The sequence below is a fragment of the Scomber japonicus genome, chromosome 1 (genome assembly GCF_027409825.1).
Source record: "Scomber japonicus isolate fScoJap1 chromosome 1, fScoJap1.pri, whole genome shotgun sequence".
Classification (NCBI taxonomy): Eukaryota; Metazoa; Chordata; class Actinopteri; order Scombriformes; family Scombridae; genus Scomber; species Scomber japonicus.
This window is the reverse complement of record NC_070578.1, coordinates 8,431,833-8,576,011: the sequence shown is the minus strand read 5'-3', so window position 1 is coordinate 8,576,011 and position 144,179 is coordinate 8,431,833. Positions and strand designations below refer to the sequence as shown.

Sequence of the window (144,179 nt, the reverse complement as noted above, 5' to 3'; positions counted from 1 at the left end):
AGGAATAAGACTCCTTACAACATGCAACATGTGCACGTCGGCTAGGCGATCCTTGCATTTTTCATACGGCCAATGAGCAACCGGAACATCAGCATCAGCGCTTGTTAAAAGTGGTGATCACTTTGTCACAAATCAAACTGCTGTTGCTCCCGTTGTCTCCGAGCCCCGCTGAGGTTTAGGCGTTCGGCGGAGCTGCGTTCCACTCTGTGTTGACGATGAATTCTACATCACAAAAAGTTAAGTTTATTATAGTAACTCTTGTAGCATATTGCATTATGCTGTAGAAGGGTTCTTAGTTCTTCTACTTGCTCAGTAGGGAACACATATAAGAATTTATTTGGTTTAACTTGTTATAAAGCTTTACAACAGGTTGTGAAAAACCCCTCATGGTTTTACTTTGGTTTATTTTTTTCTTTTCTTTCTCTTCAGTTCAGTTTCCAAAAATATGATATTCTTAGCAGTAACAAGCATGAATACTGAATGTGGATAACTAGATATTGAAGAAAACACATTAGAACTGTTATATTATATTCCCAGTTTTAGATATTTTAGCAAACTGTTGCTAAAATAAGATATAGAATTGACCTGTGAAAAACCTGATGTGCATAAATTATCAGAGAATGTGAAATGGAGCCAAGGACAGCTCAACCGATCATAGTCATATTAAATATTAAATCAGAGCCATAATGACCAGAAGAGACCTCAAAGAGTGAAATAACACTAATAGAGCTATGGTGATTGGTTAATTGATTGGTTGACCAACAGAGATATATCAACTATTACATATATACACTTGATGAATTACTTAAGTCATTTTTAAGCAGTAATCTAAAACATCCTCTGGTTCCATCTTCTCCAATATGAAGATCTGTAAGTTTTTTATTAATGGTTTTGGAACTGTTGGTCACACAAAAAAGAAATATGTCACCAAGGTCTCTAATTTGAGGACTAAATAATTCATCGAGAAATATTCGGCAGATTAATTGATAATAAAAATAATTGTTAGTTGCAGCCACAACTATCAACACTGACTCCAGCATAATGTGCCACAAATTAATGAGCTGCTGTGTTCTAAAAGAGGAGCAAATGGACACTTTCCACCCCGAATACCACATTTCCATTTCCTGAAAACCACCTGATCAGAGCTGAAAGCAAGTCAATCAGGCTCCACTTGAAAGGACACATTTAGACATGCAGACCCAAATTTAAATTCAAGTTATATTTGTCACTTACTTAATCGTACAAGTAGAATGTACAGTGAAATGCTTTGTTACCAGCTCCAGTACACTGTCCAATTAAATATTTAAAAGGGAACAAATGTAAAAACAGGAGCAAATATAAAATGAATAATTAGCAACAGTTGATGTAAGGGTACATTTAAATCTAACAATTAGTATAAACAAACAAATCAGTGTTACATAAATACATGCTGAAGTGGTATCTGATTATACAGTATTTGATAGATCTAAAATCATGTTTGCTCTAACATCATGTGCTTAATACTTAATGGAGGATAATGAAAAAAAAACATCCATAACACAAACAGAACATAGATGCAGAAACTCACCACTGTAGACATAGAGTGGTGTTCACACCTCTAATTACAGGCTGACATAAATCTACATAACATAAATCCATAACTCAAGTTGTATTTGACTGATGCTGTTACATTAGGAACAAGTATTTATAAGTCTATAAAATGAGACATTAACTAAATAAAAACTAATTCATGTTGACAAAACCTAGTAACATTTTGTCCATTAGTAAACATGAGACAAAAATGTTAGAGTGAGACAAGTTGGGAAGAGAACAGATATATGGATGAATTTCACATTTGATTTTAAAGAACACAATACCCTGTGTAAAGCGTGTGGACCATGAATCACATGTAAAAACCATAATGAACATAAAGTGAAATATGCAGAAGATTCATCATGAAAATAATTTAATTCAAGTGTGAGTTGCTAATCTTGCTAATCTTAGATCATTAAATTAAAAGACTGACACAAAAGTTTGTCTACAAATTGTAATTAATATGTACCAAACAGATGAATGCACATCTAAAGAAATTCACACTAATAGGCTTGAAATTGCCACCAACAACAATAATGTTAAATTCAACGTTCATGTTCAGTTAATGTTACTTAATGACAGGAGAAATTAGCTGAAATGTACTGTTGTATAGAGACAGCTCGGGGCTCTCTCTCTGTGTGTGTGTGTGTGTGTGTGTGTGTGTGTGTGTGTGAGTGAGCGGGGGTGGTTGGTAGGAGGGGGGGTTATTAGGGAATGAGAGATAGAAAAATCAGAACTTGAGAGAAAAAGCACAACTTGATTTTTCTTCCCCCTTATACAACCTCAAAGATACAGAAGACCTCTGATGACAAGGATGGGCCACTGAGTGCAAATAAAGCTGGTGCATCCCAGCACGATATTTCAGAGCTTTTCTAAGTGCTTCAAAGTACAAAAGTGAATCTAAAGAACAACAGACCAAGGAGGAGGGCACAACAAAACAGACTGGGTGTGCAGGATTTACTGGTCACGACGACTGAAGATGAGGACTTTGTTCTGAGGATGGAGACAGTAGAGTATATCTAATTATTCAGGGAGAGTAGGTCTAATGCTCACTGGTTGTTTGTTATTGTCTGACTCTGACATGGCCTTTTGTGGAAAAAGCAAGGCCATAACTCTCGTTTCTTATAGCCTATATGAGACTTGATTTTATTTGTATTAGCTTTTAACCCTTACATACTGTTTGGGTCCAATTTGACCTTGTCTTACATTTGTAAAAACACCCAATTGTCATTCCTTTACCCTGAAAAATGACCTTTTCTAAAGAGGCCCAAAATGTAGAAACATGAAAATACTGTGTTATGTTATGCTTTTGTATAGGTTCTACAAATGTTTGTCTATTGATGCTGTTCTGGGTCCAATTTGACCCGTATCTATTGACATGGCTTTGTGTTACATCAAAAGTTAATAGATTTAATAAGATAGTAGTTATGAAGATTTCTTTTTATGATGTAGCAGTGAAGACTGATGGCTCTAATGGTTATACAATAAACCCCACACTTCCTTCTTGTCATTTTCAGTTTCAAAAAATAACATTTAAGTAATTATTGCTGTTGGTAAAATAGGACATGATATGGTGAGATAGTAGCTGTTTTTTCTCCAAGAATGAGTGGTGTGAAACCTACAAAATACACTCTCTCTGCTCTCTGAAACATTATTGAAGGTTTAATCACACATTTATTGATCAGTCAGATCGACTATTGATGCTTTCTAAACAGATCTAAATTTGGTATAGATATTTTTTGAGGGGATTCTTTGACAGGGCCAGAGGGTGTAGAATATGAACAGTATGTAAAGGTTAAGATATATAAAGACATGTTTTATATCACAACAGTTAAAACTGAGTCTGTATTGTAAGGTTTGTTTCCTCCAGGAGTCTATAATGGGTTTATAGAGCTATCTGTGTAAAACATTAATTGGACATTCTAGAGCAACATTTAAATAATGCATTACATGTTAACAAAACCTGCTTTTAGTTAACTAAATCTACAGTAGATTTAGTTGACTAAAATCTTATTTAGTCAAATGAAATTAGACAAAAACTAAAACAATTCAGAAGACTAAAGTTTGACTAAAGCTAAATGGCATTGACTATGACTAGAATACATCAAAATTTGCTGTCATAATTAACATTGCTATAGGATGACATTTACTTTGAATTCTGTGAAAGTAACCAATACAACGGGTGAACAGATGAGTGAGTCAGAGCATGTCCAAACCTCAGTGCTATCAATTGCAACATTGCACCACTATTTCCTCTCAAGGTAAATTTTGCGGCTCGAGCATCTGACAAAAACTCTGGAGAGAGACGGCTTCACCACAGGCTGTCAGTCAGTCTGCACTCTAACTACTATTGGCTGGGGGGTTGGGGAGGTGGATGTGGAGAGGGATATAGATTACACCACTACTGTCCTTCAAATTCACTCTCTGAGGCTTTAGGCGGAAAAGCAACGCACGTAAAGCTTTCATGTAATTTAATTTTATCCACGATGATGATCAACACAATTTTACTGTTCTTAGCACCACAGCAATTATTAATCATCATTAATGCAATTTGGTTGGTATGCATATGTTCTGCTGTCGGCCTGCATCTGTTGTTAGAATCAGTTCCTGCGGTACATATGGTGGATGATACTCACCGTGTTCGCCTTGTGTTTACAATGGACTGCTATGACAAAGGTGTTGACTGTGCTCCGCATTGTGTTCTCACCTGTAAATGCCTTGTCATCTAGCAGCAATTTCATATCTCAGCCCCTGAATAACTGGTCTGGTGTTATTAGGGTCAGGTCTCACAAAGGTCCCAGTGGATAACAAAATAGGAAATTGGACTCCAACCAGTTATCATGCTCTTACAGTAGGAACAAAAGAAAGTGAAGAAAATCTGTCACTTTTGAGAACAACACAAAAGAATACCTTCTTCAAACTTTAACACACAAAAACACCAACCATGTAATACAGTTTTTCATATGCAGCTTTTAAGTATGCCCAGCGGCCTCGTTCAGTTTTATTGCAGAAAAGACTGTTTGTGGAGGTAAGGGTGGTTAGGAACATACGTTAATATATTTGATAATTACTTGGATTTTACATTTAGGTATATTTTAGGCTTACACAAACACTTGATTGAATAAAGTAAATAGGGTCAGTGCTCCCATCCTTGTTTTGTTCCAAGCCTGCGTTGACATTTTCAAAATCTAACCAAGATCCCCACTTTTATCTTGCATTAACTTTGCTTTCCCCCCCTTTTTTTCTTACAAAGACTTCTCGGGGTTGTGTGAATGATGTCTGTCAGAAGCTGCGGTGGAAGTCGCATTGCTTCTTAGCGAGGTGTCAAGTGAAGTCAAGTCAATTTTATTTACACAGCGTCCAATCACAACAGAAGTTATCTCAAGGCGCTTTTCACACAGAGCAGGTCTAGACGGTACTCTTTAATTTACAGAGACCCAACATTTCCCCCCATGAGCAAGCACTTGGCGACAGCAGAGAGGAAAAACTCTCCTTTAAAGGGAAGAAACCTCGAGCAGAACGGAGCTCTAGGTGTGCGGCCATCTGCTATGACTGTTTGGGTTGTGAGTGGGAAAGAGAGAGGTGGCGAGGGGAGAGAGAGGTACAAGAGACCACCCTTAACATCCTATCTACAGTCAGTACTGGCTTCTTTTAACAACGTAGTTTAAGTTGCCTTTACTTAATCAAATCTTAAACCTGCACTGTACTCTCTGGGGCAGCCGAAATCATCTGTGAACACAACACTGACAGGAAGCAACATTAGCATTTAGCATCTAGTGTTATGGTATGTTTCAGACGGATGTAACCCTATTATAACCCAAACCCTAACCCAAGTCCAATATTCATTCTATGTGTAGCTCTGTATTTGGTCTCCTAATGGAAACACATGTCTCTTTAGCTACTAAATGCCCAACTAGCTAGTCACTAACCTTTTTTGTTAGCTGTTTAGTGCTCAGGAGGTAACATCAGGAAATATTATATTGGACTATTTTGGAGGGCAATGACAAGTGACCTGCTGTATTCTGGTGTTTAGGTTGGAGGACATGCTCAAGAGATATTGAAGAGTATCCTATTGAACAGTGGTACAATATATTCAGTATTGTCACTCTGTGTGTTATGTTGAAGAACATGTATTCAAGGCAATGTAACAATTCCTCCAAAAAAAGTATTTGGCCAATGCAATAGGTCACATTTGAATGTAATATGGAGGCTTGTTTCTTTCTTCATCTTAAATACTGTTTATGTGTCTGTGAGCAGTGGACCTGTGAAAAGGATAGGAGGCAGAAAATGTCCTGGGTCATGTTCATGTTTCAATATCCAAGGCAAAATCCAGGAATATAGTATTTACCTATGGTCCTCGACTATATAAGATAAGTAAAATGTAATTTCCCTGTGCAAATATGTGTGAAATTAAATACACAAAAAAACATATTTACGAGACTATAAGACCATATTTACTTACGTATTTTATTGCATGTTCAATGTAAGAGAGCAATATCACAAATGAATTTATGGCATTTCATGTCTGGGTGGTTCCACATTTCTGTGTGGAGGCAGCAAGGAAGGAGATATGGTGTAAGTAGTTCTCTATTGGCAGTGATATACCACTCTATCAACAGGCTGAGGGAGGGTTGTGATCGAAACAAGCCACAAATCGCCTTAAAGTACATTTTTATATCAATGATAAGTTGTAGATGATAAACAGGTTGGTTGCACTCTATTTAAATCTCATCAGAGCTCGGGCACAGAGTTTTCAGGGGAGCTTGCGCCACCCCCCCCCCCCCCCCCCCAGCCCCAAATGCATCACAAGTCGAGCCACTTACATGCCAACTCCTCCTGGTTTACAATCCATTTTGTGAGTTAGTCACGAGTCTGGATCGCCTCGTTCTGCCCTGAGACGTTGCCAACTACAATCAAACTCCTTTGAACTTTAACCAGTCTACCTATTTTCATAAACTCATTTCCTATGCGAGGTGATGAGCACACTCATCACTTGAACCTTCCAGGGTTTTTTTTTTCATATTTTTAACAATGCGTTTGAGCTTTTACAGACATACCAACATCTAGAGTATAACTGGCATCCGATTTTCAACCCTCGTGCTGAAGTCATCCTGTGGGTGGTCAACATGAAGATATGTAAATCACTAGCTTCAATGAATATAAGTCGTTCAATGCTGCAGAAATGGCACATGGTGCTTAGGCAAACCTTCAGAAGCAACTCAAACAATTGCCTGGAGTGGTGGATAAAATCAATACACTCTGAAGAATCTCTCACATTAGTCCTTCAGACTTCTTCTTCTAGCAGTGAAATTGTGTCCAAAGGTTGAGAGAATGCTTTTATCATGTGTCCGTTTCCATCTACCAAAGCCATTCTTTGGTGGGACAAAACCTTAAAGGACAAATAAGCAAATAAGCCTCACAAAAAATCGAATAAGTGACACTGAAAGAAAGACAAACAGGGAGACGGCTGAATAAGTACTTCATTGGCAGCTATGAATCTCTTTTCCAACAAATCTGAATTTCAAACATTGAAATCATACATCTGCACTTCTTAGATTAATGCAGAGCAATAAACAGTGATTATAAACCCAATTTCCTCTGGGAGCCCCATGTAGTACTGTGAATATACAATTCACTTGATTGATCAGTCTGAATAAAAGGAAAAAACTAATCAAACTGTGACTAATGTCGAATAACTCCCTAATGGAGCCATCCATTGAATCATTTTGTGTACTTCCCAACATGCTCGACTTTATGGCATAATGTACTTCTTCATAGGGTGGTGAGCAGAGGATCTGATGCAATAAATTTATTCAGCTACAAACTTCCTATTACGGCACACAATAGCTGTCTGAACATCAATTTCAAACAACTTGCCACAAATAATACCACAGCGTCTGAGCAAACCTGACTACTGGGTATGAGTTACCTCTATATAAATGTATGTTAATATGCTGTGTATGGACTGTTACTACTACATACAGATGTGTGACGTGTATACAGATGCTTCCATACAAGGCATGTATGGTTCAAGAATGAACCTGAATCAGATGTTAAGGCTTTTACAGTCACCACACCCAACTACAGCTGAACCAGGAGGTCAAGCTGTAAACTGCCATGAGTGTTTGGCATGAGTGTCAGTTTTGACTTCAGGAATGGACAGACACAAAGTCTGGGTTTGACTACTGATACCAACATCAATAAGATCAGTCTTACAGTCTTACTTCAGATCACTCTCTGGGCATGTGAGCACTCTTCTTACTGTAGTGCTTCTTGATTTTCTGTTGCTGTTATTATGGATGCAGACAGTAATCGCCTTGTTAGCTGTGTAGTGTTGTTATTTACCAGTGCGATGAAGTAATTAACACATAATGGTTAACATAACTGTTTTAATGTTTGGTAAATCACTCTGTGATCATGAAACAACAGTAATTAATCAAGATACATGGATCTCCCCTACATAGTCATTCATTAGATGCTGGCATCAAGAAAAAATGTGGGTGTTTGCCGATACCGATGGTATATCTGATTGGCCTCGGGGTCTGACTGCTTGCATGTTGCCCGGTTAAACTTATTTTTAATGATGTCATCATGTTTACATATCTCAACAGTTTCTTTGGTGAATACAAGGTTATCATACACTATAAAACCGAAACTGTGAAAATGATTATATATATATATATATATATATATATATATATATATATATATATATAAGCTGCTTTTTCCTTTAAGTCCATTTGTATCCTGAGCAAATATCTTCTGTTATAACTACAGTACATGTGTTTTGGTGTGTTGGTTTCCAAATCATCACTCTAGCTCATTTATGCCTGTTGTGCTAGAGCTTTTGAGCACAGTAGGTTAAATAATCATTTGTGATAATATTAAGAGCATGAAGAAACATCAGAGGTAGTAATCCAAAACTGATACTGTGGAGTAGATCTACTTTTATCTGCAAAGAAAACTGAAGCAGGCATGTTCCATAATATAATAATAATTCCATAAAGGGTTCATGAGGCTGTAGGTTTTCATTCCAACCAAGCAGTAGTACACCAGGCTTGACTCATTTTATCAACTGATCTCAGTGTCGAGACAGTTGATTGACCAAATCATGTGTTCATGTGTGCTCATGACTGGTTGGAACAAAAACCTGCAGGTACAAGGCCCTTTATGAAATTGTTTGGACAGGCTTGTTCTAAAGTGACAAAAGAAAGAGCGATCTTCTGCCATTTATATGAAATAAAATTAGGGTAAGGGTTAAAAAAAGTTGAGTGCGGAACTATGGGCACTTCTCGCCCTCAATCGTCGCCATCTTAGCTACGTGGCAGAAGGGGAGGGATCACTTTTCAAACTGGAAATGATAGCCAAGGACATTGTAACTACAGGGAATATTGCCACATTATTCAAATGTATTATAAATATATTTCTTGCACTAAGCACCACTATACTGTTGTCACATATAAGCCATCAGTAGGTTTCTTGGGTTAATTTAGCAGTCTGTAATTATTTGGTCCTGGGAACAATAACGCTAGCTTGCTAACAATAATTAGCTAATCATCATTTCTGGGAAGCGCGCAACAGCCGTGTTTGATTAGAGACAACACTAACCTGTCGAAATTTGCATACTTCACAAGTGCATAGTGTACACAGTGTACTACACAGAAGTATGTAATTTGAGACACTAGAATAATCACATCCCCATGTTGTACAGTCACTGTGTAATGTGCACCAGGTAGTATTTACTGGAGACACAGTGAAGATGTTGGGGCCAATCTTTTGCCACATTTCAGTATGAAGATCAATGAGCCAAACTCTTTCTAAATTGAAAGGTGCCCTTTGAGGTAGACCTGTACTCATAAAGCTGTTAAGTCAAATCCCCCAAATCCTCCCCCAACAATAACAATAAAAACAGACTCACTTGCCGGACATCATGAGCACACTAATACATTAGTACGCTCTGAGAAGAAATGACTCTCAAAGAGAATGTGAAGTAATCCTTACGTGTGCGTGTGTGTATGTATTAGTGAGTGAGAGAGAGCGAATGGATGAGAGACAGAGTGAGAGAATGGGAGGGGAAAAGGAGAAGGAAAGAGCAATTTGTACATCTCCGCCCACAGCGCTGCCAGCTCTGTGATGTGAGGGTCAGAGTGTGACTAACCTACTAGCTCTGGCTGGGCTGCCCTTTCTGTCTCGCTGCACCTGTTTCACCACATTAAACACTTCACATGTTCCTCGGGGTCCCAGCTCCTCACTGTTCTTTGCACTCAAACACAGTCTAGGAATAAAAAATAAAAAAAAGTCAATGCACACATTGGCCAATGCACAAGCACACATGCGTAAACACACACAAACACACACACACACACACACACACACACACACACACCCACACACACCCACACACCAATATAGGGCTACTATAGAATTGAGTGTGAATGAAGGTCGAGAATAATAAAGATGATGTATTGTAGTAAAGGTTATCCTGTCTCTAAGATGCTAATTGTTCTGTCAACAGTATTCATTTGGCAGGACTCCCAAAGGGCATGCATCCATTTTGTTGGTCCTGAGCAGATGGGTTCTCTCTCTTTTCTTTATGTGTAGGTGCGTGTGTGTAACAGTGATAGTTCCAAGTTGATATGTGCTTTTATTTATGCAGTTATGATTAACGGTCTCTGCATCTGCATATGTTCTATGGATCCATTTGCTGCACTAAAGAGTGAGGGGCAACTGAAAAATAGGGTTATGATGGATGAGATGTTATCAGCAGGTCCATTTCTAGGATTTAAAGGCACTGGAGGATTGTCACAGTCTGACAGGGTTCAAGCTGGTACAACACAATACAACCTTAAAAATTTAACACAGAGCTGAGACAGCCTAACTATTATTAGCTTCACAAAGACAAGATTCATTGAAGGTGTATACAATATCTAAGTCCAATTGGCATCATGCTTTTTGGACAAGGTCACAGTAATGAAGATCAAAGAATAAATTACACTCTTCCATTCAATTCAATTTGATACAGAATATATTTGGATGAAGCTCGAAAGATATTGTTTCTCATATTCTTTACCACTGGTTGTCAATTTTAGTGATACGTGGCAATTATTTTAAATGGCAATAACTAAGTGGTTAATCAGTTTGACTTAAATGGTCTTAATCAGAATCTTTAAGTATATCTTACTGGATGGTCCACAATTAATGAAACCTTTCTAACATGTTTTAAAATGTCAATAAAATACTCTACTTTGTGCCTTGTCTATTTTTTCCACATAAAAAGTTCAATTACCTCATTAAAATCATGAGAATTGTAACTTTCCTCATTTAAAAAAAAAAACAAGCCCAGAATATATGAATATGTAAGAACTTTCACATTTCAAAAGTTGAACTGCTGAACAAGATGCCGACGACTTCACTGAAAAAGTTAGTTCTCGGTGTATGTGCACTGGAGACTGGAAACGTGTCGTGATGGCACAAATCCGCTTTAAACTCAGACTTTCAGTGACCACAGAGAAACTTTCCACTGTCAGCAGATGAGGTTGAAAACAGCCTTCTAGTGTCAAAAGCTGCACATGCATCATTCTGCACAGTGAGGTTCAAACATCAAAGTAGAGCAAATTTAGAGGATTGTGGGAGTGTGTTTTTTTATTTTTTTTATTGGCATGTCTGTATCTTAATAAGCCTTACTGTGGTCTGTAGCCTCACTGCTCAGGCCAGTCACCATCTTATCTTCATTTTTTGCAGGAGCTTTGCATGGAATGTCACCTGTTTATTTGAGGAGCGTCAATGCTGCGTCAGCTACAGATTATTTCGATTATTGGAATAATGCTGAGAGCCTTAACTAAACTGGTGACTTGGAGGTAACTGTGAAGACTGTGTTAAAGCACTGAATTGATCTACTTTATGGGCTTCATTATGCACATGTTTTACCACATTAAAAGCAGGATCTATTTAGCCTTGGTTGATGACTGCAGATGAATTAGACTAACAACTAGTGTTTGTATGGTGTTATAGATCTGATGATGATAGTGTTAATGGATATTTTTGGTGTGAGTTTACACAGAGTTTTATATGCTATATCTGGCCACACAGCTTCCTTGCTCAAATGAATACTGTGCAATTTAAATAACTTAAACTTTACTTAAACTTACTTAAGAGATCTGTCCTGGGTGTTTAACCCATACAGCTGTACATCTAACACATTATCGACTTCACTTTATTATTGCTTTGTACTCACTGTCAGCGCAGCCTAAACGTGAACAGAAAGGAACCACAGCGTAATTATTTATCTTCATCAGTATAGCTTTTCTGTCCATTTCTCCCTTGTTAATTCTAAGCCCGCCGTCACTGCTGTGGCTTTTCTTCTTACGCCGCGCTTCCCAAAGATCACCCGTCAATCAAACGCTTGAGCGTGATGTCTTATTCCCTGGATTCTCTGTTGAGATTCTGTGAGTGGTAACCGCCTTGTCTACCGCTGCTAATTTTACCCAACTACTTATTCAAAAATAAATACACCCCCCCCACACACACACACACACAAAAAAAGAGCCATTTTATTTTGCATTACAATGAGTTCAAATGTGGATAAGGACAAAATAAATATAGCTGTAAGTTGAGTGAAGCTGCGATGGCTGAAAACAGAAGTGCTGGATGTGCTCTGTGGTGCTCATGCATACTTAAAAGACACAGTTCAGATGAATGACAATAAGAAATAAGGTTGAGTCCTCAATTTGGCCACTGAATGTTCAGAGGCAGGGATGGAATAAATGTCTCTCAGTGGGAACAGTAGGTTAGTCCCTTTGCCACAGGCTTGCTTTCAGTTAAAGAGACCACTCTGTCAGAGTGTGGCCGGTAATGAGGGGCACACAGCGACACAACTCACACACTGTACAGTCTTAAGGTTAAATGATATGACAGTCTCTAACTAAGTCTTTTTTGCCTTAAAGGTCAGCTGAATATTTTATTGCCAGCCAGGCCTGACAGTGTATTGAAATGGTAATGTAAATACCACTACAGGACAGCTTCAGTGAGCGAGGTCCCTTGAAAGGTCAGCCAGTCTCCCCCACTGCTGCCTCCCTCATATTCATACACAGAAACACACTCGCGGAGACACGCTCGCAAACACTCGCTACATGAAGATGGGGCACAAAGGCAGAAAGTCACTCAGATGCACCCGGTCTGAAGATGACACACAAACACATAGGAAAGCATGTTTGACTATCTGTGTACACTTTTTTAAAATTAATTCCTCCCTTTTCATTTTCATTAGCACGTGTGTTACTTCATTGCACAGTCTCATTTCGGAGCATCATTAGAGCACAAGACAATTTCCTGCTCCGAGTCCAGTCGTTGGACATGAAATGAAAATGAAAATGACTCTGATTGGCTGCCGTAAAAGATGTGAGCTTAAGGGCAATATCTGAGGGTTGTGACTGGTGAGACACATTTCTCCTATAATGCAGGAGGTGTGTGTGTGTGGGGGGGGGGGGGGGCAGAGAGTAATCTTAAAAGCTGCATTTCATCACAGTGGGAAGGTTTCAGAGGTGGGAACAGAGAGCAGAAGGTAATGCAAATATAGGCTCAAATGACTTAGATGTAGGCGTTTCTGTAACATTGTGTTAGCTCTAATTGGTGGAGCTTCTTGATGTTAATGTTGAATTGATTTTCAGTATATGGAAACTATTACAGATTCTTAATGCTGGAGGAACAAAGCTACAGTGGCATGGTAGCTAAAGGTCTTCGGTGCATTTATTTCTATTTTGAAAAGAATAGAAACATGTGGGTGCTAACTTTGACTGTGAGTTTGAGTGAGTCAACTCTTAAACAATAATAGTGTCAGCAGAAGTCACTGGAAAACTTCCGTATTGTGCAAAAGACTGTCAACACCTAACAAGCAACCATGTGTTGTCAGCCAGTTCCCAAGTGAATAAATCACACTGTGTACTCAAGTAGTCCAAATATAAAGGAGTGTAATCACTGAAAATGTGTTTCTAGTGTAAATATCAAAACTAAAACACACTAATAACACACAATGCTTAACAAGTGATTTTTAAAGTCATCTCTATTAACTCTCTATTGCTCAGTAAGTAACTTGTACAGCACAACATTTTTACGTCTCAACATACTACATCAGGATTTTTTGGCCTCTTAGGCACAGCAGAAACAAATAGTGAACGCAACATTGACATATTTAGCTATGCTTCATTGGCTCCCATTATACAGATATATTTAGTATAGATTTTAAGGTTCTTTAACTTGTTTTTAAAGCTCTACATCACATACTAACTGTCATTTTACAATCCTCCACAAGCTCTCAGATCTACTGCTGGGTTTTTAAATACACACATGGAATACTCTATGTAAAGGGATAAGAGATGTGAGCTCTGTGAACATGTTTAAACTACAGCTGAAAACACGTTTATTTAAGCTTTTAATTAGTGCCATTTGAACTTATTTTTACTAAATTATCTGATTTTATTTTTTATTTTGTGTAATTGCTTTTGTTTTATTGTATTGTATTTCTATTTTTCTCTTTAAAGCGCTTTGAGCTACAGGAATGTATGAAAGGTGCTCTATAAATAGTTTATTATTATTATATATTTTTCTTTATGGTACAACATACTCATTAGCAAATAAGTTGCTTATTTACACAGTGATGAAGTGACATTGTCATTCATTTGGAGTTAAATGGCCACCTGGTGAAGTCTAATAATCACTGTGTTTAGTCTCTACCAGCTCCTGAGGGAAATATCTGGCTTTTTAGCTGTTAAATGCGTGACTACGTTTACCAGCTAGTCGTTAATTGTGTTTTTTTGTCATTTGGTGCTGAACAGATCATGTACATTGGGTGTTTTGAGCTTTTTCAATGAAAACAATGCTATGAAATCACTGAGAAAGAAGCAGGATAGTAAGGATGCAGACAGGAAAGCTAAACCATGAGCTGCAACTTGCTATAAAGCTCTGTAAACATGAAGGCACAATGACATCATAAACAAATTGATTACAGATGTTTTAATGTCATTAGTTACCCCTGTGCTAGTAACATTGCTATCAAGTATTTGTACAGCGATCAGTGTGGCAAAATCCTATAGTAAATTTGATACACTCGACATTAATTGGACCCTTACAATGGTTGAATTGTGTTTAGAGAGAGCGAGTATAAATAAAGGCTGAGGTATGTAAGTAAATCAAATAAGGCTGAAAATGTACCACTTATTACATTTGCATGAGGTTTACTGTTATTAATATTCAGTTTCTGAGAATGTGTGTAAACTATTATAACTTTGTCACATATTAATTAGAACTATTGTATGTGTATTTGCAACATTACATTTTTCATTATCATACTCATTATTCACAAAATAGCTAAAATGAAGTTCTCATTTTAAAATGCAGAAAGTGTGTGCCTACACTGATTGTGATATAAGGCTAAATGATACCAAAAATATTCTTTTTTAATCAGTGTTGAGTACAAGCCAAGTAACAAATGAGGCAGCTGTACTTTAAGCACGTTGATTACAGACTTTCCCCCTCAAATTATAAAGGTCTACAAAAATGTAAGAAGCTGAATATATTTATCTGATTTGATTAGTCTCAATATATTATCTATTAAAGCTGTCATCTTTTGTGACACACAGTTGTATAAAACATTGCACAGTCAGTGGTTGACGTTTTATTATTAACTTTCCTCCAGAACTCCTGACATGTTGGGAAAATATTCTTTTTTTAATTAAACTTGTTCTTGTGTAAACTTACTTGTATCTTTTCAACAGCTGTTAAACGTCCACAGAGAAGCTAAATTAACACTTGGCAGAATGTTATTTTACATGTCGTTGTTTTTAACATCAACCTGCCCCCAAGGGACTAAAGATGGAACATAGCCACTGGCTATAATCTTGTGTATTTACATGTTAATGTTTTTTTATTAATATGCATTGTCCCTGTCTTTTAAATAAATAAATCTACAAATCTACAGACCTCCAGTCATGTCAATAAAAGCTAACCTGTAGATTTGTATGCATGAATTACTACTATACATGCTTATCCTGTGGCATGGACAGATTGGTATGTTTGTTTGGATGGTGTTTGTATTAGTGCAGTAATGTGTGATAATAGAAAGAGTGGAGACGTATGCATTAGTGATGAGACAGTAAAGACTATTAGTAACAATATATCTATCCATTTGCAGATCAGTTGGAGTCTCTTTTCAAGGTAACCCTCACAGATCATATTCCATTCTCTAATAAAACATCAAGAAGTTTCCTTTGAAGAATTAGTGGTTTATATTATTTTCTCTTTAACTGACCTGCTGCACATTATACAGCTCAGAGTGTGTGTGATATGTGAAAAGTGGATAAGTAGTAGACAGTAACGTGGTGGTTTTGTCAATAGACAGGGAATCATTAATGTTTTACAGCCACATTTTAATCCTCTCAAAATGGACGGCCTCATCGCCCTCTGTTCAGACACACAAACACTCAGAAAGACACACACGCACAGATGCACACACACACACAGTGCTCTCCATTCTCCATCCCTCTCTTCATCCCTCACCTCCCTCCATTTGATTTTGTCTGGGGTCAGCAAAGCTTCCTTTGCTCTCTTCCTCATGGATGCGTTCCAGGCTGAGTTTCCACATATGCTAGGTGGTAGTGAAAGTTGCTGACGCTGGTATAACAATGTGGAGCCCTGTAGAGCACATCTGTGATTTCAGCTCTCACTGAGACCATGCTGCGCAGCAGAAATGAACCTACTCTTGTACACACTAGTGAGGCTAGAATAAGAAGTCAGTTTTACACAAATGCCACCAAGTTTTTCTTTCTTTTTTATTGATCCTTAAAGCTGCACTAAAACACTGCTGCAAGAAATATGAGCCACCGCCTCCCTACTACCACTGCCGATTTGGCTTTATCCTCATAATGAATCTTTGATGGCATTTATGAATGTATTTTACTTTAAGGAATCAATGAATTAAATGTTATAGAAGTTAAACTTTCGAAACTTTAGCTTATAAATGGGTAGCTGGAATTTCGTCATGTTTTCAACCTTCAGCCCCTGCAGTATGGAAGAACCAGGTTGAAAGTAACATGGTGATTTTCTGACATGACTGATTGCATCAACACATACAAACCAGAACTGCAACTATCACATAGATACATCGTACCTTTGTTGAGTTTTACCTGAAAAAAGGTAGACACACCTTAAAGTGTGTCATCTTGGCTGCTGAACTGCTAACTCAAATTCACTGTGACTTTGACAAGTTGTAGCTGCTGTGGCAGTGGACCAATCACATGTAGCATTCAATTAAAGAAGGCTTGCATTGATTGGCTGTGAGCCAATCCATACAAATAGTCATATTTTCTATCTCTGGGTGCAAAAAGGATGGATTGCATCGTTTGACGGGAAATGTTTCAATACTACTTGGTATCAATTTATTTCAGTCGATACCTAAAAGCTATTGAGTACCGATACCCAGCCCTATACTCAAGGGTTTTTTTTTTTTTTTTTGAATGACAAGTTAAGGTCATTGTTTTATGTTTCATTGTCAAGATCATTTGATCAATCTAAATCATTTGGTATGATCCAAAGCTGGAATTAAAGGAAATGCAATGTGTTCATAGGCTGATCTACACACAAATCCAAATATGCATCATTGATCTATGTTTTAAAAGTCAAATTTAACAAGTTTTATTTTTTTTTATATTAAGGACATTGTGTTTGCAATTATATATAAACAAGAACATTGTCAGAAATCTTTAAAATAAATTGTTCAAATTTATACCTTTAACCAAACACTGTGTTATGTGTGTCTGGACTGACAGGGTCGAAAGTAACAGTGTGCAACTTCCTTCCTCCAAAGTCAAATTATACTGAAGTCATCCCACATTTGTACAACATATCAGCTGCTATTGATAAACCACACATGAGTTATTAATCACAATACAAATCTTACCTTTTAAAATGATGTTTATCTAAAAACTTGTGTCCTGGTTCTCCCCTATCCTTTGATGTACAGCATTACATAAAAACCTGGGAGGTAAATATGAGCATGCTTGTGAATTTTACTGACTTCACAATAAACATCTCTTGTTATTACATGAAAATTCTGGTTTTGGAAACCAGAAGTGAGCGTAGAAAATGCTGGTCTCATCCTTTCAGCATAAAACATAAAACATGTGCTCACTGCTACAGTACAGTAGGTCAGAAGTGAACCAATCAGCTGTGCAAGATCAAGCAGAATAGTTCAGTGGTTTGGTTAATATAAACTGTGTACTCACTGGTTGGTATGAAACTATGTCTGTCGGCATTGCAGCACAGTAAAATGTTATCGTATGTATGTGATAGGAATGAAAAGCAAGAGTCGGAAAACCTAACTTTCATTAAAAATTCAATTTCCTCACAAAAAGGAAAGACTTTACATACGTTTTGACCACTAGTAGCAGTATGGAGCAAGGTCTTTATGAGTGGGTGCCTGTTTTGTTTTGTACTATGCATTAGCAAGGACATGACGCCATTTTCATGCTATTCCACTAATTTATGTTGGTAGCTAAGTGCAAAGAAGCTAAGCCATGTTTCCGTAAAAGGCAGTAAAGAAAAAAACTGCTAGCTAAGAAACATTACATGAAACAATTCATGATTTAAAATATTTAGAAGTGATTGCCTCGAGGATAAACACTGAATGTTAACTCTTGTTTAGAAGAAAACTCCACAGGTCACCTTTAAATGTAAAAATGATTTTTAAAATGTTATAAAAAGTTTGGACACTTTGGACAAACTGGATCACTTACATTTGATCCCTTTATGAAGTGTTTGTGGTTAACATGTTAGCATAGTATTTTATTGTCTATTTACACATGTTGCAGACATCCATATTGAGTCTGTTTCACCAGCATATTCACCAGCTAACAACTAACTTTATTCATCTGCTGGTTGGTGCTGTGCAGGTAGTATTTATCATGGTGAATTTATTAGAGAGTATTTGTCAGAGCTGCCTGTTGTGACTGGAAATCAGGTTAATGGTGTGAGATAATTCACAGTTCAAAAAACTCCTTATTGATCTTATACTGTCTTATTGATCTTATATGCAGCCCCTCTGTTCTGATTGGCCAAGTTTGTTTGTGGATAGTTGACATCATAACATACTGTATGTAAGAAACTAACTGAAAATCACCTACATCTTGATATGTCCCTTTTAAATGAAGATACATACAGAAAATAAGTGTTTCCAAATTAGGCTGGACCTAGAAACACCAGCAAACCATCTTTTCCCTGTTCCTCCCAACAGCAGCTCAGTGGCCACACATATTCAGATCAATAAGACAAATAGGGATGGTCAGAAAACAAAGAGTGTGCCGCCCAAGAACTCCATGAACCTATTTATAACTGAGGCTTTGTCCATCGGAATAATGATCCCACAGCAAGGCTGAGACATCTCCCCAGGCTGGGATCCATATCCCTGTTAAAGCTGCCACCACTGCAGCCAAAAACATGCCAGGAGCAAGAAAATAACCCCTTGCAGTGGCCTCTGTCATGTCTTACACATTATTCAAACATGCACTGTGGGCTTCATCAATCTTCTGAGTGACGGAGAAGTAGTTTGTCTGTTTGAAACTCTAGAAACTTGACTTCATCAAACCCATTCTAAGTACTTTTTAACTTCGGGGAGAGAGAGCATGCAGTTCTGTGGAGATTTGGTTATTGTGGAAATAATTCCAAATATCTAATTTAAACAGGCTAAGTAAAGTAAAAACAAAATACATTTTAGAGGAATGGCTCAATGTAAATGTTTCATTTATGCACAGAGTAATGTGGTTTTCAGGGAAGATGAGGCACTTAAATATTAGTAAATTCGATAGATGGTCTCATCCAGTGTGGTCCCTATGAGAAACCAAACGCAGAAAATTGAATTACATACTGTAGGTTTTTGTCTTTATTTCCATAATGTGGACCTTTAATGGAATTACTTCACTAAGAGCAGGATTTTCATTTATCATTTGAAATTCAGATGGGTGCATTGTGGGAAACTTGCTGACAAAATTGAAACACATAAAAGTGAAACACAAGGCTGTTTCAACCCATTTAATTAGAGACAGCAGAGGAGGACAGAAAGGGAGCGAAGGCATAAAGACATTCAGAGTGTGCTTACAGAGGAATATTAATAATCACTCTTTTTTCTAACAATGCAGTGGAAAATTAAGACTAAATACTCTGCTTGATCTCTATTATGTCGCTATCATTTATGTTGGGGCAAACACACACTGCAGGACAAAGCTATTGGATTTATAATGCATCAAGCTAATATACTCGCACAGTCTAATCATTAAAGCCAAGGCCAAAGCTTTGACATATTGATCATCCAAGGATAATTCAGGGTTAATGTGACTCTTTTTTTCTTTCCTCCAGCATTCTCTATATGTTTGCATTTTATCACATTTAAGTAGCTTTGAATTAGATTTTTTTGTTTGTTTTTTTTTTCTTTCAATGCAGAATGTTTAGGTAACTATATACAAATTATTAGGGTGGGGGTGGAGGTGAGGTCAGCAACAATCATCTCTATTTAATATATCTTGTAGAACATCAATTTCAATTTTGACAAGGAAATATCTCTTTAAAGAGCGTGTTGGGTTTTTTTGTTGTTTTTTTTGCAAAATCTAGCCTTCAGTTTATTCTGAATTGTAACCGAACTATGATAAAGTTTAATGTATCATATAAAATCAATCCACAAAAGAAGAGAACAACCTGCCTTGTTGGGTGAAGAGAAAATAGACAAATCTGGGGTGCCAACTTATAAGTATTGTATAGTGTGTATCCAAAGTTGGCTATATCGTATTCCTCTGTGCTGTAGACCAAAAAACTATTAAAATTATGCAGCATGTTCTTTGTAGCTGTCTCCAAACAAGATATGATAACCACTGTTTTCAGGGACGACGAAACACGTCACCCACGGCAACAGTGTGGCTCATTGATGTGTTTTTAATAGTTTCTGGATAACAATGGAGGTCTACGCCAGTGGAATATGATATATCACACTTAAACACTGTGTTGCACTGAGATGTTGGGTAGTTGCAGTTTTTCTTAATCAAGAGTAGGGTCCAAAGCGCACATTAATAGCCCTGGAGAGGGTCTTTCTTTTAAAGTCAAACATAATGTGTAGACCCCATCCACATCCCAGTAATTTTCATACAGTCCCTAAGTCAAATAATATCTTGGAAAGAGTGGAAAGTGAGAATGATAAATTTCCGTCACTTGGGGTAAGGACCACTGCAAATGCAAGCTCATCAGAAACATTGCTGCAAATGATCACTCTGATAATTTTAATAATAGCTCTTGGCATGCAAATCATACTAGACCTTTTAAATACACATAAAGACAGACACTGATGGATGCTACGCAACACGAAAAGTGATTCTGCTCTGAAAACTGGCGTGTACAGGGTGCAGCACAGTGCAGAGATAGAAGCACTTAGCATACTTACCCAATCAGTGGACGCTCACTTCAGTTCTGCTCTGCCGCTTGGTGCACCAATTCATGGCACATCTTGGAGTCATCTAAGTAATCAGTTAGCCCCTTCCACCCTCCTCACGCTCCCAGAGCTGCATTTAAAGAGCGTCAGCCATTTAGACCTAGAAGAACACAATTAAAATTTTAAATGTGAAGCTAAACACTGTGCTTTACCCTTCTGCAGTGATCACAGTGATGAAAGTTATAATTCAGTCTGAAATCAGCTTTTTTTTAGGTTATTTTCTTTTTTCCCCCACCACCTCAGATTTCCTCTGGAAAAGCAATCAAAGTCCAATTATCACAGCTTCATATCATGTTATTGGTATTGGAGGAATGTTTTACATTTCCCTTCCACTTCCTATTGAGCCAATAAAGACAAAGAAGAATTTCTTTCAAAATCTGCAAAACAAAAATGTTTTTTCCACTCAATCACAGAGTCACTTCATTTTAAGCTGAATACACGCAAAATCATGAAAGGGGGTAAATATAAACTTCTGATGAATCAGGAAATCCACATAGAAACAAACAAATGTACCCATGATTTTCTTTCACACAAACATTAAATATCCAAAATGCCAACTAAAGAGTGAGCATTTTCATCAACTGCAGTTACACTAAAGACCAAACATGCAAACTCAATCAACATTCATTTTTACTGTGTTGATTTTAATTTAGTTATTTCTACAACATCCTTACTGTACCTAACTAAACAGTTTAATGGTTAAAATTTGACGTCTGTAGCTGTCTGTACTGGTTGATTTAATTTTCAAGCTCATGTTATTTTTGAAAGCCCCAGATTTCATTCGACATGACACATGTACCAATTGGGGGGCGGCAAACACGCCTAGAGCAGCCACTCTCAAACTGTAGACTAAGAGGATTCATCATGTTGCATTGTTTTAGCACATTGTTTTAGTATGTTTTAATGCTTCACATTACAGGAATAAGGATACTGGATTTTTTTTCCTGAATCACGCTCATTATGCATATGCATAAATCTCCTCTACACTCTTTGAATCCTGTGTATGAAAAGGCGGACTCTGCCAGGAACAACAAAAGACACTGTATAGAACATCACTCCAGCAGTACCAATACACTTAATGGCTACTACATGCCAAAAATGCTAGTCTTGAATAGTATTAAAAATTAGGTTTTATGTAATGTAAATTAAAGATGCTTTCATAATATAATAGCAATGTGTCAGATGATAATGTGTAAGTGTTGCTTGTATAGTGATGAGAATTATCACCTGATTCTGCAGCTCCCCTCTGCTTTACAGAGCTTCACAACCAATTTTAGTGCATTGTTTAGCTGTCCAGCTACAACTTTACTATTTTGTTTCACTCTCAGTGCTCTCAAAGGTTTGTTTTCAGCCGCAGCAGGTAGGTATTTTCAGAGGAATGCTCTACAACTCATTGTACACTATCTGCTCAGCACTAGCTGGTGAACATAGTGCAATGTTTAGCAGCTAAAAAGACACATATTTAAACAATGGCCCTTTGTGGTACTCAACATGGCAGAAGTGTTTTTCCTTTTTTCTTATACAATGGACTAAAAATGGACTATAACTAATCTGATCCCCAACCAAGAATTGGAATAATTTGGATGGTGGGGTGGGGGTGGGGTTGACATGTTTGTTCAATACATGTACTGTAATTGTATTTCTTTGTATGTATTTGTAATATTGGTCTTACAATCATCAAGTGGACAGAAACACGACTAAATGAATGATAATGTTGCTTCGTAACTGCTGCATGTGTAAATAATCAACTATTTGCTAACACGTTAAACATATCAACTTAAAAAGGCAGAGTTGTGTTCACAACTTGTTTCTGCTGCCACCAAGTGGCCAAAAAACAGTTACTGTAAGCCTAAGTATAGTTTAAGTAAGGAAACAACAACTTTGTTAAGATTAGTGTATGACATAGTCAAACTGTTCTGGCTGACAGTCCATTCAAAACATAATTATGGATGCACAATAGATATGATGTGATATTTAGAAAACAAAGGTGTGAATAGCTGTATGTTCATGTTAGCAGTATGTTACATTTATTTCCAAGATGCTCGTGTAAAGTGGCTGGAAGTGAATGCTATACTAAATGCTATACTAAAAATGAACAAATATTTAGTTTACAACTTGAGATTTCCAATTTTAGAAAAAGCAGCTTCTTTGAAACTGTTTATACCTGACTTCAACAAAACTGAATGCTTTCAACGTCCAGAAAAGGAAAACTGCTACAGAGGAACACTTCAAGTACAACAGTTTATCACCCCAAAGGTGTCATGTTCATACAGGATGATCATCATCACACTGCCATTACACATAACAGCATGTCAAATTGGCATCTGTTGAGTAGGAGCTCCACTCCTAGAAGTTTAGAGGGGCTTGTATGCCTTATTGCGGCCTTGAACTGTAAAGAAGAGGCCATGTTTTATTCAGATTTCAGAGTGAGATGGAATCGGGTTCCCTTCACTTCCATCTGCAGCTAAGAGATAGCCAGGGATTGATGCACAATCAAGGGAGGAGGGTTTCAGTGTAGTGGAAATAATTTCTCTCTCACTCTTTCTCTGCTTTTTTTCTTTTCTTCATCTCAGTTGCTCCCAAAAATCAGCAATGTTCATGTACTTTCCTCCTGCCTGTCTGCCTATCTTTACCTTTATGTCTCTCTCTCTCTCTCTCTCTCTCTCTCTCTCTCTCTCTCTCTATCTCTCTTTCTCTCTCTCTCTCTCTCTCTCTCTCTCTGTCTCTTACACACACACACACACACACACACACACACACACACACACGCACACACACACACACTTGACTGTAGATGGTTCAGGCTGACTTGGGTTACTTGGGGAAAAGGGTCTGTGAGTGCATGCTGCTCATGTTGAAAGAAAGGGGAATCTAGAGTGTCTATTACCTGAAAAAGAGAAAGAAAGGGGAGGTAGTGTGGTGGAGTAAAAGAGGAGGACGAACAGAGTGGAGAAAATGTGAGAGGAAATAGGAGAAAAGGGAAAAAAAGGTTTTTGAGCGTGGAGAAGTAAAGGAGTGCCATTGTCCCCAGGGACATAATTAGGTCTGAGAAGGCTAATCATTGGACATAAAATACAACCTCTCTTCCTGTATTAACACATAACCTCTTCCCTTCACTGCCAGGGGGGATGGAGGACCCCATAATCATTTATCTGGTGTCACATCACTTCCAAAGAGCTTATGCAGAGGGCTGGGACAAGGTGCTTTGAGGCAAAATCATCTGCGTCAAAAGCTTCTGAGGATCAAACGCATTTCCATGGGAATGCATAACCGGTGCCTTTTCTCTCTATCGCTTGGAAGATCTAGCCATTAGAGAGGAGGTAAAGTGAGGGGTGGAGGGAAACATAGAAAAAGCAAACGTATACGTCTGGCAAATTAGTAAGCCTCATATGTTCTGTCTTCCTGTTTTACGGCATGAATGAGATTCATATCTGGCTCCTGGTTCGGTTCCTGTGATCCCCTGCTGTTCTGTTGCACGGTAGGTATCAGCCATTTGCCAGCTCACCGGGGCGTCTTTAGATCTGTCTCCCAAAGGCCATATTGTAAAATAAATGATCTCAGGGTGAGAACATATTTGTAATGACTAAAACATGCAGTGGTTATAAAAAATTCAAATGGAAATTTTGGTTTCATCAATTCACACTGTTTGAGGACATTAATTGATTTTAATGATGCATGGATCTGAAATGAGTCAATAAAGTGTTTGGAGCTCAGTGGAGTTGACCTGAATACTGGATGCTGTCAGGGTCAACATAACAGCAAAGTGTAAACTTGACAGAAATTCAGCTCAACCAGCATTCTGTGTCTCCGGACGGCAACATTTGGCCTGTAATAACCTTAACCATCTTCAGTGTTTTCTCCATTCTGTCTCTCCATCTCCGTGTCTGCCAAATTCTCTCGATCTTCAAATACTTCTTTCTGTCTATCTTTCGCCGCAATCTCACCTCCTGCTGACTCCCATCGGCCCTGTCGCGTCTTCTCTCTCCTTCTCGTAAAATACAATATTTATCTCAGTCTGTTTGAGTTCACTCACCCTTATCATTGGGTGTGCTCCCCCTGGCTCTGAGGTGGATTAGTCTAGGACTCATTGACATTACATTGTTCATGAAATATGCATATCACGATCAAAGGTGATGGCAAGAGAGACGGCATCTTTACAAGAGCTCACAACCTGGAGTTGATGTGCTCCTTGAAATCGTGAGCGATGGTGGATCACATTGTGCTAAGCGGCGATGTTACAAATAAATGACTTGAATAAGACATCTGAGTGGATGACTGTGTTAGTCTACGAGCAGAAAGATTGAAAGAGGGAGATGGAGAGAATGGATGTATCTATTTCCCGTAAACATTTATTTGAATACTTGAATTTTGATTTGAATTTAATGGTATTGATAGTTTATAAGAGAGCCCAGCTGGAAGTTAGTTGCAGTCATCTTTTTTTTTACCCGAGGCTTTGGACAGAAAAAACCTGCCAACTCTTTCATTTCCCACATCAAAACATCTCACAGGATGAATAATACATTTGGGGGGGAAAGAATATTTGGTTTACACCAACAGGATTACAAGCCAAGGAATATCAATATGCTGTACATAGAAAGTCTGTGAAGGTACTTTCTACAATTTAGTATACAATATTAAAGGTCTGAAATGTAGAGAAAGATTTATCATGATAGTTCATGGCCATTCTTATTTAATGCCTGTGCAGAATGTTAAGGTAAGAGTCAAGCTATGAATTTGAGAACACCAAGAGACTACAGCCATACCAGCAGTTCTTTGAGACTTTCACTTTAGGACATTGGTGCTTTGAACTAAATGCTGTTCGTATGCTAACATGCTCACAATTACAACGCTAACATGTTTATCAGGTATAATGTTTATGTGACCATTTGACACAAAGCTGAGGCTGATGGGAATATCATTTGTAAAACGTTGCCCTGTTGATGTTGCTAAATGAAAAGTCCAGAGACCACCAAGGTTTTAAAAATTAATTGTAGACATAAGATAAATGTCTGTACCCAATATCATTGCAACTCATCCAGCAGTTGTCGAGAAATTTCATTCAAATACAACTAACCCTAACCCTCACCCAACCCAAGATATTTCACTCCATATGTGAAAAATGTACAAACCATCCAAAATGTGTTGAGATATTTCAGTCTGTTGGATCAATTGACCAACATACCAACATTACCATCCCTAGAGCCAATCCAGCATGGTCACAAACTATACTATAGCTTCCAACAACAGAACCATTCTGATCATTTATTGTATGCTTCAATATTGAGTAGGGTTATTTGTCTTACTGTTCTGTTACTGTTGTTTAAATTTAGTGCCAAGTAAGTTGCCATGCAGAAAAGGCTTTTTTGATTTGCTTTCCTTTGATTTGTCTAAACTTTCTTGCTCTGGGAGTGTTGCTTCACATAGCAAACTGCACCCATCTGTCACATAAGTTAAACTACAAGCAAATGACGGCTCTAAATAGTTTTCTGGCAAAGATCTGTGCACAAACAGATACTACAGACACAGCACATTGCAGTTGGATATATATCAATTTGAGTCTTTGTCAACTTGGCCTAGACTGAACCGGCTTCGAGGATATATGTTTTGTCATTTTTAGGATAAAACAACAGTAACATATTGCCAAAACCTTATGATTCTAAATGGACATATTTTATGGCATAAAAGATGTTCCTGAATAATTCTGAACACTAAAATACAATGTCAGTGAACTAGTGATTAATATCTGTGTATCTGCATGCTGACCACTACCATCATTCCTGATTACCACCGAATCAGCTGTTAAATGACACATAACCAATAACTTATCATTACCTCTTTTATTGCACACACAAATCGGCTATCCTTTTTGTTTTCCCCTCAAAGAAAGTGGTGCATCATTACTTCATGATTACCTTATCATTACTTACCAACACTGTTTTCCCTCAAGTAGAACGTCAGTCATACTCATTACCTTATTGTGTGTGTGTGTGTGTGTGTGTGTTTGTGTGTGTGTGTTACCAATGAAACAGAAAAACATGATCACTTAAAGCCTCCGTGCTCTTACTGTATTGCTACAGTTATCACTCAAAAATAGCAAGCATTTGTTTCCGTGAAAACACTCTGGATTATCATTTTAAAATCCAATTATGGCTCACAGTGATATAATGAGAGGTCCTCGTTGCTGTCTAAGATGAATGACAAGTAAAACCATCAGAAAGCAAAGTATCGGATAAGGCTTAGGCAGTCTGAAAATGAAGGGTAATTTATATGATTGGAGCTGTTAAACATTTGTGTGTGGTAACTAATTTAGACCATTAAATTGTAGAAGCAAACAGACAATGTAGAAAGCATTGAATGTGTACACCTTTCACTCCATTGATTTCTACAGTTTACTGTCATTACAGCTATGCTACAAGGAACATTGATGTTCACATTTTATGAAATCAAAACTAAGATGTGACAGAAAATGATTAAAAGTACTGGGGATCCAACAGTAGAGACAGGGAAATGAAAATGTAAAGGTTAAATTTAAATTATTGTAATGACTGATGATGATGACTGAGTGAGATATATGCAGGGTGACAAATATTAAAATTCAGAGTTTCTGAACAGATTAGATTTTCACATTCAACACACTGCCTTCAGTGATACATATCTGCTCTTTCAGGGTTGTATACTGGGGTTACAGAGGCAAGATCAGAAACTCCTGGAACCCAAAATGCCCCAAACCAGCCTGGGAAGGATCTAGTCCACATGAGGTCATACCATTATGTGTGCACCAACAAAGAGCAAGGTACATGACATTGATCACATGTATTTGGTAGATGGTAGATGTTTTTTATCAGACATACCTTGCCTCTAAGTAAGGCCTTTTGTCTGTCTGTCTTACCACCACTTTGGTCCTGACAGAAATATCTCAACAACCATCTGATGGATGGCCATTCCATTTGTCCAGACATTCATTGTACCCAAAGAGTACTTCTAGTGCTATCACAAGGTTGACATGTATGATTTTGAGCGAAATGTCTACACAACTATTACCATGGTATTCTGTGGGGAAAATGTAAGGTTTAGTTTTTTTTTGGTCAAGGACAATGCTACTTGAGTAGCTACTGAGGATTGAACCACCAATCTCCAATAAATGGACCAGCCACCACAGTTAGAGAGGAGATATCAAGAAATAGCATTTTAATTTTGACATTTGAGAGAAAAAGTACAGCAGGTGGAATAAAAAAGTAATATCAGGGCTTATGATCGACAGTTCTTTTCTCTGACAAGAAAATTAAACAAAACATTTACAAGGTATAATAACTTCAAACAGGGTGTCAAAGCAACAACAACATAATAAACAAAGATAACCCATGCATCTGCTCTCAAGGTTGGCTCTGGAGTCCAGCAGGAACAAGCTTCCTTCATCCTACGAGCAGCTGTGAGGGGAACCTGTCCAGCTCAGGAATTTATTTTGGTTCCAGCAGTTATTTGGCTGAAGCAGAGGCAGCGGTGCACCGCAGAAACGGTAGGACAGTTATGGTGCAATGCTGTTGGCTGAGCTATCCACCAACAGAGGTGCTAATTAATGCTAATTGCAAAAGGGGGTCAATTATACACTCCATGGTGCATGATTAGGACCACCGTGTAAGCGACCAATGAATCAAAACAACAGCTATCCTCTCCTCCGCTGAAACCAGAACACAAAAACATATCAGTGTTGAATTAAAGGTGTAATAAGTAGCTTTTTTTAATTCTTTTTTTTTCTTCTCAGCAGAAAATATTTCTCCAGGGTAATGGAGTAACTCAAAACCAATAATTTAACAGTTACTTGATCCTGTGCACAGGTTTCTGGCTTTTAAAACTCACTTTCCAGACTGTACTCTTGTGGTTTGAAACAATAACTTTACACCCACTACAACACCAAGACAATTAAAGTCGCCCCTGGCCCCCACCCACCTGCATTTCCACCTGCCTGGTAACAGAAGATGTTGCGACAAACAGAAATTCACCATGGAGATGCAATACCTTATTTAAAATACTTCCTTTTTGTGTATGTATAGAGTATAGAGCCAGCTGGCTTGCTTTCTCCCCTACCTTACAAAACTTGTGACTTCACTGTCATTTTAATTTAACATGTAGCCACAGATGATGCCAACAGTCCGGATGGGGAAAGTTTCGCCTAACAGAATGTCATAGTTTGCTGAATTAGTTTTGGCCACATAGTTATTCATGTCAACTAAACTTTGAAAACTGCTAGCTGAATGAATTAGACCAGCAGCTGAGACCATATGGTGTTTACGTGGTTTGGCAGTTCAGTGACCAATGGTGAAAACACAAGATTGGTTAGACCATTAGTGTGATTCTTTTCCAGTATAGGACACTTAATGGGGCCCCAAGAAACTTTGAGACAGTCTGCCTTTAATCTTTCAGGATTTTCATTATCCTTTGTTTCAGAGAAGTCCACTTATTCCAATACATATAGCTGCACCTGATCTCACTGTTTACTTTGATTTTCTTTTGTAGTGATGTTGTGAATTTTTTTTCTCAGCAACCTCAGAAGATCAAAGTGGACTAAATTAGACATGTAAACACTGTTTGATGGAACTTAATTAAAAAGTTACAGTTAAGGTTATCCTGCCTGAATAAGTTCAATCGTAATGAGGGAATAATTTCATATGAAAAAGAAATGGGTTTATTTGTGAATTCTGCTGGGACTTTGTTGTCGAGAGGAAAGGTAAGAGAACTATTTGTCTAAGAGAAATTACACCAGGCCTTTTTTTTTTAAATACAGTGATATGTATGTTTGTTGAGGCTAATAAACTAGTTTTATCTGACACAAAGCCTTTTTTAGAACACAGATGGGAAATGGATTGTAGACATCTTTCAATATACTGTGGTTCACATCTGACTCATACGGCAGCAGAGTGGTGTATGTCTGTATGGGTAAGCATTTGTAATGCTGGATTTTCAGCTGTGCAAAAAGGGTTCTGGACCCCCTGCAGGGGCCTCAAAGATGCCAGATTCCCAATGTGTCTGTAACAATGTACTATGAATCTATCTATCAATTGAAGAATTGACCTGTCAGCCAGTAAGTGGTGAGCATTTTCACATATTTTCCTGTAAATCCTCACTGGTCTTGTCTCCATTCTGTTCACTGAAAATACTTCTTTAGTGGCTCAAAGTGGAGAATTATTCAGACCTAAATATAAAAGATTTGGGGCAACAGCCCTGAACGCCCTTGGTCAGGTGACACCCATGTTGCCACCCATGTTGCCATCTATGTTTCAGTGTCTGTGTCTGATCAGCTGTGGAAGTATCCACTTGGTAACAATCCCTTCCAGGGTTTTCCTCGAGAAACGCTTCAACAGTACAATACTTATCAGAGAACAAAAGATCAAACTTCACATAGAAAACTCTTATCTTACTTAAAACAAACCATGCCCTCATAATATTCATAATCAATCACACTATTACCAACTGTGGGTTATAAAAACAGTTAACAGGGAAGTTGGTGAATTATCCTGAGTAACTGTCGGATTGAGTTTGTACCAGACATGCAATTTCAAACGCCACGTTTCAAAGCACTGCGAATTAAATTCACTGTGGCCAAAAATAAAGATAAATTCAAAAAGTGGAAGTTCTGAATAGTACAACAGATAAGTGGGGAAGAAGATGATTATTAACACAACTTAAGGCTCTTACTTGTAAAGGCCCCTTGTGCAAAAATCTAGTTTGCTTATTGTGATATTGTGCTTACGCGGTTCATATTGCTAAATTAATTAGTGTTAAATCAAATTAACACAAAACTAATTGAAGCTCAGCAAACCTGGGGCCAGGTAAAATTCCAGCACAGTAGGTCTATTTGGTTTCTGGAGCTTTAGGTAAAGTATAATTAATGTTCCATGTCTCATCTGCTGTGTACTTTATGCACATGTTAACGTATCTAGGCACATATGCAACACAGTATGGGAGGAGGAGGTCGGCTGTGGCCCACTGCTCATTTTTTGCCTTAGGGCTCCCTAAAGGGGTTAAACCAGTCATGAAAACAGCATAATGATAACTGTGAAAAAACATGGGGTAGGACTTAGCAATCCATGATATCCATATCTCAAAATCCAGAACAGAGAGCGACTTTTCTTAATTTATATGCACCAAAGTTTGTTTGTAATTGAGGGCATCTTTGCCGGGCAACAGTAATTACAGTTTCTGCACCACGCGAACCGCAGCCACAGGCCTGCCTTATAAAATCTGGCACATATCAGCGGGGGAACAACAATTGCAAGGTTGTCACCCGAGGGACACTTCCATTACGTGACAAAAGTGAGAAGATAATTTGATTTACTGTTTAGTTAGGCAACCTCTGTCAGACCTGCAGCCATACACAGCAGTAGGGTTGCATGAAGATTGACTACAAATGAGTCTGCTGACCTGCCGGGGTCGCACATTCTGGAAAACAATTTGTGCTATCATTTAGCAGGAGATAGCAGTCGGTAAAATGTGTTCCATGGCTGATTTTTGACTAATGGATCAGGTGCATAAAGATAGCAGCCTCCAGGTTTAACATCACTTCCAGTCCCGGAGGGCAAAGGCATCTGAAACACCAACATCACTTTGGCAAGTTTGGAAAAGGTACTGAATGTTGCAATGTGGAATCAGATGATAAGACTTCTCTGATGTTTCGGATTTCTGACATCAAATGTATCTAATCGTTGTGACTATTGTTTTCATTACAAGGGCATTACAGTGTCAAGTAGAACATTTCCTTGTGTTTAGTGTGTGGGGGTGTGTGCACTACAAGATCTCCATATAGGCACACATGCAAGTGGACTCCTTTTTTCCTTTGAGTTCAGTGAGGCACAGTCAGTAATTGATACGATCAAAAGCTTTTGTTATTTATGAGAAACCTCAATATCAGATAAAGCTGAACAAAAGTCTAATCTCTCAACAAGATTAACAAAGAGGAGACAATGTTCAAAAAGGAGATGAATGGAGAAACAAATGAAATAAAATTAAAACAAAAAAATGGCAAATTGCATTATGTCTAATCTCCTTTGCTCATAAAAAAATAAATAAATGCATAAATCACAGGGGCAGATGAGTATTGCTGTAACACAACACCACAATTTACATCAGACTAATTATTATATTGAAGGCCTTTCTCATGCAAACCTTTTTTTTTTTTTTTTTTAAATCTCCCTAGATAAATGAGAATAACAAATCAAAATTAACACACAATGTTCTTCAAGCATGTTCTTTTTCTCTACCTTTGATGAAACATAGATATTGATAGACAGCAGATTAGATTGTATTAATCTAATAAGGCTACATTGTTTTGTAGAAAAGCATTTTGAATGATATACTGTCTTGCATGGTGAGTTATGCTCTAATAATAATACAAACCACATCTATAATGCTTGTTTATTGTATTCCTAATTCTGTCTGATTCATTAGGACCATAGTTATGTTCCAATCAGCATGAAAGAGCCATGCAGTGTTCAATTGTGCAAGCTATTTGCACTGTTGGCTATGTCCCTCTCAAAGTTGAACTGTCCCAACTTCTTAATGTTAAACTGATAAAGCACCTCCTTAAGACAGTATATTTTCTGAACAAGCAAAAAACCCGGCAACTTTAACGGATGAAAGGTTGCCTTCAACATCAGAGACATTTTCAAGTCAAGAAAAAGCTGCTGGAAGGGGAAATGATAAGCATTTGACATTTTTTCCCCCCCGTTGAAGTGTTTTTTCCCATCTTGTTGCCATTTTTCTGGTGCGGGTTGAGTCTAAAGCTGTAATAATAGAATGTTGAGTCAAGTGGGTTAAAAGACCATTTCTGCTTTCTGCAACATCAGGAAAGACAGTGAAGCTGACTTTTGTAGCATTCAAAGGGTGCAGGGCAACAATATACTAGGTGACTAAGTGAAGAAAAGCCTGGGAAATGCAAAGCTACAGGGCTGCTTTTGTCCTTATCGCACTGCTGGATGACGCATAAACACCTGCCAGGAGCTTTTTTTTCCTTGTAGAGATTCAGAGTATGGGTCCAGTTGAATTTCCTCTTCTCCTGTTGATGGATATCATTCTGTGGTGGTTGATGCTTTCCAGGAGCTATTTTCTGATGAAATGTTGCAAATTGCTTTTTTTTTTTGGTACATACACTTTCAGTCAAACTGCTTTCATTTCGACAGTACTTCAGGTTGTCATTTTTTTCAAGAAGAAACAGACCATCAACCAGCAATGAGACCACTTAATTCGTTGCAGGGTGCGCTGCTAACAGCTTTTTTTTTTTTTAAAGGTACTATTTTACTTCCATAAAAACTACCCACAGGAGACAGATTTCAAAACATAAATGGTCAAAATCAAAGCAGCAGAGGCAGAGATATTTTGACAGTTAGGCCCTAAAAGTGCAAAATCACTGCATCCTACATTTCCCATAATGCAACTCAATGGCATATTTTGTTAGACACTCCACAACAGGTAAACTTATGTGTCTTTGAAGCTCCACAACTCAATTTTGTAATTCAGGCTTCCTGCTATAAAATTGTTTCCTTCAAGCCTAAACCTATATAACCATATAACATCACAATGACATCATTACGCTCATTTTCCATATTTCAGACAGCTCCCTCCAGAGCCACAGACATCATGGTACAACTGTTACACCGGCTGAATAGTACTCAATGTGACAAGTAAACTGACATTCATGAGGAAAATTGGCAAGTGCCCCTTTAATGATGTTCAATCAGCTACTTTTGTCCATAAGCCTTCATCTGCATAAGAAAACCACACCCATTCAGTAATATTTATAAAAATATATTTCACAAAGTAGGAAACAATACAGGGTATCTTAGATTACAGTACAGGGAGTAAATAATTGAACATACACATTTATAAGCATTAAAGCACAGTAGAAAATATGATCTGCATGTAGGACTATTCCATATATATTGTTTAGTCTACCAAGAACTGCCATAATACTGTATCAGTACAAACTGAGTATGCACGCAGCTGTAGTGCCATTGAAATTCTCATTATGTGCAAGAGCTAACGTGCAGAGACAAAACCTACCACCTCATTGAAAGCTAATGACGTTAGCAGTAACTCTATGTACAGTACAAGTCTTTTTTATTGATATCATACAGTGTAAGCACAATATGCACATGGTCTGGATTTGTGTCTTCATTTTCTTGGGTTAATAATGCAATCTGTGTTCACTAAATGAAATTTGATGTTTGGAAAGAGTCACATACTCAGGTACCAATTGGTCTATTGTGCTCAGACGGTCACTGGCTGTACCTCAGAATATATTATGAGACATATTTTACACAGAATTAGCATTTGTCAAAAAGGTCCCATTCCTGCAGTCCCAATTATTTAGATCATCTGTATTGTTACAGTAACTTAGAGCTCTAGTTTGCTTGCCTGCTTATATCTAATCTATATTGTCAATTGCAATAAATTCATGTTATGGTTTGGCTGCTATGAAATAGTGTTCAAGTGGTTGAATAAAACAGCTGAATGTGAAATAATCTAAACACACTCACTTCAAATTGTCAGCACAGAAGAAAAAAAAAAGATTTAAGAGCAGATAAAAACTCATAGAACAATAATGAATCAACACATCTCTTGTCAAAAAACATTAGATTACAATTGTATTTAATGTTGCTTCTGTAAAAAGAAGGCCTCAGAGTTTCTACATTTCTCTTTTTTGTCTTCACTTCAGTCTTTTATAGGCTAGTAACACTTGCGACCCACACCTGTAGCGTGTAAATACAAAGAGTTGTATAAAGCAAGCCTTCTGGGCTTTAGATAGTTTATAAATGTGGCCACCAGAGAACATATCAAATGATAACAAATTCACCTTAAAGCCAATACTGGTTTGTCTTTTTGCTTTTTTTTTTCAAATCATACATACATTCATCATTGTAATGTAGACCATATATTGCTTTTTCATTGTCATTTTGTTTCAGATCACCGATCAGCGTGGTGGCTTAGGGAGATGTGAAACAAGACTCCCTCTGCAGCTTCTGTAGTCCAGCTTGCTGTCCATGGAGCATGGAGTATGATGTCCGCTTAGGCTTCAGAGCACCCAACAATATCCATATTTCCTCTCATTGGGCAACCAGCAACCTCAGGGTTTTTCTGCTACTGGCAGTCACAGCAAATGACTAACACCCAAAATACTGCTAGACACTCCACAACGGAATCTAAGTTACACTCCACAAGAATCATAGATCTCCTAATAAAGACATGGTTTGGCTCAACAATTACAACGCGCTTGACGTAGTGGATGACGACTGCTATACCTCACTCTAAGAAGAATACAAAAAGGTGGCCTCCCTTAACTTTTTTTCTTTTTAAACACCTGTTTCTAAAAGCCAGCAAACCCCCTAGCATTTAATACACAAGTATGTGGACAGAAAAAGAAAAAAAAATTGGAAAGGTCTTTTTTCTAACAAACCAAAGGTCAGGTCTCGCGGTCGCTCTCACCCACAGAGTAGAGCTCCCCAAGTCTTCTGAAGCGTGGGCCCCACTCTCTGAGATAGTCATAGTTCTGGTCCGAGTCTGATGACGCCGTCTCCAGTGAGCTGAGAGAGCCGGCAATGGATCCCCGGCCTTCGTATCCATAGATCTGGATGGAGTCGTAAGGCGGTGCTGTGGGATCATTGTCTGCCTCGTGGAGCCGCACGTTGATGAACTCATCTACGTCCACACCATTGGGGCCCGAGTGCTGGCCCGCTCTGGGCATAAACTGCAGGTCGGGCTTGATGTCCTTGCGCGGCAGATAGCCGTTGATGCCATCTGGGTTCTGCAGCGTAGCTATGTCGAAAGCTTCCGTGTCCTCCTCGCCGCCTCCTTCGTCATCATACCGGATAATATTCTCCCTCACATCTTCGTCATCCTTGATAATCAGGGGCTCATTTTTGTGTCTCCTCAGGGTCACAAATAGTACTACTATTACTGTCAGAAAGAAAGACATACAGGAAGGATTGCACAAAGAAAGAGAGAAAGAAGAAGTCTAGGTCAAGCTTTGACAAGTGGATGTTTTTATCAGTGTAAGTAGATAAATCAACAAGGTCAGATCATGCAAGCTTTCATCTGTTAGACCACTTCATGTTAACAATGTCACAATACAAAAAAAGAAACACCTCACCTAACAGCAATATAATACAGGCCAGGATGGCGATGAGAGCCCCCATACTGAGGCCAATAGGTAGGACGTAGGCCTCCACGTTGCAGGACTGGACGATGCCGTCCTTGCTGCACCCACAGACTCGGATGGTCAGTGTGTTGGTGCTGCTCATCGGTGGATTGCCGTTGTCTGTCACGATGATTGGCAGGAAATACATCTCCTGTTTCTGTCGACGGAAGGTATCATGCTTGGCTAGAACGCTGATTGAATTGTCTGTCAGAGAGAGGTAAAGTCAGAGATGAATTTTTTTGCAAGGATGTGTGAAAAACCCATTATTATTCACGGTGGCGACAGACTGAAGTTCTATTATTAAATTGTGTGAAGATCAGTGCAGCATGAGGGTAAACTAATTTCATATCAATCGGCACTAGGCTTTTTAGCATTCTCACATTCCAGAACTGCGGATGGATTTCAGTCCCCTTGCCTTTTTTATATCTCGACAGTCCAATTTGGGAATTCTGAGGGAAGGCGAGCCCAAGTTTGCTGTCCCCCTTTGAAAACCGAGGAAATGAAGAGACCACGGCAGGCGATACTGACTTAGAGGATGGCACATGTCGACCCAGAAAGGTGCCAGCTGCTCTTTGATGACACTTCTGTGAAGATGTCTGCTCATTAGCTGGCTCTCCTTACCCTGCTCGCATTATCAAACACTTGCATTCCCATAAGAATCTACTCCTGCTGATCTTATGGAAAACGTACAAGATTTCTGATACTCTAACCTTTCCCTCTTTCCATAAGGGTGCATTGACGTGAGAAGGGAAATAGAACTGGTGATACACATTATAGAGAGGACGGGCCATGCTGAAACACCCTCATTGACAGAGCAAACTTAATCAAAAGACGGAATGCTTCATGATAGAATTATTTGCTTTGCACAATATGTAATTGATGTGAACATAAGCTCAGATCTATTTTCTTATGAGTGCTGCCACAAAGAAGCACGCTCTGCTTTGTGAGCACCAACATGTCCTATTTCATTTGGATCACTGAAGATGGCATAGTGAGAATGCAAATATCTACTATACTGTAATAAAGCGTCAGAGCTTGTCCTCGCACACAGGGCATTTTTATTTTCTTAGCAGCTACTGACGGTAAAAATAGAATTGAACATTTCATGCCCATCAGCCCGTCAACATAAGGAGGGTGCTACTCAAAGAGAGAGATAGCTGTGCAGATAACCTTCAAACAGAATGCACTCACAGCAGTTACAAGAACGCCTTTATTATTATCTTATTATATTAGGCCACATGAACAGTGACTCATCTAGCGACTGATGGATTGTGATAAAACAATGTGTACGTTGAAATATTAATTGTCACCATAACAAAAGCAACAACTCATTTGAATAAAAAAAATGTCACTATAAATAACTTAACATGTGGGAGGCTCCAAGTGACAGTGGTGGCAGCAGAAGTGACACTACTAGTCTGAAAACTTTCTGAACTTTTGAAGTCTACTAAGATGAGCACATGACACATTTATGAGTGCCAAGCCAGCAGGACTTAAATACATTGCTTTTAATACATTGACATAATATTAAAAGCAATAGAAGTAACAAAAAGATGTAAAGTTGGTGGGTCAGGTTTCATTTAGTTAGAACCACTCACTGTTATTTATACTTTATTGCATTATATTACTAAAGGGGAAGAAAGTCTTTGGAGATACATCAGAAATGCTTCATTAGCGCGCATGTCTTTGAGTGGGTGGGCCGGTGTACGTGTTTGATTGACAGCTGGGCAACAGGGGCTAAACACAATAAATACAAACATCTGCTGGTAAATGTGGCTTACAAGCTGAAAACCCTGTTATGTTAGCAGTGGTATTGAAGAACAGGGACTGTGCCAATTAACATCTAAACTGACCCACATTGACATTTACAGCTAAGTTTTTAAGCTGTTAAAAGTGCCACAGTTGACTGGCTAATTAGCCAACAAAATGACGTTAGCAAGCACTTTTCCCTTGGTGGATGTTTGCCTGCTAGATCTTTCAGCAAGCTAACGTGAAACACAAGATACGACTGCTTGCTTGTAGGATGAGCAGGTAAAGATATTGTAGATTGTTGTAGTTCAAAGACTGGGGATGCCATGATTTGCTATTTGCTATTTTAGCCAATTCACTGGTGGTGGTGGTGGTTCACTAGTAGTTTATAGGCAGGGGGTGCTATCATGAAACCCAGAAATACAAAGTACATTTCTCCCATTTGGTTGCTTATCAAATATAAAGCTATACAAGTTTTGCTAAACAGTGGACACAAGTGACAATTTTAGTAATTTTAAATGTTAAAATATTAGTAGCACACAAATTACATAGTTTTTAAGTTAAAAAAAGTGTTACTTGACACTTTTCTGTCACGTCATGCACCTGGAGAATTTTGTCATGTTGCTGACACTAATATTTTGTCACACAATGTGGTTGGGTAGTGATAATAACATTGCCATGGAGAATATCGTTTTCACTGACCTTCTTATTTATATTTTGTTATGTTATATTATTTGTTTGGTCTGATAACTTGTAACACTCTTTTTAAAATTTGTCTCGGTCAGGATGATATAATGTACTTTAACAAGCCAGCAGGAGGATGGTGTCAGGTTACCATGGAGATGACTGAAACCTTTCACCAAAGCATAAATTGGAAACGTTATGCAGCTCTTTAATTCCTGTTGAGCGACACTTATCAAAAGCGTCAAGAGACCAACCATGAATCAGCTTTAAGGCTATAGCCACAAAACAGAGTGTACTGAATTGAGCAAGGGTGCAATTTATTGCTTATAAATTCAACTTGACTTTTGAAGGAAGAAATAACACAGTCTTCCTCCTACAAATGTGAAATATGAATCTGAAAGTGCAGCAGGATTTCATTGTTGCCAGAATGGTGACTGTATGTTGTCTCAATTACTGATGATGGGATGCTCTGCTTTGTTGCATCTTCACCCCCCGAGTTGTCAGAGTTCTCGATATCTTGTATACAGCTGGTCAAAACCTTAGCCATTTTTCCCCAGTGTGGGCAACCCCTAACCTCTTCACTGTGCAATCCCTACAATTAGACTCATCATCACAAACAAAAGCAGCACACAGAGGCTCACAGGAGCCTGCCGCTCTTCACTGAAGTGTCTCCCACAGCTGCCGATTCAGATAGAAATATTCACTGAAGAGCTGGGGGATATGTTAAGTTGGACCTCTTTTCTCTGTTTAGAATTAGCAATACCATAGACGAGTGGTTGGTGTGGTATGTAATATATAGAGCTGAGCCACAACACATATTTACTATGGTTTCAGGCAAGGAACATTGTGTGTGCAGTGAGAAAAAAAATGCAGGCTCTTGACTAACAGAGAGCTGTGCTCACACTGGTGAAACATCTCTACTGAGGGTTTTTATCTGTTACATCATCATAAGAAACAAGTAAATCTCGTCTTAACAAAAAGGGCAGGGTTCAGGAACGTGCATGGCTTGACAGCAAGTCTACACCAAGTGAATAGATCTTAATTTTTCACTTTTTTTTGAACATAGGTGACAGGGGAAAATGTGTTTTTTGTTTTGTCTTTAGTTACTACTTAATATATCAGAAAATGAATTAATATGTGAATTGCTTGTGATTATTGCACTGGTGTCTTATATTCCTGCCTGCTAATGTACCTGTGTTTAAATGAAAAGGTTTTTCAATTTTTAAAGATGGCAAGTCCATTTGATGACCTGATTTTTATGGACTTTCCCCCGTCAGAGAGAGGCTACAGTACGTTAGCCTGCAGCCTCTGCGTAGAAACAGAAGGCTAGTACCATATGAAGATTTTTTGCCCCAAGCTGAAAACATTACACAACGTTATCATGAACACAGCCTGTTCAGAGCCGGCTATGAAGGGAGGCAAGAGAAGAAGAGTGAAATAAAGACAGACAGAGAGAGAGAATTAAAAAAAACAGCAAATAACCAATCAGAGTATTTAGCAAATAAATTTAGTACCATCTGCCACACTACAACAGCTCCTAGGAAGTCACCCTACATTGAGCTGCAAGACTACCAAGAAAAGCCATTTGGATCCCATTCATTTAGTTTCCCTCAAAACGCACTGGGGAGTAAAAAAGAAGCTGGTGTCCAGACAATTTCACATCTGCTAATTGTGAGCTACACTGATCCAGCAGATTTCATCTCCAGTACGGCTAACACGCCGCGGGTCAGAGATTAGACTGGAAAGCCATTGGAGAAATTTACAAAAACTTCAGTCATTCTGTCACAATTGAGTTACTTCTCTTTCTCTTTCTCTTTTCGTTTCTCACCTTGGTTGTTTTTGATGGTAAAATTGGGATTGTTGAGCATCTCTGGGACTAGTCGATAATCAAAATAGTGGCCCTGAATTGGGTCGTCTTTGTCCACCGCGCTGACAGTCTGGATCACCTGTGTTGAAAACAGATAGACAAGAAGATGTACAGAGGAGGGACTCAGAGCCATTAGAGAAGGCAGCCTATTCATTCCTCTTGTTTTTGCCACCGCAGATTGCCTCAGTGTAATACTGGCTGGATCACACCTGATGAAATATATGCCCTATTCATTCCTAGAGTTGGAGATTATTATCAATGAGGTCCTGTCTCGTCTGGCACACTTTCAGGCTCCTGGCTCTATCTGTTAATCTGTCATCACAGGTCTTATCGTGCTGTATGTCTTTATGATTGATTGGAAATTAGAATTCAGCCCCTGCAGGACAGTTTCCCCTTTTTTCAGTCCTCTTTTTTTCCACCCCTCTCCTTTCAATAAAGCTTCCTATTGTATGTACGTAGGTCCTCTGAATGAGGTCGATTGATGAGAAGGAGAATGCTAAGTACTTGTCCAGGATTTTTGGCTGGGGGAAGCATTGTGCCATCTGGAGGAGGACATGAAAGACAGTCTTGAATTATGATCCACTCTGATCAATCCTGACTGCTCTCATTTCCCCTTTGCTCCGTGCACACTGTGTCAAGGGAGGACTGTTGCAGGGAAAAAGGACCGTACTCCCACCTCTGTAGTTTCACAGTGAAATAAATAGGCTATAATTCACTGCGGCCAATCATTACAGGGGAGGAAAGAGAGACAGAGAAAGAAAAGGAGAAAGGGAGAGAAAGTGATAGATCACCAGTTTGATGAATGAGCCACTTCTTTTCTTACCTGTCCAGGTTTTCCATTTTCACACAGAAAGGCCTCGTATTCTGTGGCAAATTCAGGAGCATTGTCGTTGATGTCCATTACTCTGATGGCCACGATTGCCCTAGATATCTGACTGTGGTTTCCTAATACACAAAAGAGATAGATAGATAGATAAATAGACATATAGATAGGTAGATAGATAGAGCAAGGAGAGAAAAAAGGGGGGAGACAACGAACAAAAAAACAAGGTTACACATGAAATCCCAGGTAAATACAGTGACCTAGTTTTAATTTCCTTTATTTTCCATCTTTATTTCTCCCTTCATTTCCTGAGCTGATGGGAGGACAGACAATAAGCCACATCAATCTACATTTCAGCTGGTATCAATGATGCAAAACAGGATTCTAGGCAGCAGAGGAAAAGGAAAAAAATAAACCCCATTCAAAGTGCTTTTGAAAATCCCCTGTATACTGTCATGTTTAAAACATGAGGGTTAAAACATGCATATTAATGAGTCATTGGTAACTGAAGTCTAAAAAGACAATAAAAGGCAGTTTAATTAGATTAGATTTTGATTGGAATTATTCATCACTGGTAATTGACAGTCCCTTTCGAGAGTCCCTGTCCCTGTAACGGTTGTATTTATTAATCAGCGGTGCAAATGCCAACTTTTAAAGCAATTATCTATTAATGTGGCCCTAAGAGGGCTGTGTCACTCTGGCCAATGACACCCATGTTTTTTTAATTTCTTAACTTTCATTGTGTCATTTTGTTTATGTGGGGCAATGCTGCTTGTCATTACACTCATCATACAAACTGATGAGATTAACTATTATAATGAGAATAACCAGTGTAGTAGTGTCTTGATGTTTTTTGGACATTAACCTAAGATTTCTTGAGCAGTGAGCTTGTCTTGAATGTTAACAGTAGGCAGTAGATTAATTTTTTAATGTAAGAGGGTTTAAATAAATCTGGACAGTGTTAAATGTAATAAAAAAAGAAGAAAAACACAATTATAAAGCCTGTGAACATACTCGTTAATGTCAGTTATATAGCCAGTAGTCTAATATTTGCTTACAAAAGCTAAGATTAGCCACTATAAAGGTCATACCAGACTAAGAGAAACTGAGTGTAATAAAATAAGCAAGGATATGTTTTATTGCTAATGAATTCAATGTTTTATTTGAGGAAGCAGAATTTCATTTTTTATTTTCTATCAAATGTTAGTCATGATTTAACTGCTCTTATGACGTTTAATAATTTCCACAAAGGAGTAACTAAAAATATTTTTATTTCCATGGAAATGTCAGAAATTATTACTTTTACAGACAAATATTTCTTTCCTTTATTTAATTCTTTAAAAAAAAAACCTACAAATAGAGCAGTGGGCAGGATGTCCCAAGAGCAGAAGGTCCAGACGAGTTGAAAAAGAGGTAAGCGGGGAGGAGAGTGGAAATTGACAGTCTGATAGACAGTGATAGATGGATTAGGGCACAGGCAAAGAGACGGGAGAGCCCCCACCCTCTACAGAAGTGACTTTCCCCCGGCAGCAGACAGGGAATAGAATCTGATTAGTCAGATGTCAACTGGTGCGAGGCGGCAGAACGCGCCTCCGTTTGGGTGGCAAATGGCATCGGGATAGAACTGGGAACACATCTATTCCTCTTCACGCCAGAGAAGACACCGGCTTCCCCTCCCCATCCGTGAAGAATAGCAAAACTGCCATATTTATTTTGGCAAATTCCTATTAGGTGTTCTCAGAGATGCCACTATCTCGAGCCACAGTTACTTTGCCAAGAGGCATGAAAATGCGCTTTAAATGTATGGGTGCAAGACATGACAAGGAAACTGGCTTATCAAATGAGACACATTCAATTCCTCCATCGGGCTGCTACGATGGTGGGATTTGTCTGTACTGCACGGCCAAAACATTATGACAGTGTTTTGGGCTTTCATTTATTCTGACAATTAATGTGTGTTTCCTTTGATTAAGGAAAGAAAGAGACAGATAGAGAAGGAGACAGAGAGAGAGAGAGAGAAGGAGAGAGGGAGCAGAAGAGGAAAAGGGGAGAAAAAAAGTTACAAGCTGTGTAAATTTCTATTCCAATAGCTTTAAGGGGTACATTAAGCTTTATCACAACATACAGCCCCCCTGAAACAATCTGTATGCAAATAAAGCCTTACATATGGTTTGAGCTGTTTGTAGCTCTGCCGGCAAGATTTTCTACGTAGTCAGTGAGTTTTGCGGTTCGCAGATGTTCTTTAATCTGTAATGGATGCTGGCGTTGGAGCAATCCACTCTGGAGCATGTCTTTAAAACTGTTTATTTGATACGTCTTAATGTTCTTGCACTTCCACAAATTGACTACTGAGCTGTTCAATTCAATCAAAACTCAGCAAATTAACGTATTTAATGCCTCCGTGGACTCAAATGCTAATTGTTTGTGCCATACTCTCGGAGTGATTAAAAAACGCTGGTTTACAAAGAGCCACAGTGTCGAGCGGAGGATTGTGTGGAGCAGGTCAGTGATTCCTTTGAATGAGACGACTCATGACGTCGCTCAGAGGGAAGGAGGTGTTGAAAGTGTCCTCCTGCGCTTCCCCATTCTTTTTAAAAGCTTGCGTGGCAATGAATGTCTAAGAGTATGTTGATTTTTTGAAAATGAGGCATTACAATTCATGAGGAACAATATGCACAGCAGGGTGAGTAAGGGCTGGAGAGGAGGACAGAAGTCAAGGGGGACGGTACTTACTGACTTCTGTGGCAGTTACTGTGATGTTGTGCCACATGTCCGTCTCACGGTCCAGCGTTTTGGCAAGTGTGATCTTCCCATCGTCCACGTTGATGTTGAACTGTCTCTCCAGGTCTGTGTGCCTATCGATGAAGTACCTGCAAAAAGAATCACTGGTCAGAAATTTGTGTTAAAACTCAAAAAGCGGAAAGACTGCACCAGCGAAGCATGTTTGGCAGTCCTTTGGGCGCTCTGGCTAACGGGACTTTATCCATCAAGAGAAACCTGTAGATTAATTCGTATTAAAAACAGCAGGAAATCAATAATTATCATCTGTGGAATAATTGCAGCCTTCACATGAGCAGCAGGGGGCATTAAAGCCTAATAAGGTCAGAAAAGCCCCCCCTGTCCCCGAACACTGAGACGCCTCCTTCCTGCAAAAAAAAAGACCATTAGTCCATGTTGTGTCAGGGTAAGAGATGGGGTGTTGTTAACCCTGTTTGGGATGTGTCAACACTCAATGACTCCCAAAGGCTTTGCATTAATGAGTTTGGACAGCATTGTGTCACACACAAGCTCTAACAACAGAAAGGGGGGGGGGGGGGGGGGGGGTGAGAAGCGATATAATGGATGTAATGGAGATGAACCAATGACCGGCCTGTTATGTATGACCTTGTCTAATCTCCTGCAAAATGAATATGTTTCCTGCAGAGCCAGTTTCATGTCTTTCTCAAGCAGCACACCTTTAACATTCTTCAGTTTCATTTACAAAACTTTTCCTTTTCCCTGATTCTGTTTCTCTGTGACCCGCCACTGTGACACACTGAATCTTTTGGGGACTTGTGCTGTCTTAAAAATACAGCGGCAAGACGTAGAAGTCTCCAGAAAAACTCCAGCAGCGGGTATGAAATTGGAATGCACATAAAAGAGAATTTTCGGATGCCACTTGAAGCTGTGAAATCGCTCTTTCATGTTGCAACGCGCGCAGCGCCAATTCTTGGGACAAGCCCACACAAAACAGACTAAAAAAGAATCTGTCATTATGGGTCATCTTTGGTTTCACACTTTTCATTTGCCATTATGCATGACTGTCATAAACATCCTACTCACCCAAAACACAAGGCCGCAGTGATTCACGTGAGCTAATTACACCGTGTACCGTGCTAGTGTTTCCATACCTCCAGGACAAACTGTCCCTGTTTCTCTCTCTCTCTCTCTCTCTGTCTCACACTCACATCCTCCCTCACAATCTCCCCCCTCTTACTCACTACAAAAAAAACTTTTTTTTCTCCCTCTTTTCCATCCAGCCGGGTCTCAAACTATTCCTAATCCAATCCCCCTTTTCAAATCTTTGCAGCCCCCCTTCCCCACACAGACATCCCTCAGCCACCAGGCGCCCTGCTCACCCTGTCTCCCTTCCCTCCTAACCCTGGGTGTCGCACCATCCTGCAGTGGAACCGCTCATCCCTATCAGCGCGGACCTGTTGGCAGGAACCCTGCAGTATTTATATGAGAGAGAGAGGAGAGTGTGAGGAAATAAAAAAATAAAAAAGGGGGATATACAGAGATAGAAATGGAGGAATAGAGAAAGAGCACCAGAAAAAAACCAAAGACAAAGTCACAATAACAACAATTTATATGAAGGAGGGTGCCGCTTATACAAGAATGGTGAGAAAATTAAATAAATAAACCACTGGCCCAGATTCCAATTGTTGGGGAGATGTACCGAGCCGTGACATTTCCATTTTTGAGATGAAATGGTGTAAAATCCTCTAGACGCCGGGCTGGGAGAGGTCCACGAGGACTCCCCCACCCCCCACCCCCCTTCCTCCTCTCTTTCTCTCTTACCCCGCAGACGCAGAGCACTTTCAAGACAGGCAGACAGCAGCAAACCACCTGGGAGCAGCCTCTCTCCTGCAGACTGAGTGGATCCCAGTCAAACTCTGACAGCCTCACGTGGAAGCGAGGAGACAGACCCTGAAATGTTCTGCCACCTGTCACTCAAACTGACAACGTGATGTGAAAAGAATTAAAAGCAAATAAAAAATGATATCCAGTGTTGTACGTGCGCCGTTTCTCTGAGTGTGATGTGAACATGCGTGCAAATGCATACGCGTGTCTTTGTGTGTGTGGTTGGTTGGTGTGTGTGTGTGTGTATCATTTCAGTTTTGCTTCACTTTTCACGAGCCCTTAAACAGCATTAGGCTCAGTTTAACAGTTACACATCATGTTAGATGCTGTTTATGCCACATATTTAACAGCAGTGACACACTCGACGTCTACATATACTCAGCCTTAATATAAAACAATCATTTGATAATCAGAATGCATCAGTGTGATAGTAGCTGTGCATAAAATAGGTAAGTGTAAGCGTTCATCAGTGAGATGGTTCCTGTCTTTCTTCATTTACTGTGCTTTGGTGCAGCACATCTCTTCAATCAATCAATCAATCTTTATTTATATAGCACCTTTCAAACAAATCAAATGTAATTCAAAGTGCTTTACAAGCCACTGACAAAATGTAGGATGTTAAAAATGGATTTAGAGACTAAAACAACTAAAAAAAAACCCCCCAAAAGCTGATTGAATAAGACAATAAAAGATGCAATGAATAATAAAAGATAAAGCATGCAATAAAAATAACAATAAAAAACAGTTAAATGTTAACAAAATGAGAACTAAATAAATAATAATGATAATATATAATATGAATAATTAAAGCATAAAATTAGCTAGATTAAAAAGATGGGATTTTAGTTAACGGTTAAAAATATCTGTGTTTTCAGCTCCTCTCAGATCCTCTGTTCCAGTGGCTCGGAGCATAACAGCTGAAAGCAGCATCACCAAATGTTTTTGTTCTGCTTTGTGGAACAGCTAAAAGAGAAGAACCGCAGGATCTGAGGAACCTTCCTGGTTCATACACCACAAGCATTTCTGAGAGGTAGTCTGGTATACAAGACCATGTAATGCCTTATGAACTAATAAAAGATTTCTGAAAATCAGCAAAGACAATGTTACAATAGTGTATCCTGCTTTGTGTTGCTCAGAGATAGAAATAGCCTCACTTTGGAGACGTTCTTAAAATGATAAAATGCTGACAGTGAGCCTTCATATTAATAATCTGAATCAAAAATCACTCCTAGATGTCTTGCCCTCCGGCTTGGGTTGAGTCCTAGTGTGTTTAGTTTGTAAGCTAGTTTTTGTCTTTTTTAACCAATGATCTGTAGATCTATTTTATCTTGATTGAGCTGTAAAAAATCTGTGACATCTGGGACTTTATATCTAACAAACAGTTTAAAAGTAAGTCAATCGGCCCCGTGTCCTCAGGAGACACAGCCACATAAAGCCAAGTGTCATCAGCATAGAGATGCCATGCCTCCTGATGCCACTGCCCAGGGTTGGCATGAACAAATGAAGAAGCAGGGGTTCTAACAGTCCTGTTCACTACACTTCTCTGAAATCAACTGTCAATCAAACCGTGTGGCCAAGGCGTCTTCTCTGTTTGAGCTTCTGTGGGTGGTAATCTTTTTTCTCTTTAGTCATGGTGGCTATCGCTACCCAGTGATTTTTCTTTTTCATCACACAATGTGTCAGGCTATACTCTCCAGAAAATATGGTGTAGGAGACACCGAGCATCAAGTGTAAACACTAGTTTAACTGCTATAGAGCTGCCTCACTTTTATTTTTATGAAATTGCCTTTAATCTTAACTTTGATATTGAAATGAAGACATGAAATCATGTGAAATGAAACTTGCTGTCGAGTGATGTTGAAAGTCACCAACTAACCTTGAGCACCAGGCATGTGGCTGTATGAGGTCTGTATTACAATGAGGTGATGAAAACTCTCTGTCAATGAGTCAATCCAATAGCAAAGCACTGAATTGACCTCGGACTAAATATGGTATTTGATCTCTGAATACATGTATGAATGGCAGTTTAAGAGACTGATATGGATACCTTATGTTTGGTTATCAAATAACTGTTTTATTCTAAATTTGAACTACAATTCAAATGTGAGAAAAAAACTATTTTTGATTTGTGATCATCAAAAACAAAGTGCCTGTTCTTTTGTCCTATTGGTAATCAAGGCTATTGTTTATCTTATAGTAATGCAAAATGCTGAAAACATACATTGGCATACATATATTTTAATACCTTTTTCATACTGTATACAGTGTGAACCATGTATCAGTCAGGCTCTATAGCTCTACTGCAAGCTATGTGTCGACACAAAGTAAGAGTCATAAAAGGTCAGGAGCCGTGGAAAGGTTTCAAGTATGCACGTGTCTGTGCTTTTTCACACCTGCGTGTGCTGAATTTTTTCTCCACGAGAGTGTGAATGTGTATGAATGTGTGCATCTGAGTAACTGAGTGCCTGTACAAGTTAGAGGGAGGAGAGGTGAAAAGATCGAGAACAAATGCTGTTTTTTGTTTTTTTTTGCTGCAGAGAACAAAATGCATCCGTGACATTCCTGCTTGTTATTAGGTCAGTAATTCCACTGGGAGGATCTCAGATATAGAAGTAATTTTGCCATCCCCTGAATGCTGACCAGTTGTGTTTTAAGACTACTGTTTTATTCAGGTAGGACTCCAGGTCCTTTTATATGGAAGGTGATTTTCCTTACAGTTCCAACTAATATATAAATAAGAAAATATCAAAAAGAAAAAAACCTCCTGCAGAAATAAAGGTCTAGGCCTTCTTGACGTTAAATTTCCATTAATTTCATAACTGTCTCGTTTGCATGACTGCTTGTATTACCATACGAAGCATGTCAGCTGTCAGCTGTGTTAAAACAACATAGCAAAGCCTGGAGAAAGAAACAAGCTTTACAGAATTCAATTATGTTTCTACAATTCCCCACAAAAAAAAAAGAAAAGAAATGCATCATGAAAGACTAAAGAAAAAAGATGTAAACCAAATATGTTTAAAATCCACAGAGGATTCTTTTTGGTTTCCATATTTTTTAGGGGGAAGGAAAAAAAATCACAGCTATTGTATGAAATCCAGCAGTTCATGTCAGGCAGCCTCAGTGACTGCCAGATGTCACATTGCTTTTTATTTGTGATCAGTCAGGTAGAAAACAATAGAGCACACGCTCCAGAGAGAAGCAATACTGAGGGAGTATTTCATGGAGTGCACCTGAAATGCTGTTGGTTGGATGCGTTAAGTACAGCTAAGGGGTTGTTTGTCTCCTGAGTGTGGAGGACATGGCAGCCCACCAGAGCACTCGCCCCGAGTGGTTTACACTCAGACTGGTTTGGTCTGGTCCAGCCAGGGTGGAGGGGGATTGAGACGGAGAGCGATTTTTATCAGAGGGGTCGACTCAAGAGCTCTTTCAGATGGTGGTCAGGAGAACGTCTACACTAATACTGCCATTATTGCTGTTCTCCTTCACTATTCCACCTTCACTAGCTGCAGCTTTCTGTCTGAGCTCTTTCTCTTACCAAAGACAGAAAAGAGAAAGTTGGAGGAAAATAGGGAGAGACGAAGAGACAGAAGGGAGAGAGGAGGAAAGCTGTAGGCTGGTCAACCAGTAAGTGTTATTTACAAGTAATTCAAGTGTAAAGACTAACGCTGGATGTGTTACAACTCATAAATTCACTATTGTTTTCACAAGAACACTTAGTTTCTCAGCTTGTTGCAGTTATCTGGATACATCTTGAAACATATATAAAGGGTTATGGTTAAAGCAAAAATTTAATTATATATGTATATTAAAGTTTAGTGGAAAATATAGTTTTTGGACAATAAAACCCAGGTTTCAACCTGCGCTGAATGTTTTGTTTGTGACAGTTTTTTTCTACTTTGCTGACAAGCTGATGTCATCTCGCATGCTCATAAATGGTCGTCCATCCCATAGGTTCTTCCTTGTGTTGTTTGCATTGTCCACTCTCATATTTTGGTTCAGATTTTGACTTGAACATGTACTAATGTGTTTGAGAAGCTGATATTTTGAATAAAGAACAAGAAAAACTAGTGAATCCTACTACTATAGTCTATTAACAGAGACTCCAGAGTTGCCAAAAGTCTCCTATGATGCAGCTTCCAAGAGCTGGCCTATCAGAACACAGTGGGCCCATGGAGAGCGGGGCCTTAATGAGACAAGAACTAAAACAGCCTGTTTCAGACAGAAGCTGAACTGAAGGGCTGCTAAAAGGGTTAGTATGACATACATTTGGAGATTTTCAAAATAAATCAGTATAGCCCCAGATTAATAAATAGACGTGTAAATGTACATATTATATATTTTTTAAGTCATTTTCATTTTCTTAGGTTGCAGCTTTTCCAATGAGAGGATTTGCTGTTTTTTTAACTCAGCATCTAGGGAGGTTTAGACTTTTGAGTAGACTAAAAAAAGACATTTGAAGATGCCATCATGCATTCAGACACATATTACACCATAATGAAAAGCACTGCTGTATACACTACAAAAGGTGTAAATATTTGGCTTATTGTCTCTGAGGCTTTTGTTCGTTCAGATTTTCCATTATTTACAACATACTTCTGATCTTGTACGAGTCATTACTGAGGCTACAGCCTTCTGTCAGCTAGTATATCTGGAAGGATTAAAATCTTCCAAACTGTAATCATTTTATCAGCCCAAAGGCTCAGAGTTACAGACTAATACAAACCCTGGCTGGAAGTAAAATCAAATGGTCTTTGGTGAGGGTAATACATCATATTAAGCTCTCCATGACAATAGTTTGTTTCATCTCATCCCCACCCCTCCAACAAAGAAATCACTCAACATCTGTGATAGATCTCACTCATCTTGCAAGATTTGTAGGGGAGGGTTCAAATGTATGTATGGACTTGAAAAAAAAAAATCTTGAGGTAAATCAATTTAGTCGTGACAAAATGCAAACTGGCAAGAAAGTGTTTGTCTGTGTGTGTGATCTGCGAGCGGGTATTTTACCAGATGATCAGTGGCTTTACAGTTGAGAGTTGATTAATGCAGGAGATGATTAATGCAGCATTCCATTAGTCACTTGCAACTTCTGCTTCTTCTTCTTTCTCTCGCTGTATAAAACTGAAAGGTTGAGAGTGAGCTTTATCAGAAAAAAAGGTCTAACAGCTCTCGAGAACATGTACAAAGGCTGTATTCTGTGGTGGATTTTTTTTGGCCCCGACAGTCACCCAGAGCCCTTGAGTAGCAATCCATTCTGAAAATAACAACCTCTTCAAAAAAAACTTCAAAAAAAAAAGGTGATTAAAAGCATAATGAACACTATGAGTGTGAGTGAATGACCTCAGGACAAAGAAAGAGAAAAATGAACTGCATGACGGAAAATGACCTGGTGTGTAAAAATGGCAGAATGTGATTCAGCTCGCATCGCACTGCATCATGCTCTGAACATTTAACAAGTGCCAGGACGAGATGTCGATCTCTGGACAGTTTATAGCAGCGAATGTGTGAAAGGATCATATCAGCGGGGTGCTGCCATCTCCATGCACACTCATTCATTATTTAGCCACTTTTTCTTTCAATAATGATGCACTGAAGGAGGCGCATAACAAGAAACTAGGCAAACATAACAAGCTATTAATACTTCACATAATTCTGAAGAAAATATTTTTTGGAGCAACTGACTATGTTAAATTTAATGATACACTGTTTTTTTTATACACTTAGGGTGTTAAAAAAGAAAGAAAGCTAATTTACTAAATTGGTCTAACTTTTCCCTTTAACAGAACAAGCCAGCATGGACGAAATAAGGACAGAGAGAAGCAAAAGGATGCCACTAACACATGAAATATACTTCTCTTTTTACCAGCGGAGGGACATTGTGCAACCTCAGGGCTCCATTCCTCCTGGCAATCTCATCACTAAACATGAGGATGCCACCAGAAAAGAAGAAAAAAAAAAGCAGAAGAAAAAAGGTAGAATGAACCAGCCCTGCTCTATAGCCTCAGCCAATCTATGAAACCCAGACTGCTCTCTGCTCGCCATGCAATTACACGCAACCTGTTGAGTGTTGTCCCGGGAATGCGGTCAGCAAGTCGCTGGAGAATTAATGAAATGCCAAGATGGAGGGAGAGAAATTGCCTGTATAACCTATCCTCAAGGTGCCCTTGTGGTATTTCCGAGAATAAGTCACACAAGAGGAGAATACAGCAAGGCTGGTCAGACATTGAAGAGAAGAGAAAGTTGTGCTGCCTTCAACTTTTTTTTTTTTTTTTTTTTACATTTGTGGAAATGAGAGCAATCATTGAGTCGCTTCCTCACAGCCAAAGACAGTAACACAGTCTCAAAAGGTCACAGGCGAGACTTAATTGCATGCCTCAATGTCAACCCTTTTATTAAAACAACTCATTATAGCTTGAAAAGACTCATTTGTTAACCTATTCTCTCATCATTTCGTACACTGAAGAGATTTTTTTTTACGCCACAGCCTCCAGAGACACTTTTGTATTGCTTTGGTCAGTCGGCGGCAAAGTCAGGGGAACAGTTTGAGGTATTCAGCAAGTGACTGTTAACTGCATCCACTGTCTCACCTGACAACACTCCCGCTAGAGTCCGGATCTCTGGCGGTGACCGTTCCTATGACCGTGTTGATGGGGGCGTTCTCGTTCACTTCCAGTGAGTACATGGGTTTGGAGAAGACCGGAGGTTCGTCTGAGTCTTCCACCACAACCTTCACCGTGGCTGTGTCTTTGTAGGGAAGGCCGCCGCTGGGCTCAGAGCGGATGTTGGTGGCTTCCACTTTAAGCGTGTAGGCTCTCTTGGTCTCAAAGTCCAAAGGCTGTAGAGGGACAAAGTGGATATGTGGTCAGAAGCATTGTCTTCATTGTCAAGTAGAGGTGTTAATCCTGCTTCTTTACCTGTCCAAATCAAATATGTGCAATACATTGTTGTTGAGAAGGAACTAATTAGATTTACTTAAGTACTGCTTATGTAAAATACTGAGGTAGCATACTTTAAATGATTATTGGGGACTATCAATTTTTAACAAGCCCATGTTATAATCTGGGGCTTATAGTTTACAAGGTGTGGTCATTTACCAGGTTTTAATGGGGCGAGGTACTAAATGTCTGGATATTTAAGCCCTTGTTGCTTCCATTTTGACCAAAAAAACAATAATCATACTGTGTCAATCAGCTCAATGGTAGGAGTGCCCCTTCAACCAACTATTAAAATGCTGCTTATATTAATGCATCAGTAAACTAGTGGCATCTACATTTTCACAACACCCCTTGTTTGAATCCAACAGAGACCCTTATTGCATGTCATCCCTCATGTCCATTGTACTGCTCCATTCTCTAATCTAACTAAACCAAAAACAGAAATAATATGGAAAATGGACTGCACTTATATAGCACTTTTCTAGTCTCATCGAAGACTCAAAGCGCTTTGCAATACATGCCAACATTCATCCATTCACACACACATTCATACACTGATGGCAAACGGCTCCATGCAAGGTGCCAACCTGCTCATCAGGAGCTATACGCTGCTTCCTTCCTGTCCAAAGCGCCCCACAATGTTTCTATGCTGACCCGTTCACACACACACACACCCACACACACACACACATAACCACACACTCACATACCAAGGGCGCGGCCATCAGGACCATGTGGACTGGAGGAACTATGGTTCAAACCACTGACCTTCTGATTGGTGGATGACCCGCTCTACCTCCTGAGCCACAGACACATATGTGATAACTGAACCATTCTGTCGGGTACTTACTTATAATGTAGGTATATTTTGTTAATACTGCTGTTCTTCCATAAAGTAGAATGCTGACTGAATGAGAGTATTTTCATGTATGTGAGTTCTTTCACTTAAAATAAAAACTTCTCTTATAATCCATAAATCATATTGGGAACATGCATTTTACAATTGCTACATTGAGAAAATTAGCATTTTGAGCAATGTGAATTATGAGTATGGATGGATCCAACTTAAAGCCCCCATGTGTCATTTTTAAAATTTGCAACTTTGGCGGCCCCCAGTGGTGGTGTCGATTAAGACACTGAGGCAGACAGCAATGCAGGAGTTACCACTAACAACTACCAAGGAAATATACCACCAGAATCATTTAAAATTTGCCATAATCATAAAAAACAACCTCACTAGTGACTGTGATAAAATCTTAGGTGCCTATTGCAGCACACAGAATTTATTTGATCACTGTTAGCACATTTAATTTCAGTCGCAAAACCTGAAAATATTTCCAAACCTTTATTGGCATGAAGGAACACAAATCTCCCTGCTAATGCGCTCACTGACAGCAGATTATTACAGCTTTCATACTGCTATCATAACAGGCTCACGTGAAATACAGTAAATGAGAGCCGTTGCTTATTCAATTCAAATTACACTTCAAAAGGTGTAATTTTCCCAAAGAGAAACACAAACATTTTGTACAGGACATGACATGATGTGAGTGAAATCACTGTTTCCAATTGCTTTACAGTGTTTCCTTTACAGATGGCTCATCATTAATATTTAAAAGAAAGAGGAGAGTCACAATTTTTACTCTCTCTGCATCTCTGAGGACATCCCGGGCTGTCACAATTTCATTTTGAATCACCTCTGGACGCTCTCATACTACTAGAATAATGGGATCAAGTCACTTCCACGCTCCATAACCAGGATTTATAGGGAAATCAAAAACTGGGCCTTGCTGCTTGGGGGGATAGGAGCTGGCTTGGGGAGAGAGAGAAGGGCTAAGAGGAAGGTGATGAACAAAACGAGAAATGTATTCAGTCCGAGGATGGAGGAAGAGAGTGAGAGGATTTGTCCCTCAGGGTCGGACAGGGCCAGCGCTGAGAGCTCCAGGGGCAGGTGGGTGGAGGGGTGTCTAGGGGAGAGAGGGGGGGTGGGTTCAGCTGTGAGACAGTAGGAGCAGCCGGAGAGACTTGGGAGGCGACCCTGGGCTTTGACTTCCGCACTCCTCCACTCCTGGCATCAGGGCACTGGTAGACAGACCGAAGCCCCTGAAGCCCCACTCCTCCACGGTCGCTGAAGCTATTTGGAACACTTTCATTATTAACCTCCTCTACTCCCCCCCCACCCCACCCCACTCATCTTCTATCCTCACTCCTGACACCCACCCACCCCCTCTCAATCCGTTCCTTCCCTTTCTTTCTCTCTCTCTCTCTCTCTCTCTCTCTCTGATCCTGCTGTCTGTGCTGAGAAAGTACAGAGTGTGGCTGGACCTCGAGCCAACGGATTGCACTTTAATTCGGAGGGTAGTGGAGAGTAAGAGCCTGTATGAGGCTGTGTGGCTGGATAGTCAGAATGATTATATGGAAATGGAGAGAAGAGCACGAACTAAGTTTGAATATAAATTATGATTTGAAAGTCATTTACTGGTACAAACACTGGTTCAACTGGATGGCGCCTGGCAGAGCTCAGGGTAACTTTCAGAGTGACGTGATTTAAGCCACTTTTACTGACTCTAAGCTGTTTTTGTGAAATTATTAACTTTTATGAACAAAACAAAATATAATTATTTTTAAAAATAATAGCTTCAAACTAATCTCCACAGTTACATGTGAATATTGCAATTTTATCCCTTTCGTTTCCTTATTGATATGAACTAACAATGAGCCTGAGGTAGCGGATTATGTACAAAATTTTATAATAACTGAACTGCAAAGCCAAGTGATAATTCTTTATGGTGCTGTCTGTATGGGTGACCACTTTCATGTTCACACATAGTCATTTGATATCAAAATATTGACTTGTGCAGCTTTAATTGTACAAGAGCATATTTGTGTGTTTGAGTTCTTTTCAGCACTGCTGCAAACACTGCAAATGACTCCACAGTAAACCCAACCACCAAATTGCTTCACATATAGTAGTTCTGCCTCTCACTTATCAAAATATTTCAGTATTACTCCCACTTGAGAGCGTGCACAAACAACTCATTATATTTGTTTCCGGTGCCCTATCAGACAGGGGAGAAGGCAAGAGAGGGGGGGGGGGGGGTTCGGTGGGATGGGGGGTCCACTTTTGCTGGCATATTTAATTACACTAAATCCACTTGAATGGTTTAAGGAAAACATGGTGTAAACAGATTCTTTGATTAGCCTGGTTAAGTTTGATTACAATCGCATTCAGTATCAATTACAAAATCAAAAAAAATAAAAGCATCAGTGAAAGCTGCTCTTTTAAATACTGCATTTAATATCATAACCATGGAATCAGAATACAAGTCATATTTTGACCCTTTCAAATCATTAATTCAATAAAGGCACACAGTGCTTAGACTGAGTAATCCTGAGAGAAACACTTTGATTTTTATTAGTATGCATGGTGCTACTCCTGTGAAGCTACTGTTGATTATTAAGTATTTCATGAGTTCAAGGTATAAAAAAGAAAAAAAAAGGTAGAGCTGTGTCAAGGTTTTAAAGCTAGTTTACATTCTCATATATAATAATGCTGGTAAACAACATAAATGAGGCCAAATGTCTTCACATAGGGAAAGCAGACTATACGCTCAGTAACAAAGACATCGTCTCGTTTCTCTTATGTTAGCACCCTGACGCCGTCCTGTCCCGCCCTACAGCCCCACAGCCCCGCCGTTGTCATTCTCCGTTCTCTCTCAAGCGTTCGCGTCAAATCAGTATGTACACACGGGCCATTTAAAGACTTCAAAGTTCAGCGTTGGCTGCAGGGGTGAAAGCTCAGCATCCCACTAACATCCCTCGACAGGCCTGGGGGCTGGCAGATAAAAAGCTTAAAACCCAAACAGCAAAGAATCTCTCCCCTGGTTTGTGCCTCTCCAGCCTCAGTTAGATCAATATGTTTTAACCTTGCCGCAAAGGATCTTTCATAATTTGAATTCCGCGTTAGGTGGCAGTTTATAGACCCTGCGCAGCTGTTGATGGGGACAGGGTGTGTTGGGGTGGGAAGCAGGGAGGGGGGGTTGCACTGACTCCTTTTCTTCTGTCACCCTGGTTGGAGGATGGCACTGGTGAAGAGGCAGAACAAAAGAGCAAAAAGCATAACAAATGCTTCTTTTAACTCAGCTCAACATGAGACACTGGTGTCTAGAGGGATGCAAAAACAGTAAGTGTGGAAATGCCTTGCTACTTTCCCGACGCATTATCATCCGTCTTGCTTTAGTGATGTAGGCAACCAACTTAGGGCCACAGAGAGAAATCGGAGCAGACATGGGAAGTGTGAGGCTCTCTGCGGGATACGGAAGTGGAGGTTGCCTAAAAGACTAACACGTCTGACATTTGCTTTGTCAACAGTGAGAGATTTTATGACTTTGTGTTGAGTTTGCTCTCCTGCACTGATGTTTTCTTTAGTGACGGTGAATTGTGGTCCCTGCAGATTGCAATAGCGCTTATACATTCCACCTCCACGCAGTTCATTGTTCACAGTTTGACAAAGTCATAGCGCACGTCCTTGGGGTAATGTCATTTTACATCACGACACAATAGCATTCCACATTTTGAGTGATGTATAGCTTTTCTCTCCAGACACTGAACCGAGCATGACTCAAGACTTAAGAGCCCCCATCCATCAATCATGTGAATGATTCAATATATGCAAATATCTTCCCAAGCAGTACATGTATAAACTTTGGATATAGAATAAATACATATATGTAAATATTGTGTTCTTTGGTATCTTGGATGATGCCATGTGCTTAAATCTCAGTCTGATTTCCTACAGATGTCCTTGAGATACAGCTGTGTCTAAACTTGCTTGCAGGTCACAGCGTTATTAAAATGCATTGCGGTTTTCAAATTTAAATTTCACACACTTCTCTGCTGAGCAAAACAAGGGATTTGAAGAGAAGATTTCTACAGGCAAGCAACGATATCCAGGCCCAAACCTCTGCAGCTTTAATCCTGGAGGAAATATTCATACAGCATTGGTACTTCATATCTAGAAACTTACATTACTTTGTCTGAAATTGTATGAAAATCACAGAAATTCTGGGATACTATCAGCAGCAAAGAATGCATCTTATCCACTCCCATACGTTTGAAATCATCTAAAGAATACAATGCCATTGATTTGTACACTTGCCTCACTGACATCACATTGTACCCTGCTATTATGCACTAAGTGTTTGCCTCAAGGTTACAGATCCTGGTTTTGTGACAAGGTTGTCGCTAGCTTGTTTCCTAAGGACTGTACACCTGGGAACAAATTTAATGAGCATTTTCTTCTTGTTTCTGAGCGTCTACTGCCAATGTACCCCTGAGCAAGGCAATTAACCAGCAGCTGCGCCAGCGATGTAGCATCAGAGCCAGCGGTTACAATACTGCAACTTTCAGATGTGGATGTGTTAGCAGTGCAAAGAACAACAGGCAACTTCAGGCAAAGTCCATCTGCTTTTGTGGTGATGGTAATGTGGTTGTCAGCAAAACTGAATTTAACCAAAATTGTAATGAGAGCTGAGCCGCTTTGCCTGGAGCTAAGACAGCTCATGGTAATATGAAAACAAGATCGTGTTGTCAGAGTGCATTTCAGAGCAGGGTCGTGACACACACTCACAACTTAGATTTCTTGGATTCTACAGTTCTGCCAGATGTGCCTGAATGTCCACACTCAGAAAGCTAACATTATCTGTAAAAAACAAAATAGTGGTCATAGTGGTATTTGACTGTATTGATAATATTTTTTTCATAGCTTCTTGAAAGGCTGAAAAACTGGTTTTAGTGATATATATACAGAAAAAGGGAAGGTAAAAGCTCCTTTATGCTACTCGGAGGAAGGATTCAGTTTGTTTGTTTTATTTTTTAATATTTAATGTTCTACTTTTGAGTGAAACCCTCACTGCAAAGGAAAGACTTTCATGAGAAATGGTACTGAAGAGGCCAAGTATTCTGGAAGTATTTTAGTACATCATTCAAAACTAAAAACACGTAGGTTAATGTAGCTGTTGCAGCTAACTAGATAGCTTACTAGCCGGCATTAGCGAGCTAACGTTGTAGCTCCTGGCAGGGGACATTACAGTAACCATGGCGCTGTTGTGTTTGCTTGTCAGTTAATGAATACTGAGACAGAGAGAGTACGAACAGGTGACTTCCATTTTCAGGTCTTACCTTTTTAAGTCGGAGAATGCCTTCTTGAGTTTGCGTGTCCGTAACAATCTCAAACACGCCTTGTTCATCTCCCTCAATGACGCTGTATGTCGACTTGGCATTCTCGCCGATGTCTCTATCATTTGCCTTCACTTTGCCGCCCATTTTTCCTATTGGTAGATCTTCGGGGATTATAAAGTCATACAAACCTGAGGGAGAAACAAACATACCCCTTTGGTGCTTAGAAATGTTCATCAAGTTAAACAAAATTATAGCAGCATATTACAGTGCTGCATCATCATTAGATATTACAGCACTTAGAGGAATTAGTTTCTGAGGAGCTTGTTTGATGACATTTGCTACAGAACATTTATTTTTCCCAATTACAACCAATCAGAGAAGTACTTATTTAGAGAGGCAGTAATTTGTTTCTCATCTTAATTCAATTTGGGTTTTGGAAGATTATGAAGTACTGGCTTACTTTTAGAGAACTTTGGTGGATTGTCATTGATGTCCGTTAGCGTGACGGTGACAGTCGTAGTTCCAGACAAGCCACCCATGTGACCTCCCATGTCTTTGGCCTGAATGACCACCAGGTACTCCTCTCTCATCTCACGATCCATCCCATGGAGAGCAATTTTTATGGTCGCTGGAGTTGGAAACAGTTCATAAGGCATTAATGCAATTATAAACATGACTGATATACTCTGCACATTGTTTTAATGATGTACATGTGAGTATGTACAAGCAAGCACAAGAAAAAGCAAGGCACACAGTAACCTTCACGCCCACCTTACTCTGGTTTATTACATGCATTATTTTAGACCATAACTTTACAGAACAAGGAGTCCATACCAAGCAGAGGTAAAGAATTCCCTGTAAGTGTATTTTCTGGGACAGTGGGGTCAGTGTGAGAGTGGCAAGGTGGTCATGACTGGGCCAGTCCCAGCAATGAAAATCAGCTGTGTTTGTTTTCAAATGTGTTGTTCTGCTGTCTGTAGTCATTTGTATTCTGATGGAGTGTGAATTATGCTGTCTGTCTTGTATAATCTTGAATATTGTATGCAGAATGGACCTTATTGACTCTGCCACAGTGCTGAATATAAAAAGGGTTCAGCACCGCCATATACGGATAATCCACTCAGGAAACAGAGGCCCGCAGGATCATCAAATGAATATAAAACCCCTCATAAAAGCTAGGCTTTGGCATGACACCCTGCCTTAGTCCTAAGCTGCCTTAGACAATGAGAATATGCTTGGCTATGATGAAAAACATGGGAGGGGTTAGGATGTTGTCTGTGCCTGCATTTTCTATTCTTAAGATTTTCCTCTGAGATGTAACACAATTTTGGGGTCAGTTTTGCTTTTGGAGGTCACAGGCAGCACTGATGATATAAACAATGTAAGAATATGAAGGAGTTGGAAATGCTTACATACTGTTTGAGTATTTAAGCCTGTACTTGAAGCCTGAAATGTTATGATTTCTCCTAAAAAGGCCCAGATAATATAAAAAATGATAATATTTCAACATTATTATTTTTTGTCCAGCTGGTATACATTTTTGCACATAGAGGTCTAAAGGCATTTTGAAGTCACTAGATGGGTCAGATTGGTTGTGGGGAATTTGAAACAGCAAAACTACAGATAGGCATTTGTATTTTTGTCAGTGAGACAGTGGCAACAGAGTCTGTTGCCCTGGTTCCACCCAGGTTGGCTCCGGTAGACCTTTGAGGTGGTATCGGAGTAAAACTGTGCATAGGGATCATCATTTTTGATGTACATACAATAAGGACATACAGTAGGGTAACAAGGTGTCTAGACACTGTTGCAGCATCTACACCTGCAAACAAGCCTAGAGAAAGTAACAAATCAAAACCATCAATTCCCAGGAAACCAACATAGTGGTTGTCTAGTATGGTCCTCCCTATAAAAGAGGCAGGCAGTTTTGATTGCACTATAGAAAGTACCTGAGCCCCTATTCTACTGATTTGGTGGAGTAAAAGGTAACACTCCCTTTGCTCTCTGAAACATTAATGAAGGATTAATCATCCTTTTATTAATGACTGATAACATATGAAAAATGCATTTGTAGTTCAACATTTGGTACTGTATAGGGACTAATTATAAAGGGATACTTGAGCCGGGTCAAAAAACTCTAAAGAGTGATTTTAAAGAGTCACCTCATCAACAGGACTGCATTGGTGTAATAAGCAATAACCTTGTTTTGTGGATAATTGAATAGATAAGTATCTTATACAATCAGTTGTGTTGTTATTTTGTCTCTGGTATAGAGAATTCACTTACATGGTGAAGCTGTATGATTATTTTGTTCCTCCTCTTCGAGCATTTGGTATTGGTATTGCTTTCATTCCCTTAGCTTGATCAATGATTTAAATCTACACATGGATTAAATAAACAACTTTTTTAACATAAAATGGTGAATGTGGCGACTTTGGGATCAGCACAGCAAATTGATTTGGATTATTTGGGCACACTGACAGCTTAGAACACCAGTCCCATAACAGACCATAAGTTTTTACTTTCACATATTGTCACTTAACTTTGTACTTAATCGACTTTTCTGTCCACCAAGCATTATGTCTTGATTTGTTATTGTACTTTAAATCTTTTGGGCTTTTGTTCTTTACATATTAAAACCCGTTATGTAGAAAAATATTGCTACAATGTACCAAAATGATCATAAAACATTGCTATATCAACAAATGTGGAAATATGTCTGGTTTTATTTCCTTGAAAATAAAGAAAAAAATCTGGTAGAAAAGTTATTTAAGTACTCTTAAACAAAGAAGGGAACAACGTTTTATTAAGGTTCATTTATTCAGGCCTATTAGAAAGATTTAAAGATTCAGTGTATATGAATTGTCCACCTGACTCAAACAAATTGCAGCATACCAACCCCCCACCTTTACGCCCCATAATTTTTTCATTAATTGCTGACATTATACAGCACAGTAATCCAGTAGAGACCTAATTTATTGATATACTATTTCAATATCGATCCAGTTCACTACGGTGTGCTATGATGCCAAATGGCTCATGCCAGCTTTCACATAGCTGGTGCAACTCAGTGCAGTTCATTGGATCAGCAGACAAGACCACCTGATGTCTTCCCATCTGCAGCAGCAACAGCCGGCTGCTCCGACAGCCATGGTGCAACTTTCCGAACAGGCGTTATTTGGATAAACTGACCACATATTGGGAATCTACATGTTTACATTCTCACCTGAAAAAATATTGAAACTTAACTAGGTGACATACTAACAGTCCTAGAGTGGTAATTTCAACACCAGTCAGCCTGGCTCTGCCATTACTACAGCAGCACTATTTCTTTTTCACCTCATGCTAGCCTGCAGGCAGAATGGAAACTACACTGACTCACTATCGACCCTGTGTCACAAAGTGGTATTATAAAATGGTATGGGCTGGATAGGGCCGGAACTAGCTGGCTAGCATGCTGACTTCAATGGATATCTCTGCAGCATAATACATACAGGTCTTTGTCATAATGTCAAAACTGTTATTTCCTCACATTCTGTTGTCCTTGTAGACATTACCACAGTGGACACACTGAGAGATCTCTGAAGGACAGAGTTAGTGGACATATAAATGCCATCAATACAAAACATGTGTTGTGGTTTTAAACCATTAAGATTCCCTCGTAAATCAAATCTTTTAATGTACCTTATCTCTTTGCTTTTAAAAATGATCAGATTTAAAGGACCAGTGTTTAGGATGGATATTGTAACCAACTGAATATACCTCCTGCCAGTGTTTGATTTGTCTGTTCTGGGCTACCGTAGAAACAAGACGGTGCAACATGGTGACCTCCATGGAAGAAGACCTGCTCCCTATGTAGATATAAAGGTCTCATTCTAAGGTAAGAAAAACACAACAATTCTTGTTTTCACTGGATTATACACTAATTAAAACATACTTATCTATATTATATTTCATTTGTGCCGTATGCCACATACTAAACATTATGATGTGCATCAACAAGTTAGGCCTACGTCTCCTCTAGTCATGGAAACAAACTAATACAGATATAAAAAGTGAAATATAAACAAGTCACCCGCGCTTCTTCTTCCGCACTCGCACTCGCACACACACACATACACACACACACACACACACACACAAACATACTTCAGTCATCCTGCTAGAAGCAACACTCTCATCTCTGTTGATCATCGTTAATTATTCAAATTAATTCCTAATCACTGAAAAGGGAGGATTGACAAACACTCATTTCCATAGATATTTGCCTCAACTTTTTTTTTTCACTGACCATTAACCAAGTGATGAATTGGGGCAGAATGTTTATTTATTTATTGAATGCTTTTCATTTTCAATGTGGCTTCGTGAGTGTCAAACACATTCTAATGGTTGTTTTCCCCTTACCTTTTATTTTTCATTAACATTCATTAAAACATCTGGCTTGCTTGAATGAGCCATCTGCGTGTGCTCCACAATCACACAAAGTACAAATGCTAATCCGTAAATTGTCCATTCAGTGCATTTTCTATAGCCACGTCCTGCGTGCAGATGCTCAGAGATGGTGATGCCTATAGCGGTGAGGACGAGCCCAATTTCTGTGTGTTGAACTGAGCACTCGTGCTAATTATGTACATAAATTTTTTCGACTACGTTTCTTGAAGCTTGTTTATTGTGTGCTGTTTTCCAAATTGTGAGCAGACGATTTCCATCTCATTTCTTATTAATGTAATTTCACCATTATTTAATCATATTGCTTACAGACACATGTTAAAAAGTCAGCTGAAAAAGCAATTAAAGATCCAATCTGGAATCTGTTTTGAGATAACTTTATGCATCATGACGCTGCTGAGGAGTCTGCCGTGTGAAAGGAAGAAGTAATTATTATTATTATTATTATTTAGAATTCATAACGCAATGATGTTACACAGCAGCATATGAGCACTGGCCCATTTACCATTTAGGACAGCCAATCAGCTGATGGGTACAACTCAAAGCTCTGCTCATGACTCTTACCATTTAGCAGTTTTAATAATTAAATTCATGCTGCTCATTGTTGAAGCGTGCAGTATATCAAAGATGACCTAGCTAAACAAAGGCAAACAGAGCAGGGAAATCATTATATTGCCCTTGATGGATCCCAGCAATAGAGGCACACCTTTGTTCTCAGCCACCTACAGGCGTAGTCTATATTTCCTGTTGTGAAAGGCAGTTTTATTCGGCACAGTCCTGGCTGCTTCCGTATGAAGGCCATTAAGCAGATTGCAATCATCTATGTGTAATATTGTGTGTATATAATACTTCAAATTGGTGATGTCATTAACTTTTGTCTGACAGAGCCTGACAAAGATCTCAGTGAGATCATAATGTTGCATTATTAGATTCATTGGGAGGCACTGATACAGCCAACAGATCTCATTTCTGTTACAACTTATCAGATGTGTGGATGATTTTTTTTTTTTATTCTCATTAAAATAATTAAAATAAAATTAATAATAAAAAAGTAATAATTAATGCTTTATGCTCCTCAATGTACTGTAGTTATAATACCCTCTGTGATACACATTTTGGCCCAAGCATACTGTAAACGTTTTGAAACAGAAGTGTGCAGCTGCAGAGGGAAAGGAGCGAGATTTAACAGCAGCCTCATGCAGAAGATCAACTGCAAACATTTCAAAAAACAGATGGGCTGAGTTACCTGGAGTCCTGTTGTTGTTACATAACTTTTTAACTCATAACCAACATTGTCAGCTTCACTTTAGTGTGTATTTTGTAATGTTGTTCCTTATGGGCTTCCTGGAAAAGAGGTTATGGTGAGCATGACAGTGTAAGCATACATAATGCTTAACACTACCCTCTTTAGTATAGTCACCATGTGGTCCTCTGATAAGTGCTACTGCTGAACTAAAAAAAAAAATCGCTTTTTTTGTCCTTTCAGAGAATTTATGCAGTTTTAGCCTGATGCACAGCAATAGAGCAGAGGGATTATCTCAGGTGGGCCAGCAGGTGGGGAAGCTGTTGCATCTCCACCTGCTGGAACGTGTACAACCTGTAGCAGCTGTGGACAGTGCACATGTGCATTAAAAAGCGGTGCATCTCTCTCTCTCTCTCCCTGTCTCTCTCTCTCTCTCTCTCACTCCTGTCATCTCTCTCTCTTTCTTTCATTCTTTCATTTAAATCCACAGTGTTGGCAGCAGAGATAACTCCGCTGCCAAAACTCAGGCATCATTATAAATGAATATGAATAAATTCTTTTATTAATGATAATATGATCATCGTTCAATGAAAACAAACTGAATGGTTAAATCCCTTATTGCCCATACTGATGGCTCCCCCGACCTAAAAGCCAAGTTAGAGAAGCTTCTGCTTGTCTGTAGCAGAATGCGCTGCACTAATACTGATGTGTGTGTGTTTTGCTTGTGTTCACAGGTTTAGAGTAGTCACTAATGTCACAGTCAAAAAACAAAATTTTGGATGGATTTCTTTTCGACATTTAAATATTCAAATATTTTCATTCAGTTATTTGCTTCCAATATAAATATATGAATTTAAATTAATCATCTTCCTTTATGTGAATGTCAGTCTCTCTAAATGCCACTATAAGAATAATTATTATTGTCTACAGAACAAATGACGTACGCTTGAAATGACTCACAATGTCATGTTGTGAGTGATAAGATGTGCTCAAATTAGCCGACTTGTCATCTGGTGATAGTGATAGGCAGCAATGTCTGCATGTTGGAAATTTAAAGTCTAACTTAAGTCTAACCCATGTCAATAATTTGCCAATGCAGAAACAGGTTTTTAGATGGATGAAGGAATTTCTTCATAGAGTTCTGGCAGCCATATATTTCCATTCTATTCAGTATGGTATACAAAACATCTGGATTGGAAATATTTAAGTGTTTTAAGTTGCTCGTTACTCTCAGCCGACTGGGACAACTGCAAAAATAGTTCTATTATATGGTTATGATTGGCTCAAGTTACTATTTAAATATTTAATTTTAGTAACTAATACTTTTTCTCACTGTATTCTGTTTGCAAAACAAAGTGTAAACATTCAGTTGGCTTGATATACCGTCTGACCTGAGCTCACTCTGTGCCTCACAGTTGAGACCATTCATATCTGCATCTAAAGTGTACAGTCAGTTAGAGCCCTCTTAAGGCTAAGTTGGACATACTTACCTAATGACTCGGTCAAACAGTGATAGCCCACTACTTGACCTGAGGCGACCTTGTAAGCTCATTTATCTAAGTCGAAGCAGGTAATGAAAAAGGTTTAAATACGAAAAGGTTCTGGCCTGATGTGCTTGGCGCTGTCTAGAAGAAAAAGACTATTGAAATAATCCTTAGATGTAATCACTGGCTTGCAGTATAACCAATTTCTTTCTTTTTTTCTCTCATTATGGGCGTGGCATTCATTCATTACATTTTGCAATACATTGTGCCCTCCATTGATTGGAAACAGACAAAGGATTTGCACATTGTATTAATAGCTCCCATTAAATTTAATGAAGCGACATTTCGGTCTCACAGAGATCTGCGTCAGGCTTTGTCAGGCAAACAATGAATAACAGCACAAAGAGCTCCACTGGTTAAACCCTCACAAAGGTGTCCTCATTTGTGTCCTTTATTTAGAGTCAACCTTGTGGTCAGCCTCTGTGTTTTTACATGTGTACTATTTAACATGCTATCTGAATCAGACATCTATTAGTTGCAGTAGGTAAACCTACACTATTAAGCATGCTCCAAAATGGCCTCCAATGTGTGCTGCTTTGTTATCCGAATCAATTAAAGGTGAAATAACACACTCACACACAGATAGCACCCACACCTGCAGACTAATCTTATCTTTCTAAAACTCCAACAAACACAGAACTGCATTTACCTGAGTTGGGGTCTACAGAGAAATATGGCTGTCCCTCCAGTATGCTGTAGACCAGTTTAGCACTGTTCCCGTATACTGGGTCATCAGCATCTGTGGCTGTTACCCTTGTCACTGGGGTACCTGGAAAGGAAGAAAGATGGATGGTTATGAACTCTTCTAGCACTCATCTCCACAATATCATACATGCAGAGCCTACAAGAATCAAACCATTTAAATGTGAGTTGTTTTAAAATCAGATCCCATCTGTATCAAACATGCATGATATTTGCAATGCATTCCCAGTTGTGTTACTTTGACACTTAAGCAGCATATAATACTCAGTGTTTTAATGTTTAATCTGTATCTATATACAGTATTTACTAAAGTTAGTAACTACAATGAAATGAGGATCAAATTTCATGTTTCTCTTTTCTTAATCTGAAGGGAAAAAAATACATATTTGAACAAGCATGTGTACCCACAAACACTATATTTGGCAATGTGGTACCATGTGCCTTTAACTCATCTTTCACTTTGTGTGTGTGTGTGTTTCCCCCTGCATCAAAGTGTCAATTACATGCGGCAAATGTGACATGGCTTCAGATGAAATATCTTATAATGGGTGTTTAGCCTAACTGGGCAAAACCGGTCATGTCAGAGTTGATTAGTTGTGTAGCCTCTTGTAATGTTAGCCTCTGCTAGATATGTTAGCTAGTGTGCAAATCAACATGACAGTGATGGATGTGTCATGTACTTATTATAAAACAGCGGCGAAAGTAAGCGGCGAAAGTAAGCCGTAACTGACGGCCACACTTTGATGTGCTTTTCACAGCTCTGCTCTACAGTAATGTACACTCAAAAGCACTTTGTTTGTGGGTTATAAGATATTTCAAAGTATGCCTTATCGCTTTAAACAAACTTCAAACCTTAACATTCAAAGAAAACGCATTTGTGAAGAGTTAGCCCAATTAAAAGTTTGGCTACATTAGTGTAACTGTTGGCACATGAATTCTTCAAATGCTGCTCAGATATCACTATTCTTTTACATAATACAGGCGTAATTAGCCATTACCTTCACATCAACAGCATTCAATATAGCAGAAATTAGATTCTTTATTAAACCAGCTCTATGAGGTTTGAAGAAAATGTAAGCAGGGACCTTCATCAATATATCAACTGTGCCAAACGCTCAAGGCAAATCACAAAATAGATTAGTGACAATTCAATCTACCATTCACTGCTCCATTAGAAGGTATCAGGAAAAAAAAATACACTGAAAAGCTGAATATAGAGAGACTATTAACGCAATTAAACTCATGCATTTTAGTTCACAGCGACCTAGCTCCTCATCGCTCTCGGTGAGAGGCGAAGACAAGAGAAGAAAGGAGAGAAAAGAGGCTGACATGCTGACAGTGAGCAACACACTGGCAGGAAGTTACAGATGGTATGGTAATTGATTCTGTGAAAGATGTTTAGAGGTGTTCTGACAACAAAAGGGAGATGTCCCTCGCCGCAGACGGCACAGGTCCTGCCACAGGCGCCTCAGTCTGTCCACGGCAGACAAAAAAGGCTTGTAGTCAAGACCAGAGCCAAGTGCCGGTTTTGGCTCTGACTTTGTGATTCAGAGGTTCCAGTCATAAATTAAAACATGGAAATAAAAAAAAAGCCCTGCCAGATGTGACGGAAACACTGTCCCTGTAAAGTTTACAATGTGCAACCCACAAATTAGACATTTGTATACTGCTGGCACGCTGTCTTTTGCTGCTTCTACAGCACTGGAACAACCCCCAACTGACCTGCTGCCACAGTGACAATAAAGATGTTTTTCTCTCAATGATGACTGAAGAAGTACTAGAAGTTCATAACAAACTCTGGGAATACATATTTTAAATGCAAACCAAAGCATCCAGCACAACATAACTACAAGACAGAAAGGGCTTCTCACAATAACAATACAGCAAAGATATTTTTCACATCCGTGTGATACTGTTTTTGAACTTATCTTCCTCTTTATACTTGTCAACGATTGATTAATAGTCACCGCTGTGTCTGTGGTCTTGTAACAGCAAAACAAAGCAGAAGCCACCTTTGCACTCTAACTGGAGTATCCGTTTCACTGTTTGGAACCCAATTATTTCACAGTGAGAGAGCCTCAAGTGGTCCTCCGAGACACGTGTTCTAGTAATTCATAGTCTTATGATGACCCGGGCTGTTGTGTTGCCGAAGCTTACCTTGTACATTCCATACTGCCTGTTACACCTCGTGCCTCTTGCAGTGTTTAGATCACAGTCGATCAATGAGCTCTCTTTCTTTCAGTGTTTCAGCTTGCTGTGATTGCACCAGCTAAAAAATATATTATGTTAACTTGAAGGCAGCTGCTGGTAGACTTTTCTCTGCTTTAAAATAACACCACAGTATGAGGTTATCCATGTCTGCTGTTTGCAGCTCTGCCTGAAAACCTTGCATTATGCAGAAATTTCACTCAGACTTGTTTGATAAGTAAATAAAACATCAAACAAATTGGTTGACAGAATGTAAGGAAATGTAATTATATGAATTATATCCCACAGATGTGTGCAATAATCCAAATTGGTGCGCTCATGCAGTACTGCCGAGAAGCAAATTATATCCTGTGTGCCATAGGTGTTTGCCAATTGTCAAATGAATAAAATGAAAGACAGCTAAGGAAATTGCACCTCCTTTTTTCCAGAGATACAAAGCCTTATCTTCCTTAAAGTTAAATTACTACTAGTACAGAGGGAGAAAGCAGCCATCTACACATCCCTAATTATGAAAAGTACCTTCGTACTTCTTAAAGGTGTCTGACTATTGCAAACAGGCTTTATAATTTTGGTTTCACTATGGATTGAAGTGGGGGTGGAGGGGTAGAGGGTAGGAAAAAAATCTTCATAAAAACAGTGGAACCGGTGAAGCATGAAATAGCTCCTTCTTTCTTTCCCTCCCACAGGGGTAAAATGCTCCTCACTACCCCTGATAAAAAATGAGGGATTAGGAAAGCCAGTGTTTTGGTCCTGTTTCAAATCAGTGCAGATTAGCTCGTCCTTCCCCTTGATAATGCACAAAAATTTCAGGGACACTGCAGAAATGGATGCAGCTGTAGGCCAGGCAGTGGGCACAGAAACTCAATTGTAGGAGGAATATTGTCTCTGGCTTTTATTTGAAGCCTGTAGCATTGTGGCAATCACAATAATAGCAACACAACACCTATAAACTTCCAGGGATGAAAAAGCTGAATGGCTGCTGAAAACAAAAAGCCATGCAGGGAGGGAATTAGGTATATAAAAAGCCTACAATGGAAAATGAAATATGCTCAGACTGCAGCTAATGTCCTGTGCATTCCACAGCCCTGGCAACTTTTCTACCTAAAAAGACACACAATCCTTAGTCAAACCTGTTAGAGATTTGGACGTCGGTACAGTGAAATCATGCCATTCCCTGTCTAAGTGGATGCGTCTCACTTTTCTCCTGCTGTCTCAGAGATACCCAGACGTTGAATCATTGCATATAAGCTTCTCCTGGGAAGGCAAATCTTCCTCTGTTTGTTTGGGCAGTAGCCCTCAGGGTGACACGCATTAAGCATGTATGAAAATACAGCCTGCGTTTACGGTTGTTTTCCCACACTAAGTGTAATCTCATTAATCACATCCTGAGGTCCACAGGATTTAATACCACACCAATAATTTAAACACACATCATTTTCAAAAGATGCCATTACTGTATATGATGCATTTAGATTAGATTTACAGCTGGTTCAAGGGCCTGCCGTTTCTGAAGGAGGCCTGGAATAAAGACATGGGGGGCTAGCCTTCTGTTTTATCAACCGACAGAAATAATAGGGCACACACTTCCTATTTACTCCGTACACCGGCTCAGTGATAGGAAATCAATAGGAATCTTCCTTGAACCAGAGAAGGGATAAATTGGAGGATGCAGTACGATGTGACACACAATGGCCGTAGAAGGACATTGCAGCTTATTCCTCTCACACATTATCCGACGACACAGCTTCATCTGTATAGCCTGCTTAGTTCTTTAGAGGCACTGCAAGGATAATCAAACGGTGGAGGGTTGCAGCTTTGATAAATGTAGCTTTGAGCTATCACAAGATGCCCATTTGCAGACATTTACTGTACACCGCAGGGTAAGGAGAGAGAGAAAGAGAGAAAGAGAGAGAGAGGGTATGAAGTTGAAAATGTAACACTTGGTTACAGCTTTGTCCATCACAAGGTTTCAGCATAGTTTGATATTTGTTTGGAGTATAAAAATACTAAAATTCAAGTTGAAACACAAAAAAAAAAAAAAAAAATTGAATGAATTATAACAAAACACAAAAAACTGCAAATATAAAGCTTGTTGTTTGAGATATTCTGCACAGTGCAAAACAGTGCAGCGCACAAAACTATTACAAAGCCTTCATTATAATATGTTTGTTTGTACAAAAGGTTCTATTTTCCAGTTGATGTAACAAGAACATGAGCCGCTTTTTCCCCCCAATGCTCAGAATTCACCCTCAGCATGCTTCGTACAATCCAGGATGCTGCACCACAGGGAAGCACTCTCAGCTCAAGTGCCATCATACCTATAATCACTCAAAAGAATGTGTCATTACAGTTCATTTGCGGTAATATTTGCTAGAATGCCATACTTCTCCGTATCCCTCCATCCAACAAGCATGGCAGCCGTGTAACATCTCAGCTCTGCTCAGCTTGGACCAGCTCAGAAGCGTGAAGGGTAGAAGACAGGGGGCATTCATATGTATGCAGGCACTGAGCCATAGAGAGGGGATATCACTGAGGCATGGGGAGAGCTGTGAGCTGCATGAGGCGTGGGGCTAACAGTGCCCTGCTGTGAGCCCTACCCGGGTAAAACAATACTGTTTATGTCTGACTGGCTTTAGGCCTACACTGCAGGGGTCGAAAGACAGAGGGAGAAACGCTGGGATAAACAGAGAGGGGCAGGGGGGCAGCAGTGTACATAATAGCACCAAAGTCAAGGTGGTGAATATGGTATGCATGAAGCACATTTTAGATGTTAGAAAGTTTTCTTTAATAAAAAAAGAGGGGGTTTTCAAGGTAACAAACCTTTGGGAGGACATTTTGGAGCAACAGCTAAGTCAACACTAGCTATAAGGAGCTAAATCAGTTAATTGCTCCTGTGTTAGAAGAATTAACACGACATGGCTGTTTTTGATACTTTATTGAGAAACAAATACATTATTTTATATAATATCAGCTTTAATGTTGCTACAAGCTACTTGCTATAAACAAAGTTACACACAAAGTAGCTGCTAAAAGCTACCGGCCAACGCCGCTAAAGCTATCATTTAGTAGCTTTTAACTTAAGATGGACTGTTTTGCTAAACAGCTGCCAACAAACCTCTTCTTCAGCCAGTTTTGTAGCTGCTCTAAACAATATTCTTATCTTAACAATTGCTCAGATGACTTTGCAATGTGAAAGGAGTCATAAGCGCTTGTTGGGTGGAACTCCTATTGTAAGACATAGAACATACAAACTTAAGTGAAGAGTAAAGAAATTCAGACAAATACATACCAAGGCTGAACAAAAACATTAAAAAAAACTATGGTGTTGCAAGTGTAACAAGAAACATGACAATTTATCCATGCATGGAATATGATAGTGAGAGTAATTATGAAGTTGCATTACTTAATTGGTCTATAAAGAAGAGTATGGTTAATTTCTTAAATGATTTTAGACTGGTAGTTTCCAGACACAGCAGGCAGCTGTTTTCAGTGAAATGGCTGTGTTAAATCTCCTGTAGGCTACACACCAGCGGCAGAGATGAAAACAGAGCTAAAAAGAAGAGGAAATGCATAATTTGTTGAAAATAGGACTCTATATTATCGACTTCATAATTTGTCAAATATCTGTGTTAAGATTGTTGTGCTGCCCCCAGATTGCCAGAAAAAAAATCAATTACTCCAGGTATAAAAAGAAGACACACAACATCCATTAATAAAATGACCAACTAACAATCACATGCGTTACGAGGGTCATTCTAATACATTCCAGGCGTGTTATAAACACTGTAGAAATTGACATTCACAAAGCAGCAACTCTCATTCAGAAAACGTTTTCTATCCATTTGTTCATAAAGGTCATGACATGGTCTGGCATCATTGCCATGACGGTGGACAAACTACTTCCAAGCAAACAAGCATGAGGTCTTTATGGACTTATTCAGCATGTAAGCTCTGAGGACCATGCCATTAGGATGTGCCATAGCTGTGTCAGTGTTTATGATATTGCTTACATATCTTTTTCCTCACTAATGTGGTTTTCTAAATGCCCGTTTTTGCTCAGTAAACTCAATATTTCACAATTTATGAAGTTTCATGAAATGCAAAAAGACTGCTGAGCCTCTGACTGGAATTACAGTGTTTCATGCGCTCGGGTAAATTTGATACTGTATTAGGAAAATCTTCACTGTAACTTCAGTCAATAGCTGAAAGTTTTGTTGTAATTGTTTTTTTTCACTTGCTGCCAACAATAATGTGATTAGATCAACATAAACAAGACTGTTTCATGTGGAGTGAAATGCTTAAATGTGAAAATGTGATCGAGTATTCAGAAATTGAATGTATTAGTTGGCAGATTTCATAATTGCTCAACAAAGTAAGAAATAATGTGAATTGCATCCCTACTATAACTGCTCCCTTGCCATTAAGTAGTATATAAGACAGGCAAGAGTCTGTTAGTGAGTAAATATTTTTCACCCCTCGTAATTGTCACTTTTCTCACAAAAGCACATTGTAAACTAATGTAATGAACCCAAGCACAGTGAAAATATAATAATGCATCCCGTGGCAATGACTGTTTAAATAGCCACTGCCCCTCCCGTCCCCATCCCCATCCATGCTTTTCTAGGTCAGAAAGATGGTGTGCCAAACTCTTATTCTAAAATGGCTGGTCTGTGGGGCTGGACAGTCCCCTGATAGCACCATTGCGGTGACAGGAAAGTGATTATGTATTGATCATGATCACATAGACACTGGTGTAGCTCTCTCTCTGGTCTGTGGGCAGAGAGGATAATAGCTCTTGATCAGACAGGGAGACTGACAGCCTATCTCTCTAGGCTTTGCCGGTAGCACTATTTTTGGACAGTACCACCTATTTGGTTGAAATGCATGTACACGGATGGGGAATAACGCAAGAATTAAGAGGCGATTAGCACCATGAGGCTGAGTATTGTCAAATACAAAGTGTAGAGCTGAGCTGTAGTGTAGCAGGCCAAAGCTCTTGATAACACAGAAACGGTTGTAACGAGGTGGAGAAAACAAGCATGTCGAGGCATCCTTTCATCCATCCATCCATCCCCGTCCGTCTATTCTCTCACAGGGGAAGATGACATACTTGGAGCACTGCCAGTTGATTTTCCTACAGTCAAAGCCAGTTTTAGATTCCTGGGCTGCAGATGGGCATTTATGGCAACACTGCAGATGGGCATTAGGGAAACCCTTAAACAAATAAGCATGCTCATAAACAACTGGCATGGATGAACTTTTTGTCATTTGCCAATGCAGCCTCAAACCTCCCACCCCTTCATTTGTCACCATTTTCACCAAACACTCGTATGATCCGCAGCCAAGGCTGTGACTAAAAGTGGTGGCTCTCCTCGACCATGGTGTTCTATATTTCTATCAGGAAGATATAGGTATTTTGGATTACAGGGAGGCATAGCAAATAATTGTATGGCAGGGGGGAAAAAATACTCTCTCCCTTAGCCCATAAGTCTTCATAACAGGACTAATGCATACTCAAGCTAAAATGCGTATTTCAGCTGGGCCACAAAACACAGCTGAGGAACACAGCAAATGAATGAGGAACACCCCGCAGGGACTGAAAAGATCCGGATATATGTGTTTATATCAGCCCGTAACACACTTTTCAAAATTAGACTCGGCCAAATACAACACGGACCAGAGGAGGGCCTGCAACAGGAAAAAAAAATATTGAAGATAAGATATGGTTGTCAGCATCCAAGAAATTGTTCCCCAGAGCCAATGATGGATAAGGGACGCTGAGCTTTTGAAGAGTAAGGGGACCGTCACACTTAAGCACTTACATTGTCATTGTTGTAGTACAATTACTAGTCTTTTATAAGACAGAGAGGGAGCCATCACAGAGAAACTGGGGACAGCCATAGCGTATGTGTTTGTGTGCTTGTCTATATGTGTGTGTGTGTGTGTGTGTACAATATGTGCCTGTGTATGACATGACATCCCTTTTTTCAAGGAGTCGGCTACTGAGTCTGCTGCCTTGACAAGCCGTTTACAGGAGCAGCAGGAACAAAATAATTAAGAGGGTCCTTTGTTCCCCACTGATGGCCGTGACATATGCCGCCATTTTAAAGGGTTGTGTCATTGATTCACTTTAATTAGTTCATAGAAAATGTGTGCAACATGCAGATAGAGTTCAGGACTGGAAGTCGAGGAAGGAATATTGGGCACTTCACATGTTTAATTGCTCCCAAGGCATTTACAATGGCAAGGTAATAACAAAGAATAAGGCAAAGTATATTGTCTAATGAACAACTTTATCATTGGTAAATGAGCAAAAATGTTGCTTAATTTGAGAACTCTGCCACAGGGGCAAGGGTGTTTAATGTGAATTATGCTTCCTCAAAAAAAAAAAAAAAAAAAAAAAAAGAGGGGGAAGAGAAGGAAAAAAACAAGTTTTAGCATAATGCATAACTGTGGTGGGAAATGAACTTGTGGTTAATATTTTGCCGCACTACATAAGTAGTAGCTCCTGAGAGTGGAAACCAGAGATCAAAGTTATTATTTAATACCAGAAATTAATTACGTATGTATACACTGTTGCCAAAATGCCCTTAACGAGGCGTTTGGCCCAATACTGTACCAGCTGAGCTGCTTATTGGCCAACAATAGACAATCCACCCAGTATATGTGTTTATACATTTCTGTGTGTTTGTGTGACTGCAGAGTCACAGTACAAGATGTAAGCAATATTATTATTAGCAGCAATAAAGTATTATGATCATGCCAAGATTTTAGAGGAAACACACAATATAATTATATATTTAATTGTATTCAGTAATTCTCATTTTTCCAGTGTCATATTTATAATAAATATAATAATAATGATATATAATAATAATGAACTAATATATAATGATATAAATTAGTTATAGTTACATGACATAAACTAAAATACAGTGTAATGGTGCAAAATCTATTTCAAGAAATAATGACCATTATGGAAAAACAATTGTAGTCTAAAATAATAAAATGACTTTAATATACAAAAATACAGGATGAATTGATTTTTTACATTTTTTACTGAGTTGATATTCAAGGAGAAAACATGTCCTGACCACTTTAAAGTCCTCCTGGAAGATTCTTGTTTAACCACAAACTGAGTAGTTTGCCTGCTGGTCAATAAAGTTCATGCTCCTCACAGCAAGTTGACAGTCCTCAGTATCAAATCCTCCTGCCAACCATTAAGCTTCACCAGTAGATATAAAAATCTGTCTGAGAAAACATCATGTGAAACCCAGACCAGGGCATTGTGCACAGAGGAAAGTGGCCATGCTGTTTCAACACAGGAGAACAAGACTACCACTTAATAGAAGTGGTATTATTGCCACATGAAGTTGAGTCAGTTCAGTTCAGATTGCAGTATTTATTGAGATTTTAAAAGCCCTGAAAATGGAAGTGAAACACAGGTTTTCAGAGTGGGCGAGGGACCATACATTATTCCATGTGAACCTGAGTTACAATCAAGGATTTTTTATAAGAGCTGAATACCCAACCAAAGATGGCATCCATTCAGTCCTGTAAGAATTGCTGGGCTGTTACATATGCCAAAAAAAGTTTCTAGCTTCCATGTTATGTGGCCCACAGATTTTACATTGTGATGATTTGACATATTTTTAAAATGCTTTTCTGGACTTGAGGAATGTTTTACAAATATAAAACCTCCACAGATTAAAAATTCATGATAGAAAGAATCATAATTGACCTTGTCTGCTGTTTAAGGTGTCCTGTCAACAGTTTTATAGAGCAGCAGGGTGATTTTTAGCTGCAATACTGCAAGTGACCACTGGGAAAAATTGGCTGATAGTCTGAGTGGTGGCAAACTAATATATCCATGGTTACAATATATCCTTTTGTTCTCTATCATGTCAAGACTATCTCATCACTCTATATATGTAACAGGGACTCTATTACCCCTTTTCCACCGAGCTGGAGCCAGTGCTGGTTCGGAGCTAGTGTTAGAGCCAGTGCTCAGTTGGTGCTAATCCAAGCACCTCTTACGAACCTGTTGCTTTTCCACTGGCAAGGAGCCACGCGATTACGTCACTGTATAACGTAGCCAGCGCGCCTTTGAAGCACTTCCATGATTCACCAGTGAGAGGCAGCAACGTGGCACAATGCAACGAAACGAAGAAGAAGAAGAAGAAGAAGAAGAAAGCTCTGACAAAAAAATGATAAAAATAGTACTTTTAATCAACAAATCCTTAACCCTCTGTAAATGCCACGCTAGTCAGCTAATGAACGTTTATACCGCTAGTCTGCTAATAAACATTAGCCCCGCCCCGAGTCCCGCTGACGGAGCCTGCCAGGTTGCAAGGAGAGCTCTAAAAGAAAAAGACATTGCTACAAGCCAATGGTTGTTTTATTGTAAGAGTCAAGGTGCTGGAGGCATGGTATGTCACGCGAGATCCTGCTGCACTGAGCCTAGAACACACTCATTGAGTGAGTTGCTGGCTGCCACATTCCTGCAGTAGAATTAAGGTGGATGGGGTTGAGCAAGAAGCCAGAGGCACCTCACCATGAGGCCTATGAGATAGCGAGGCCCCATGTGGAATGTGCAAGCACCCCTACTGGGGCCAGTCTGCCTGCCTCCTTATACACATCTTGGATTGCATCCACAACCCAATGAGAGAGCCTAGTCCTGGAGACTAGATGCCTAAGGCCCTTTGTAACTGACAAAGAGCTGGTCTGTTGACCAGCCCCAGACAGGGCACAACAGTGACTTCCCAATCAATCCAGCTCCATCATCCTGAGGAAGGTGGAAAGGATGGTTCGGGCACAGCACTGCCCCAGCATCAACCAGCAAGAAGAGGCAGCATTCCTCATGTAACATAACAGCATGGATTTCTCCCATTCTTTAAGCCAGAGAAAGCCATTGCAGCCTAACTGTTTCCAGGGGCTCGAATGGCTCATGCTGCAAGGTTGACAGCAGCACCACCTTCAAATCCCATGGGGGAAAGTTGGAGGGAAAAATACAGTTTCACATACTTCCATGCACCGATCAGAATATAGCAGTATATAAATCAGAATCTGATGACAGTTTCTGGGATGTTTGCTCATTACTGTTGCTTATTTAGAGATGAATATTTCATGTTATTGACAAAAAAACTTTTACACCTAGATTTAGGAGACTCTAATTTTGACAAAATTTTAAATTTTAATATCCACTAATGCATTATATAATAACATAGCTCGCAGGGAAAATGCCTGTTAAAATCAACCATAATGGGCCACAGTCACTTCCAAATAAATACCCTTGAATGAATAGGTAATACTCGGCTACTTTCAGCTATCTGTAACAGAAAAGGTTGATTTACTACAGGTGCCAATGTGAATATTCCCAGTATTTCAGAGTGTGTTATTTTCATATTCTGGGGGCAGCAGCAGCACCAAGGATGACGTTGCATTAAAAACAAAGGACAGAGTTGGAGGGAAGTGTTTCCATCCCTCTCCCCCAGGCTGTGCAGGAAGATGTTCTCAGTCAATTGTATATTTTCTATATGCACAGGTAAAATAAAAACTATTTTTTTAAAAACCTCAGGACTCTCAAAGACAGTAGTAGCATGCAGTCCATAGCCCATAACCCTGGCATTTGGCCCATATAAAAGCAACGTGTGACAGATTTCCTCCACCTCCCACACAATAGCATTAAGACACTGAACTCCCTCTGAATCCAGAAATACTGTGGGTTTTAGTGGTGAGCACCTTCTAAGTAATACACTCTGTCATCTGACGGCTGTCCCGGAGTGAGAAGGGTTAAAGCGTTTTCCCAGAGGAATGTTGAAACATACTACATCTACGTGACTGGTGACTTAATGTCTCCGTCAGCCGGTGAGAGCAGTGCTATGCTGCCGTCTGACAAGCAATCCATCACAGAGAACACACAGACAGAAAGCTGCACGCTGCCACATAAAGTGTCCGCACCACAAACATATGAAAACACATGCCTACCTCGTGTGCCTAGCAACGGTGCGACGACTCACACATGCACGTGTATCCGTGGTGAAGAGGGACACACGTTCATGCTCTGTCTTGTTAACATACCGAGGGTCATGAAACACAGAAAAGACAGACAGATGCACAAACACACTGCAAATACTGCAAACACCTAAAAACGCTCCTAAACTCTGAAAATTGGTGGCCAACAGGCAAAAAAAATAAAGTGACTGAAGAGAAGTGCGACAGAAATGGTGGAAATGTGGATTTACACCGCTAGTAATCCCAAGGTTTGTTTACACTCCCAGAAGTGAAGTGAAATTTTAAAGGCTATCTCTATAGCGTGCTGGAGAGCAGATTCACCCAATTACACAACAGCCCCCAGTGTGACATAGTAAACCTGCTGTAGGATTGACTATGTGTGTGTTTGTGTGTGTGAGTTTTTGTATGGGTACGTGTGTGTGTGTGTTTGTGTGGACATCAGACTGTGACTGTGGTAAAAACCACAAACTGACTAAATCCATACTGCAGTGTTGAGAGCAATACAGCTGCCAATGCTCCAATACACAAACAGCCAGAGCAGAAGAAGGCTGTGTGATGCCACAAATCAGCCGGCTACATGCCAGCGAGACAGGAGAGTAAAACACACAGTAAGCAGCCCAGACACAACTCAAATAACAGAACATATCAGAACAAGTAAAAAGAAAAAAAAAAAAAGCTTGAGTAAAGGAATAAAAATACAAGTATGGCCATATATAAAAAGAAGTAAAACCGTGGCAGCAGTGTTTATTATTTCTTTTTTTTTTTAAACTTCTCCTGTATCAGACAGCTGAGGCGTGCCAGTGACTGTACGAGCCAGGCGAGGGCTTTAGCTAATGGGGACAGACATCAAGAGGAGGGCCTCACTTGTACTGGAGATTTGATCCTTTCGTCTTATCAGCTTCTTTTTCAAATGACCTTGCTGTATGGACTTTTATGCCTCTCCCCCTTTTATTCTCTGCCGGTGATTGGATTGGCCTCTCTAGTCTCAAATCTCTGCCACCTTGATGAATGTGTTCCACCTCCATTTATGTTGCATTGACCAATCCCCCTCCACCACCAGCTATGCCACATGAATCTTCACTGTAGCCACTTTGAACTCGTGAACACATGACCGCATATAAAAATAAATAAATAAAAAACAGCTAATAAAGAAATTTATCGCGCCTCTTTTTTCTTTGTCTCCCTTTATGCTGTCTTCATTTTGTTTCTATTGCAGTTAAATTAAGTCTTTTTTTGGGGGAAGCAAAATGTAAATTTAAAGAGTGTTATTATGTCTTTCAATAGGATGCAATCGCTGCTTTTAATTTTAGGTACTGAGTTGTGGTTGCCTGCAGGGCCCAAAGAGCTATGGTTGGTACTTCAGACAATTAATAATGCAGACATGGAGGGATGAGAGTACAGGGGATCCTGTTCTTGCTGCTCCACGCTGGAAAATCACCTGAAGCATGACAAGGGTGCACACATACATACACATTAACTGTTGGCTACAGAGTCACTAAGCAAAAAGTCTTGCTTTTTGAAAAAATGCAAAGAAGCAAAGACTAAGTAGAAACAACGTAGAGCACAATACAAAAAACAGTGAAAAGGAGACCCAAAGGAGCAAAGAGGGATGAATGCAGCGCTGGAAAAGTGCTCTGGAAGAAAAAAAAAGGCCCTACAACACAACATTAAATATCCACAACTCTTCTTCATTAATAATTAAAAGGTGAGCCACAGCTGAGCACTGAAAAATGCGTATGAGAAAGCATCTTGGCATCTTAGCAGATATGAGTAAGCATTTGCCAAATGTGAGGTGCGAAATGGAGCCCTCCTCATCTTGCCTGCTATAGCGATGATGCAAGGTGGACCTCCTACTCACAAGCATGACTTCAAATAGTCCTTTGTCACTTCTGGCTTATATATAACACAGCTGATGAGGACACACGCACACACACACACACACACACACATGTGTCTTTATATCCTTGTGAGGACACTCAATGACATAATGCATTCTGTAGCCCCTTACCCTAATCATGACCATCACAACTAAAAACCTGAAGCCAACCCTTACCCTTAACTGAATCTAAACCCAATTCCAACTTGAACCTTAAAAACAAGTCTTAACTCTAAAATTACCAAAAAATGTCCCCACAACACAGAAATATCCCAATTTTGGAAATTGGTTCCCTTAAGGATAGAAAGACATGCGCGCGCACACACACACACACACATACACACGTAAGATCAGGAAGTTGAAATGCAACTTTTCAAGGTATGCATCACACCAGAGGATTCACCTCTGATAAAGTCCATTAAATATGTTCAGTCTTAATCATCAGAAGTGAATTTCTCCAAAACTTACTGTCTGCTTTTCTGCACCAATACAAGACACATGGTGACTGCATTAGCAAATAGGAGGTTTGGAAGAGGTTTATTTGTTTGGTTTCATTCAGATTGACTGCTAAAAACTGCCAGATTAAAAAAAAAAAAAATTACCTCAAACTATTGCTCCAAAATTACAGTATTGTTGTATGCACACAAATACATCATGAAACATAAAAAAAAAATCCTTTATCTAGCATTGTAAACAAGACTGTGTTGTACAGCTGAGCGGTATTGCAGAGAGAAAGTGCAGTGAGTGATCCCAGCTCAGTGTGTCATCTGTAGAGTAGGGGGGCCAACAGGCAATTAGTGAGTAAGTGAATGACTGACTGACTGACTGAGAAAATGAGTATTTCAGCCAAGCTGCAGCAGATCCATCTTCAGTGAGATATGATATGTATCCAGCCTAATGAATGTAGCTGCCAGCTTCTGCAGCAGACTTCACAGGTCTCAGACACAGGTGAGGTTGCAGTAGAACACTCTAATGATACATGGTTGCTATTGCTTTCAATTACATACCTGTTGCGACAGCTTATACTTAGCTGACGTGTTTTTTTAAAGAAACTTTTTGTACATGTAAAAAAAAATCACATCATCACAGGCATGACAACAGTTTTGTAATTTTGAAAAATATGTTCAACTTCTCTTAAAGGGCATGTATGCTTTTTTTGCCTGATTTTATGTTATTTTTATATTGTTAGGATGTCAAATGTTAAACATAGTCAAAGGTCCAAAATTTGACTTAAACATACAGTGTATGAAAAATGCTCCCTGCAACCGTTCTTTGCTCTGTTTCTGTTCTGTTTCTCAAAAGTTTATGGAAGTGCAACACTGCAGTAAATCATTGGAGTAATCTTTTATAGTGAAAGATAAATATTGCCCACGCCTTTCTTTTTTTCATTGTACAAAAACTGTATCTACTACTAGTGCTGCTGATGAATGTGCACGACTTCTTTCTAAGCAAGACATATTATGTGATCATGGCCTTCACCTATACAGGATATAATATTATATATGGAAAAAAATACTACATATTTTACTGTTATACTTCTGGCTAGTCTGAAGTCTGACATTGAGTCATATTTTATTGCATTGCCAGATATTTCAGCTGTCAGATAAATGCAGCAGAGTCGAATGTCTTTGCATCCCAATTTGGCCCAAAACAGAAAACCAATGATGGTTGTTACAATGATGGTTGTCTTACATCCAGAGATGCTGCCAGACAATCCCTCTGCTTGAAAGTGACTTGTTACATTTTAATTTGTTTTCCAGATTTCATTCATCCATTCTTTCACTCGCAGTCAGCCTATCTGCCCATCAGTGGAAATTAGAAGGCGATGCAGAGTTGTTCAGGTGACACACTGAAACAGGATCAGTCCCTCACCTTCTCGAGCATTACTGCTGAAGTGAGGATGCAGCGTCCTTGTTTTCACTTTCAGACTGAATGACTGACCGTGATACAGTGATCAGCAGTGTGTGACAGCACAACAGCGTAAGATGAGCCTTACATGCATCTCAAGGCTGCAAAAATTTAAATGATAAACATTTCATTAACGCTAGACATTAACCTGGAATTTGACTGGCTAGGTGCTTTTGAAAAAAACTCTTTTCATGTGTTAATTCAGACACCGTAGCCTTATAGATATAAAAAATAAATACATCTGCAATAAGCCAAATACATTTTGCCTTTAACCTTTGCTTCATTCGTGTCCTATTGTACCTCTGTGGAGCCTGTTGCATGCATCCATTTAATCACATCCACTCAGTGCGACAACACAGAGGTAGGCATTTGTGACAGCCTTGGCTTTTTCGCATCCTTCTCCTCATCATTACAAAACCAGGCACACAGCAGCTTGCACACACACACACTCAGACGCATAAACACACACCCCTTTCCTCTCATTTACCTTCCCTTTCATGAACTTTGTTTGTTATTTACCTCCTCCCTTTTCATTTTTGCTTCCCTTTCTACTTCATGGGCACGCAGAGAGAGAAAAAAAGAGGAGAGTGGGGGGGGGGGGGTGACTTTGTTTGAGGAACGACACTGTGGCTAAGAAGAAGGCTGCTTTTTGTCCTTAGTCTCATTGAGAGTCTTTTGCTATTCATTGGGGCAAGGCAGCCAGGCCAGCGAGGGAGGCAATCTTATGCAGATCACATTGAAGGGCTTTATTACCTAGAAGCCAGCTACTTTTTGTTCTCCCTCAAGGGAAGAGTGAGAGAGAGAGCATTAGCTTAGCGAGAAAAGAGAGATGGCGAGAAAAAAGTCAGTGCAGAGAGAGAGAGAGAGAGACAGAGAGAGAGAGAGAGAGAGAGAGAGAGAGAGAGAGAGAGAGAGAGAGAGAGAGAGAGAGAGAGAGAGAGATCCAAGAGCAAGAGGCTGAGTTACAAAGAGAGTGAGTCTCTGCGGGCTGCATTGGAAAGCAGGGACAAATTACACCTGAACAACAGCATCTTTACGATTTAAGAGGGAAGGTGTGTGTTTTAGAGCGCAGTGTTTATGCACCTGTGCGTGTGGGAGTCGCATGTGTGCATGAGATACACATGCATGCACATGTGTAGGAATCTGCACGTACGCCTGCTTGCATGCTCTAGAAAGAAAATGAATACCCCAGGAGGCTCTAAAGGGCTTATATTACTGCATCTGGACCAATGACTGATGATGTAACATACATAATTCAGAGGTGAGTTGGATAATAAATAACATTTGATGAATTTGTAATATGCATTATATGTGATATTGAACAGCTGTGACTCTGCGTATATATATTTTTTTCTATTTATTTTTAAATCCATGAACATATGGTTTAGCAGGGAATATAGGGTAGAGCATGTATGGCTAAAAGTGTGAAAAAAAGAGATGCAGAATTAGCAATGACACTCTATCTGCTGCTGTGCATAGCTACAGGCAAGAGCAGTGAAGAAAAATTAATTCACACAAAGTAAAATGAAAATGTTATTGACAGGTGACAAGTATCACAAACACAAACAGAGGTAAATTAAGCGAGCCCAACAGCATACACACACACATGCATTACACACAGATGTGCGAGTGCAGATGCTGCTGCCAAATGAGGTGCGATGGATAGGAGTAGCAGGTTATTTACAGAGAAACTCCAGCATGTCAGTTAAATCCTTTCTGCCTCCGAGGCCTGTCCTATCCCCATTTAGCACGGCCACAGAAAACGGCAGGCTGGCACGCACGCCGGCTGGCAGTTAGATGGGCCTGAGAGAGTCAGAGCGTTGGCCAGGTTCACTGCTCTGACCCTCTCTCACCCCAACTCAGCCTGTGAGCCGCCCACCACCATCACCACAGCCCTGGTCTGCCACGTCCCTGCCCAGCCCAGGAGCCTGCTCGTCAGATGTGCTCCGGCACAGCACTGGCCCAGCTCTGGCCCAGCTGCCCACTATGTTAAAGGGCCAGGGGCCCCCTGCCACTCAGTCCATCTGCCAAGCTGCAGACCAGAGTCTAGGATCAGAGAAGAGAGAGATACAAACACCAGACACCCTCACTCTTAGCTCTCCACTCAAAGCTCAACAGAGAAATGCCAGATAAAAGATGCACTATAAATGTGCTTCTTTTACTTATGTGGGTTGATGCGACCCTGAAATACTGCTTGGGTTTATTCAAGTTAAACTGCATTTAATACACTGCGACTCAGACTTTCCACGCAGAGATATGTTCAAGATTCACTGCTAGATCAGCATAGTACAATAATATTTTTAGGTTATTTCAAAGAATGAGGTTTTTATTGAACATCTGGCCCAAGTGGAGCATGAAATGCTCTCAAAATAGCTCAGTTTCTCCTGTATTGATCTGAAAAACCGCAATGTGAAGAAAATCAGTATAGATAGATAGATAGATAGATAGATAGATAGATATGTGTATGGAGGGACATTGATCACAAAAGACCATATAAGATAAGATAAAATGTTCAACATGAACACTTATCTCACACATTGACGTTTTTAGACGGTAGGAAATAATATCTCTGTTATAACGTCTCCTACTGTTTATTCTATTGGTACTGTCATCTCCCACTGTAATAACACAGTAATAGACCACATTTTCAATCTAATAGGGCTTAATAGCAATATTTCTGAAAGGTAAACTAATTCAAAGTAATAGCCCAGAGACATTGAGTATGGCACTTAATGTAAGTTCACTTTCTAATAAGACATTTCTTATTAATGACCTCATTACAGAGCGGAAAGTGAACTGTATGTTTTTAACTGAAACCTGCTCAGCATTGACAGACCAGCTGCTCTTATTGAGGCCTCTCCTCCAAAACTATAGTTCCTCTCAATCCTGTAGACGAGGGAAAAAGACTACAAATAAAGTGTCAACTGCTCCTGCTGGCAGGGACATATCTTTGGGAGGCATTTGTTCATTTGAGCATCATGTCATAGGTGTCATCCTCCTGTGCTGGCAGTAACTTTATAAAGGCACCCCAAGCAATGCCCCCTCTTCCTAGCTGACTTTGCAGAATTCCTATCTATTCTCCACAGTTATGATAAAAGCATTATGATAAGTGATTTTGTCCTACACCATTCCAAAGCTATAGAATTTATAAATATTCAGAATTATATGGATTTTACTCAGCATATCACTGGACCCACACCTTAAATCTGGTGATAACACATGGATTTACATTGTTGATGTGGCTATGCCTGATCATTGTTGTGTATTATTTTTGGTTATGGCCTTTAGAGCACAAACAAATACAGAATGCCTTGTCAAAAAATGTTTTTTACCCCCGAGGGTGCTGAAAATTTTATGACCTGTTTAGAAAGTGTACCAGCAGTTACTCTACCTTTCTCATGTGATGAACTGGTAAATCACCTATCAGCAATCACATCATCACCAAACTGGAAAACTACTGGCTATGTGTTATGTTGCTGTCAAATGATAACGGCCAAATCCAAACAGAAAACCCTCTGGAAAAATGACAAAATGACAAAATTAAAGAGACATGGTCATGTAGCAGAACGAAAATGGAGAAAGTCTAAATTACATGTCCACTATGACATTTTCCGGGAGCATTTTGGGGTGTTCAATAAGGCAATCAGAAATACTAGATAAGCTCATTTTTCCAAACTGATCAGTGATAGTCTGAACAATCCAAAAATCCTCTTCTCAACTATTGACCGTCTGATCCTTATCCTGAAAAAAAAACCCTGGGCTCATCAGTCCTCAGCAATTTTAGACCAATTTCTATCTAATTCAAATTCTAGTCAGGTTTTTGGGGCCCATCAAAGCACAGAAACAGCCTTGTTAAAGCTTATGAATGTCCTTGGAATCAACTTGGACAAAATAAACTCTGCACCCTCGTTCTCCTTGACCTGAGTGCAGTCGACCACAGAGTTCTCATAGACAGACTACATAAATGTGTTGGCCTCTTTGGCACTATTCTGAAGTGGTTTACGTTTTACCTCAAAAGCACAAGTCCAGTCCTTTACGGTCTGTATCTGTTGTCTCTTGGCAGTGTCATCAGGAGACGTGGCATAAATTTTCAAAGTTATACTGATGATACTCAACTCTACATTGCTCTACATTGCTGTGTCTCCTGATGACACAAGCTCTAACGATGCCCTCCATAAGTGTGTTTTAGAGATTAATGCTTGGATGCTTCCGAACTTCCAAAACAGTGGTGCTCGTCATTGGAGCAGAAGCACAGACAGAGAAACTGACCTCTAAATTGAAGTCACTTGTATTCCGTCTCAGACACCAGACTAAAACCCTAGGGGTCACAAGAGATTCTAATTTAATTTTTGATGTCTGCATCCAGAATGTGACCAAATCTGTCTTTTATCACTTAAAATATATTGCAGTGTGTCCATTTCTCTCCCAAGCCACTACCGAGAGACTAGTGCACACTTCTTTCACTAGTAGGCTGGATTATTTTAATGCTCTCCTTTTCTGGTGTACCAAAATAGATCAACCCCAACCTATACAAAATGTAGCTGCTAGCGTGCAGACCACTAGGAGCACAGGCATTACAACTGTTTTAAAATCACTGTGCTGGCTATCTGTTAGAATTGATTTTAAGAAGCTTTTATTGGACTACAAATCACTAAATGGTCTTGCTCCTGACTACTTGTCTTACATGGTTTTAAAATATGTGGCCACTAGATCCCTCAGGTCTTCTGAAAGTGTTCTCTTGGTTGTTCTTAAGGTCCGGTCTAAGACCCATACTGATGGTGAAAGAGAGTGTGGATATCTTTAAAAGAAAAACACATCTTCCTAGGCTTTCATCCAATGTGTTTATTTCAACTTGCATCTATTTTCCTTATTAGTTTTATTACACTACATTTTATTTATTGGTTTTCATGTTTTTCTTAATAAAACTCAAGTTCTTTTTAACTTACTCTTATTTCCACTTTGTAATGTTCAGCACTTCTAGTTTCATTTGATGTAGGACTATGCGTGCTACAGTGTACAAAGTCTTATTGATTGATTGTATACCTGACTTCACACACTCACAGACACATGCTTTGATGAAATATACAGCATTATTTAACAATGTTATCCTTCATGCAGGATTATGTATAGGTGTATCACTTATAAATACCGCGTGGGTATTAAATCATCTGTGATCACAGAGAGGTTTCTGCTGCATGTTGGAATCCTGAGACGATCAGCTCTGATAAAGGTCTGCATCTCGCTCATTTCCATACGTCTTTCCTTGATCAAGTCTGCTCATTTATCGTCCAAATCTGTGATGACAAGCCTTTACTTATTTTCCCAGCTGCCGGTGGTGATGAGAGTGTAATCAGAAACATCATTAAGGTCTTACATAGACGGCTGTGCCTGTTAGTCCTGTTACCCACACCCATAATAACTCTGAAAATGCAAATCAACTCAAGGTAATCTATTAATGTCACTTCAATTTTATGTCTGCGCTCCAATTTAGCAGATCTTGACACATTTGGCGAGGATCCGTGCTTCCATACAGGTATTCATTTTGCTGGGGTTTCGGAGAGCATGGCCCGTGCGAAGAGGAGACGGGCCATCTGTCTATGCGCCCGTTTATTAATCGCCCTGATAATGAAGCACACTCCTGGGGCATCTCTCGCATGAGTTCCATCCGGCAAAACAACTTTCGGCAAGTTTGTTTCGCAGTGTAGCAATTATTGTCATTCGCACCCCCCTTAGAGCAGGGAGGAGGGTCTAGCGACCTCCTCCTAATTACCTGAAGCATCACTTCAAGCAGACTTTGTAATTTCCAACTACATTACAACCCCCTTGTTAGCTGCAGAAGGGTAGCAGAGCCTCATAATTCCAACATATGGTCGACAGGCATACGGAGGGGAATTTGTCAGCTTGTATTGGCCTTAAAGTCGAAGACCCCATTAGCAGGAAAACAGGATCCACTAATCCTGTGAGATCTGTGCAATCCGTGCAAATGAATTATGATTCTAAGCAAGGCTTGCACAAATAAGCAATAAACACAGTTTTAATTGAACAGTGAAACATAATTGTCTTATGAATATACTTGTTAATCTAAGTATATAGCAGATATATGAGAGAATATTAAGTTTTAATTTGATTACATTAATTGATTAAAATTTCAAATAATTATTCTTCAACTAAAACAAAGATGACTTGGTCCATTATCTTCATGAAGACTACAAGCAGAGGAAGTTCTTTAACTCTTAAGTTATGACACATAGGGAACAAAATCAGTAAAATAAAATGATATCTATATACTATATATATGGTTGGTGGTTAAAGCTGCACTAATTATTATTTTTCTATACTAACATGAACTCAAATGAGGACATATAAAGTGTAAGAGGATGTTAATAGTGACAAAGCACAAAGAATTATTATCTAAGTGGTGGTTTTCCCTCAATTCCACAGAGTCTGTGATACAGGAGGCAAGAGGGCTGAACACACTGCAAATTAAAACAACAAAAGAAAATGGACTAAACTAAATAAATAAAACACCTTTTTTTATTTAATGCTCGAAAGCACCAACACACCCTTACCATAAATGACTAATGCTAGATTTAGTCTGTTTTGTATTTCTAGCCCACAAACACATTTCCAGCCATGGCAAATAGCAAACAGACAAAGTTAGCCACTTGCTAGTCAACATAGTGTATTTAGCACTTAGCATTTAGCAGCTAAAGAACCAAGTCCTCTCAGGAGTTGGTGAAGACCAAAACAGAGCTAAAAAGGAGAATTCTTGGATTTGCATTCGTCAGGTAGTCAGGTAGTTGTGTGTGTTCTTTGCTAACACACACAACATGAATACTTTAAGAGGTGATAATATGTTGCTTATTTTTCTGCAACCATATGAACGAAAAATAATTAACGCAGCTTTAAAAACAAGGTTATTTTTCACCATTTACAAAAGTTGACAAGTTTAACAAATGTATTTTCTTCCCTTGACAACACCACACAGTATCACCCATTCATAAACAAAGCAGCGAAAAAGTTTCTATTGACAACCGTCTAATATTGAAATTGAGATCAAACTCCCCTCGGCTTCTCCGGTACGGACACCTCCACCTTTGCTCTCCACTTCCTCCCATTGTTGCACTGTACTTCGAAGGGACCATCCACTAAACAATTAAAATGGTAGTCGCCTCCTCTCTCAGTCATTCAGGAAAATGAAAGTCAGAGAGAACAGAAAGCCACACGTCTTATCCGACTGGCCCTTTTAAAAGAGGAACAAAAGGTCTTTCTCCTTCATTTCCCATTAACCTCTATGCTCCTCCGCACACAGGAAACATAGCGACCTCGCTGGCCCATGTCACATATCTCATCCGGCTGTGGGGACCGCTTCCTATGGGGGTGGGGGGGGGTGTGTTGACATTCAATGAGGGGCTTTTCTATCTTGCTGTAGTCCTTGACAGATAAAAGGTGGGTGTTGATATTTGTCCCCTGGTCTCACTGATACCGCATGGATACACTCTTGATAACCGAGGAGCTGGTAAGACATTGATGAAGTCTGGAGTGGAACTGACAAGCTCTGTGAGTGGATAACATCGTCAGGAGAACCAGTCTGTTACGGTCCCCGGATTAGATTTTTGATTATTCGATGCAGGTGGGGTTCACGCAGAGCAGTAATACATCAGCACACTCAGCACCACGTGAACTCAATACCAGACGTTATGCTGCATCTTTTAGCATGTGCCGTAATTACATTTTAATGCCTCCCAGTTTCACGTCGCTGCAGAGATTTGCTCATATGCAGCAGAGCCCACCAACATCCGTTTATTTTCTGCTCCCTTTCCTGTGGGCTTTATTAGTTATCCACTGCTCAGCACACTTCCAGTAATCCACTGAGTCCTGCACAAATTTTCATTTCAGAGCGATAACGATGAAACACCACTGTAAAGAAACCAGTGATTTATGAATATGAGGCGAGAAGAGATGAATGACTTATTGTTTGTTTGTCTGGAGCGTCTGAATCTTCCCATACTGCCACAGCGCATGAAAACTTAACAGGAGGAAAACTAGTCGCTGAAAGAAAAAAAAGCCTTTCAAGCAAACAACTGAGCATTCGTGAATGTTTAATTAATCAGTAGTGACAAAAGGGAACAACAATCAACAAAGAGACGTCGATTTCCATTTCTTATGCATTATTCACACTGGCAAATCACAGAGTGCTGTCAACTACCACTTTGCTCTCTACCCCATCTCTATGGCTGTCCCTGCACTGCACTGACAAAACCCTCAGAGAGCTACAGTACATTTCAACTGAGATCCAAAACAATGAGCAGCAGGGATCAACTTACAGAGTTCAGACAACAGAGTTCACTGTTATTTTGTGTTTACATGGAATGCTTTTGCATTGTGTTTTGTTCCTTTTTGCTTCCACCGCAGCAGCCACGGCAGCAACATCAGCCACGGCAGCAACATCAGCCGCAGCAGTAGATAATAAGAATCAGGTGGAATGATCACGAGGAGCCGCAGCTAAATCACCGTTACCTCAAAGCACTGACGCAGAGGCTGCAACCTACAGATGGGATTTACCGAACAGTTTCTGTTACATACCTGGGTAACACCATCTGCCCTAGCATGTTATGTCAGCTTTGTGACAGGTAACAAGAGGAAGCTCGATGAGGAAACACAATAACAAGCACATACCGCCCAACAACAGACCTCGGCGGCCCTCGCTGAACTCCTCCAATGTCAAAATGGCATAAAGACACACTCTGATCTCCTTCTTTCTACTGATGGAAACATTTTCTACAAGAACCCTGCTGCTCAGGGGTCAGTGGCAAAGCTCCCCTGGAAATGAAGGGGGAAAAAAAACTCAGTGCACTGATCTACTTACAGGCTCCTGCCATTCCTAGACGAGCTTTACATTTGAATTATGTGATCATCTCGGCGTGGTCATTTAAATGCATGGACGGAATAAGAATGTGAATATATGAATATATTTGCATACAGTGAAAAGTAAAGTGTTTGCAGTGGTTTTTGCGTATCAGTTTGCGGGGGCTTGAAGAAACGGTAGCCGGTGGCAATTAGCATCAGTCAGTGTTGTCAGCATAAGTGACAGCGTGGTGCTAACAGTTTGCGAGCGCACACGCAAAACGCAGCATGTGTGTGTGGATGTCTTTTACTTGGCTTCTTCTGTCGCCTCTATGATAATTCTAAAACATCTGAATCTTGAATTCAGAACTACCCATGTGCAGACGTTTCACCAAATGCTTGCTCACGGGGAAATGTTGAGTACCTGCTCTATATGAAAAGTGCCCTGAGATAACTTCTGTTATGATTTGGCTCTGTATAAATAAAACTGACTTGACTTGACATTTCTACCGTGAGGGTTTGCTAAGTCTCATCTGCTTGTGTTACAAAGAAGTAAAGCTTGAATGACCAGTTCTCCCAAGGACAAAACAGTAGTCCCTTTCCCCCACAGTTTTTTTATCATATATAAAGTGTTATACTCTGAGCTTTCTAATCCTTCTATAAATATTTGATCGTAGCGATCGCCAGCATATATCACAAAACTGACTGCACACATGAAAATGTTAAAGAATGCAATAAAAATTCCACATACCCCCAAATGGTCCCCCCTAAAGAAAGCCCCACAAAGCAGAGAACAGCTTCTTTTTTTTAATACTTGCCAGAAGGGCGACTGCTATCTACATATGCTGATGTTGCTATAGCATGTATGAAATGTGCTAATGGTGCTTTTTTTTTTCAGTCTCAAATTCATACATCCTGATATGAGGAGTTTCATTTTTAGTATACTGTAAGCTTGTTTGGCTCAGGTTTTGCATATCATTAGCTGGACGTCTTTTTCTTTGTAAGTGGGCTGTCTTGTTGAGGGTGTAACATCAGGATTAGCCAGAGTTTCTAAGTGTGTTTTGACTCAGACGCCGGTTGTTCAGTGGCAGCGCTATGAGCTATGGGTAAAGTTCTAGTGATTTGATTTGATTTATCGTTCTTGTATTTTCATTTGCTGAGATACTCATAGCAGGCAAGCATGTAAATAGGAACACTCATTTCCTCTTGTTCTTATTCACTCATTATTTTTCATGCAATAGCCCATTAGAGATCAGCCGTCTCAGAAATCTCACACACTGATTAGGGCTGCTGTGAGGCAGAGACCAGAAATGAAGTCTGTCTATTGTGACTCACCGACAGCAGACATTTCTGGAACAGAGGCTCGGTATGGGCCTTCAATGAACTGCGGCGGATTGTCATTTATGTCCTGGACTTTGATGATGAACTCGGACGGCGGCTCCAAGGGCTCGTCTGTATCGGCATTAATGACCTGGGCTGTTAGCGTGTACTCGGCCTTCTCCTCACGGTCCAGCCTCTTCATGGCATGGATGTCGCCTGTTAGCTCATTGATGGCGAAGATGGTGCCTGCCCCCTCACCCGCTAGGACGTACTTGATGTTCCTGCTGCCCACATCCAAGTCTGTGTGTAGCTGGAATGAAAAGGAAAAGGAAAATAGATAGGAAATTATTAAAAGGCGCAACACAGTCCTCAGTTTGATCCCAGTGTGTTAGCAGAAACAGAAAGGTCTGTAATGAATCCAAATTGATATGCTCAGCAGATTGTAGAAGTTCTTACGTTGTAAAAACAGATAAGTGTGCAGTGTGACTGTAATGTGATCTTTTCTGCGCTGTTGTACAGCAACTGGTGTAGCCAGGATACTAAATGTAGCTCAACATAGCCTATACTTTGCTAAATGAGGCCCACAGGGGACAATAACTTTATAAGTAGCACAGGAAATGGACCTTAGCCTACATTGTTCCTTGTTATATATCGCAAATATATCACACAAACACACATTGTGGGGGGATATTGCTCCCTACAGTGTGGAATTCACAAAATGAAGAGGCCAGAAGTGCTTTGAATGTGCATTTCCATGGCACGGTAACAACAGAAAAAAAGTATCAGAATCCATGAAAAATTCAAGAGGAGTCGCTGCACACAATGATTCATGCTCACAAATAACTAGCCCCAAAGTTACTGGATGATACTGCATGTTCCTCATTATTTTTGTAATTACAGTTTCATTAGTTCACAAAAGCTGCATTACGTGCAAGGCTGAGTGGTTGGCTCCCACTTGCCGCATGGGCAGAGTATAACTAATGAGTCTTACAATGCTACATAAGGCAGCTGAAACATCTGTGGACAAACGAACAGGCGTAAACCCGCTGCTTTTTCAAGTTAAAAAGGTAATTTGGAAGGGCAGGAGGTACAATGGGGTGGAAAAAAGGAGGTCAGAGCAAATGAGAAACACCATGGGGGAAGCAGAGGACTTAGCTTTGCTCACATAAACAGAGAACGTACTTCTTTTACTGTAAGTCACCTTATATATATATATATATATATATATATATATATATAAGCCTCTTGATCCCCAAGGTGAGTGACTTTCAGAAAAAAAAGAAAAAGAGGCAGCGAGTAGAACGTTTAAAAAACCCAACAATGTTCAGTGTAGCTGTGACACAGCTGGCAGCCCTCTTCTTTCAGTTTGCATTTTCGTTAATATACATGCCCCTCAAAAAGACACACACACACACTCACACTCACACACACACAACCAAGTAACGCAGGCATGCATCAAAAAACATCTGTATTCAGCAGCTTTAATTTCATTTCCTGCCCCAGTGTTTCAACAGAGGTGCCTGTGGGAGCGTGTTTAGGGTGCAGAATGGCGAGGTAAAAATGCGTTGGTGAAAAAAAAAATCCCGACCTCTAAACTCTAAAACCCCCCCGCAATGTTTTTATAAGCCGGCTTTTATGCGTATACTGTCTCGGAGGTGTTGTTTGCAGACACTGACAAAGCACATTCACTTAAATTGTCACACCTTGCACTTTTGTTTTCCTAATTGTGCCATCATTTCACATGAATGATGTAGCTCATTAACACAAATGCCTCGCAACATCCTGCACACTGAGAAACTCTTTAAATGAGCTCAAATTAATGATGGTCTGTCATTGTTGGGTTTTTTTATCCTTTGTGTGACTTTCTACGTGCATCGGTACGCCTGCCGCTGGGCATAGCTGACTGCATGTGTCTATGTTAACCTCAGTGGGGGGCAAAGGGACTATTTTAGCTTGCATATTGGTTTTGGTTATGTCATATATCATGCATATTTTAAGCAATGTAAGGTTTTAATCCAGGTGTGTTTAGCGCTTATGTTCCACTTCCTCACATGGTACTGTATGAATACTATCAGCGGGGATCACTCATATACAAATGTATGCATTATAATGCCAAATTCTTACTACATAATTCATATCTATACTCATTTTTTACTTTTTTTTGAAGTCAAGAAAAAAATGTAATAAATTATGACATTTTAAGTCAGTTACAGTAGTAACCTCAGAAAACTCAGTAGGGGACGCTGAGATTGTTTTGTCAGTGGCTGCTTCTAAGGTCAAGAATAAACTGTCAAACTCAACTATGTAGTCAAGATCATGTTGCATAACAATATAAAGGCATGTAACTAAATAAATGAGTATTAATTTTTTGATATAAAATAGAACTTAAGCCTTTGTTGTATTTATTAATCTTAATTGTATAATATTTGTTTCTGTGCCTTTCTGCAGCTTCCTTAGGCAAATGAAACTCTGTAATTATGTGCTCCACCATGTGAGCTACAGCTGAAAGCTTAAAAACTGTTAGTAACTATGATATAATATTTAATTTAATGTATTTAGTTTACCACTGTCTATATATGTTAGTGTAATAGTATGAATTAGAATATTCATTTGGTTTCATTACAGCTAGGCAGGCCTCTGTTTACTTTCTTTTTCACTTTCTCTCAATTAATCAGACTTTATTCATATAGCACCTTTCATACAAGTTAGTTCAAAAAAGAAATAAGTTTAACCAGTAAATAGTTAAAAGGTAATAATTACACTTAAATACAAGAATACAATAATAAAGACTGAAATTCAAATAATGGCCATAGAACACTCCAATCATAAGCCAGGATAAAGGTTGGTTTTAAGTAGGTGTCAGATCCTCAGACAGCAGAATGGAGTGTTTCTGTCCTGCAATTTGAGAAAAACTAAAAGATTTGCAGGATCTTAGGGTTAAGTCTGATTCATACATTGAATGCATGTCAGCCAGATCGACCGGATAGTGCTTTAAAAAATAATAATGTCATTACTCAACACACATTTTCATGGCAACTATAAAATCAAGGTGGTGGTGTTAAGAGTATATGTGCCTGAACTGAGTGACGATCATCAGTTTTAAAGTGCTCTATCTGTGCAAAGTAAGATTGTAAAGTAGTCGTGAAGTTAAAAAATAATAATAATCATAACAGTAATAATAACTGTCAGAAGCTTGGATCTGACAATGATGACACTCAAAGCAGGTGCACGTAAAACACATTTTGGTTAATCATTTCCACCAGAAGGGATTAGATTCACCAAAACATCCAGACATGCCTCTTCATTAAAGTACCAAAAGTTAAAGTTGTAATTATTATAGCTACAACCAATGTTTATCGACTGCACAACAGTCCTCCTCACAGTGCCCTAAATTTTAGAGTGCATTGATTCCCCTTATGGACAGTTGTAAAATTTAACATTACAATAAAGTTACCACATTGAGTAGCTGTCTAGGCAGCACAAGCCACAGTGCATTATAGATGATAAGTAAACTTAAATTGTAGGATGAATAAATTAACTATGTGCTTTCTATTACATGGAAATAAATTCATGCATTTACACATCACTTGTACAAACTGCCACTTTACATTCCCTGAAACATGAGCGGAGCTGGCTGTAAATGGCTGTGCTTCTCAATAATAATGTTTCCTCTAAAGGCCCCTGTCCCTCACTTCATAGAGAGCCTTTGCACTGAAGTGCACAAATAGTCATCAAAGAATACCATTCCAGTCTCTTCAATCTATGTACAAATAACCAGACTTTACACTTTCAAATTGTGTGCAGTGCATATGTTAATCCTCCCCAAGGAAGTAATGTCATTAAACTGTAATGTGACTTTCTTTTGTTTTAGAGGGTGGTTTGGGAGATATCAGGAGGAGGGGGGTTAGGTGGGTCGTTAGATAATTTTCAAAAGTTGCAAAAGCAGCTGGAGAGCACTGATCAAGACCACCAACCAGATATCCTCAATGTCAAGCTGATTATTTTAACCGGAGATTTTCAGCATCATGTCAGGACATTTTTACCACATTTTACTGTTTCTTCCCAAACCATGATCCTCCCTGACCCTAACCAACTGCATTCAATGAGATGCAAAAAGGTGCAGCAACATGCAGCCTTAAATTGGTTTATCACCTATGCAGTGCACACAATTTGAGAGTATAATGTTTTGCATGCCATGTTGTTGTCTGCAGATCGTGAGAGCAGGTTAAGAGTACAATTATTCATGGAAAAGGTCTGTCACAGGTCCCGGTCATTAACAGAACTGTCCGCGCAAATAAAACAGCTCCAACAGTCAGTGACGTTGACTGTGGCATTTAGGAATCAAGCAGATACTGTCTACCAACATAATGTTTTAATGATTACGTACTACAGTGCAGACTGGAGCCTCAAAACAACAATAATGTATTCCAGGCACATGGATAATATTGCTTGAACACATAGACCGATGTCGTGACGCCTGTGCTTCTTTTATATTTGAGTGGTAACAGTGTTATCTTCTCTGGATGTAAAGTCCAAGAAAATATTTGGACACCTTGAATAACAGTGAAATGAATAGCAGCCAACGTGTATAGTTTCATTCTACTTGTAAGCAGAGTAAACACAGTGACTGCATTATTGCATAAATGTAAAGAGAATCTATCATAAAAAGGAAATGAGAACATCAGTGGGTGCAGCGTGTGTGTGTGTGTGTGTGTGTGTGTGTACAGGCTGGGGAAGTTATTACAAGTCTTGCCTTAGCTGCTGAAAAGACAGCCATCCATATGTATTTTGAAGCTGTGGTTCAGAATGATGAGGAAAGCCTTAGGTGACTGAAGAAATTATCCCGTGGCAGTGCTTTATAGTGCTCTCTGCTTCATACCAGTACTGTACACACACATAAATGCAAATGCACATGCACACACCTCCATTTTCCAACTACAACTCCCACTCAGGGCTGCATGGGACTGCTTATCCTGCCAGCGGAGGAGGAAATATGTCAGTCCCTGCTGAAGAGGAGCTTTCTCGGCAATCACTTGAACAATCACTGTGTCCTAATGAGGAAGATTCTACAGATTCTACCTCTGCACCACCACAACCACCCGCCTGCCCTCCCACCCCCGCCTCAAGGCCCGGGTTCCACATACTTAAGTGTAGACCTACAGAGGGAACTAATGATTCCGCTCCTTATCAGGGCAAATGGTAGATAGGACATGTGCTCCTCCTATGTATGTACCAGTAAGACTGGAGAGGGAGAGGGAGACTGAAACGAGGAGCGAGAGGGAGGAGATGCTGTCACTATGATGCAGGTTGTCAGCTACTGTCTGCTAGAACAGACTGCACACAGTACGTCAGACTGCCTCCTCCAAATCCTATCTCATTTAGTCCCTAGTACGGGTCAGATGTTTCTTCTTGTGCTAGATTTAAACTGATAAAACACAGTTACACACACATTTGTACATTATTTACACAGTTTTTCCGAAATATAAGACAATGTTTTCTTCAGATATGTTTGAAAAAGTGAGTTGTGTTCAATGACTAGACAGCAGCGAAGCAAGTGTTCACAGCTGCAACTGCTCTGTTTGAATGGAGCAATTACTAGTCCCTTGGTTGCTTTATTCAAAGAGATTATTGCATTATGGGTTGTGTGTTGCCTTACTGTTGCTAGGCTAGTTTACATCTGTTTAAAGTGAGTCTTTTAAAGTTTGCCCTAAAGGTGTTCAGTTAGTCAAGTTTGTGGGAGTGTCTGATGAAAGCATCTCCTGTTGTCTTTACTGTCAAAACAAGCCATCACAGCATCATTTTGTCAAGACAAAAAGCTTAAAAAGACAAATAAATAAACAAAAAATCAGTAAAATGTGATGAAGTATATGTATGAGGATGAAGAGTCAACAGTACTTGAACATATACCTGGACAAACTCAAACCTTCTCTTGGGACAATGAGTATTTCAGGGAAAGGACTAGTCTAATAAAGTGTTCTTTTTACAATTGTGTTGGAAAAGAGAGATAGGTCATGTTATAATCAGGCATCTTGAATTCTGGCCAGTGGAGTAATGATATGTAAGATTTGATGACATTTAATGGGGCACATAATACAAACTGGCAAAGCCATAGAGCGGCATGAAGATGCTGTGTAACGCATCGCTGTGTTGACTCTAAATGTCATGTTTGGTGCGATCCTGACGTGATGAAGATGATGTTCTTGTTTAACTAAGGTTGCATGACCAGACCAGGCGATCATACCAGAGGGGAAATGTCATGTTAGCCATTAAATATTCAGAAGATTGCATGTTGTTATGTAAAATGTATGTGAACCCCAAGGCCATGCGCTGCACAGACTATTTTACATAGCACCTTTTGTAAGAGCCAGATGTTGACCTTTTTCTATTCAGTTTAGTCGGTTTTTATGGCCCAATTCTCCTCATCATGTCAGCATGACCCAGTCTCACAGAACAAATCCAAAGAATTTAATCAAGAGGGCTTCGTACGCACAATGAGGGATCAACAGGGGGTAATTCATTGCCAAAACTGGTAAAATTAGAGCTACCATTTTTTTTCCATCTGTACACCCTTAGGCAACTGTAGCCTAAATAGTTACTCCAGATAGATTCTACTCAAACATGTCTGGAAATTAATTGTAGCTTCCTCCCATTTGTTGGATTTTGACTCTGTTAATTACACCTACATGAATAATCTGTAATTCTAAATATTGCAATAACATTTTGAATGTACGGAACAGATGGCGCAATGCATGATATATGATACACTTAGCTATTCTTGGGAACATTTTCCCTCCAGTCTGTCTCATGGCACGTGGAGTTTTATCAAATTGGACAGGAACGTTCCTTCTGGTGAGAACCACAACAGACTTTATCAGAAGGAGCCGTACAGTGAACATGAGTGGTGCTGGGAAGCTACACTTGGACACGAGGAGCTTCATTCAGAAATATGCTGCACGTTGTAGCCTGAGGTTTTGCAGGGTCTTCTATTTTTCAAAACACAAACGAGTCTAAATTTAAAATCGGTAAGTAATCACCTGAAATGGCAATCAGTTTCATTAACTTATACTTTTGTGATGAGCAATTATTTTGAAAGAAAGCCTGTTCTCATCTCTCTTGCACCTGCCACAAAGGAAATAAGTCCATTGGGATTTGTGGGCATCTGTTGAACAGTACAATAATCAATATCGCTCCTCTGAGAGGTCAAACGCACTATTCATGGAGGCCAAAAGGGGGAAAGAGCACCTTACATGTTTTCCTGTTCATTTATTATCACTGCAGACACTCTTCCTATATTGAGACAATGGGAAAGAGATGGTGTCATGACCCACACACAAGCAGAGGTGACGGTTTGTAATTGAAGCCAGCTACACTCAAAGAAGTATTTACAATCAGCACAGAGACTCGGCTCCTAGCAGCTGTTTTCTGTTTTTTCCTGTTATTAGACAGAGAACTGAGTTGATTCATCAGCAAGCTTTCTTTTTCCACTTTTATTCTGTTTCTATTTTTCTCTTGGACAATCATGAATTAATGAGACAAAGAAAAAAAGCAGAGGCAATTTGTTCTAGATTTGTCTACGGTTTGTAGCAAGGTCAATCAGGGCTAATGTGTTCTGTGTCCATCCCTGCACTTTGAGCAATGGCACATGTGTCGCATTCGGTGCCACCGGCGCATTATTGCTTCTTGCAGAATAAGTCAAAGTCAAAGCGACTACCTTTAGTACAAGAGGGCAACACAATTAGATTTAGCCACCCATGAAGAGCCTTTTGTTTGTGAGTGTGTGGATGCATGGGAGGATGCATTTTAATCATAGTAGGGTACAGTGTCACCACCGGGAGAGAACGGGGAATGGAAAATAAAAACAATTGTGCATAATGCGTCCCCGCTGTCGGCTACATCAGACCTCACTTCAAGAATGACCTATTGTATGCAACCAATCTTCTGTATGGATTTTTGCCGCCTGCTCATTACATCCTGTTGTTAGAACAAGAGGGAGTTAGACAAAATCAGTCTGTTCATGGGTGTGCGTGCCCTGATGCAACTATCAAAGCCCGAAAACAAAGGTAGATTTTTAAAAAAACACACAAAAAAACATGACTTCTGGTGTAACAGCTTTGTCCAATTCATAGCAGCTCTACACATGTCCTGTGAAGAGCTCTGCAGCCAGAATCGAGGCTTTGTGAGAAAAGCGTGTGATTCGAACAAAACAAACAAATAAAAAAAAAGAAAAGAGAGCAGCATTCTAAACAATAAAGAGACGGAGCCATGAAAAAGTGTAAATTAGCTCGACTACGGGGGCTGTGGCGCACATGCTGCGTGTTAAATAGAGGGAGATTTTTTAGCATTAACCTCGACTACTGTCATTACCCTACCTGTGGGCCCAGAACTCATTGGTATACACAGCATGCCGAAGGTGGGTGTGTGCGGAGGGGTGTAAACCAAAACAAGCTTAATCAAGGAGCACAACAGTTTTCTCTTTCTTCTGTGCGGCTGACCTAATCAAATAAAGGAATGAGATTGATTTCACGAGGTGCAGATGGATCCCGTAGCAAGTCTAATTCAATGTGCCGGCTCTCCAGTATGATGTGTGTTTTCTCGGTCCAGATGGTGCTGCTCGGGTTTGTAATTCATATTTCAACATTTTACCCCCCCCCCCCCCCCACCCCCCTCTGTCTCCCACCTTTTTTCTCCCACCCTCTTTCTTTCACTCTCACAGGCTGCATCTTTTTTTTCTTCCCTCTTTTGCTCATAGTTTAACCACTCAGTAAATGAGAGTTGATCTGAGTAAGTATCACAAACTCATCTGTCAAACATGGGATCCTGTGATCTTGTGAAATGTCACAAACAACGCAGGCTGACTGGTGAGTTTCAGTTGAGCTGTTGAAGCTGGGGTGTAGGAAAGTGAGGCTGAAAATGGGAACAGCAGCTGTTAGAGACTGATAATGTATATATAAATTATATATAAATTGACATGTAGAATTATTCAGTTACAAGTAAAAGCCTCGCATTTCAAATAAAAGTACATAGGTATTATCAGTAAGATGTACTTAAAGTATCCAAATATTGATTCACACATTCGGAACCAATTGAAACTATTTCATATACTCTTGGTTGGTTTAATTTATAGCAATAAATCATATTGAGACAAAATTAGAAAGTACAAAGTTGCATAGATACTCAACTAATATACAAGTACCTTAAAAGTGTATCTACCTTAATTTAGAATCTGAGTAAGTGCATTTAGTTATTTCTCACTACTGAAAACTGGCCTAACTTAAAGTGTGAGAACACAACACATGTCACGTTGAGTCCAGCACATTCTGTACCATATGTGAGACAAAGAGAAAAAAAAAACATTTTAAAAATAGCAAACAAACCTGCAGGGGACGAGAGTCATGATTCATATTTACTTTGCTTTGATTATATATGTGGAGCAATGGAAGACGGTGGCCTGGACTGATGAATCACTATTTCTTTGACATCATGTGGATGGCCGGGTGTGTGTGCGTCATTTACCTGGGGCAGAGATGGCACCAGGGTGCGCTATGGGGAAAAAGGCAAGCCGGCAGAGGCAGTGTGATGCTCTGACCAATGTTCTGCTGGGACACCTTTGGTCCTGGCATTCTCCTGGATGTTACTTTGACACGCACCACCAAGTAAACCCCTTCATGGGAGCAGTATTCCCTGATGGAAGTGGCCTCTATCAGCAGGATAATGCACCCTGCCACACTGCAAAAAACGCTCAGCAATGGTTTGAGGAACATGACAAAGAGTTCAAGGTGCTGCCTTGGCCTCCATAGTCCCCAGATCTCAATCCAATTGAGCATCTGTGAGATGTGCTGGAAAAACAAGTCTGATCCATGGAGACCACACCTCAAAACTTACAGGCCTTAAAAGATCTGCTAGTGTCAGTTACCAGAGGACACCTTCAGAGGTGTTTTGGTGACCATGCATCGATGGTTCAGAGCTGTTTCGGGGGCACCTACATGATATCAGGCAGCTATTTTTAATGTTGTGGCTGATCGGTGTATATATATATATATATATATATATATATATATATATATATATATATGTAAAATCTACTTATTCATGTATACTGTATGTGCACAGATTTCCATAATTGCAAGACATGCAGTGTTGGAGCCATTCTTTGGGGCTTATTCCTGAGGTAAAATGCAAATGTGCTCCACAGTGCCTGTTCGGGCTGTCAAAGTCATTGTTCTCAACCTGAGAAGTCTTGCAAATTAGCCAGTTTCAATGCCAACTGCCACTGCCGGATAAGGCATGCATTGCTGCGGTGCTGAAATTCCTGCAGGTATACACTAAGTTTTCTGTATGGCTGACTTGAATAATGGGCTCTGACAGCTTTGGCTAAGTACTTTTGTTTGTCTTAGGGTAAGTCTCCTCTGTAGACCCTGTCTTGCTGCAGGTTATGGTGTTATTATATCAATAGTGAAAGTGCAATAAATGCAGGTGATTGGTCTCATCTTTGTAATTTTGACTGCTAGTTTCTGCTCTATCATGTAGGGATGGATTTCAGAGTTATGGAGTGAGACCAATCGCTGCCAAAAAAAAAAAAGGATCACGACCTGTTTGTGTAAAACATTTAAGAATAGCACTGATCTCATCTCCAGTGTGATCAATATCCAGGCTACATTATTTTGACTAAGTATCTTTTATGTACATCAGTAGCTTATGCCACTCTGCAAACCGATAAAACAGAGAAACACAAAGGCCTCGCGTGTATCTGCTGTAGTTTTTCCATATTCAACGCCAACATATCTCTCCGTGGAATGCAGCTTTTAATAGGCAGGTACTGGAGAGCGATATTTGCCCAGGCCTAAGAACAAAAGGCAGTATAAATGAGGGCTTCATTGGCTATATTAATAATCATCTGTGCCTTCTCCTTTGAGAGGCCTGTGATATCGAGTATCATTAGACATGCAAATAACAGCTCCATTTTCCCGTCCCTGGGATTAGGAAGGAAAGAGAGAAAAATGAAGAAGAGGCATGGCTGAGGCAGAAACAATTAAGCCGTCCTCTTCGCGGAAGCACTTGGCAGCAGGCTTCAGACTGGTAAGGGGGGGGGCAGGAGGGGTCCTTTGGCTAGGCGGCGACGTCAACACGCTTGTCGGAGTGAATGTGCAATTGTGCGGAGCATCGCTTTAAGATGTCAGATCACCTTGGAGTGGACGGCAGCTACAAGAACAAGCACTCCCTCTGTGTGTCATGATGCCACTATACGTGTTTCACACTCTGTCTGGAGCACAGACCCCGCAGATGGAAGGGGTGGAGGGTAGGGGGGGAACAAAGGAACAAGAAGCAGAGGAAGAAGTAGAAGGGGGAAGACAGAGTTGTCCGTGTTGCCGTACGTGGCGGACAGCGACGACACGTTCCCTTTTTTATCCCTTCCCCTCACCCCACGCAGGAGACCATCGAGTGCATTACCATGTCGCTCTGAGACAAAATCCCTCCAGCCTCCCTCTGCCACATTACACAAATATCCAAGGTCTCTCTCTCTCTTACATAATCACATCCCCTGGCTCAATGGGCCAACATGTACATCCTGTTGCACCACTCTAAAAAGCACAAAACTGAGAAGCAAGTGAAATGACACCAGAGCCCTCCTGGAATGCCGCACTTGAGAGATGAAGAACAACTAAATATTTTCACACACACTAAAGTAAAAAGTAGTTTCCCTTCGGTGCTTGGGAAAAAAGGGGTGTGGGCATGGAAATTGCTTCTTTTAATCCAGTCCTGTGATTCCCTTGTTACTTTCACTTCATTTCCAAGTTATCTTCATTTTTTCCCACTCTCTGCTATCACATAACAAAGCTACCAGAGCTGGAAAAAGAAACAATCTTCGTCTGGTAAAATGTTACCTAAAGATGAGTAAGAAAGCAGGTTAGGCCTAGAGGGTATTATGGCTGAAAGATCCAGCGGCTGAATTATAAATGTGCTTTTTTAAGACTGGTACAAACAGGTATAGTTTCTCTATGTCAGCTCATAAAAGAAAGAGGAAAAAAATCATTAAGCATGCCAAAATCTCAATGAGAGATTGGTGGGGGGTGGGGAGGGGGGACAAGCATGCAACCCACAGAGTTCAGTCCATCACACAGCGCACGGAAGACAAGACAGTGAGTCCAAAAAAAAGTACGGAAAGTCAAAAGTAACTCCCTGAAATGCTCACGTCTCCCTTCATTTCTCTTTCTTTTTTTTGCTCCCTTTCTCACTCCATCACTCTGTCCCTCATCTCCCACTCTCTCGCTCTGTGTCTTTTTCTGGAATCGCCCGTCGGTAATGTCAACAGAGATTTCACGGCACAGTGCCGGTGTATCAGCCCGGGCTCACATTTCCCCTACCTGTGATTTACATCAGAGAAGAGGCTCATGGGGGATTTTCCATGCCAAGGGAAAGGAGGGGGAGTGATGGTGACAGTGGTGGGGGTGGTAGGCATGAAGAGGTTGGTGGAGAGGAGGGTTGGAGGATAGAGCCGGTACCCTGGGGCTTGACGCAGTAAGGCACTCTAACAATGGTGGCGTGGACCACCCGACTGAGAGATGCTTTTACTGCAAAGAGAACCTGCATGACTGCGTTCAGGCCCTGCTCCTTAAATGTCACCCTCCTCTTTACACAGCAGACAGGTCTGACTGAGTTATTTTTATCAGTCTGTAACATTGAACCACATGCATTTGGAGCTCGGGAGTCCACATTTTTACATGGACGTATATATATATTAAAGTTTTTAACTGTATTTAGATTGTTTTGATTGTTGAATTTAATTGCTATTTTTGGATTGGCATTGACACTAGCCTATATTTAGACTATTTAATAGCCACATATAAAGAAAGGCATGCCAATCATTTTTGGTCTGATAAAAAATTGCTCTGAATCAGGCATTTAGACTATGAACATATAAAATGAGGACTTTTTTTCTACATATGTTGCTCCACCATTCTGGGTTAAAGTTTCTGGACAGGTGCAGCAATCCCCCTGACTCCTGCTGTATGTTTATTAGGGGTTATATCTAAAATACCAACTGTATAAAAAGGGATATTCTTTGTTGTTATGGTTATAGTCTGCAGAATTATCTTAATACATTGGAAAACTGCTGTGTCACCACACCTGAAAGACAGGATTAATGTCATAGTGGAGACCACATTTCATGAGTCTATGCTCAACAGATTAAAAGGGAACATGGACGAAAAGAAAGGCATGCCAGTCTTTTTAATACATCGTTTGATGGTCTAAATAGGCATTTAGACCATGGTGTTACATTTTCAACAATCTGTGGCTCCACCGTTCTGGGTTAAAGTTTCTGGTCGGGTGCATCAGTTCCTCTGACTCCTGCTGTGTGTTTATTACGGGTTAGAGCTCAAATGCCAAATGTATCAAAAGGAGTATTTTCTGTTATTATGGTAGGTTTGGTTACAGCCTCCAGAATTATCTTATCTGTATCACCAGACCCTGAAAGACTTGATAAATGCCATGGTGGAGACTGTATCTTATGAGTCTATGGTCAACAGAAAGGAAACATGGAACATATGAGCTCTTTTGGACCTACAACATACAAAGACTGATGAAAAGTTGGTTCAGAGCACCAGTGACTGAATACAGTACACCCTCTCCCTCCTCTCTCTCCCTATTATCAACTGAATTTCTCACTTCCATATACTGTATGTATTCCTGTTTCCCTGTTTTCTACACACAATGTATCCACGGAATCAAATATAAGGGAACACTTTTCTTAGCTGTTAGACTGACAAAGGCACAATTTAAAGTTAAAAGCTGCATTATACATTGTTACTGAGACAGGCTGTGCTTTCCTCAATGTATTAAATGCAACCCAGACATACAATATATTGCAATAGTACAAACATGCTGACATTTTAAAGATGATAAGTGATGAGATGAAAGAGAAGGTAAGATGAAGAGGTCACCTTGATTTGATATGATTTGGAGTTATCATCCCTTTAGTGTATTTCCGCAGTAAAGGGGGAGGGGGGCAGTGTAAAATAATATATAAGGAGGAAGACATTTCATCCTTAAATGTTAGATTTCTATAGATGTACTATCAGTGGATGGTTGGTATAAGCATGTGTTGAGAATGCCTTTGAGGAAATTGATTTACACCCTACATGAAAATGTCAAGGCATTCATCAAGATATGGCAGCATGTGTGCTGGTTTAAGTCTGTTACAATACCTGCTGTGGTTTTATGTGTTTTGGTGAAGAAGTTCTGTATTTTAGACTGGATAGATAAATCTCAAAATCCAAATAAAAAGACGAGGGGGGTAAAAAAAACATATTTTCTCTCTTTAATCATATCTAGGCTCGCAGATAGTTATGGTTTGATTTGCTTTTGGGTTTTTACAAATCCATCTCTAAGATTACTGCCTCCACGCCAATACAACAGGAGTGAAAGGGATTTTGCTTGTGATCGTGATTTTATTGAAAAATGACATTTCCAAAATTTCAACATTAGCATTTCTTTTTCCCAGCAGCTATCTCCCTGTGACTTTGAATAAGCCGGAGAACACACTGTCAACTGTTTGGTGGCAGGTAGCTGCTGTGTAAACTGTTGACAGCCTCTTCTGTGGGTTACAGGGTTGCTGTTTTTTGGCATAGATATGTGGAAATTTGTGATGAAAATTTCCACTGCACAAATTTCACAAATGGAAATCCATTTGCCTTCTCTTTTTTTGGGTGAAATATCAGAGGCAGTTATCTCAAATTCTGGGGCACACAAATCCAAAAACATATCCAATACCACTAGGATACATTTTCTCTATTCATGTTAATTTTTTAAAAAAAACATTAAAATGATACATGAATAACAGACCTAATAAAAAGACCTGCAATGTGGATTTTCTTCTTCTTTTTTTCTGTCATGCAACAAATGAAGCTGACAGGCTAATATCAATCTTTTAACCAAAAGCCCCAAATCATCCTGATATGACTATGATTACATGTTCAATCCTAACACGTCTGCTGTCTGAGCGTTTCACATGCTGGAGCAGACAGAAAAAAGGGCACGGTTAAAGAGAAACGCGTTGTGATTGGTTGTCGTATCTGGGGCTAACGAGTTGGGACACGGCATTGGTTACTGCATGCCATTTGTCTCCAGTAATAAGACATGAGAGCTTGGAGACATTTGAAGGAAGTCAGCATCGCAAAAAAAAACAAAACACTCCTTCCTGGAAAGACACACACTGAAGCTTGCCAGGAAGGCTTTTTTTCTCCTCAATCAGTGTGTGTGTGTGTGTGTGTGTGTGTGTGTGTGTGTGTGTGTGTTTGAATGAATGTGTGCATACTTGCTTGGGAACATGTGTGGAAAATAGGCTTTTCTGTGCTTCTGTGTGTGTGTTTGTGAGTGAGTGAGTGTGTGTGTCCCGTTACAAATGCCCCCTCCCTATTACAGCTGACTAGTAGATGGATGCTGGCTGTCACACCTGCCTGACTTTGTTCCTGCCAGATGCGGAGGGGTCACGGGGAAAGCGCCCAAACACTCATCAATCTCAACCATTGTCCAACATTCTTTCGGCTCCGGCAACAGCTTCCAATATCCATTTAGTCGCTCCAGATGCTGGCAAAAATGCTTACATACACAGAAAAGGGGGGTGGTGGTGGTGGAGGAGGCCAAACCTATTGACCTGCACTGTCTGCACGGGTGGATGACAAAACAAAGGACGTCACAGGATCAGGAATAATCTCTAAGAGCTTGTGACAAATAAAAAGTTCAACTTTGCATGCGCTCTGCAAGGTCGTCACCGTCATTAGTCTGGCAGTAAAAGAAATTGAATTTGGTTGCTGCCCAAAAGGCTACTGTCGAGTATGACGCTGTGAGCAAGTGCCAGTACACTCCCTGCAACCTGGGGTCTTTCATTTAATAACATCAAGCCCGAATGACGGAGTCACTTTGGGAGCAGAGTGGGGGAAACAGGAAACACAAGGTCTAAAAAAGGACAAGCATATGAAAACACACAAGCAATCCTTTGACACATGCTGACCGCTTCCAGGTGAAGTTTTTGGAGCCAGGTGAAAACGGAGCCGAGCTTCAAGTGTAAAAGCTTTGGCCGCGTATCCGAAAGAGGAAGTAATGTGCATCGTTTTGGTTGATTTTTTTCTTTCTTTTTTTTTTTTGCCTTTGTGAATGTACCAAACTCAATTACATTTGAAAATGCGCTCCTGGACCTCACACTACAGTGCCACACAGCAAGAAAAAAACAAGTAATTTCCATCATTCTGGCTTGTGCAGTTTTAGAGTTCCCTTGATAGGAAGCAGCACTCGAGTAGCCAATCCACTAATGGGCGGCAGGGATATGGAGATATAAACCTGACTAATAAAATTTGATCCTGGTAGTTTTTACCTCCTAACTCCACTACACACCTCCCCATTTCTTTTTCTTTTTTTCCTTTTTTTTTGATGAGTTTGTGGTGTATGAAATGTGTAAAAGTGCAACGACAGAAAGAGGAAAACTTTTAATGTTAGTTGGTCAACTGCTATTGCTGTGGGTCACGCTGTCATATTCCAGAGAGATGTTTTCTTTTTTTCTTTTCCTTTTGACATAGCATAGTTACTCAGGGTGCTAAAATGCTTTACAAACAGTAATGGCGTGAAAATACAGCTCTCTCACTCTCTCTCTCACTCTCTCCCTGTCATCCTCTCAGCAGTATTTCTCTTAGCATTTCGTCTACATTTTCGACCCTCAGCCCCCGCCCCCCCCCCCCCCCTTTTAATTCTCTCTCTCTGTCTCTCTCTCTCTCTCTCTCTGTCTCTCTCTCTCTTACCTCCTCTGGGCCTCCTGAGGGTTGGGAAACAATGTACACAAACATAACAGGCGAACGGGAGAAGCGCTCATGTTGTTTACGGGAAGAAAAAAGGAAAAGAGAGAAAGAGAGAGAGTAGGGGGGTGGAGGGAAAAATCATCACAGCATGCACTTCCATTCCCGCACCCACTTTAATTGTGAAGAAATCAGAATAAAGTTGGGAGAATTCATCTCAGTATGCAGATGCGCTTTGATGCTGTCACTCACACGGTGTGGGGCTTTTGATTAGGCCTTGTCTATGTGCTGGAGGCTCATGACCACACTTAGTAAGCTGGAGCCATTAAAATCCCAGCAACTCTAGCTCCCCCCTCTGTCTCTTTGTCTCTCTTTGTCTTTCTCCCCTATCCCAACTGGGTCACCCCACTGCAAGAGATTTTGATAGTGAAGGTAACATCACGAATAATTAATGCATGTAATGTGTTTGTGTGTCTATGTCTGTGTGTGTGTGTGTGTGTGTGTGTGTGTGTGTGTGTCTGTGTGTGTGTGTCTGTGTGTGTGTGTGTGTACATGCATAGGTTGGGGGATCCAGGGGTGAGCATGTTAGACGTAAGACATGTAATGAAATAAGTAAAGTTCTGCAGAGAGAAATGATAGTTTGTAGAGAGCTGATCAGTCACGACACATTTTGAGGGAATCAGCTGACTGACGTTGCTTACTTGAGTGTTTCTATTTAAGGCCATTTTATACATCTGCTCCTCTACAGATCAGATGAAGATTTGACAGCAGCTACTTACTTTATGAATTAAAAGCATTTTCATCTAAAATATGGATCTGTGATGCATTTTTACAGGCTTAATCTGCCCAATAGTGCCACATTACAACATTAAAATGCTATTTACACATTAATGCATTCATAATAATATCCCAACATAGTAATACAACACTCATTCTACATATAGATTACTTTTACTTTGGTGTTTTCTAAGTACATTTTACGTTGAGTACTTTACCCCTTTTTTTTGTCTGAAGTAATTTTGAATGGATACATTTTAATTGTAGTATTTCATGCCATGTCTCCTACCATATGGGCAACCTAGACAAGTACTCAGGGGTCATTAAGTAGAAAGGGCCCCGTATGTGGTATGTCCAAAACTAAATATGGAGTAACAAGGTGGAGTGACAGCGTTATCCAATCAGAATAGAATAAATGTTGTTCGGGGGGGGGGGGGGGGGTATGAGCTTCAGTGCTAAGGGGCCTAGTACAACTACTACTAATGCAACCTTGCTCCTAATCACCTTCGTTTTACCAAAACTAACCCAGGTGTTTGGTGGTAACGATGCAAACAGGGGCTGCAGGTAACTTGTGTGGCATGAATTATATCAGCTAACTCACTGACTCCATGTAGCAAAATCCTCAAAAATAGATTCTTCACAAATGGAAATGAGAAAAGGCGTGACACAACCACGATTTGCTTGTTTGCATTTGTTTTGAGAGTACTTAGGCTCAGGATGTTTCGCTCTCATATCCCCGGCACATTTTTACTCTCCCGTATCCTCTCACATAAAGATCATTTGCTGTGTGCTTAAAACTTGTGGACACGAAGGCAATAAAACAACTTTTTTCTGCAGTTGTTGTAGCCTAGATGTTAAGACATGTGACACTAGTGACACTAAATTAATGGCATTTCTGACTAGTCTAACTTATCCTAAAAAACGGTATCATAGGACACAAGTTTCTAAAACATGCCACAGGAAGTGAGAGGAGTGAAAAGAAAGCCCAGGGTTCACAGGGTTAAATAAATATTTGTGCGTATGTGTGGATGAATGTTAGGAAAGCATCAGTGAGTGCAATGCACCGTCCATGTGCGACAAACAGACAGGCTAGCAGAGACAGAGTGACACTTACAAAGAGGATGACACTTCCACTCTGCCGCCCACTCCTCTGCACGACCACACTTCCTCTCTGCCTTGCCGAGTCCCGGGGACATCTTCCATGCACGCTGGGTGTCACAGCAGACGGATGACTAGCTTCAGCAGCACCATGCCATTTCCCCCTTCTCACACTAAACTGTCACACCCCTCCTCTCCTCTCCTCCTCCTCCTCCTCCTCCTCCACGCCTTCCCGGCCTGCCGGGCCTTACTGCTTCTTGGCCTGGACTGAGATTCTTACACACACACACACAAACACACACACTTACACACAGAGTGATACAAATGTACTCTCACACAAGTACAAACATCTCTCTTTCTTTCTGTGATTTACACTCAGTGGGGAAACAGCGCAGCCAGTCACAGTCATCCCACTAACCGACTCCAGGATCCTCTTCTTCCAGGCTATGTGAGTAAGTCAAGCAGATTGGATTCACACTGTAATGCTAAAGGTCACACCACTAGATCATAGTGCACAGCCCATATGGATCAAAACCAACAGCAGGCACTGATGTCATTGTGGTAATGTAAACGTTTATGATTAAATATCACTGTTTAAAGGCATAAACCTCATTAAAAGCAAAATACTCTTTGTGTCTGATATGTTTAATTACTTCATCAAAAAATGTTTCCTTCTTCTTCATTAAAAAATCGAGAATATGTTATCATTCTTCGTTTTTGTCAGTTTAACCCTTACATTCAGTTCGAGTCAAATTTGACCCGTTTTGAGATTTGACAGCTTGTAAAAACACCACAAATGTTTTCATAGCTGAGATTTGATGATTTTTTCTTCTTAGCACCTATTCTTTTGTATAGGTGCTAAAATGTTTTGTCCATTTGACCCATATCAAGACTGATGGCTCTAATGGTTATCCAATTAACCACCAAAATAACATTCTTGTCATTTTCAGTTTCAATAAAATACATATAAGTAATTATTGCTGTTATATTTCATGTTTTAGGTAAAATAGGACATGATATTGTGTGATAGTAGCTGTTTCTTCTCCAAAAATAAGTTGTGTAAAACTTAATACACACTCTCTGCTCTCTGAAACATTATTAAAGGTTTAATCATCAATGTATTGATCAGTCAGATCAACTATTGATGCTTTCTAAACAGATCTGCAATTCAAACTTTTGTATAGACACTTTTTATGAGAAGATTCTTAGACTCAGAACATAATACGAGGGTGTAGAATATGAACAGTATGTAAGGGTTAAGAGGTTTCCTGCTTCACTGTAAAATCCATTTTCATGGAGTGAGGTCACAAATCATGCTCATAATTATAAATCATTAATTCAGATTTAAGGACATCACAGAGAAACTTTCTTCTTTCAGCAGACTGATGTGAAAACAACCTTCTAGTTTCAATCATTCTGCAACTTGAAGCTCACTCTTCCAAGTAATAATATGCAAAACACACTCTGAGTGAAGACAGTCAGAACATTACTGTTTATCAGTGTTTTTTAACTTTAAACTGTATAAAAATCCAACAATGCTGTTTGAACCCACTCACACTATTGACTTCACATGGCTGTTCCAACAGTTTGTGGAGTATAAATAATGACTGACAAAAGACAAAAATACATCCAGCTCTGTTTGTACACACTCACTCTTGTGCTGCATGGCCCTGCACTACCAGTAATTATTATTAGGACAGTTGCAACTGCTGCCAGAAAATTATCATAAGCAGCCTATTGCTGTTTTCTCTGCTTTCCAGTGATTGGAGAATGAACTGGAGAAAAAACAAAATCGGGCTTAAAACAAATGCTACCCCAAAGACAGCACACAACAAACGGAATATTCAAGAGAGGAAAAAGAAAACTATGGAAAGGGATAAAAATGTCTCGCCCGCGGAGGATTCAAGATTTGCCAATATGAAAGCAGCACGCTCTTACAAATCAAAATTTGCCACCAATTTGCTCTTGTTCGGGTTTCTGGAGGGGACAGTGGCTTGTTTGTGTCCCCTGTCGAAGTCTGGAGGGTTCTGAAATTAAGCCTGTGACCAAACATGAACAGCTACTGTACTGGAAAGAAGGGCCTGCCAGCACCACAGAGCGCCATTTATTCTTATCAATACTCATGCATTAGAGTTCATTTGCAAAAGCGTATTAACGCCTCTGGTAAAAATCTACCCTCCTCTGTCTCCCCTTTAAATCTCTCATAAATCTCAGAGCGTCCCTTCTTCCAGCAGCGTCATCACACACACAGCCACACTTTTCAATTTCTGGAGTGAGAAAAGGACAGGGTGTAAAAAGCCTCTTCCAGTATTACATCTTTTCTACTTTATTACCAGTCTTCTGGGAAAATGGGGGCAGCTTTGCAGCCCAGCTATCTGTTTACATTTTCTTTACAAGACTATATTGGAATTATAATTGTGTTCTATGGCGCCTTCTTTTGGTGCCTTACTCTGTTTAAAGGTCCTGTGGACCTGGGGAGATGAAGAAAAATGGACCCTTTTTGAGGGATTCGATTACTGAGGAAGAAAATGCAGCTGCACACTGGCTCTTTTTTCTTTTTCCCTTTTTCTGTTTTCCTCCAGGTGCCAATCTCTCGGGATGCTCGATATTAGAGCTGGAAGGGCGCTGACGCAAACACATCGGCGTCAACGCACTGGGAAATAATTTGTTTTTTTGCAATTAAGGTGGAAACAGACAAAAAGAAATGTAACTTGTTAGATAGATCATTATGTAATGTATCTAATCTACTCTGACGACAGAAACTGCTGGAATGACATTAATTGCTTTATTGACTTGTGAGCCACTCCTTTTTTTTCTCCTTTTTTCTCAAGGTTACTGGAGGTCATATTGTTAAAATGGTCCAAAGTTTTGGGTTGCTTTGATGTTGCCTTAGAGTTGAAAAGGCGCTATGCAGAAAACTGGCCTAAAAAAATATTTGTAAAAAAATTAAAATCAATTTACACTGTTTGAATCCAGCCTTTGATTTATAATTCATTCAGAGGGAATCTCGTGCTAGAATAAACTGAACAGGGGTGTAACTTAAAAACACCACGTCCATCCACATTCAATCTTGTGTATCACTTCTACATATTCTGTAAATCCCTCCACTGTTGTTTGGTTTTTTATGTGATTTATCATCAAGTGTAAAATCCGAGAAGCTTGTTGAGAAAAACTACTTCTCTAGTTTGACTGTGTTAAAAGCCGAGAAAAAAGCTTTATCACTCATCACGACACAATGCGACACGCAGGTTACACAAACACAGCATAAATATTCCATCATAATATGGATAATTGCTGATATTCCTCCAGCTCAACTACACTGCTTAGTGCAGTGAAGTGAGACAGTGAATTTGTATACTTAATAATGTTTGGAATTAATTAAAATGCAAAACCACGAGCCCCGAGTGCAACCACAGGTGGCGGTGAAGAGAGCGCAGTGAGAGCAGCCATGATGAGTGCAAGTCTCCATAACTCATGTCCATTTCACTGATGATTTCTAATTATGGCCCGAACACTGAGTGGTACAAAGGCCGTGTTGTAATGCCAGGAATTATTATTAATTTGTTTTGTCCGAATGAATGAGGCCCGAAAGGTGCTCGAAAACTCACGAAACTTTGCACATGCATTAGAAGTGGTGTAAATGTGCATGTTTTATGGATCTTGGGTTTGGGTAGAAAATGGCTCTATGGCGCTACCTAAAAAAATGTCAAAGTTGAGGCCTTCATATTTAAGTTTCACCTACATATTCCAGATTTGATAGGTAGATATATACTTTTTCCAGACTTACAAAAAAAGCCTCTTGGAGTCAAACCCTTCATCAAACAGCCAAAACATTCATCAATGTTTTGGTTATTTCTGCACCCCCCCCCCCCCCCAATCAAAAAGCCAGACATTTTGAGATTTCTGTGCACTTTTTGCCATTTCCTGGTCCCTCCTCCTAGAGAATTAACACAACTTTAAATTTGGTAAGTGACATCTGAAGACCTTTCTGATGCTAAATTGTGAAGTTTTTGCGTTGTCATGGAACGCTCTTGACATGGCATAGTCATCAATTTGCATGTTTCACAATAAAATAGGATGTTGCTGTAACTTTAATGTACACTGTCCAATCTGCTCCAAACTTCTCATGCTTAATACTGAATCATAGTCACAGCGCCAGCCACTGGCAATAGGAAGTTATAGGTCTTATACTTTTATAAACTACTCCTAGCAGCTTAACCAGATCCACCTAAAAGTTGGTCAGTTAACTTTAAAGACATTCAAGATGCTAAATAGTCAAGCTTTTGAGTTTTCGTCCAATTGTGTTGTTACAGCAATGTGGAGAATTTGTATGTGCATTATAAAAGAAGAAGCTGTTATAACTTCACTTCATATCATCAGATTTTTCTTAAATTTCACGTTGGATAAAAGTCCGGGCCTGAAGACGTCTAAACATCAATTTTGTGTCATAGTTATAGCGCCACCTTCTGACAACAGGAAGTCAACCTTATGTGACAAACATCATTCGATTTATATGGAATTTATATGATGCAGTGTTCACGTGTTATACAGCAACATGACATATAATTAGGGAGTGTTCTCTAGCGCCGCATGAATAACTGCATTGATGACGCACTTGTATAGCACCACCTACTGGCAACAGGGAGCAAGCCTTATGGTACAAACTTCCTTTGACATACATGAAATTTAAATTGTGTGGTCTACATTTAATATGCATGTTTTCTAGCACTACATGGTGGACACAGGAAGTGACTATTATCTCCTAAATACAATGTCCAATGTTCATGAATATGTATATCCATTGTCAGTTGCACTCTGGTAAATGTATTGGAGCATTAACATGTATTGCCCACGGGTAATTACGAAGGTTCAAAATGGTGTTGCTCCTCCTAGAAATAACAACACTGCCTGTAGTGTGCAACGTGCACAAAGGTGTGAGGGCCTGATCATCGCTGCTTGCAGCTTCATTTTTATTATTGTTATTCTTATTATTTTTTGCGAGCGTTTCTATGAGATGGGTTTGCCATTTTATACAACAATTTCCTGTGTAATATCATTCTGTCAATAAGTAATTACTTGCTTGGCAAATTGCTGTGCAAAATGTTCATCGGAGAGGAGAAGATCCATATCAATTGTTCATTTGCATAATGCAAATGAATCCACAGAGAGGAAAAAACAACTTTGCTGCCATCGCTGACAGTTGGATACTAGGACTGCTGCTGCTGGAAAAGCATAAGTGCCTTTACTACAGAGCAGCACAAAGGTCTACAGCATTTTGCTGTTCGGAGCAGAAAGTAAACTGAGTACAAGCCCCAAGCTGATGGAATGATTTTTGGTTGTTTTTTGGGTTTTTTCTGAAACAGTTTCAACTGGCAGGAGGAAAAATGTTACCAATATTTGACAAGTGGAGCTCTGGGTTTGGGAACAGTTGTCCATTTGTTGCAGCCCAGGCATTAGCAGAGGATGAGCTACCCGCCACTCCATTAGGCTTTCCCCTGATAGAGTAACACCATTTTAGCCCCCTGTTTACTTAATATGCAGGATCCGGCCCCGTCTATTTGCTTCTAATCAACTGATAAGACGAAAGGCCTTTTTGTATGGCCCCTGGAGGATGAAAACCAAACTCCTAATGGTCATTAGTAGCAATTATGCTCCGTAACTGGCACACCCCTCTCCGCTTTTGCTGCGTCGGCTGCATGTGGATCCGATGTGGACACAGGGGACCCTGAACGCCGCTCCGGAGAGTTTCAAGATACACATTCATTCGTCGAGCCTGACCACGGCTCCTATTTGATAATGGATAAGTTTAGTTTCCTGTCTGATTGCCTGTTGTGATTGGGATATGCTGCTATTGGAGCTCACACGCACAGTGTATTGAGTGTATGCGAGTTTAGCTGTATTTGAAAGCACAGTTAAAGTGCATCACTTGCTGTATGACTCAGAACACTCCGGTATTCTTTTCCACTCTGAAAGCATCATTAACACAGCACTCTGACTTTACTGTAATTGCGGTGTTGTCAAAGGCATCTCGAGGACACTACATGAGGCTCCGGTGTAAGTCCATCCCGGCATGCGGCAATACCTCCCAATTAGCCAACTCAGCTCCTTTGCTGCAGGATTCAGGAGACTTGTGATTTTATGCTAAACCACTGAGATCAAACGGCCTCTGCCCTAATCCCCGGAGTCGAACCTGGGGAGTGTGATACTTATCGACAAACGTGGAGACTGTGCAGAGCAGGATCCCATTATGTATGCACAGAGACCTTTTTGACATGCATTTTCCCTCCGCACCAATGATGCAACAAAGGCAGGAATCCCGTTCCTTTTTTTTTTTTCAGAAATCCTTCTCGAGGCACCTGATCCGAGTCATACTTTGATCTGATGTGGTATTTGTTGAAGTAATAAAGTGCACTGAGGTATCTGCTTGGTTAAATCCCTCCATCCTATTTTCATCTACCTTTTGGACTGAATGTGATCCATTTATGAATCCCTTGAGATCATTTCTAAGCAGCTTCTGTAGATGAATAACCGTATGGTGTGTGTAAGACATGGGATATTATAGATACTATGACTATTGTTGAATTAAACTGACATAAATAGAAGCAGCATCACACACACTCAAACCATTGTCTATATCAGATGTGTATGAACATGAGGACAGTATGAGGACTGCGAATGCACTGCAGGATTCAGCTGTGTAAACAGGACAACAGAGGAGCCTCACACACGCTAAAACACACACACGCTAAAACACACAAAGCACTCAGTGGTGACGAGGAAGGCCATTGTCAGAAAACTAATAAAGAGGCAGCGTGTTGCTGCGGTGCGGTAATTACACATCCCAGGATATCAGTACGGTATTTATAAAAACACCGGGCATCAACAAAGAAGGAAAGGTCATCAAGACAGATATGAAATTAGCATTTTGACTGCACGCACAACGTAGGAACACATGGGTGAACACACTTAAACACACACCACACACACTGACAGGAGATGCACTGTAGGTAGGTACACACACAAACACACACACACACAAACCAAAAAAGATAATGTCATGTTTTCTTATCTGGCCACTCAATGAGACACATAGACAATGTGTGTTTGTGTTTGCATGTGCATCTGTGTTTATGTGGCGGCGTGTTGTGTGCAGAGAGAGACACTGATAAACATGCCACATCTTGGCAAGTGGTGATTCAAGCGGGCGCCGGCTTCTGTAAACACTGGGAGTGCTGCACAGATTGAGATGGAGGGAAATGAGGACCTGTATGACTGCTTCCATCCAGATGGAGGCTACAATGGCCTTGGGGTTGGCCCAGGTCGTTTCCCCCCGACGACAAACCATTCAGAGATCTGTGGAGCCATTAAAATATTGCTGCCTCACCACAGCTGCTCCTCGTCTTCATCAGCTAACAGCAGCGACGCGGCTTCACGATGCAGATAAAGCACAGAAAGTAACATAAAAGGGCACTGTGCCATTTGGCAGAGTGTTTTCTCTTCTTAGAGGCGAGGAGTGTCATCTCATGAGACTCGGAGGGGGTTTCCTTCCAAGACACAGCAGTTTGTTGTTGTTTTTGTTTTTTTTTGTGAAATTTAAATTATCTTCTTGTTTTCACTGCTCAGTGTTTAAAGAGAATTTCCTCAAAGGATAATATTGTTGACAATGTTGTAATTTGGGATTTTCACTTCGACGCATTTCTCAAGTGGCATTCCCAATTGCAAAACCGAACAACAAATTAAGGTTTTATATTGATTTTAACTTTCCTTGAGCGTCTTTTATATTTTCTTAGCATATTGACAGAGACACAGTGGTTCTTGTGTGGACTTTGGATGATCTCCTGCGGCTGGTTTCCACCCACAGACATGCTTGTTAGGTGAACTGGAAACCCTCAAATTGCCTGTAGGTGTGAATGTAAGTGTGAATGTGTTTGTCTGTCTTTATTGTGTGCTAGCCATGTGATAGATTGGCAGCCTTTGGGGGTGTACCCTGCCTCATGCCCAATACATGCTGGGATAAGCTCCAAGCTCCCCATGACCCTGATTAGGCTTTAAAAAAAGGAATTAGCTGACAGTTATGAGGGTATAATGAAGTCACTTGTGTATTTAAATATGTATTGAAATACTCTAATGTCAAACTGATATTTAAATGTGTGTTTGCTTAGAAATCAGTACACAGGCAACCTTTTAGAGTGCTTTTTTATTTTATTTATGCTTGTTCTTTTATTTGATTGCTTCTTTTTTGGGGGGGGGGGGGGGGGGGTTACTAGTTAAGGTACAAAGAAATGTAACTTTTATGTATTTATAGCACTGGCAATTCAAGTGGAGCAATATTTGTGTTTTGTCGCCTCAGTTTGACCAGCTGGAGGAGGTTGTTAGCCATTGCTTGGTTTCATCTATGAATTCAGCACCACCTACGTTACGCCGTGTCATGTTTCGAGTTTACAGGACTGCCCGCTGCTGTGAGTTTTGACAGTCTGGTTATTTCTGCACCCCCTCCCTCTCCTCCCAAAACCGGACCTATGAAGGATGACAGCTAACACTAGTGAGACCCCCCTCGTTTCTTTGTGTAATGAGCTGCCAAAGTCTCAGCATGTCCCAAACACAGGAACCAAAAGCTGTCCAGTGGTAACCAGTGTGAATGATAGAAAGCTAGGCTTCTACTTGAAGTTAGTAAGTCAAGCTTGCTCGCTTCCACTTTCAAACATAAAGTAACTGTATAGTAGATTGCCCCAAATTTTAACCCTTACTTACTGTTGATAATCTGGCACTTCACAGTGTCCCCTCATAGTTAATCTCTGAACCACAAATCATTCATGAATAACTTCATCAGTCATTGAATAAATTGGCGAGTAATCCTTAATGATGCTTGGTCCAACATTACACTAAACAAAGGAGAAATTAATCATAATAAATGTGAATAAACAGTACTTTTGGATGGTGGTTTTTCACCAACACTCAACAAAAAAGCGTATCGGCTGCGCAAAAATATTTTTTAAAAGTTTTAAATGTTTACATTTTTGTATATTCTGGGTCATCAGAGTCATCAAAGTTCTGGCTAAAAGCAAAATAAGTTTTTATTGTGTGCTTTCTTCTCTCAAATGTTAACCTGGGTCAGGTTAGACCCTGAACAGTATGTAAGGGTTAAATGATGTCAAGTGTCTATAGGTTACAGGGCTTTGACATGCTTAGTCATGACTGGAGTGACACCAGTTCAGTGTTAGAAAAGGTACAACACTTCTAAAAATATGTCCACAAACTGTTTCATCTCTATTCTTTTAAAAATGATCTGCAGTATCATTGTAGTTTATATATTCCCCACACAAAAAATAAGAAGAATCTAAATTTCAACTCATTTTCAAGTCCTGTTTAGTAAGATATCCCTGTTTGTATTAAATCCACAGGATGATGTCACCATCAAGTCATAAGCAATAACCCTACACAGCCCTTCACCACATCCAAACACTTTGATAACTTAACTAAATGTTCACATTCCTCCAATATTACACCAGTCCGCTCTTTCATCAAACTCATCTGCGACAATGTTACACTAATTGGATGTTCTATTATTCATAATGGCAGAAGTTTTTCTTGGAACTCTGCATTTCATTAAAACACAATAGAGAAGACCGGGTGTTAGCATAGATTTGTTAATATTTCATCAGATACACCATCGGTGCATGTCCAATCCACAAGCACAACAACAAGCAGTTGTGGATGGGATAAAGGCAATTAGCCAGACTTCGATAACAGACGGCCTCTACCCCCTGAAAGCTTTTCACATGTTTCTGGCATCCTCTATTCAGCGTCCCTCAACACTTCATTTCGTTGCCACAGAGAGAGGAGCGAGCAGCTGAGAGGAGGAGACGTAACGCGCCGTGTCTCTCGTTGCGCACGCCGGCAGACACGACGCACACACGCCAGGATTCTTTGAGAACAATTTCAACATCCTGCACGCTCTGGCTCTGATTCCCATTAAGCATTCATGATTCATCTGGATTTTATATTATAACGTTTTGAATTTTTCATGTATCCAACCACCCCCCCCCCTCCCTTTTTTTCTGATCCTACAGAAAAAAAAAGAATTAATCAAACACTGGAGGAGGACAAATGTCATTTTCACACATATACACACACACATACACACACATCACCACCTGCTTGTTACATCCGGAGTATTTTCTTGAAGTCAGTTCATTTATAAAGCTCGGGCTGCGGATGTATCACACAAACACAAGGGAGAGGCATTATTAGAGGGATACAGGTGTCTTCACAGGTAGAGTGAGAGGAGGTGGGAGAATAAAGCGTGGAGTGTGCGCTGCCCTTTTAGGTGCCCCCCCACCACCGCCACCCTCTCCCCCTTTCCTTTCACCCCTCCCTCAGCTATTATTTCAGCTATCTTTCTGTTCTTTCTGCAGAAGGGATCATTAAACCGAAATAATTCATTTGTGAGAAAGGTCAAAGCCACAGTCTGTTGGCACCCAGATACCAAGAGTTAGGAGTGGAGAGAGAGAAAGAGAGAGAGAAGGATGTGCGTGTTGTTTGGGTATTTTTTTGTTTTTTTATTATAGTCAACTCAGTGATTGAGGTGAGTGACCCTCTGCCTTCTGCTCAGCTGTGATGATAATCATCATCTTTAATACCTGTTATAGGTGAAGACACAGGTCTTCAAGTAAATGTCACATCCACTGTTTACCGAAGGCGCCTTGTTGTTATTATGCCTGCCGTATGAGGATGGGAGGAGCAAGAGGGGGGCGAGGGAGGAGGCGGAGGAGGAGAGTTGAGGACTGTCATCTTTTTAAGTGCCAGAAATAGGCACTCACTCACCCGCCAAATAAAAAATAAATAAAAAAAACTCTCCCTCCCCGATTGTCTCTCCCTCTGCAGCCCACGTGTGCTCCCAGCTAACCGTGAAGCCAAATGCACATCCAGTCGCACAATAACAACATCCATTCTTAACAAGATTACTCCGCCAGTCCCAGTTTGGCTGATGGGACGTGTATGGAGGAGAGAGCAGAGGCGCGGGGATAAGCCGCCCGCAGCCGCCTGAAGCATTTTCACATACGCTGGGCGCTATCCATAGGAGAGAGAGAGGGAAGCTGCCTGGAGAGTGGAGCTGAAACAGCGAGGCCGCTAAAGCACACTGGCACAGGGAGCAGGAATCTTTAGCTGCTGCTTCTGCTGCTGCTGCTTATGCTCACAAGCACTATGTCAGAGGCAAGGGCCAATTAGCAGGTTTCAGATAATCATAATCTTTTGATTTGAATAATCAGATTTGAATAATTGTAACCTCATTTACTGGAGCCGATGCTTGGCCAGTGTTTAGACTGGGAAACGCCATCCAAACTCATAAGTAAGCAGAATGTCCAACATCAGCTTCTTTAATGCTCCCTTCATTTAGTCGTCTATGGCTGCCTGTTTAAAATATGATTACACACAGGGGCCCGCTGTTTTTTTGTCTGAGACGTCAACAATCGCTTCGATGTCAGCGCGGAAAAAACAAAGGCCGAGGCTTAAGCCCGTTAAATTGCAAATGCAAAAAACGACACACGGAAAGAAAAAAAGAAAGAAAGAGCGAGAGAGATATAATCCAAACAAAGCAAAATCCTTTATTTCAAATGAAACAAGGCTAATTTAAGCAAAGCGATACACGAGCCGAGCATTTGAGGTGAACCACTTTAATTCCTATAAATTAGTTAGAGCAAAGTTCAAGGCAGAGCGCCAGATGATTTAGCCTGCTAAGCACTCCACCTCCGCACAGCCAGCCCAGGCCAAGCCCGATGAGCTGGGGAAGGAGAGGAGGAGAGGAGAGGAGAGGAGAGGAGAGGGAGCACAGTTTTTTTTTTTAAAAAAAGAAGAGAAGTGGACTTAATGAGAGGAGGGGGGCTTTTTTGGATTCCAACTGGAATAGTTTGACATCACAGACTGGCAAACGCTGACACCGGCGAGAGGGCTAATCATGGAGATACGGTCCAAGGTGAAATCATAAAGGGCCATTTGCTATGAATTAGCACTGCTGTAGAAGCTCAGGGAAAAAAAAAAGTGTGTGTATGTGTGTATGTGCGTGCTGTTCGCTCACTGTACGACACGGATTTAATCACGCCGAGCCACAGATGTGAGTGATAGCAGCGAGCTTGTTATTTTGTTCGGGGACTCTGAAGCTGATGCGAATGGGTGTGCTTTCCTGTTAAATTATTATTGCAGCTGATGCACGCACACGAGGGAGCTTCCACGGATCGCGGTCGAGAGGCGTCATGTGCCTCCACACGATACACCACGCTGAAACATGATTTCAGCTCCCTCGTGGAAATAAGCAGGGGAAGAGGGATACAGTATGTAATTTAATGCACAGCAGTTGCTAGGTACATATGAGAGAGAAAGAGGGATACAGAAAAAGACAGAACATTGTGAGCTCATGTTTATATGTGTGGGTGTGTTTAGTAAGACATATAAAAAAAGGAAAGCCGAATGAGTGACACACATCTAGAGAAATGGTAGAATGAGTGTATGGTACAGTTCTATTAAATGATCACTGACAGGCAGGTGTGTAAAAAACAAAGGGGAAAAAAGAAGCTAAGCAATAACATTTAAGTTACAAGCAATATTGCTGTATTTTGCCAGAGGAGTCATAATGCCAGTGAGGATGAGGTCACCTGTGAATTTGAAACAGCGCAGATTTTCCACGCTGCAATTTTCTGCTCCGGGAAAAGATAGAGAGCAGTTTAAGAGAAGGAAATATTTCATAAATGTGACCGCGCCGACATTCCCGCCAAATGTTTGCGAAGATACGCCGGCTATAAAACTTAGTGGACACACTGTATTTACTGTTGCACACATAACCCTCATGTCTAAATATACTCCATCCGAGCCTGCGTCCTCTCTCATCTCATTTCAGTCCATAACCCTCGGCGAATGGACTACACACACACATACACACACACACACACAGCTTGTTAATGGGAACCAGGCACAACAACACAAAGCCATAGACAACCTGTCAAGCTCTTCGATATGCAGCACTAATGTGATCCCACAGCTCTATCAGAGCCACCGCTGGGCCCAGTGTTTTATTACAGAGCGGCAGGGACAGACAGAGGGAGAGATTGGAAAGGAAGAGGGAGACTGTGACCATGGCCCATTGATATAATGACCCTGCCAGCATTAGAGATATACTGCACAGGTGCGCCTCAGGGGGGGAAAAGAGAGGAGTGTAGTAACAGAAAGCAAAGGGGAAGGGGGGGAGGCTGAGGGGGGAGAATAGAGGGATGTTAGCATGTTTTTTTCTAAATTACACAAGAGGAAAGAGGATGGAGATCTAAAGGGGCTAAGAGATAGAGGAGCTGCTGCCTGCCTGCCTGCTAGACTGCAGCTCAATACGGATCTTTGTGGCGCTGCCTGAAGAGAGATTACAGAGCTGTATGCCAGGAGATGTTGTGGGTGTGAGAAACCAAATGGAATGAAATGAAGTCCAACAAACATTGATGGGCTTTCCCCTTTTTTCCTGAATCCAATGAAAGCTTCTGATTCAACCCTCTCACTATGGCACTAGAACCTGTGTCTAATTTAGGCTATATTTCACAATTTATTATATCCGGGCCAATGCTTATAATTTATGTGTCATAATGGCTATCAATCACCGGCAATAATTCGGCTAATATTCTCGTTAACTCCCACTCTTCATCCATCAATCAAAGGCAGAGGCAGATATCCTGCTAAAATCGTTGACGGTTGGGGTAAATGCAGATTAAGGTGGTGGTGGTGGTGGTGGTGATGAGGAGGAGGAGGGGTGTGGGGGTGTGATCCTTCCTAATCAGCGCCCACGTCGGCACGGCTCAGTCGAAAAGGATCGAGGGGAGGGGGGGGGGCGATCAACCTTTGATCTGCTGTGAACCAGCAACAGCGGGGCCCCTGGCAGGACTCAGGGAGTCTCAGGCTGCTCCAACAGCTGCTTTCAGGACTCAGTCTCGCCTCAGCTGTGCCTCGCTTTGCCTCGCATCGCCAAAGCCCAAACACTTGGAGAAATTTTAACAATGTCATTGTACCACCCCCAACACCCCCCCCTACCCTGCCAAAGGCCCTGGAGGCAGGCTTACCCAGGCTCAAGAGTCACTCTCTCCCATAATCACTCCATCACAGAGAGATGGAGAGAGAAAAGGAGAGGGGCTGAGGTGGAGGTGGAGGTGGAGATGGAGGGGGGGGGGCAGAGACAGTAAGAGGCAATCCAGCCGAGCAGAAGTAGCTCGCATCAGTATTTATAGGCCGATGTTCCACATCTTGTACGAACAGTCCGAAGTGCAAAAAGCAACAAAAGTAACAAAAAGGTTCTGAATTGAATCCTGAAAACTGTCACAGATAAAGACGGAGCGCTCAGGTCCAGATCCTGCTAGCAAACAGATATAAAACAAAATGAAAAAAAAACTTAAAATGTTAACTTCTATCATGGCGACACATTCAAAGTCAATTTTAGTATAAAGGGAAAAATCCAGGGTCTAACTTTTCTGTAGAACACACTGAAGTGATGGATCCAGGTAAAAGCTGTGATCTCTTATCAGCTTCAAAGCACAAAACGAGGAAGAACCATTTCAGGCAAGTCAGTACTAAAAAAAGGGTCTTCAATTTTTTTATTTTTGTGGTGGGTTGGGGGGGGGGGGGGCAAATATCAGAACAGCAAATATCACTTCTACTACACAATATCACCTCTGCTTCTCACCAAACAGCCTTCAGACTTCCATTACACCACCAATCTGATACCACTGTGGCCCTTTCTTGTTGGGAATCCTGTCAAACAGCTTGTTTGGAAGAATGAAGCTTGTGTTTCCCTCCCCCGGCACACACACACACACACACACACACACACACACACACACACACACACACACGCACACACACACGTACAAAGATACAAAGAAAAAGCTTTTGTTTTTTCTTTTTTTCCCTCCTTCTTACGGACATATCCATTTTCTTTTGCTGAATCAATAATCAAAGCCTCTTTTTTTCTTCTTCTTCTTCCTTTCTGTATCGCTGTCAGTCCCTGCAATCTTATAGTTCAGCCTGAATTGATGAATATTAATGTTTGATTATCAATTCTCTTTGTGCAGAAACACATACACATACGTACAATGCTGTGGTGGATAAAAGTGTTGGACAATACGATGAGAAGATCAGTCAATTTACCACGTCTGCACTGTACGATTCAGCAGTGATTATCAATCCTCATACACTATATGCTATGTGATCGTAGGGAAGTAAAGAGGTATAGAAAAGTTAGATCTGTGTGATGTAACAGCGCTAACTGCCATCAATCTGCCTCATACTGCAAGAAAACACATGTTAGGTTTCTCTTTGGTGCAAATGCAGCAATGTATTCACTGTTTGTCTTATTTTCTAAAGTAAATGAGATGTCTTTTTATAGATTTGAATAATGGGAACAGCTTTGATTGAATAGGTGGAAACAGTGAGAGAACATGGCTGAAGTTGTAGAAGGTTTGGATAGGCTTCACCAAACTGAGTCAAGGTCTTTTAAGAAGGCTCCAACAAACTTAAACACTTCTGAACTTCTGTTTCTGTGCGATGGCAAACCAAGAGCTCCTTTTTTTTTGTTGCCTAAAATTACCCTCCGCTTTCCTTCCAGTGGTCTACATGAGAGTCTGGCTGGAGTGGTATCTCCCACTCGTCGTCAACACTGAGCAAACTATAGCATCCTCCAGCCTCAATCTGTGTGAGTGATATGTTCAGGCCTATCTACCTTCACACTCCATTTGCCTATTTTTGTTCTTAATGACGGGTTATTTCTGAAGCGTTCCCCGGCTCACGATGAGTAATCCTTAAAAATCCCTTCCAACATTTTTTTCTTCTTTTTTTTTTTTTTTTTTGGAAGCTACAGCCGGAGCAACAAGCTTTCACAGCTGTCTCCCTTGCTTCACTTTAACAGGTACGGCGTGTCTGCCTTTACCCCGACCGGCGCCGACGGGACTGACGGGGGCTGACGAACACGCCGCTCAGTGAATCACAATGTCAAGGAGAAAAAAAAAGACGTGGCGGAGAAGAAAACAGCGAAAAGGAAAAGAAGGAGGAGGGGGGGTGCTGTCACGCCTCGTGGCCATCCTTCTCACTCTTCCACACCTCCACCCTCCTCCTCCATCCTCCCTCCCCTTGCCTTTATGCTAATAGTCTCTGCTGAGAGAGAGTCAGAGAGAGAGAGAGAGAGAGAGAGAGAGAGAACACTGACAATGACACACCGTTTAAAAATCGATGGCACAATCTTGCTCTGTCCCTCTCCACCCCCCCAGACCCCACACGCCCCCCCAAAAAAATAATCTCTTCTCACTCTCCTTAACCTCATGTTGGTGTAGTTTAGGGTGTAAGATTGGGGGATGCACTTCTAATTGAATCAGAGTGAACCAGCAATATAAATATAAAACTACGGGATGGAAAGAGTCCAATCTTGGCCCGGGAGTTCCTTGATAATTGTCCCACAACCACAGACACACAGGTGGCCTCGTACACAACAGGGGGGGTGGAGAGATGGTGGCGGGTGGAGGGGGGGTTGAAAAATACACAGAGAGTCGTATAAACCATTTGAATCATACCTCCCACCCATTTCATTAATTTTTTAATTAAGCGTGAGAAACTCCGAGTTAAAGGGGGGAAGAAAAAAGGAGACTGGGTGGAAGGGTTGTTGAGAGGGGCTACTGAGAGAGAGAGGGGGGGGGGGGGATTTATGGTCTTAAACCAATACAGTGCCATCTTAGTTTTAACATAGGACTTATCTTAGCTCTGCCAGGCATACTCATGAGCACTTAACCTTGCAGTGAACGCAACCCATCATCATCGCCTCGCAAAAGGGCGAGCCGCGCTTTTTTTCCCGCCCAGAGTTTTGTACACCTCTCCACCCCCCTCTCTCTCCCTACCCATCCCTCAATTCCTTGCACTGGCTTATACCTATGACTAACCTATCCCCCCTCCATTCAAGTTTGTTGCAAAGCATTAACCGAGGCCTTGAGAGAAAGCATCCTTCATGGCAGGCAATGCTACTTGATTTTGTGCCACCAATCCTCTGTTGACAATCTGCAGAGCATTTCACACTTGAGCCAGAGGCGCTCAGCACTATATTCAAAGCAAGACTGTGTGTGTGTGTGTGTGTGTGTGTGTGTGTGTGAGCTTGGAATTATGAATTGAAACTCTGTTATCCGCATGTTCCTGTGCTTCTTTTTTTTTCTGCCTTAAGCCCTACTTGTTCTTTAAGAGGAATCACAAATATATATAAAGTACACAACAGTTCTGCCATCCCTCCCAAAAAAATTCTTTTAATGCTCTGTGTGTTAACAGCTGAAGTTCCACAGGCTTTACATATGGTCACCGTGGGGCCCGGTGAGTATCTGTTTGTTTCAGCATTCTGATGAACAACAGCCATTGTGTGGAGAATCCAGGAGAGGCTGCCTAATTGACTCGCCTGAAAAATTAATGCATCACTTAACAGCATTTTTGTGTTCGTATGGTATTTAGAAAACACAGGTGCAAATCCCGCATGGTGGCAAATGTTTAATTGATGCAGCCATATGACAACGCTCAGGATAAAAGAGGAAAAAAAGAGAAAAAAAAGAAGGAGGAGGAGGGGGGGAAATTGAAAGTATTTACTTGGACTATGTGCTGCTATTATTTTGTACTCTGCTTCTTTGCTTTAAGGCTATCAGGTGCCATATTTGAGAAGGCAATGCATTACATTTGTAACATGTCAAACAAAAGAAAAAAAGGCATACCTACTAATTATCAAATATCAGGTGCTCGTACACAGTTTGCAAAAGCTATTACTGAACAAGATCAAATATTATGCTTGATGGCCGGCAGTCCTGCCCATGCCAGCAGAGCGGTTGGGCTTGGGGGTGATATTCTGGGGGAGGGAGGCCCTGGCGTGGCTGCCAGGCTGACTCTCCCCAGGTGAGTCCCAGCAATGAGCTGTGAACAAGCTGCTTTGGCCGGGGCTGGCCAGCAGCCTTTCTCCCCTCCTCTCTGAAACCTGCCTGACACTTACACACAGGCCAGGGAGCAGGTGGCCCTTAGCCGCAGGATTAGCCTGGCGGTTCTGTTCATTATGTAGCCGCAGTGGAACAAAACTAACCATCACTAAAATAGCCTCTTTTTTTTGTTCCCATGCAGAAATATCTTAGAGTATGACTATGAAGGGGAGAAATGGGCGAAGTGGCTCCAAAGCATGCAGGATTAGGTTTTAAATTTAAAAAATAAAATTCAAAAAAGGGAATAGGAAGGGAACACATGCACACATCCTCTCTGGTTCATGTGTAATTTGTGGTGAAAACGGTTAACTGTGGTGAAAAGTAAGAATCTGTGTTTTGTTGCTAGTGAGTTACACAGCATGTGGGATTTCAAGGACATCCAACGGAGCAAAAATATGTTGTCACCATTATTTGATTGGGGTTTAATTATTTCCAAAAGCATTCCGTTACACACACACACACACACACACACACACACATCACACACATCACCACCACTACATCTCCCCTTCTCTCTCTTGCACCCCCCCATATCTCTGCTTCCCCCTTGACAACCAAAAACCCTCCCATTGCTCATGGGAAGAAGAAAGAGGGGGGAAAAAAAAGGAGGGAGCATTCAAATGGCCGAATTAATGTTTCCACATGATAAGCGAGCTTAATATAATGCTGACAATCACAGCACTCACCCTGCCAACAAGTATTGGATCGGGTCCAGAAAATTCCTCCAGCACAAACATTTGATTCCAAACCCATCCTCTCTTGGCGCGGCTCAGTAATCTTTGTCCTTCGCCAAGACCGCTCGCCACTGCTGCGGACCCACCAGTTTGTGTACTTTTGGACTGGCCTATGATAGGAGTCATGGACACGCAGGGAACAGAAGTAATCCACACCAGCAGCAAGGACATCCACAGATCCATGAGCATCTCCTCAGACCGCTTTGGCATCCTGTCGTTGTGTGTTTTTGTTTTGTTTGTTTGTTTGTTTGGTGAAAATCTTCTCTGCGTCGCTCTCTCTTTCTTTCTCTCTCTCTCTCTCCGCCGACCCCCCCTTCTCTCTCTCCTTCACGCTCTCTCTCTTCAGATCAACAGCTCCTTCTTAGATAACAAGAAAAGGTTACTTGTGTCCTCTTTGAACGGCGGAGCTTGCATTCATGGTGCGATAAAGGTCACTTGCATGGCTTGGCATGCCTCCATAGCAGTTGGTGAGGGGGTGAGACGCTCAGCACAGCATCCATTTGGCGTTATTCCGATGGGGAGACCTATAAGGGAGCAATCACAGTTTGTTAGTTGTCTTTTAATCTTGTGAGGAGTTGTCAGGGAGGTGGGGAAGAAGGGAGGGAAGTAGTGTCAAATAAACACTTGGACAAATAAGGCGAGACAGAGAAGACAAATCTGCTTCTTCACCAGCCAAAAAAAAACATATATATAAAAGGGCGGGCGGGGGGGATTTAAAAAAACAAGCAAAAAAAATCTCATTTTCAAAATAAGATGTCAAGATGTCACTTCATCATTACACTTAATTTATTTGTAACAGCCAAAGACCCTTTATTACAATCTTGTTTCCATATTATGCCGCTGCAGTTGAACAACAAATGGGTATGTCTGTACTCTGAGGCTATTCAGCCCACTACATCAGATTGCCCTGCTTTAATCTGTTGTTCTGGGGGATTATCCTGGAAAGATTTTGAGCAATTACATGTTCTTTATGATTAATGTTTTGACAATACATTCCTGGTAAAATACTGTTATAGGCTACAGTCAAAATTCCTTAGACAGCCGTGTGTGCGTGTAAGTGTGCATGTGTGTGTGTGTGGAACGGTGTCAGGTTGAGATAGAGAGAGGCTGGCTGCAGGTGAAGCTGTACAATGTCAACAGCGCTGCAGCTCACTGATATCATAGTAATCCAGATGAGATCATTGTAAAGGCATGTAAGATGCAGGTTTAATCATTGAGTCGGATGTGTGATGTTACAGTGGAAGTGCTGTTTTATGATAAGCAGATGTGGATGTTAACTTTTTTTAAACACACACACACACACACACACACACTGTAATCACACAAAAATGAAATGATATATAACAAAGTGACACAACTGTAACATAACACACAAATGAGGTAGACTAATGATTTTTCCCTCTTTACTTTTAACTCAGCATCCACATCACCAGCTCAGTCACTTCAGTGTACAAAACACTGGTGTGCATTGTTCAGCGCAATGTCAAAACCAGAGGGGGAAAAAGCACACACACACACACACACAGAGAGAGAGAGAGAGAGAGACACAGACACACACGTTTCAGCTAAAACTGATGCAGGTGGACATGCTATCACAGTACCGAATGGCTTGCTTTCAGCACGGTGTCACTGTTAGTTCTGCTAACTTTTACTAGACACACACACACACACATACACTGTGTCACTGTGGTCATATGTTGTGTGGAGTAACACACACACACACACACACATACACACACGAGTCCAGCAAGGCAATTCCAAGGACAATAAGCTGTAAACGTATTCCACCTCAAGCCAACTGCGATATCATAAAGTGTGGAGTGATCCGAGTTAATGTGACATTCTGCAGGCAGAGGTTCCGACCTGGAGTCTGAGGGATGCCGGAGCAGGTTAATGAGAAAAAAAAACATAAATATACAGAAGGCAAAAAGGGAGGAGAAGGGATTTTAACGGTTTTTCTACTAAAATGACACCCCATGTATAATATTAATATAAATAACTGACATGCGATTGTTCTTTTTTCCTATTTCCGTGCATTTTAAGTGACTGTGTGTCTGCGTGACTAAGCAGGCGGTTTCAGCACCACGGGGGTAGGACAGCTCCCCGCCAGAAAGCAGCCGGTCCACACACGCAGCTCAAGCCGATAACCGTGCGCCGGCAGCGGAGGAGCTGTCCAAGGTAGTCACCTAACAGAGCCAGTCATTTCTCCATGTCTAGCAATAAAACCAGTAAGTTTGAAGCTGCTACTTGTCTCCTCTGCCTCTCTGTAACAGACGCAGTAGTCTGCAGCACATAACCAAACCCGACTACCCAAATTCACCCTCTCTCTCTCTCTTTCTCTCTCTCTGAAGTTTTTACCCTTTGAGGAGACAGTGTTTCCAATCAATCCATCTCGGTGCATCGGATGTGACACCAGTGCGCATTTTCCATATTTATAGGAAAAATGATAACCTCTTTATAGAAGTAAATGCGCGACTTAACCGAAAAATATTATTAAAGAAGACAGGAAGACAGCCTATAAGTTGCAGACCTTTTCTGGAGACTCCGTGCCATGTCGCTCCTGAGAATGTGCCGGGAAAAAATGTACTGAAGCCCGGCGATGGAGAGAAAAAAAGGGGGCTATGACAAGTCCTCCACAAAACAGCAATGTAACAGTAATACCTGTTAGGTTTTATACATATGATGGTGACGGGCTATACTTACTAGTGAGACTTGCATCCTTTTCCACTGCTGCATCATTTTAATCGTTTTTTTTTCTCCTTCCTTCAAAATACGCAAAAAAAAGTCGCGTTTCCTTCTAGGTGGTTGGAGGAAAAAGGAGAGAAATGAGCGGAACGCGGAGAGGCTAGAAATCCTTCGTGCAGTTTGTCAAGGCGCAGTGACAGTGTGTTGAGGTTGTTGGTAGTTAAGAGAGCTCCGACAGGCTTGCTGGCCGACTGGAAAAGTGAGGAGGAGATGGAGGAGAGAATGCACGGTGGCGAAGAGAGCCTCCCCCCTCCGCGGCGCTCATTGGGTTGATGAGGAGCCGGGTCAACAGGCGCACAAATGAACGGCACAGACGCGCAAGAGAAAAAAGAAAAAGAAAAAAAGGTTATCGTCTCACATTTTGAGATAACTGCAGTTGTAGATATTACACAGGGTTGTGGAGGTAAAATCACTCATTACTTTTCTCTGTCTCTCTCTCTCCTTTCTCTTTATTCTAACTCTCCTCTTGTTGAGGCTGTGACGCATGATTGGCCCCCTCACTTCTCTGGGTTATTAGTGAAAAAAGAAGTAGGCCAGGCGATCAGTAAAACGAAGCCGAGGCTGCTCATTTACACTGTCATTTGATAGGGTTAAAAGAATGAACAGATGGACGCGCGCACTGTAGCCTTGTTGGCACAATGGAAAGTAAAACTGGTCATTCAGGCTTACTGCATTTTCCAGCTATTACACTGACGGGTCTCTGGGTTCAGTGCATTTGTATTCTGTGAGGAAATACTGTGTATAAAAAACCACTACAGCTCAGACTATTAACAGACAAAAAGCAGGCAAAGTGTTACACTGGTCTTATTAAGACTGTTAGTGAAAAGGTCATGCTCATCATTGCATAGCTGAATATGAGAGAGAGAGAGAGAGAGAGAGAGAGAGAGAGTGTGTGTGTGTGTGTTTATATTACTTTCAGAGACCCCAGGCTGAAAATCAGTTTGTGCAAGTGGGGACAAAAGCATCATATTGGAAAAGATTAATTTTGGTTCAGGGGTTAAGGTTAACCCTTTCACACATAGTGGTCACTACAGTGAACAGCTATTGAAAAGCATTTATATATATATATATGTTTTGATGGCATAGTTGCACTTCAGCCACCAAAGTGGACACTAGTGCAGCATCCCATACATACATCACTTCATCTTCACTTTTTTGATTATAAATCAGTTCATTTATGTTATTATAATGTTATGTAATTTGATGGAGGCAAAAAATGAAGTTCAAGTTTTTTTTCATGCATAAAAAGAAATAACAACATGCATGAAAGGGTTAAGACCTCTTGGAAGTTAATGTCTATTGTACATTCCCAAAAAAGTGATACTTAATGTGAGGTAAATGTGTGTGTGTGTGTTCAGTGGAGTGCATGACTGACAGCTTCCCATGCTGCTGTCCACAGAGAGAGCCCTCTAGTGTTTGTGTAGCTGCTTGGCAGCAGCCAGGCAGGCCTTAGGGGAGCAGCAGCCTTTATTAGTGCAGCAGGAGAGGACGGTTTCTATACTGTCTGACACCAATGACTCTTTTTTTTTTTTCCATCTGTGAGAATCCCTTTATTAAACTCATCTCAGTCCACCGAGTATTAAAACGCCACCTCGGCACTCCCTTTTGTTCCAGCGATAAAGTCGCAATCCACAATCTCCACCCCATGTCCCTGCAGTGCATACAGCAGCAGCACCAGTGCATGCATGTTCAATTACAACAAGTGTTAAAGTGTTGAAGAATCAGAGTTTTGTCTTGCACCCACAGAGCCTTAAAACACAACAGTGCTGTTTTGTCTTAGGCTTTTGTCTGGCAGAGGCCCTTTTGACCCCCGAGTGCCAGAGATCCCAATTAGCAAAGACATCAAGTCTACCATTATTTATTTCTGTACCATTTAATTTCCCTCCCACTCATGCTTTGATGTTGCAGCTGCATTTCAGATGGGAATTCTCCAATCATCTTTTTTAAAAGCTTCTGCTGCATAATACATTAGGCTGTAAATGTTGAGCCATGTTCCTCTAGCTCAGACTGAATGAAGATTTCATTGACGGACACTCTGAGCTCATTTGGTATGTGTGAATTGAGTTAAATGTATAAAATCGCATAAGTGTTGAAGTAAATCAACAGCCAAAAAAAAAGCACATGAGAGTAACTGAACCTGTTGGTATCCTGTAATTATTTTTCACATCTTTCCTCTCTCTTTCTCTTTATCGCACACAAACGCACTAACATAACACAGTTAATTCAAGCTTAATAAAAGAACATACAGGAAAACATTAATGTGATTCACGGCACGTCCCTTTTTAAAGGTACGGTAAAAGCTCCTCTGACATCAGGTGAATCTGAGTCGAACTAATCATTCAAAATCTCCTTCCTTGAGTGCGGTTTTGTGCAAATGAGAAGGTTCCAGCTTTAAATTAGTGATTAATTCCACCGACATGGCCCCTGCCAGTGATCAAAATATCAGATGGCTTTGAAAAAGGCAAAGTAAGTGAAGGGGAAATGGTCTTTAGAACCTGAGCATCCTCAATCGATCATTAGTTACTGCTTTGTCAGAGGTATTAATCACTGAGGCTGTTGCAGTGTACGCACCACACACTTCCACATATGAAACTCAGCACAACAAGTCTCCTTTAACAGCAGGCTTGTTATTATAGACTTTGGAGCTTTATTTAGATCATCTTGTGTCTTTTTTATTCTCTGGCCTATAAGTTTAAACATAAGCTTCCCTTCTCTGGATATTCACTCTAGCTGTATTCTCTATAGCAGATGTTCCAGCATGTGTATGCTTGGCTCAAACATACTTTTTCTTTTTTTTTACAACACCCCCACCAGCCCCCCTACACCGTAATTTGGCCAAGTTACCGTCTCAACACCTATCACTCATCTTGATGAGCAGTCTACCTTGAAACTAGCATCCCAGGCTGAAGTTGAGATAACCAGGGAGCGTAAAGCTTGATGTTGATACTTCTACTTTATTACTGTTATTGCTGCTTAGCCCCCTCTCCCTGCCACATACACACACACACACACAGACACAGACACACACACACACACACAGAGCTCCCCCTCCCACTGTGTGACCACTAGCCTCATCTTGACAGCTACAATCGGCTCACAACCGGCCAAGCTCATCCGTGGCATATGGTGCATCATTACTCTGAGAAATATTTACCTCTCAGGAAATATGCTTTCAATAAAAGAAATGACAGCATGTTAACATTTTGCTGACAAGCAATCTGCACATAATGACTGCTCTCGAAAAGTGACTTTTATTCTTATTCATTTAAGAAGCATTGTCAAGGTATGCCTCTTCTTATCTCTCCCACAGCTAAAAAAAAATCAACTGTTGATTTGTCTCCTCACATTTTCACTTTTATGTCCTGTATTCTTGTTAAAGCCAAGACACATTCTTATGCACGATTGCTAACTAAGACTCCACAGTGTTACCAAATTACCACAGTGCTTTCTTAAATGGCTTCCTGTCAAATTTTGATTTAATTAAAATTCTTCTAATTCAGGTCAGAAAACCCAGTTGAGTGCTTTAAATCTCATCCAGAAACCTTTTTGTTCTAAAGGTTTCCAAAAACTCTCGCTCGTTTTTGATTTAAATGTTCATTGAGGGTCCAGTAAGGCTTTGGGATAAATGGATCACTTTGTTAAGGTTAAAGAAATATGGCGTTGATTAAAGTCACTACATCCTTAAAATTAGGCAACCTCCATTGTCATGGCTACAATAATCACCACAGGGTTTAGGTTAGGGGTTACCAGTTTTAAAAAATGTGGCGATTCATGGTTTTCACATGAAATGAACAGTGGTCTCCTGTTGTAAAGTCCACTGTTGAGTTATATCCTCCTCTAATGTGAATGTGCACACATTTACACCACAAATCAAAAATTTGGAAAAACAGGAAGATGTCCAAACTTGTGTCTGGTACCGTATTCTAGGGATCGCCCTGAAGTTGGATTATATGACTTGATTTGTTCCATATAATGGTTTCAGAAAGTATCCAGATCCATACAATTAACTTTGTTGTATTTTTGTAAAAGGTTCAATTTTTGGATGTTTAGAGAAAGACAGTTTCTAAACGCATGATTTCACTTGGTCAGTATGGTTTATTGAGTGTAGATATATATATATAATTATTTACTTATATACTTTGTGGTTCACTACTATTACTAATACAACTACTACTGTTACTTCTAGCTACTAAAACCGCTGCTCCTGTTGCCATTAAGACCGTTTCAGTGGATTCCTCTGATGGTTTGTGGAGCTGCTAGCTGACGCTAGCAGATTACTTACCAGGTAGTAGTGGCAGCGCAGTGGAAATGGAACGCTGGTGAGGTACAGCATGACCAAAACTATACCCACAGACCACATGTCTGCAGCCTCTGTGAGCCGAAGACCGAGAATCACTTCAGGTGATCTGAGGGAGGAAAGAGAGAAGCACATTTTAGAAGATGTTACAAACAATTCCTGCACAGTTTGACATGTGTTGTTCAGTTGTTGTTCAGTTACATTTAATATATCAATTACAGTCAAATTCCACATGGATCTGTAAATCTGTAACTTACCTATATGCAACAGGCTGCAGGGTGTCACCAAACTTGATTTCAGCAGCTTTGACGGCTGAACTGAGATTGATGAGCTTCACTCGGAATGGTGTTTCTCTGTTGTTCACCACCATGATGTTGTGTGGAGTGATTTTTGTGTGGATCACACCGGCAGTCTTTAATGCTCCGACTGCAGAGACCATCTGTAGGAACACAAGCAGAAATAAAGGGTAAATAGGTTCTGAAAGTTGTTTCCCAAATGCTGGTGCACCCCTTCCATTAATGCTTATATATCACTGCTCTTTGATAGAATGATCAGAGCCACATACCTGTTCTGTGATTGGTCTAATTTCCTGGAGGGAGAGTGGGTTGCCATGTCTCTCCCTCAGCAGCTGGTGTAGACTTTTGTTAAAGATTTCAAATACAAGACATGTGTTTCCATTGTAGTCAAAAATTTCGTGGAATTGAACGATGTTCAGCGGATCAACACCACGAATGACCTTCAGCATGGCCAGCTGAAGAGAAATAAGGAGAAGTTAGACAGCTAATTCAGCTATAAGTTTTTGTTTATTTTAAAGTATATTTTTTGGGCTTTTTGCCTTTAATGGAGAGGTTAGTAGAGATAGACAGGAAACAGGAGGCAGAGAGAGGGGAATGACATGCAGGATAAGACCGCTCGGTGCAGGATTTGAACCGGGGTCGACTGCAGTGAGGACTGTAGCCTCAACCCCATTCAGCTATAAGTTAATGTTACTTATTAAATGAAATGTGCTGCTCAAAGAATTAAAAAGACTCAGATAATTCACCTCTCTGATAGGTTCCTGGGAGTCATTGATGCGCTTCTTCAAGATCTTCATAGCAACAGCACCTTTGGTGCTTTGGTCTTTGCACTGGGCAACTCTGCTGAATACATCACAAACATACAACCAATGATTTGCAGACCATTTAAATGGTTCCCAAAGAAAAAAAAGCCTGTATAATCCCATCATCAATGTGTTAATACTGTGTTATAAATGGTCACAAGTTCTTTCTGCAGTTTTTACTGAATTGTACATTTTTGTAGATAAAATATAACATTTCTCTTTTGACACCAAGCTGAAAGCACATTTCTTTCTTATACAATTGTATTTAGTCCAAGTCAGATGAGTACAGAACATTTTTAAATTCACACTTCACTGTGAAAGTTTTACCAAGTAACATCATTTAATTTTAATCTCAACACAGAATAAAACTACTGAAACATAGATGTGACATATTTCAACACATACAGTAGTATCATGACTTTTTTCAGTGTATAACTTCTGAGAACATGTTGGTATGTTTAGTGTCTCACCTATTTTCTTCTCCTCTCCTGATGAGGTCACTGACAGACGTTGTCTGTTTCTAATTCTACGTCTTCCCATCTTTCTACGTTGAGTTTTGCTAATACAAAGCAAGTATAACCAAAATTGACTCTGGGTTTGTCGTGTTCCTGTCTTCTGAACAGATGACTCTGAACTGACTGACAGCTGGCTGCAGTCTTTACTAAAAAGTATGTTCTATGCGTTAGCTCAGGTCATGATTATCACCATCGTCAATTACATTTTTAGGATTTTTTTAAATAAACACTTTTAAATAATGCCCATCACAATTTCCCCAAAGTCTTTTTTCTTAAATTTCTTTTTGCGTCACACTAACACCAAACATCCAGCATAATTTATGAAGGTATATAAAACAAACAAAAGAAGTAGATCTTCACACTTAAGCTTTTAGAAGTGAATATTTTTCTAATAATTAATCAATTATCAACAATGCTGTCAATTAATTTTCTGTCTCAATCAATTGTTTCAGGACTACTTTTTGGTATTTTGCTGCATATGGGTGTCCACTGTGATCTTATGTTCTAAAAATACTTTAATTATTGATATAACTTGTGAAATAGTTCAATATACTTTGAAACTAAAGTTCTCAATCATATAATGTTATTTCATGCTGATTCCTGCTGTTTTTATTTCACAGCAACATTTTTTCACCAGTACCTGTTCAAGTTTTCCATGTTTGAGTTTTTGAGTGGGAATTTTTACCATGTAAGTTTTAGTTGATACATCCTCCAAACAATATGAGTAACAGTCACTGAGCAGAGAGTTATTCTTTGAAGTGAGTCCAATTGGTGGACTGAGCTGTGCTGTCATATTATGATGGTGGTGGTGATGAAGGAGAGGCAGGACACACAGATTTAATAAACAATATCAAAATTATGTTATTGCAAATTCTTCTTACCACTTTGAAAAAGCTGTCTTGTTTCAAAAATATGTTTTTTGAACAAGAATTGAATACAATAAATATTACATATTGCTAAATGGCACCTTGGTGAAATATTATTATTCTGAAAAACATTCTTTAAACTCTTATCCTTTTTCTTTTATCACTTTTATACAACCATTTAACATTTCAACTATATCTATCACACTGCAAGAAACCGTCCTTGCATTAAATCATCAATTTACAGGAAACATGACTGAAAGATTTATTTTAAAAAAGGCAGTAAACTAACATTTAATTATTTCTGTTCCTGCAGATACAGAAGAATCTCCATCATGGTGATAATGGATGTCTCATTAGAATAAATATAGAAATATAATTTTTCATATAAACTAGCCCATGTACACTCCATAGCACCAGAGCCATGTGAGAGTAAAGGTCCACACAGTCCTGATGGGTCTTCGCTGTGTCCCTGCCTTTACATGCACCATCACTACAGCTTATTCCTGATAGATTATCTTCATGCTATGAAGTCTGATCAATTTGACAAGTTATTTTATAAGTACACATTTTTCTTGAATTGCTGCCTCTATTTAAGTGGTTTAGTGATTTCCTACTTTTCCTAGAGAGCACATTTGTGAAAATGGGCTTAAAAAACCATCATGATTATATGTCTTTATACCATTTTATTGTTGGAAAAAAACTTACACTACACCTTTAAAGAAAGCAAGACTATTAGGACTCCTTGGATTACTCATGTGGTCAAGAGATTGAAACTACTGTAGTTTCCCCTTTGGTCACAAATGTGTCCCGCTAATGCTTTGGGCTCCTGCCACAATCATGAGACCAAAAGAGAGGTTACAATGATAATATCAATGGGTTTCAATGCAGTTCAGATGTTAGGGTGGTGTGGAAGATGGAGGTGGGTGGTGGGGGGAAAAGAGAGAGAGAAGCTGAAGAAGTAAAAATCAAATTGTCTCCTACTTCTTCTTCTTCTTCTTCTTCCTCCTCCTCTTCACCTTGTTCCCCTCTGTCTCGGGCAATAAAACATAAAACGGCATATCAGTAAAAGTGCTCTGCTCAATAGGCATGTGGCCGGTGGACATGAAAGGCTCGGGAAATACTCATTGTTCTTCATTGTCAAGTGCTGCCCTCTCCATTTGACAGTATAATATTAACGGCACAATTGAGTACCGGGGCTGGTTCCTTCCATTTTCTGGCACCGTCTAAACTACAGAGGCTGATTTCAGGCAGGGTTTTTTTTTTACATTTTTTATATATCTTTCTTTTGTTAGCTACAGTGAATTGTTTAAAATGTCAAAATATGCAAATCACTTCTGACCTCTTTTGAATCATAAAATGCAGCAAAAAAAAAAAAAATCAAAGTTAAATTCAAGCATGAGAAAAACAGGCACAAAAATGCCTCCTGGTTAAAAACTTGTGAGTATTCCTGTTCAGACCGGCTGAACTTAACCAACATTTTTAGTCGCGGTGGAATTTTGGGGTGTCGTCTGTATCGGAGCGGGCCGAGATATAAGTACGGCACGTGTCACATTAGCATTCCTAAAAGTCACTCTTTTAATTGGTTGCAGATTAAAGTTAATTGATTTAGCTGCAAGTTTTTAAAGCTCCTGAAGATAATTAAGTGTGGTGGTAGAGAATTCTGATATGTTGACATTTTGAGAATGAACAACCTGTAACGTGTGGGTACAACATAACGTTAACTAACATCTTAATCATGCAAATTGAAAAACACGGCAGATTTAATTATCACCGGTCCAATCATTGGTCCTCATTAATTACATTGGGCTTATTTATTCACATTCACATATCTATTCCACTTACTTCCCAATTATACAGGACAGTCCTCAGACCCCCGCTGATATAACAAACAGTAATTCCATTCCTGCTTCATTAGAGGATGCATGTAATAAGACGGCGAGGAGATGGAGGGATAAATGAGTATCCGAGGTTGAAGAGCTGCAGCATCAGAAATGATTATTAGACTTTCTTAATACTCCCGGATTTATATACATATACTGTATGTGTGTATGTGGAGTCCAGTGTAGAGGGTAATGAAATGTGTGATGGCAAAGGCTCAACTTACATCTCCAGCGACGCACATGAATTAAGTCCACATTACTGTCAGTCCACATGTAGTGGAAGAAAAAAAACATGTTGCAAGCTGACTAAAGCAATAGTTGTTGTTCATATACTGTACATATAGAGGAAAACATGAGTGGATCACAGCATGTTGAATTAGGCCATCTGATGCATTAATTCACTGAAATAATGAATGTAGAATATTCAAATAGTCTTTCTTTTCAGAACAAAAAAAAACAGCTGTTGCAAATTACAGATGTTTTTTCCCCTTTTTGAGTTTGCATGTAGTATTGGGGGTAACATAACAGCTTGTAACATTCAAACTATGGGGGCTGGGGAGATTTCTGGGATGATCTTATCTGGACTTTCTTATTTAGAGCCCCCCCCCCCTTTTTTTCTTCATGTTCCTACAGTTGAATATTTGTTTTCACATTGATCTGCTGGAAGTGGAAAGTTTCTGAGTGCTCATTGAATATCTGCCATTAGGGGAAGGTCTATGAGCATGATTTGTGACATCACAATTAGTTTAGAGCCAATCCTGGTCCAATATTCAACTTACACAAGTATGATTTGTGTCATAACTGCAATACACAAACATTAAGAGTGGACCTTACAGTGAAGTAGGAAGCATCTCCTTTCTTAGAAGTTCAACTTCTGAAATGAAATACTGTATATTTATAGATTCTGCAATTTTTAATGAGGGAGAATGAGTAGATTACATTTTAAGGATTTTAAAGGGGTAATTATACTTTTTTGTGGACACCAGACACTCAATATTGTTCCAAGCAGAGTGTTTTTATACATCTTGATACACGTCTGGAGGGGATCTTTAACTGTTGCAGTGAACACAGGTGCCAATTTTTTTCTTGGCTTTCTTGGTGCCAGATCTCCAACAATAGTGCTGCTGTTGGTTGAGTATTGCATTTTGCTCACACTGGAGCAAGCTTGTCTCCCAGAAATGACATTCATATGTAACTAATTTGCTACGATAGATACATTATTATGGAAATGCAGCATAAATAAAGTTTTTTTTTAATCAACATAATAACAAAACATGCCAATTTTCGAGAAGTGCACTTTTTTACAGTGTTTTCTTCCATATTATATATAGATGCCTGAATGCATCTGATGTAGACACTGACAGAGGAATGAAGCTGCTTTGCACTGTAGCCTGTGTAGACATGATGTTACACTGTTTCTACACTGAAAGGGTTTCACTCACGTTTTCCAGTGATTGGTCTCACGCACATCTTCTGGAGCAGATATGCTTCTATTTTAATCAACCCAGTTGTCTATATTGGCCACGTAACAGCATTGAGCACATTTTACTAATACTATATGCACAAAAATGCAACCCTTAAAGTTTTACTCTCAAAACTACAGTAACTGTCAATTGGGCTCTGGGCTTGGTAGACCAACACTGAACACTGTGCCTGAACGCCTCGCACACAAGTAAAGCATTTGCTGCTGCTCTGCTACACTAGATACAGTGTTCAGATCTATTAGGTCTGACAGTATTCACAAGGCGATGCAAGATGACATGCCTTATATCACTGAATACCTAGAAGGGGTTATCAGGAAGCCAATATATAGTATACAGTATTAAGCTCACAGTTAAAACCGATGTTCCTACTCTTATATATCTGGGTGCTCACACTTTCCTGTTGGTGCCTCCTGAATGCCCACAAAGTCAACACAGTGAATAGTGAGTAATAATGTACTGTGTGTTCATTCAAGTCAGAATTACAAAGCAGTAAGTTATCAACTCAGGGTTTCAAGTTTTTAAATAGGTATTAAAACAGCGACTGCAAGTTGAAATCGACAAACTCATTTGTATACACTGATTTGATTAAAGGGGGATTTCTTCTCTACACTGCACAGTTCAGTCAGTTCTTTATGTAAAGAG

At 40.1% G+C, this 144,179-nt stretch overlaps 1 protein-coding gene across 4 annotated transcripts; it reads right to left on the bottom strand.

The window, feature by feature from the left end:
• Positions 1-35,543: 35,543 nt before the first annotated feature.
• Positions 35,544-130,861, bottom strand: cdh8 (cadherin 8). Of its 4 annotated transcripts, none has more exons than XM_053318994.1 (11): positions 130,604-130,861; positions 93,263-93,557; positions 67,022-67,141; positions 59,600-59,767; positions 59,140-59,327; positions 52,612-52,859; positions 44,135-44,271; positions 41,390-41,523; positions 40,540-40,657; positions 36,231-36,482; positions 35,544-36,037 (listed from the first exon to the last, which is right to left on the bottom strand). In XM_053318994.1, exons 1-11 carry the CDS (start codon positions 130,859-130,861, stop codon positions 35,544-35,546), a joined length of 2,412 nt encoding a protein of 803 aa, XP_053174969.1. The 4 variants fall into 4 exon arrangements, with proteins under 4 accessions (XP_053174969.1, XP_053175729.1, XP_053176316.1 ...); XM_053319754.1 differs by having other exon boundaries at positions 41,402-41,523; XM_053320341.1 differs by having other exon boundaries at positions 35,544-36,031; positions 41,402-41,523.
• Positions 130,862-144,179: the final 13,318 nt, after the last annotated feature.

What these genes read in the sequence shown, in the direction of transcription:
- cdh8 (XM_053318994.1), bottom strand. Translation starts at nt 130,861, where the DNA reads ATGCCAAAGCGGTCTGAGGAGATGCTCATGGATCTGTGGATGTCCTTG. An exon ending in TCTAGCGGGAGTGTTGTCAG is followed by an intron (nt 44,272 to 52,611) that starts GTGAGACAGTGG and finishes TTCTTTTTGCAG; the next exon opens with GTACTTCATCGATAGGCACA. An exon ending in TACCATCAAAAACAACCAAG is followed by an intron (nt 36,483 to 40,539) that starts GTGAGAAACGAA and finishes TCTCTCTGACAG; the next exon opens with ACAATTCAATCAGCGTTCTA.